This window comes from Chiloscyllium punctatum, chromosome 19, assembly GCF_047496795.1.
Source record: "Chiloscyllium punctatum isolate Juve2018m chromosome 19, sChiPun1.3, whole genome shotgun sequence".
Lineage (NCBI taxonomy): Eukaryota > Metazoa > Chordata > Chondrichthyes > Orectolobiformes > Hemiscylliidae > Chiloscyllium > Chiloscyllium punctatum.
This window is the reverse complement of record NC_092757.1, coordinates 44,279,254-44,392,459: the sequence shown is the minus strand read 5'-3', so window position 1 is coordinate 44,392,459 and position 113,206 is coordinate 44,279,254. Positions and strand designations below refer to the sequence as shown.

The following is a 113,206-nucleotide window of genomic DNA, read 5'->3' as shown; positions in this document are numbered from 1 at the left end:
GATTGGTCTGGAATCTGTGCAATGGTCAGGTTAGGAGTACCCTTATTTCTTTTAGGAGAACGACGACAAGGAATGAATCCGTATACACGAATTCGTAGGGATTTGTTTGATGTCACATCCGGCTCAACCACTTACATAGATGCAATAGGTGTTCCCCACGGTGTACCTGATGAATATAAATTGGCAGACCAGATAGCAGCAGGATTTGAGAATCTCCCAATTATCAGTGTTCTATTCCCAGTTACGCCGAATAAAAACGTTGACCAAATTAATTCTGTACATTACAATGTACTTAGGCTAGCTAATAGAACTAGAGATGCGGTGGCGGGACTCTGAACAATTGGCAGCGACTTCATTGATGACAGTACAAAATAGAATGGCCTTAGATATGTTGTTAGTAGAGAAGGAGGGAGTGTGCTCTATGTTCGGGGACCAATGCTGTACATTTATCCCCAATAATACGGCACCTGATGGCTTGGTAACCAGAGCCCTGGAGGGTCTAAGATCTTTGTCTGAAGAAATACATGAACATTCCGGTATTGACAATCCTTTAGGAGGTATTTTTGACTCGGTTTGGGAAATGGAAAGGATTAATTGCCTCTGTGTTTATGTCCCTCGGTGGTATGATTATTGTGTTAGTGTTGTGTGGATGTTGTTGTATTCCCTGTATTAGATCTTTGTTAAACAGGGTAATTATCACAGCAATTGAAGGAAAGGCTCCCCCGCCCTATCAGATGGCACAGATGGAGACAGAAACCATGGCTTTGGCAAGAGGGGAAGACTATGCATCGGAGAGCGAATGTGACGTATAGAACTGGTTGGTTGGTTGGTCTCATTTTTATGAGACCAAAAGGGGGACTTGTAAATATATGGCTTACACAAAAAAAACTGAAGGCTGGCTGCGACTGTGAATCTCTGCAGCAGTCAGAAGCCTGTGAAGACGCTGTTTAAGACACGCAGGAGGCGGTCACATGACATTCCGTTTCGCGCCCGGAAGAGTGCGAGGCGGTCACGTGACATTCCGTTTCGCGCCCAGGAAGTGGGCCCAGGAGGTCACGTGATGATCCGTTTCGCGGGCAAAAGAAGCTCACGTGGGGTCGGACATCTGGGAATGCGAGGAGGCGGAGAATGGAGTCAGATCAACAGCCAATGAGAAGATAATTCTACCTCAGTGTGTGTATGACGTCTTTTATTGTATAAAAGACTGGGGCAGGGACAGAACGAGGTCTTACTTTTTGAACTGGCACACGTGGTAGTTGGTCAGGGAAAAAAGGGTTAGACCCAGAGCTCTGAATGCTTTGTCCCCTTACTGTTTAAAATAAATCAAGAGTGTGAGACTGAATATCTTCTCCTAGTGCTTCATTTAAAAGAACACGCAGGACGAGGCTCACACATAGGAGAAAGTAAATTGGTAGATTGAGCCAAGGTCTTACAGGAACAAAGCCAGAGTGCTACTCATGAGGGATTTTAACGTGAACACAGATTTAGAGGGAGTCAAGCATTTGTCAGAAAGGTAGTGCATGTCTGGTGTATTGCCGGTACTGTTTCTCACTGCATTATGTCCTATATGCTTCATGTGGACAAGCAGTATTGGGTTTATTAATGAGTAATGAGATGGAATTAATGAGTGAGCTAGTTGTGCGTGGCCACTCATCATAGAGCGATGATAGCACTATCAAGTTCAAGGCAGTGTTTGAAAGCACAAAGCATGTATCTGCTGCATTTGGGAACGAACTGGGACAAGTGATGGGCTTGTTAGTGGGTGAACATTTTGGTGATGGTGACCACAATTCTGTGACTTTCAGCTTGGTTATGGAGAGATAGAGGTGCGTGCAACAGGGTAGGTTTTACAATTGGTGGGAAGGGTAAATACGATGTTGTAAGACAGGATCTGAGGAGCATAAGTTGGGAGCATAGGCTGTTAGGGAAGGATGTCGTGCAAATGTGGAACTTTTTCAAGGAACAGATACGACTTGTCCTTGATATGTATGTACCTGTCAGGCAGGAAAGAGATGGTAGTGTGAGGGCACCTTTGTTGACAAGGGAGGTTGAATGTCTTGGAAGGAGGAAGAAGGAGGCTTACATAAGGATGAGGAAACAACGTTCAGAGAGCGTTGGAGGGATACAGGATAGCCAGGTGAGAGCTGAAGAAAGGGAATAGGAGAGCTAAGAGAGGGCATGAAAAGTCTTTGGCATATAGGGTCAAGGATAACCCCAAGGCCTTTTATGCGTATGAGAGAAACAAGAGAATGACGAGAACGAGGTTAGGTCCGATCAAGGACAGTAGTGGGAGACTGTGTATTGAGTTGGAAGAGATAGGAGAGGTCTTGAATGAAGGCTTATGGTGTATTAGCGTTCATTAGCAGAGGGATTGAGTTCAAGAGTCGTGAAGTGATGTTGCAGCTGTACAGGACCTTGGTTAGGCCACTTTTGGAGTACTGTGTGCAGTTCTGGTCGCCTCACTTTCGGAAAGATGTGGAAGCTTTGGAGAGAGTGCAGAGAAGACTTACCAGGATGTTGCCTGGAATGGAGAATAGGTCGTACGAGGATAGGTTGAGAGTGCTAGGCCTTTTCTCATTGGAACGGCGAAGGATGAGGGGTGACTTGATAGTGGTTTATAAGATGATCAGAGGAATAGATAGAGTAGACAGTCAGAGACTTTTTCTCCTGGTACAACAGAGTGTTACAAGGGGACATAAATTTAAGGTGAAGGGTGGAAGGTATAGGGGGGATGTCAGGGGTAGGTTCTTTACCCAGAGAGTGGTGGGGGCATGGAATGCACTGCCTGTGGGAGTGGTCGAGTCAGAATCATTGGTGACCTTTTAAGCGGCAATTGGATAGGTACATGGATAGGTGCTTATGCTAGGACAAATGTTCGGCACAACATCGTGGGCCGAAGGGCCTGTTCTGTGCCGTATTGTTCTATGTTCTATGCTGCTGGAGTTGGAGAGTTCGGAAAAGCCGCCTTGACTGAGATGAGGCAGAGACCGTCCACAATAAGGTGGGAAAATCTGCTGATGGCTAAAAGAACTGAAGATGACGGGAGGATGTTTAAAGAAACATTGAAGACAATAGGAAACCAGTTGATACCCCTGAGAGGGAAAGCTCTGCTTCACAGAAGAAAACAGTCATGGACAAAAATATCAGCATAGATCCTGCTGATTGGGAAAGATCCAGAGAGCAGGAAAGACACAAAGCAGACCACACCTGGAGTACTGTGTACAGTTCTGGTCTCCAAATTTGAGGAAAGACATTCTGGCTATTGAGGGAGTGCAGCGTAGGTTCACGAGGTCAATTCCTGGAATGGCAGGATTGCCTTACGCTGAAAGACTGAAGCGACTGGGCTTGTATACCCTTGAGTTTAGAAGACTGAGAGGGGATCTGATTGAAACGTATAGGATTATGAAAGGATTGGACACTCTGGCAGGAGGAAACATATTTCCGCTGATGGGGGAGTGCCGAACCAGAGGACACAACTTAAAAATACGGGGTAGACCATTTAGGACAGAGATGAGGAGAAACTATTTCACCCAGAGAGTGGTGGCTGTGTGGAATGCTCTGCCCCAGAGGGCAGTGGAGGCCCAGTCTCTGGATTCATTTAAGAAAGAATTGGATAGAGCTCTTAAAGATAGTGGAGTCAAGGGTTATGGAGATAAGGCTGGAACAGGATACTGATTGGGAATGATCAGCCATGATCATATTGAATGGCGGTGCAGGCTCGAAGGGCTGAATGGCCTACTCCTGCATCTATTGTCTATTGTCTATTGTCTAAAAGAGCTACCAAAAGGAATTTTGAACGGAATCTTTCCAGGGACATCAAAATCAAGAAGAAATGTTCCGCTGGCCTAAAGGGAAAGCGGGTGATCAAGAGAAGGTGGGGGCATTGTAAATGGCAGAGATGTTCCATCATTACCCTTACCTCAGTATTTTCAGTAGAAAAGGAGGATAGCTTGCCAGAAGTCCCGGTGAAATGTACTGTGGGATACAGGTAAATTAATGTTACTTCTGCAATTCCATTTTACAAAGTAAAATGAACTCACACCAGTGTGTAATTGTTTTACCCACGAGCTGAGTCAACAAGAATGGAAACGATGTGGAGGAAATATATAATTGTTTTTGTATTAGCTAAAATTGTATGTTAGAATGAGATGTGCCAGTAAAACAATGGTAGACATTATCAGGAAAAAGAAGAGAAAGAGTAGTAGAAGCCACGAACAAATTATTGAATTTCCTGGGTCAGCAGGGACTGAGAGTATCTAAAAACAAACTACAATATGTGGAGCAAGAAGTGAAATACTTGGGACATTTAGTTAGTGAGGGAAAGGGAAAGATAAGCCCGGAACGGATAGAGGGAATACTGGGAATGCCACTGCCCAGCACTAAACGGGAGTTACGCACATTTTTGGGTCTAACGGGATATTGCAGATTGTGGATTGATTCCTATGCACAGAAGACTAAGAAATTATATCTCAAACTATTAGAGGGGGAACCAAAATGTCTAAGTTGGGATGATGAGGAAAAAGAACTAGTTGAGAAACTCAAAAGAGATCTGATCCATGCCCCTGTGTTAGCCTTACCTTCTCTAGATAAACCTTTCCACCTCTTTGCTACCGTGGATAAGGGAGCAGCTTTGGGAGTATTGACCCAGAGGTGGGGAGGAATGAGACAACCAGTAGCATATCTTTCGAAGCTACTGGATCCAGTATCCCGGGGGTGGCCTGAATGTGTGCAGGCCGTGGCTGCAACTGCACTGTTGGTGGAGGAAAGCAGAAAGCTTACATTTGGGGGAGCCCTAATAGTAAGCACTCCACACCAAGTGAGAACAATCCTAAACCAAAAAGCTGGGCGATGGTTGACAGACTCACGGATTCTGAAATACGAGACAATATTAATAGAAAAGGATGATCTAGTGTTGGTCACTGACAATTATTTAAATCCAGCTGCCTTTCATTGGAAAGGGGAAGGAGACTCTCCTCAGAATCCAGGGCACGATTGCCTTGACATTATAGAATACCAAACTAAGGTCCGCATGGACCTGAGAGATGTTCCACTTCATGCAGGGGCTAGACTTTTTATAGACGGATCATCCCGGGTGACTGAAGGGAAAAGACATAATGGGTATGCAGTCGTAGAGACGGGACTAACAGGAGTGTGGTGGAGGCAGGACGGTTGCCAAATGGGTGGTCAGCTCAGACCTGTGAACTCTATGCATTGGAAAGAGCCCTTAGGACATTAGAGAATAAAGAGGGAACAGTATACACTGACTCTAAATATGCATTTGGTGTTGTGCACACCTTCGGTAAGATATGGCAGGAACGACGGCTGATCAATAGCCGAGGGAAAGAATTAGTCATGAAGAATTGATTAAACGAGTCTTGGAGTCCCTATTACTTCCCCGAGAAATAGCAGTAGTGCATGTAAATGGTCATCAGAAAGGAAATGAACTAGAAGTTAGGGGAAATGGATTAGCCGATGAAGTGGCCAACGAAGCAGCCCTGAACCCACAAGAAGTGGTGATTCATTCCCTAATACCTACTGTCCCAAGTCCGAGGGAAGCTCCTATATTTACTGAAAGCGAAGAAAATGAATTGAGAGATTTAGGGGCTGTAAAAACAGCAGACGGGCATTGGATGTTACCTGATGGAAGGAGAATGTTAAACAAAATGATGATGGGAGAGATTATGGCTGTCCTACAGCAAGGCAGCCATTGGGGAGTACAAGCAATGTGTGATTTAGTTCTTAGGGAATATGGATGTAAAGAAATATATACAATTGCTAAACAAATATGTGAGGGATGTATAATATGCAGAAAGGTAAATAAGAAAGTCTTGAGAAAACAGACCCCGGGAGGAAGAGACCCAGGATTGAGACCTTTCCAGAGTATACAAGTAGATTATACTGAACTCCCCAGGTTAGGAAGACTAAAATATATGCTAGTCATAGTAGATCATCTATCTGGTTGGGTTGAGGCATACCCCCTAGCTACCATCACTGTGAGTGGAGTGTCTAAAACAATATTGGAGCACATAATTCCCCGATATGGGCTCGTGAACCATATTGATTCCGACCAAGGAACTCACTTTACCTCTAAAGTGTTACGGGGGTAATGAAAGGGTTGGGAATTTCCTGGGAGTTCCATACTCTGTGGCACCTGCCATCATCGGGAAGGGTTGAGAGAATGAACCAAACACTCAAACGACAGCTCTCTAAATTGATCATAGAAACCACACTCCCTTGGACCAAATGTTGACCTATAGCTCTCTTGCGAGTACGAACAACCCCAAGGAAAGATTTGGGACTATCCCCCTATGAAATCTTATTTGCATTACCTAATTGGGAACGAATGGAGAATTGCCAATTCCCGAAACTAAAGAGTTGTTCTTAAAGAAGTATATACTGTGCTTGTCCTCCTCTTTGTCTTTCCTCAGGAAACAGGGTTTATTGGCACAGACTCCACCCCTTGAATTCACCGTTCATCCCATCCAGCCGGGCGATTGAATCTCAGTAAAATCATGGACAGAGACTAAATTGCAGCCGGACTGGGAAGGGCCGTACCAGGCTCTTTTGACGACCGAAACGGCAATAAGGACGGTGGGGAAAGGCTGGACTCACTACACTCGGATCAAAGGGCCAGTGGAATCTCCAGTTGAGGAAGAAGTCTGGATAGCCGAATCAACGCAAGACCCGCTGAAACTCAGACTAAAGAGACTTTGAGTAACTGATTTTACAGTGGCGATGCGAGCGTGGGATTATTTCTGTAAGATTGTATATTAAGTCTTTTTTGTGCTTCAGCATGATGTTTAGAATACTGGGAATGCTGCTAGAATTATGATGCTAGCCCTTTTAGTATTGGGATTTCGTCAAATATCATTTTCATATGTATTATTAACGGTTCCTGAATCTGTTAATCCACAAGTAATAGACGCTGATGTATGCAGCTGAGTAAATTGTGGGGATGTAGTAATCAGAGACAGTACCGCAGCTCTGAGATACATCTAAAGTCCTATGGGGATGGCCTTGGGGACAGTACTTAGTATAATGGTCTCGTCACAGTACAACGGGCCCACTTCCGACCAGCTCGTGATTGTCCTGATAAAAAGTGTAACCCAATATACCTAACGATAAGGAAAACCAAATGGCACAAAACAATCCTGGGGTGGGGGGGGGGGGGGGGGGGGCACCTATGAGATACAATGAAATGAAACGTTTGGGATAGAAATGAAAGCAAATGGGAAGGATTTCTTGGGCTATTGTTTTTGAATTAGTGCAGGACAGGGAAAACGGGTAGAACTACTGGGTAAGAAGATACAATCTTTCACCCCTCCTGATGATCCTAAAGTAGTAAAATTTATAGAGGTAAAGGACTTGAAACAGACCATTGAAATAGAAACTGGGTACGGGGATGCAAATGCCTGGGTTGAATGGGTAAAGTATACTGTGAAAAGTCTGAACAAAAGCAATTGCTCTGCATGTGCCTCCGGTCGGCCAGTGGCCCAGGTGGTTCCCTTTCCGCTCGGGTGGAAGCGAGACAGGAAGGGCATGAAATGTATGATAGCCCTGTATCAGGATGAGACTGCATGGAATGATAGGAATTGTACCTCCCTATCTCTGATGTTCACTCCCTTGGAGAAGAAAGATGCAAAAGATCCCCCCCTGTTTTCTGCCGCAGTTGGAAATCACACATCGTGTGTGTGTAGACGAGGTACAAGTCGGTCGAAAGATTTGGGGGAGCAGAAATTATGTACAGAAATTAAGAATGTTACCGAAACGGAGAAGGGAGGGAACTACTCAGCATTGAAGGTTCCCCGAGCGGATCTGTGGTGGGACTGTGGAGGCAAAATATTGAGACCCACCCTCCCTCCAGATTGGAGAGGGATATGTGCAATTGTACAATTGGCAATTCCATTTACCCTGGCATTTGAGAAGGAGAAGATAGGAGGGAAAAAGGGAAGGGGTAAGAGATTACTGTTAGACACTTCTTTCGATGATAGGATTTATCTCGATTCGGTAGGAGTCCCTAGGGGGGGTACCTGATGAATCCAAGGCTCGTAACCAGATTGCAGCAGGCTTTGAGTCAGCTCTCTTCTGGTGGGTAACAATTAATAAAAATGTAGATTGGATAAATTACATTTTCAATAATCAACAGCGATTTATACATTATACAAGAGATGCGGTTAAAGGAATATCAGACCAGCTTGATGCGACCAGTACGATGGCATAGGAAAATAGAATGGCCCTTGATAGGGTTTTAGCAGAAAAAGGGGGTGTGTGTGTGTGTGTGATGTTAGGAGGAAGCTGTTGTACCTTTTATTCCTAATAACACTGCACCTGATGGTTCAATTACTCGGGTCTTAAGAGGATTGACTACCTTAGCAGAGCAATTGGCTGAGAATCCAGGAGTAGACACATCTCTCACAGGATGGCTCGAGTCCTGGATTGGAAGGTAGAAGGGGATGGTGGTTTCTATCCTTACTTCCCTGATAGTAGTAGTCGGGGTATTGGTGGCCATTGGCTGTTGTATCATACCCTGTATACGAGGGCTCACCCAAAGACTGATTGAAACAGCCTTGATGAAACAGGTGCCCCTAAAAGAAAAATGCAGAAGATAACAAAGAGTAATTAAAAGAAAAGGGGGAAATTGTGGGATATAGGTAAATTAACGTTACTTCTGCAATTCCATTTTCCAAAGTAAAGTGAACTCACACCAGCGTGTAATTGTTTTTGCCACGAGCTGAGTAAACAAGAATGGAAACGATGTGGAGGAAATATATAATTGTTTTTGTATTAGCTAAAATTGTATGTTAGAATGAGATGTGCCATTAAAACATTACGGACAAATAGATAAGATGTTGTGAGGGGATGAAGTTAAGCTAGGTACGCCTGTACAAACAGTAGGTATAAACATCTGCTTCCCACTTTTACAAAAACACAGGAACAAACCCCAATTAAAAGGGTCATAGGGATCAGAACGGCCTTGGGAAAGGCACAGATGAAGGGGGTAGATAATGATGAAGAAAGAATATGCCTAACAATGACCTACAGCAGGATGAAGTCAAACAGGCTTGTGAGGCCAGGAATAAGCATTTTGTCACAGACAAGGCCGGATAAGGCAAGAGATAAACGGGGTAATGGGGGCCGGTCTTAGGGAAGTGGAAGATGTAAGCAGGGGAGGAGCAATGTAAAACAAAAGACATCAAATCATACATAATATTTATATGAATTCAACTTGGTGTGTATGTCCTCTACCTTATAGGCAGTGGACATCTCACCCACTTGCAAGTGTAAAATAAAGGACACTGCTGATTCAGATTTTGTCTCGGACTGCAATTATTGAGGTGTGTGAGCTTTGTTTCTCACAGGACCAAGGGCCAGAGGCTTGTATATGAAGTTGGGCAAGAGCTGAGCCATGATGTTTGAATGGAGGCAGAGGTTGTAGGGGCTAAACAGCGTTGTGGTGTGTGTATGTTGCTGTGGTTATAATTTGGAAAGGAGTTTATTTGTGAAGCAGTTTGGATGGGCATGTAATGAAATGGAGTGGAGTGAGTGTGAAAGAGTTGATCCTGTTGTGTAATAAACGTGTGTGTGTGTGTGTGTGTCTAGGGTGAAGTAGAGGAACTGAAGATGGAGATGGGAGAATAGAAAGGCAAAGGAAAAAGAAATGTTTTTGTGCAGTATGATTGAATGGCAAAATGTTGTTGTAAATGCAGCAGTGTGCGCCTTTAAGGAAGCAGAAATGGAAGCAGTCTGTGCCTACGGCCATACTAGTCTGAAAACGCCCGATCTCGTCTGATCTCGGAAGCTAAGCAGACTCAGGCCTGGTTAGTACTTGGATGGGAGACCGCCTGGGAATACCAGGTGCAGTAGGCTTTTGCAGCCACCAGAGGTTGCTCACAGCTTGGCACTCTCACACTCCCATTCATCAAGCAACGTCCTTTTAACTACTCACTCAGTCTCTCGGCCTCACTTTTTCTTGCCCAATTTCATTGTTCAACTTCTTCCCCCAATACACAAACACATCATTACTGCTTGAGATTGGAGCAAACGCACCTGGAACACCAAAGCAGCAAGTATTTTATTGAAGAGCACAAACCGTGGTTTTTATTAAGTGATGCCTCACTTTCGGTGATCACACTTCCCTGATCGCTGTCAGCGTTCCCCTGTTTTCTAACAATCGTCTAACTAGTGGTGTGGATAGGGTCTGAAAGCAACAACGTTGTGGTGAGGGCTTGTCAGGTGAAGGGTGTTTTACAATATCTGCACTCACCGGTCGAGTTCATACAACGGTGGATCGATATGGTTAAGGCAGGAAGAATGGGTCAGCAAACACAGCAAGTTCAATCCTTGTAATGATTATTATTACACATCAGCAGCAAATAATAAGATAAGTGTAAAGAGGGAGTATTTAAAATGCCAGGTACAAAAATCAAGGCTTATTCTCTAACAGCCGAAGCCTTCACAAACAGATCGGCCTAATAATGGCACAAATGGTGATGAATATTTCGATCTAATTGACATCACTGTGCCTTAGTTACAAGTTGACCAAGGTAGAGAAATAACATTTCCAGAGTGCAGACTATTAACAATAGTAAGGTGGGATTTGGAAAGAGGAGTAGCCCCTGACATTTAAGGATGACAGAAGGACATTAGTGAGTAAGGATATTACTTTGGAAATCTTAACCGTGCACTAAGATAATCATACCATTTGAAGGCACTGTCAAGATGCTTTGAGGAAAGGGAACTCCTGTTGGACTAAATGCAAGAGAATGTTGTGTTCATTAACAGTCGGGTGGATAAAGGCAGAAGCAATAGGTGCCAATGACTTGGATTTTCAGACTGTATTTCCGATAATTTCAGACTGAGATGAGGTGAACTTTCGACAGTTATTGTGTTGTTAATCTTTAGAATGATATTCTCCAGAGTGTGGTGTGGGTTCTACTGTTGAGGAGACTTCAGTGTCAGTGGATGGGGTTTTGATATCTCAGGGAATTCTGAAAGGGAGGTGCAGTTGAGGTGGATCGATGGTCATCAGTTTGAATGGTGGAGCTCTCTGGTGTGAGATATTGACCGCGGAGAGTGTGCTGCAGATTGAGCAAAGCAAAAGGTGGTCTCCAGAAGGATAATTGTGAAGACCGAGGTTATAGGATAGTGGTATAGGACGGATATGGAAAATGGCAGAGGTGGTGGAGTAGCCTCCATGATGAGAAACAAAATTCTGTCAATGATGAGGGAGGACATAATGAAGGAAACGCATTCAGTGGAGACCGTGTGGGTGGAACTGAGGAATAGTCGAAATCCTAAAATTGGAATAGGTGTTATGTACAGACCGCCTGGTAGCAGCTCTGAAGTCCTGGATGGTAAAAATGCACAAAACTAGGCAATATGTAACAAAGTAAAAACAATGACTGCAGATGCTGAAAACCAAATACTGGATTCGTGGTGCTGGAAGAGCACAGCAGTTCAGGCAGCATCCAACGAGCAGCGAAGTCGACGTTTCGGAGGAGATGAAGGTGATAGGTCAAGGAGGAGAGGGTGGAGTGGATAGGTGGAAAAGAAGATAGGCAGGTCGGACAAGTCCGGAAAAGTCAAGGAGACAGTGCTGAGCTGGAAGTTTAGAACTAGGGTGAGGTGGGGGAAGGGGAAATGAGGAAGCTTTTGAAGTCCACATTGATGCCCTGGGGTTGAATTGTTCCGAGACGGAAGATGAGGCGTTCTTCCTCCAGGCGTCTGGTGGTGAGGGAACGGCGGTGAAGGAGGCCCAGGACCTCCATGTCCTCGGCAGAGTGGAAGGGGGAGTTGAAATGTTGGGCCACGGGGCGGTTTGGTTGTTTGGTGCGGGCGTCTCGGAGATGTTCCCTAAAGCGCTCTACTAGGAGGCGCCCAGTCTCCCCAATGTAGAGGAGACCACATCGGGAGCAACGGATACAATAAGTGATATTAGTGGATGTGCAGGTGAAACTTTGATGGATGTGGAAGGCTCCTTTAGGGTCTTGGATAGAGGTGAGGGAGGAGGTGTGGGCACAGGTTTTACAGTTCCTGCGGTGGCAGGGGAAAGTGCCAGGATGGGAGGGTGGGTCGTAGGGGGGTGTGGACCTGACCAGGTAGTCACGGAGGGAACGGTCTTTGCGGAAGGCGGAAAGAGGTGGGGAGGGAAATATATCCCTGGTGGTGGGGTCTTTTTGGAGGTGGCGGAAATGTCGGTGGATGATTTGGTTTATGTGAAGGTTTGTTGGGTGGAAGGTGAGCACCAGGGCCGTTCTGTCCTTGTTACGGTTGGAGGGGTGGAGCCTGAGGGCGGAGGTGCGGGATGTGGACGAGATGCGTTGGAGGGCATCTTTAACCATGCGGGAAGGGAAATTGCGGTCTCTAAAGAAGGAGGCCATCTGGTGTGTTCTATGGTGGAACTGGTCCTCCTGGGAGCAGATACGGCGGAGGCAGAGAAATTGGGAATACGGGATGGCATTTTTGCAAGAGATAGGGTGGGAAGGGGTGTAATCCAGGTAGCTATGGGAGTCGGTGGGTTTGTAAAAAATGTCAGTGTCAAGTTGGTCGTCACTAATGGAGATGGAGAGGTCCAGGAGAGGGAGGGAGGTGTCAGAGATGGTCCAGGTAAATTTAAGGTCAGGGTGGAATGTGTTGGTGAAGTTGATAAATTGCTCAACCTCCTCGCGGGAGCACGAGGTGGCGCCAATGCAGTCATCAATGTAGCAGAGGAAGAGGTAGGGAGTGGTGCCGGTGTAATTACGGAAGATCAACTGTTCTACATAGCCAACAAAGAGACAGGCATAGCTGGGGCCCATACGTGTGCCCATGGCTACGCCTTTGGTCTGGAGGAAGTGGGAGGATTCAAAGGAGAAATTGTTAAGGGTGAGGACCAGTTCGGCCAAACGAATGAGAGTGTCAGTGGAAGGGTACTGTTGGGGACGTCTGGAGAGGAAAAAACGGAGGTCTTGGAGGCCCTGGTCATGGCAGATGGAGGTGTAGAAGGATTGGATATCCATGGTGAAGATAAGGCGTTGGGGGCCGGGGAAACGGAAGTCTTGGAGGAGGTGGAGGGCGTGGGTGGTGTCTCGAACGTATGTGGGGAGTTCCTGGACTAGGGGGGATAGGACAGTGTCGAGGTAGGTAGAGATGAGTTCAGTGGAGCAGGAGCATGCTGAGACAATGGGTCGGCCAGGGTGGTCAGGCTTGTGGATCTTGGGAAGGAGGGAGAACCGGGCAGTGCGGGATTCCCGGACTATGAGGTTAGAAGCTTTGGATGGGACATCTCCTGAGGTGATGAGGTTCTGTATGGTCTGGGAGATGATGGTTTGGTGATGGGGGGTGGGGTCATGGTCGAGGGAGCAGTAGGAAGAGGTGTCCTCGAGTTGGCGTTTTGGCTTGAGCGGTGTAGAGGTCAGTGCGCCAGACTACCACTGTGCCCCCTTTATCCGCTGGCTTAATGGTGAGGTTGGGACTAGAGCAGAGGGATTGGAGGGCTGCGCGTTGTGAGGGTGAGAGGTTGGAGTGGGGGAGGGGCGTTGACAGGTTGAGGCGGTTAATGTCCCGGCGGCAGTTGGAAATGAAGAGGTCGAGGGCAGGTAATAGGACAGTGCGGGGTGTCCAGGTGGATGCAGTGTGTTGGAGGTGGGCGAAGGGGTCTGTGGAAGGTGGGCGGGAGTCCTGATTGTGAAAGTAAGCTCGGAGGCGGAGGCGACGGAAGAATTGTTCAATGTCACGGCGTGTATTAAATTCATTGATGCGTGGACGGAGAGGGATGAAGGTGAGTCCTTTGCTGAGGACTGATCGTTCGTCCTCAGGTGAGTGGGAGGTCTGGAGGGATGGTGAAAACTCGGCAGGGCCGGGAGCTGGGATCTGGTTGGGCATGAGCTGGGGTAATGTTGCCCTCGGGGTTCTGGGGTGTGGGGATAGTGACAGTGGGGTCTGTGGGGGGCGTGTCAGCAGAATGCAAGTGAGTGGCGCTGGTGGGGGTGGAAGTGGTGGTGATCGTGGCAGTAGGGGTGGCGGAAGTCACTGAGCATGTGGCATCAGCGATGATGTGAGGGGCGGAAGTGACTGTGGGAGCGGCCATGATGGGGGTGGAAGTGACATCATCACTCAGCGTGGGGGTGGTAGCTGCGTCAGCCGCATGGCTAATGGCGTTTCCGAGGCCAGGGGAATCTTCTGGAATGTTTGAGGAGCGCTGGTTATGGAGGTGGGTGGATAAAAGTTTGTTGTACTTACAGTTTTTGATGTTTGAGATGGAATTGAAATACTGTTTGTTGAGAGTATGAATTCTCCTGAGGATGTAGTACAGAGTGGGTCCTTTGCAATTCTGAGAGAGTGTGGCCCTCAGCTGAGGCAGGGCTGACTGGAGAGGGGTTAGGTGACGGCGCATTGCTGTAAGCGTGGAGCGGAGGATCTTAAAGGAGAACTGTTGCTGGTGTTTTTGAATCTGGAGTCTGTACTGTTTGTCCTGTTCGGGTCCGAACTCTGCGTGTTTAAAGGTGGTCTGGAGTCCATGTGGGATGAGTTGGTTACGGAGGCATGCACTGAGGAAGCAAATGTGGCTGTGCTACCGAGTTTGTTTCACAACATGGTTGAAGAGCTTCAGAGCAGAGGAAATGACCTGGGAGTTGCAGTGGGAGAGGACCTCCCAGAGATTCTTGTAGAGAGAGGAGGAAAACTTCTTCAAGGCAGGCATCCTTGCAAGAGGATTCGCAGTAGGGTTAAAATCAACAAGGTAAAAACAATGACTGCAGATGCTGAAACCCAAATACTGGATTAGTGGTGCTGGAAGAGCACAGCAGTTCAGGCAGCATCCAATATGTAACAAAGCCAGAGTGCTACTCATGAAGGATTTTAACGTGAACACAGATTTAGAGGGAGTCAAGCATTTGTCAGAAAGGTAGTGCATGTCTGGTGTATTGCCGGTACTGTTTCTCACTGCATTATGTCCTATATGCTTCATGTGGACAAGCAGTATTGGATTTATTAATGAGCAATGAGATGGAATTAATGAGTGAGCTAGTTGTGCGTGGCCACTTATCATATAGCGATGATAGCACTATCAAGTTCAAGGCAGTGTTTGAAAGCACAAAGCATGTATCTGCTGTATTTGGTAACGAACCGGGACAAGTGATGGGCTTGTTCGTGGGTGAACATTTTGGTGATGGTGACCACAATTCTGTGACTTTCACCTTGGTTATGGAGAGAGATAGGTGCGTGCAACAGGGTAGGTTTTACAATTGGGGGAAGGGTAAATACGATGTTGTAAGACAGGATCTGAGGAGCATAAGTTGGGAGCATAGGCTGTCAGAGAAGGATGTCGTGGAAATGTGGAACTTTTTCAAGGAACAGATACGACTTGTCCTTGATATGTATGTACCTGTCAGGCAGGAAAGAGATGGTAGGGTGAGGGATCCTTGGTTGACAAGGGAGGTTGAATGTCTTGGAAGGAGGAAGGAGGAGGCTTACATAAGGTTGAGGAAACGAGGTTCAGAGAGCGTTGGAGGGATACAGGATAGCCAGGCGGGAGCTGAAGAAAGGGATTAGGAGAGCTAAGAGAGGGCATGAAAAATCTTTGGCGGGTAGGATCAAGGATAACCCCAAGGCCTTTTATGCATATGTGAGAAACATGAGAATGACGAGAACGAGGGTAGGTCCAATCAAGGACAGTAGTGGGAGACTGTGTACTGAGTTGGAAGAGGTAGGAGAGGTCTTGAATGAGTACTTTTCTTCAGTATTTACAAACGAGAGGGACCTTATTGTTGAAGAGGAGTGTGTGAAACAGACTGGTAAGCTAGAAGAGATACTTGTTAGGAAGGAAGATGTGTTGGACATTTTGAACAACTTGAGGATAGACAAGTCCCCCGGGCCTGACGGGATATAACCTAGGATTATGTGGGAAGCAAGAGAGGAAATTGCAGAGCCTTTGGCAATGATCTTTTCGTCTTCGCTGTCAACGGGAGTGGTACCAGGGAACTGGAGAGTGGCGAATGTTGTGCCCTTGTTCAAAAAAGGGAATAGGGATAACCCCGGGAATTACAGGCCAGTTAGTCTTACTTCAGTGGTAGGCAAAGTAATGGAAAGGGTACTGAGGGATAGGATTTATGAGTATCTGGAAAGACACTGCTTGATTAGGGAGAGCCAGCACGGATTTGTGAAGGGTAGGTCTTGAGGAGGTCACCAAGCATGTGGATGAGGGTAGAGCAGTGGATGTAGTGTACGTGGATTTTAGTAAGGCATTTGATAATGTTCCCCATGGTAGGCTTATGCGGAAAGTCAGGAGGTACGATAGAGGGAAATTTGGCCAGTTGGATAGAGAACTGGCTAACAAGTCGAAGGCAGAGTGGTGGTAGATGGTAAATATTCAGCCTGGAGCCCAGTTACAAGTGGAGTTCCGCAGGGATCAGTTCTGGGTCCTCTGCTGTTTGTAATTTTTATTAATGACTTGGAAGAGGGAGTCGAAGGGTAGGTCAATAAGTTTGCAAATGATACAAAGATTGGTGGAGTTGTGGACAGTGAGGAGGGCTGTTGTCGGCTGCAAAGGGACTTAGATATGATGCAGAGCTGGGCTGAGGAGTGGCAGATGGAGTTCAACCCTGCCAAGTGTGAGGTTGTCCATTTTGGAAGGACAAATATGAATGCGGAATACAGGGTTAACGGTAGGGTTCTTAGTAAGGTGGAGGAGCAGAGGGATCTTGGGGTCTATGTTCATAGATCTTTGAAAGTTGCCACTCAGGTGGACAGAGCTTGTAAGAAGGCCTATGGTGTATTAGCGTTCATTAGCAGAGGGATTGAGTTCAAGAGTCGTGAAGTGATGTTGCAGCTGACCTTGGTTAGGCCACATTTGGAGTACTGTGTGCAGTTCTGGTCCCCTCACTTTAGGAAAGATGTGGAAGCTTTGGAGAGAGTGTAGAGAAGACTTACCAGGATGTTGCCTGGAATGGAGAATAGGTCGTACGAGGATAGGTTGAGAGTGCTAGGCCTTTTCTCATTGGAACGGTGAAGGATGAGGGGTGACTCGATAGAGATTTATGAGATGATCAGGGGAATAGATAGAGTAGACAGAGACATTTTCCCCAGGTACAACAGAGTGTTACAAGGGGACATAAATTTAAGGTGAAGGGTGGAAGGTATAGGGGAGATATCAGGGGAGGGTTCTTTACCCAGAGAGTGGTGGGGGCATGGAATGCGCTGCCTGTGGGAGTGGCAGAGTCAGAATCATTGGTGACCTTTAAGCGGCAATTGGATAGGTGCTTAAGCTAGGACAAATGTTCGGCACAACATTGTGGGCTGAAGAGCCTGTTCTGTGCTGTGTTGTTCTATGTTCTATGCTGCTGGAGTTGGAGAGTTCGGTAAAGCCGCCTTGACCGCGATGAGACAGAGACCGTCCACAATAAGGTGGGAAAATCTGCTGATGGCTAAAAGAACTGAAGATGACGGGAGGATGTTTAAAGAAACATTGAAGACAATAGGAAACCAGTTGATACCCCTGAGAGGGAAAGCTCTGCTTCACAGAAGAAAACAGTCATGGACAAAAATATCAGCATAGATCCTGCTGATTGGGAAAGATCCAGAGAGCAGGAAAGACATAAAGCAGTGTAAAAGAGCTCCCAAAAGGAATTTTGATCGGAATCTTTCCAGGGACATCAAAATCGAGAAGAAATGTTCCGCTGGCCTAAAGGGAAAGCGGGTGGTCAGGAGAAGGTGGGGACATTGTAAATGGTCGAGATGTTCCATCATTCCCCTTACCTCGGTATTTTCAGGAGAAAAGGAGGATAGCTTGCCAGAAGTCCCGGTGAAATGAAAAGTGGATCGGGAAAAGCAACCGAATAAAATGAAGGTGAGTAAAACATCGATAATGAGGAAATGACTGGAATCAAAGGGTGACAAATGCCTGGGATTAGGCGGGTTCCATCGGTGGGTGTTAAAACAAATCGACAAGCGCCTCATAGAAGCCCGAACTGTAATCGTTCAGAATTCCCGAGATCCAGGAGTCGTCCCTCCGGATTGGATTGTTGCACGTGTCAGTCGCGCTTTTTAAGAGAGGAGAACCCGGAAAACTCGGGAATTGCAGAGCATGGAGCTTAGCACCTATGGCAGGGAATTTGTTGGAGTCTATAATCAAGGCTGGGATAAGTGAGCACCTCAAATTGTTGAGTTAACCAGGGAGAGCCACATGACAGGTAGGTCGTGCCTGATAAATTCATTGCAGAGGGTTTGAAGAGGGGACTAAGGTAGCTGTCAGGGAATAATGTCCATAGATGTTGTTTACATGGACTTCGAGAATGCATTTGACAAAGTCCACTTAAGTAGGTAGGAGCCAAGAGAATTGAGGGCAAATTCCTGACACGGCTAGGAGATTGTTTGAGTGGCAGGTGACAGAAAGTAGAGATAATGGGTAGGTAGTCAATTGGCAGGATGGAACCAGTTGTGTCTCACAAGGACTTGTGTTAGGGCCTCAATTATTGATGTTATTTGTTAAGGGAATGGATAATGGCACAGGAAGTCTTATCCTAATTTGTGGATGACACATAGTTAGGCTGCATTGTAGACAGTGTAGATGGCAGCATAATCTATCAATATCCCCTTGCAATTTTAAGTCAATAAGCAAAACTGTGGCAAAAGCATTTGAATGAAAGCAATAGTGAGGCTATCCATTTTTGGATCAAGAAGGGACGGATCAAGGTATTTTTCTGGATGGTATGAAGTGCATGTCCAAGGAGACTTGGGGTTTCAGGTGCACACAACTTTAAAGTGTCACGGACACGTACAGAAAATAATCCAGAAAGCGAACAGATTGCTGTCCTTTTTAAGTAGAGGACTGGAGTAGAAGGTGGATTTTAGCCATCATTTTCTGACAAAGCGCAGTGGATGCTGGATGAGTTGTTCTATTGAAATGTGAGGGAGATAAATGTTTGTGAAGCAAAGGTACCAAGGGCCAGAGGCTTGTATATGAAGTTGGGCAAGAGCTGAGCCATGATGTTTGAATGGAGGCAGAGGTTGTAGGGGCTAAACAGCGTTGTGGTGTGTGTCTGTTGCTGTGGTTATAATTTGGAAAGGAGTTTATTTGTGAAGCAGTTTGGATGGGCATGTAATGAAATGGAATGGAGTGAGTGTGAAAGAGTTGATCCTGTTGTGTAATAAACGTGTGTGTGTGTGTGTGTGTCTAGGGTGAAGTAGAGGAACTGAAGATGGAGATGGGAGAATAGAAAGGCAAAGGAAAAAGAAATGTTTTGGTGCAGTATGATTGAATGGCAAAATGTTGTTGTAAATGCAGCAGTGTGCGCCTTTAAGGAAGCAGAAATGGAAGCAGTCTGTGCCTACGGCCATACTAGTCTGAAAACGCCCGATCTCGTCTGATCTCGGAAGCTAAGCAGACTCAGGCCTGGTTAGTACTTGGATGGGAGACCGCCTGGGAATACCAGGTGCAGTAGGCTTTTGCAGCCACCAGAGGTTGCTCACAGCTTCGCACTCTCACACTCCCATTCATCAAGCAACGTCCTTTTAACTACTCACTCAGTCTCTCGGTCTCACTTTTTCTTGCCCAATTTCATTGTTCAGCTTCTTCCCCCAACACACAAACACATCATTACTGCTTGAGATTGGAGCAAACACACCAGGAACACCAAAGCAGCAAGTATTTTATTGAAGAGCACAAACCGTGGTCTTTATTAAGTGATGCCTCACTTTCGATGATCTCACTTCCCTGATCGCTGTCAGCGTTCCCCGGTTTTCTAACAATTGTCTAACTAGTGGTGTGGTAAAAACAATGACTGCGGATGCTGGAAACCAGATTCTGGATTGGTGGTGGTGGAAGATCACAGCAGTTCAGGCAGCATCCAAGTAGCTTCGAAATCGACGTTTCGGGCAAAAGCTCGGGGGTGCCTCCTAGCAGAGCGCTTTAGGGAACATCTCCGGGACACCCGCACCAATCAACCAAACCACCCTGTGGCTCAACATTTCAACTCCCCCTCCCACTCTGCCGAGGACATGGAGGTCCTGGGCCTCCTTCACCGCCGCTCCCTCACCACCAGACGCCTGGAGGATGAACGCCTCATCTTCCGCCTCAGAACACTTCAACCCCAGGGCATCAATGTGGACTTCAACAGTTTCCTCATTTCCCCTTCCCTCACCTCACCCTAGTTCTAAACTTCCAGCTCGGTAACTGTCCCCATAACTTGTCCGGACTTGTCCTACCTGCCTATCTTCTTTTCCACCTATCCACTCCACCCTCTCCTCCTTGACCTATCACTGTCATCCCCTCCCCCACTCACCCATTGTACTCTATGCTACTTTCTCCCCACCCCCCCACCCTCCTCTAGCTTATCTCTCCACGCTTCAGGCTCACTACCTTTATTCCTGATGAAGGGCTTTTGCCCGAAATGTCGATTTCGAAGCTACTTGGATGCTGCCTGAACTGCTGTGCTCTTCCAGCACTACTAATCCAGTAACTAGTGGTGTGGATAGGGTCTGAAAGCAACAACGTTGTGGTGAGGGCTTGTCAGGTGAAGGGTGTTTTACAATATCTGCACTCACCGGTCGAGTTCATACAACGGTGGATCGATATGGTTACGGCAGGAAGAATGGGTCAGCAAACACAGCAAGTTCAATCCTTGTAATGATGATTTTTACACATCAGCAGCAAATAATAAGATAAGTGTAAAGAGGGAGTATTTAAAATGCCAGGTACAAAAATCAAGGCTTATTCTCTAACAGCCGAAGCCTTCACAAACAGATCGGCCTAATAATGGCACAAATGGTGATGAATATTTCGATCTAATTGACATCACTGTGCCTTAGTTACAAGTTGACCAAGGTAGAGAAATAACATTTCCAGAGTGCAGACTATTAACAATAGTAAGGTGGGATTTAGAAAGAGGAGTCGCCCCTGACATTTAAGGATGACAGAAGGACATTAGTGAGTAAGGATATTACTTTGGAAATCTTAACCGTGCACTAAGATAATCATACCATTTGAAGACACTGTCAAGATGCTTTGAAGAAAGGGAATTCCTGTTGGACTAAATGCAAGAGAATGTTGTGTTCGTTAACAGTCGGGTGGATAAAGGCAGAAGCAATAGGTGCCAATGACTTGGATTTTCAGACTGTATTTCCTATAATTTCAGACTGAGATGAGGTGAACTTTCGACAGTTATTGTGTTGTTAATCTTTAGAATGATATTCTCCAGAGAGTGGTGTGGGTTCTACTGTTGAGGATACTTCAGTGTCAGTGGATGGAGTTTTGATATCTCAGGGGAATTCTGAAAGGGAGGTGCAGTTGAGGTGGATCGATGGTCATCAGTTTGAATGGTGGAGCTCTCTGGTGTGAGATATTGACCGCGGAGAGTGTGCTGCAGATTGAGCAAAGCAAAAGGTGGTCTCCAGAAGGATAATTGTGAAGACCGAGGTTATAGGATAGTGGTATAGGACGGATATGGAAAATGGCAGAGGTGGTGGAGTAGCCTCCATGATGAGAAACAAAATTCTGTCAATGATGAGGGAGGACATAATGAAGGAAACGCATTCAGTGGAGACCGTGTGGGTGGAACTGAGGAATAGTCAAAATCCTAAAATTGGAATAGGTGTTATGTACAGACCGCCTGGTAGCAGCTCTGAAGTCCTGGATGGTAAAAATGCACAAAACTAGGCAATATGTAACAAAGTAAAAACAATGACTGCAGATGCTGAAACCCAAATACTGGATTCGTGGTGCTGGAAGAGCACAGCAGTTCAGGCAGCATCCAATATGTAACAAAGCCAGAGTGCTACTCATGAGGGATTTTAACGTGAACACAGATTTAGAGGTAGTCAAGCATTTGTCAGAAAGGTAGTGCATGTCTGGTGTATTGCCGGTACTGTTTCTCACTGCATTATGTCCTATATGCTTCATGTGGACAAGCAGTATTGGGTTTAGTAATGAGTAATGAGTTGGAATTAATGAGTGAGCTAGTTGTGCGTGGCCACTTATCATAGAGCGATGATAGCACTATCAAGTTCAAGGCAGTGTTTGAAAGCACAAAGCATGTATCTGCTGTATTTGGTAACGAACTGGAACAAGTGATGGGCTTGTTAGTGGGTGAACATTTTGGTGATGGTGACCACAATTCTGTGACTTTCACCTTGGTTATGGAGAGAGATAGGTGCGTGCAACAGGGTAGGTTTTACAATTGAGGGAAGGGTAAATACGATGTTGTAAGACAGGATCTGAGGAGCATAAGTTGGGAGCATAGGCTGTTAGGGAAGGATGTCGTGGAAATGTGGAACTTTTTCAAGGAACAGATACGACACGTCCTTGATATGTATGTACCTGTCAGGCAGGAAAGAGATGGTAGGGTGAGGGAACCTTGGTTGACGAGGGAGGTTGAATGTCTTGGAAGGAGGAAGGAGGCTTACATAAGGTTGAGGAAACAAGGTTCAGAGAGCGTTGGAGCGATACAGGATAGCCAGGCCGGAGCTGAAGAAAGGGATTAGGAGAGCTAAGAGAGGGCATGAAAAATCTTTGGCGGGTAGGATCAAGGATAACCCCAAGGCCTTTTACGCCTATGTGAGAAACATGAGAATGACGAGAACGAGGTTAGGTCTGATCCAGGACAGTAGTGGGAGACTGTATTGAGTCGGAAGAGATAGGAGAGGTCTTGAATGAGTACTTTTCTTCAGTATTTACAAATGAGAGGGACCTTATTGTTGAAGAGGAGAATGTGAAACGGACTGGTAAGCTCGAAGAGATACTTGTTAGGAAGAAAGATGTGTTGGGCATTTTGAACAACTTCAGGATAGACAAGTCCCCCGGGCCTGACGGGATATATCCTAGGATTATGTGGGAAGCAACAGAGGAAATTGCAGAGCCATTGGCAATGATCTTTTCATCTTCACTGTCAACGGGGGTGGTACCAGGTGACTGGCGAGTGACAAATGTTGTTCCCCTGTTCAAAAAAGGGAATATGGATAACCCGGGAATTACAGGCCAGTTAATCTTACTTCAGTGGTAGGCAAAGTAATGGAAAGGGTACTGAGGGATAGGATTTATGAGTATCTGGAAAGACACTGCTTGATTAGGGACAGCCAGCACGGATTTGTGAGGGGTAGGTCTTGCCTTACAAGTCTTATTGAATTCTTTGAGGAGGTGACCAAGCATGTGGATGAGGGCAGAGCAGTGGATGTAGTGTACATGGATTTTAAGAAAGCATTTGATAAGGTTCCCCATGGTAGGCTTATGCGGAAAGTCAGGAGGTATGATAGCGGGAAATGTGGCCAGTTGGATAGAGAGGGATTAGCAGAGGGATTGAATTCAAGAGTCATGAAGTGATGTTGCAGCTGTACAGGACCTTGGTTGGGCCACATTTGGAGGACTGTGTGCAGTTCTGGTCCCCTCACTTTCGGAAAGATGTGGAAGCTTTGGAGAGAGTGCAGAGAAGACTTACCAGGATGTTGCCTGGAATGGAGAATAGGTCGTACGAGGATAGGTTGTGAGTGCTAGGCCTTTTCTCATTGGAACGGCGAAGGATGAGGGGTGACTCGATAGTGGTTTATAAGATGATCAGTGGAATAGATAGAGTAGACAGTCAGAAACTTTTTCCCCTGGTACAACAGAGTGTTACAAGGGGACATAATTTTAAGGTGAAGGGTGGAAGGTATAGGAGGGCTGTCAGGGGTAGGTTCTTTACCCAGAGAGTGGTGGGGGCATGGAATGCACTGCCTGTGGGAGTGGGAGTGGGAGTGGCAGAGTCAGAATCATTGGTGACCTTTAAGCGGCAATTGGATAGGTACATGGATAGGTACTTAAGCTCGGACAAATGTTCGGCACAACATCCTCCGCTCCACGCTTGCAGCAATGCGCCGGCACCTAACCTCTCTACAGTCAGCCCTGCCTCAGCTGAGGGCCACACTCTCTCAGAATTGCAAAGGACCCACTCTGTACTACATCCTCAGGAGAATTCATACTCTCAACAAACAGTATTTCAACTCCATCTCAAACATCAAAAACTGTAAGTACAACAAACTTTTATCCACCCACCTCCATAACCAGCGTTCCTCAAACATTCCAGAAGATTCCCCTGGCCTCTGAACCTATTCCACCATTAGCCATGTGGCTGATGCAGCTACACCCCCCACACTGATTGATGATGTCACTTCCGCCCCCATCATGGCCACTCCCACAGTCACTTCCGGCCCTCACATCATCGCTGATGCCACACACTCAGTGACTTCCGCCCCCCCTACTGCCACGATCACCACCACTTCCGCCCCCACCAGCGCCACTCACCTGCATTCTGCTGACACGCCCCCCAGAGACCCCACTGTCACTATCCCCACACCCCAGAACCCCGAGGGCAACATTACCCCTGCTCATGATTCCACCCCCATTTCCCCCCACCATCACACCCACTCCAGTTACAGGTTCCGCCCCCACTCCCAGCTCTACACCAGATCCCAGCTCCCGGCTCTGCCGAGTTTTCACCATCCCCCCAGACCTCCCCCTCACTGAGGACGAACGATCAGTCCTCAGCAAAGGACTCACCTTCATCCCCCTCCGTCCACGCATCAATGAATTTAATACACGCCGTGATGTCGAACAATTCTTCCGTCGCCTCCGCCTCCGAGCTTACTTTCACAATCAGGACTCACGCCCACCTTCCGAGGACCCCTTCCCCCACCTCCAACACACTGCATCCACCTGGACACCCCGCGCTGGCCTATTACCTGCCCTCGACATCTTCATTTCCAACTGCCGCCGGGACATTAACCGCCTCAACCTGTCGACCCCACTCCCCCACTCCAACCTCTTACCCTCACAACGCGCAGCCCTCCAATCCCTCTGCTCCAATCCCAACCTCACCATCAAGCCAGCAGATAAAGGGGGCGCAGTGGTAGTCTGGCGCACTGACCTCTACACCGCTGAAGCCAAACGTCAACTCAAGGACACCTCTTCCTACTGCCCCCTTGACCAGGACCCCACCCCCCATCACCAAACCATCATCTCCCAGACCATACAGAACCTCATCACCTCAGGAGATCTCCCATCCACAGCTTCCAACCTCATAGTCCAGGAACCCCGCACTGCCCGGTTCTACCTCCTTCCCAAGATCCACAAGCCTGACCACCCTGGCCGACCCATTGTCTCAGCATGTTCCTGCCCCACTGAACTCATCTCTACCTACCCCGACACTGTCCTATCCCCCCTAGTCCAGGAACTCCCCACATACGTTCGAGACACCACTCACGACCTCCATCTCCTCCAAGACTTCCGTTTCCCTTGGTCCCCAACGCCTCATCTTCACCATGGATATCCAATCCCTCTACACCTCCATCCGCCACGACCAGGGCCTCCAAGCCCTCCGTTTTTTCCTCTCCAGACGTCCCCAACAGTACCCTTCCATCGACACACTCATTCATTTGGCTGAACTGGTCCTCACCCTTAACAATTTCTCCTTTGAATCCTCCCACTTCCTCCAAACCAAAGGGGTAGCCATGGGCACACGTATGGGCCCCAGCTATGCCTGTCTCTTTGTTGACTATATAGAACAGTTGATCTTCCGTAATTACACCGACACCACTCCCCACCTCTTCCTCCGCTACATTGATGACTGCATTGGCGCCACCTCGTGCTCCCGCGAGGAGGTTGAGCAATTCATCAACTTCACCAACACATTCCACCCTGACCTTAAATTTACCTGGACCATCTCTGACACCTCCCTGCCCTTCCTGGACCTCTCCATCTCCATTAATGACGACCGCCTTGACACTGACATTTTTTTACAAACCCACCAACTCCCACAGCTACCTGGATTACACCTCTTCCCACCCTACCTCTTGCAAAAATGCCATCCCGTATTCCCAATTCCTCCGCCTACGCCGGATCTGCTCCCAGGAGGACAGAACGCCCCTGGTGCTCACCTTCCACCCTACAAACGTTCGCATAAACCAAATCATCCGCCAACATTTCTGCCACCTCCAAACAGACCCCACTACCAGGGATATATTTCCCTCCCCACCCCTTTCCGCCTTCCGCAAAGACCGTTCCCTCCGTGACTACCTGGTCAGGTCCACGCCCCCAAACAACCCACCCTCCAATCCTGGCACTTTCCCCTGCCACCGCAGGAACTGTAAAAGCTGTGCCCACACCTCCTCCCTCACCTCTATCCAAGGCCCTAAAGGAGCCTTCCACATCCAAAGTTTTACTTGCACATCCACGAAAATCATTTATTGTATCCGTTGCTCCCGATGCAGTCTCCTCTACATTGGGGAGACTGGGCGCCTCCTAGCAGAGCGCTTCAGGGAACATCTCCGGGACACCCGCACCAATCAACCAAACCACCCTGTGGCTCAACATTTCAACTCCCCCTCCTACTCTGCCGAGGACATGGAGGTCCTGGGCCTCCTTCACCGCCGCTCCCTCACCACCAGACGCCTGGAGGAAGAACGCCTCATCTTCCGCCTCAGAACACTTCCACCCCAGGGCATCAATGTGGACTTCAACAGTTTCCTCATTTCCCCTTCCCCCACCTCACCCTAGTTCTAAACTTCCAGCTCAGTAACTGTCCCCATAACTTGTCCGGACTTGTCCTACCTGCCTATCTTCTTTTCCACCTATCCACTCCACCCTCTCCTCCTTGACCTATCACTGTCATCCCCTCCCCCACTCACCCATTGTACTCTATGCTACTTTCTCCCCACCCCCCCACCCTCCTCTAGCTTATCTCTCCACGCTTCAGGCTCACTGCCTTTATTCCTGATGAAGGGCTTTTGCCCGAAATGTCGATTTCGAAGCTACTTGGTGCTGCCTGAACTGCTGTGCTCTTCCAGCACTACTAATCCAGTAACTAGTGGTGTGGATAGGGTCTGAAAGCAACAACGTTGTGGTGAGGGCTTGTCAGGTGAAGGGTGTTTTACAATATCTGCACTCACCGGTCGAGTTCATACAACGGTGGATCGATATGGTTATGGCAGGGAGAATGGGTCAGCAAACACAGCAAGTTCAATCCTTGTAATGATGATTATTACACATCAGCAGCAAATAATAAGATAAGTGTAAAGAGTGAGTATTTAAAATGCCAGGTACAAAAATCAAGGCTTATTCTCTAACAGCCGAAGCCTTCACAAACAGATCGGCCTAATAATGGCACAAATGGTGATGAATATTTCGATCTAATTGACATCACTGTGCCTTAGTTACAAGTTGACCAAGGTAGAGAAATAACATTTCCAGAGTGCAGACTATTAACAATAGTAAAGTGGGATTTGGAAAGAGGAGTAGCCCCTGACATTTAAGGATGACAGAAGGACATTAGTGAGTAAGGATATTACTTTGGAAATCTTAACCGTGCACTAAGATAATCATACCATTTGAAGACACTGTCAAGATGCTTTGAAGAAAGGGAATTCCTGTTGGACTAAATACAAGAGAATGTTGTGTTCATTAACAGTCGGGTGGATAAAGGCAGAAGCAATAGGTGCCAATGACTTGGATTTTCAGACTGTATTTCCTATAATTTCAGACTGAGATGAGGTGAACTTTCGACAGTTATTGTGTTGTTAATCTTTAGAATGATATTCTCCAGAGTGTGGTGTGGGTTCTACTGTTGAGGATACTTCAGTGTCAGTGTATGGGGTTTTGATATCTCAGGGAATTCTGAAAGGGAGGTGCAGTTGAGGTGGATCGATGGTCATCAGTTTGAATGGTGGAGCTCTCTGGTGTGAGATATTGACCGCGGAGAGTGTGCTGCAGATTGAGCAAAGCAAAAGGTGGTCTCCAGAAGGATAATTGTGAAGACCGAGGTTATAGGATAGTGGTATAGGACGGATATGGAAAATGGCAGAGGTGGTGGAGTGGCCATTTGACAAAGTCCCATTTAAGTTGGTAGAACCCGACAGAGTTGAGAGCAAACTCCTGACATGGCTAGGAAATTGGTTGAGCATCAGGCGACAAAGTAACTTTGTTCCATTTCAGCTGGTTTTTTTCTTGTTCAGCATCATTAATTTCACTCTCGCCTGGTGTTTAACAAGGTATTTGCTAAAACCTGTTTCCAGATATTTGCTAAAACCTGCGCCCAGTTGAGACCCAATCCACTTGGATTCCAACTCAAGTTTCAGCCTTCCTGTTTTGAATTCACTCAGGATGACAGGTATTTCGATGTCCTTCAACATTCCACAGACAGCTGTTCTCACTGCATCCTGAGATCCACACTCCGTATCATATGTTGTCTTTTGCACACTCTCAACCTCTTTCCAATATTACTGCTTCACACTGACTCAGAGTTGCACTACTTGCCAGTTCCACTTCATCCTCTGGCTCAGTCGACAAGCCACAGACAGTCCTCATTCGCACCCGTTCATTCTCCCAGGCTGACCGTTATCCACTCCTTTGCCTGTCTAACTTGTTCTTCTATCTCTTTGGGCGCTATCTCCACCTATCATTTACTCTTTGCCCACCCCTCCCCATGTGATGTTCTGCAATAAAAATCATTTTTCTCCCTACCATCGGTGCTGAAGAAGGGTCACTGGACCTGAAATGTTAACTCGGATTTCTCACCACAGATGCTGCCAGACCTGCTCAGCTTCTCCAGCAATTTCCATTTTTGTTCGTGACCGAAAGTAGAGATGATGGCTTGGTTCTCAGATTGCAGTGATGTCCCACAAGCATCTGGTTTAAGTACCTCAATTATTCACATTTTTTTAGCGATTTATATAATGGCATAGAAAGTAATATATCCAAATTTGCAGATGACACAAATTTAGGCTGCATTATAGACTGTCCTGTCCCCCTTATTCCAAGAACTCCCCACCCATGTTCGGGACACCACCCACGCCCTCCACCACCTCCTCCATGATTTTCGCTTCCCCGGCCCCCAACGCCTTATCTTCACCGTGGACATCCAGTCCCTATACACCTCCATCCCCCATCATGAAGGCCACAAAGCCCTCCGCTTCTTCCTTTCCCACCAAACCAACCAGTAACCTTCACTGACACCCTCCTTCGACTGACTGAACTGGTCCTCACTCTGAACAACTTCTCTTCCTAATCCTCCCACTTCCTCCAAACCAAAGGAGTAGCCATGGGCACCCGCTTGGGCCCCAGCTATGCCTGCCTCTTCGTAGGATATGTGGAACAGTCCATCTTCTGCAGCTACACCGGCACCATCCCCCACCTTTTCCTCCACTACATTGACTGTATCGGCGCTACCTCGTGCTCCCACGAGGAGGTTGAACAGTTCATCCACTTTACTAACATCTTCCACCCCGACCTCCAATTTACCTGGACTGTCTCAGACTCCTCCCTCCCCTTCCTAGACCTCTCCATCTCTATCTCTGACGACCGACTCAACACGGACGTATACTATAAACCGACTGACTCCCACAGCTACCTAGATTACACCTCTTCCCACCCTGTAAAAATGCCATCCCCTATTTCCAATTCCTTTGTCTCCGCCGCATCTGCTCCCAGGAGGACCAGTTCCAATACCGAACAACCCAAATGGCCTCCTTCTTCAAAGACTGCAATTTCCCCTCCGACATGGTCGACGATGCTCTCCACCACATCTCCTCCACTTCCCACTCCTCCGCCCTTGAACCCCGCCCCTCCAATCGCCACCAGGACAGAACCCCACTAGTCCTCACCTACCACCCCACCAACCTCCATATACATCGGATCATCCTTCGTCATTTCTGCCATCTCCAAACAAACCCCACCACCAAGGATATATTTCCCTCCCCTCCCCTATCAGCGTTCCGGAAAGACCACTCCCTCCGCGACTCCGTTGTCATATCCACAACCCCCACCAACCCAACCTCCACTCCCAGCACCTTCCCCTGCAACCGCAAGAAATGCAAAACTTGCGCCCACACCTTCCCCCCTCACTTCCCTCCAGGGCCCTAAGGCATCCTTCAGTATCCATCAGAAATTCATCTGAACCACATCACACATCATTTACTGCATCCGCTGCACCCAATGTGGCCTCCTATAAATTGGGGAAACAGGCTGCCTACTTGCGGAACGTTTCAGAGAACACCTCTGGGACACCCACACCAACCAACCCAACCGCCCCGTGGCTGAACACTTTAACTCCCCCTCCCACTCTGCCAAGGACATGCAGGTCCTTGGCCGCCTCCATCACCAGACCATGGCAACACGCCGCCTGGAGGAAGAGCGCCTCATCTTCCACCTAGGAACCCTCCAACCACAAGGGATAAATGCGGCTTTCTCCAGCTTCCTCATTTCCCTCCCCCCCCCCCCCCTTTCTCAGTCCCAGCCCTCAGTCTCAGCACCACCTTCTTGACTTGCAATCTTCTTCCCAACCTCTCCACCCCCACCCCCTCTCCGGCCTATCACCCTCACCTTAACCTCCTTCCACTTATCGCATTCCCAACGCCCCTTCCCAAGTCCCTCCTCCCTACCTATTTATCTTAGCCTGCTTGGCACACCCTCCTCATTCCTGAAGAAGGGCTTATGCCCGAAACGTCGATTCTCCTTCTCCTTTGATGCTGCCTGACCTGTGCTTTTCCAGCAACATCTTTTTAAGCTCTGCATTATAGACTGTGTCGATAATAGTCTCTCAATTTTCATTTGCAATTTTCTGCTAAGTGAATGCACCAAGCTGTGGCAGATGGAGTTGAATGTAAGCAAGAGTGATGTTATCCAATTTGGACTGTGGCACGTTCTAGATGTTACGAAGATAAATACAGTGCATGTCCAATGAGATTTGTGGGTTCAGGTGCATATTTCTTTAAAAATGTCATGAAAAGATGAACAAATAACGTCATTGCAAAGAATAATTTTGAAAAAAGTTCTTATTATCTGAACACCAGAATCATTCACACAAAAAAAAGCTGCATGAGTACAAGTTGACCAAGGTCAGAAAATAAATTTCCAGAATATAGAATATACAAAGTCAGGTGACATCCACAAAGAGGTTAGTTAGACTCGAAATGTCAGCTCTTTTCTCTCCTTATAGATGCTGCCAGACCTGCTGAGATTTTCCAGCATTTTCTCTTGGGTTCCGCAAAGAGGTGTAGGCCTGACATGAAAGGATGATGTAAAGACATCTGTGAGTCAGGATCTTCGTTCAGAATATCCAAATGTCAAATCAGAATGGATGTGAGTAGGAATGAAAAGGTCAGATTGAGATGATGGGAGTGGCTTGTCGAGACCCTAATTGAAGTCATAACTTTGGCTTCAACTATTGATTGGCTCATGGTCAGAAAACAGTGATGAGGAGTTCTGTTTCATGTTTATGTCCTGTGACCAATGTGTTAAGACATTGTTGCTGAATTTGCAGATGGCACAAAGATAGATGGAGGGACAGAGGGCATGGATAGAGGATTGGCTGACTGGCAGAAGGCAGAACGTATTAATAAAGTGGTCTTTTTCAGAATGACAGCCACTGACTCGTGGAGTTCCACAAGGGTCCGTGTTGGGACCACAATTATTCATGCTATATAATAACGATTTTAATGAAGAAACTGAGGGGACTGTTACTAAACGTAATTGCACAAAGAAAGGCTCAAGGAAGGTAGTGTTGAGGAAGCAGGGAGGCTGCAGAAGAACTTAGCATAGGAGAGTGGGCAAAGAAGTGACAGATTGAATACAATGTGGGAAGGTGTGAGGTAGGAAGAATTGGTAGGAAGAACAGAGGCATAGACTATTTTCTAATCAAAAAAAGGCTTTGGAAATTTTGAAGCAGAAAAGGAGGCAGAAGTCCTCATTCAGAATCCTCAAGGTTACATGAAGGTTCAGTTGGCAATCAAGAAGACCAATGTAATATTAACAATCACTTCAAGAGGGCTAGAATACAAGAGCAGAAACAAACTGCTGAGGCTCTGGTCAAATCACATTTGGAATATTGTGAGCAGCTTTGGGGTCTGCATCCAAGGAAGGATTTGTTAGCATTGGAGAGGGTTCCGATGGGTTTAACAAGAATGATCCTGGGGATGAAGAGCTTGTCATATGAGGAGTGGTTAAGGACTCTGGGTCCATACTGTATGGAGTTTAGAAGGATAAGGGGGTACTCTATAGACTCTGGAATAGTCCCTGCAGATTGGAAGGTAGCTAATGTCACTCCAATATTCAAAAAGGGAGGTAGAGAGAAAACGGGGAATTATAGACCAGTAAGCCTATCATCAATATTGGGGAAAGTTCTCAAATCCATTATCAAGGACTTTATACCAGAGCATTTAGAAAGCAGTGGCAGGATTAGACAGAGTCAGCATGGATTTCTGAAGGGGAAATCATGGCTGACAAATCTGTTGGAATTCTATGAAGATGTAATTGGGAGAGTTGATAAGGGGGAGCCAGTCAATGTGGTATGTTAGGACTTTTGGAAAAAAAATTGACGTAGTCCTGGATAAGAGATTGTGCAAGATTAAAGTACATAGAATTGGGGAAGTGTATTGAGATGTATAGAAAACTGGTTGTCAGAGAGGAAACAGTATAGGAATTAATTGGTCCTTTTCAAACTGCCAGGCAATAACTAGTGGGGTGACACGGGGATCAGTGCTAGTACCCCAGCTATTCACAATATATATCAGTGATTTGGAAGAGGGAACAAAATGTAACATCTCAAAGTTTGCAGAGTTACCAAGGTGGTTGGGAGGGTGAGCTGTGAAGAGGATGGAGGGATCCTTTGGCATGATCTGGACAGGTTGGGTGAGTGGGCAACTCCATGACAGATGCAGTTTAATTTGGATAAATGAGGCTATTCACTGTGGCAGCAAAAACAAGGTGGCAGATTACTACCTGGATGGCTGTACATTGGGAGTGGGGAGTGTGCAGTGGGACCTAGGTGTCCTTGTGCACCAGTCACTGAAGGTAAGCATGCCAACCCACAGCAGATGACTGCAGCGGTTCAAGAAGGCAGCTCACCACCACCTTCTCATGGGCAACTAGGGACAGGCAATAAATACTGGCCAGCCAGCAATGTCCACATCCCACAAATGAATAAAAAATATCTTTCTCCCATTAACATGTTGTTTATCTGATATTGTTGGAATAGTTATGTTGTCCTCCACCATGCCGATTTGATGCAAAATATTAGTTTACATTATGTCATTTCCCTGCTTCCTGTTTTTAATTCCCCAGCTGCATCATCCAAGGGCCCCACACTTACATTAGCTAGTCTTTTCAATTCTAGTTTTGTGTCATTCCTCATAGCCCTTAACTCCTACTTTAAATATGTATCTACCTGCTCTTCAAATAGTTTTTGTGATCTAACCTCCACGACTGTCCAAGACAAAGAATTCCAGATATTTGCGACCCTCTCAGAAAAGTGTGGAAACTTGCTGGTTTGTTTTCTGCATTTCTTGCCAATTTATTTTCATAATCAATTTTCTTTTTAGCTTTTTACCTTTAAATCTATTTTTGTATTAACTGCAAATTTGGTTAGTGTATTCGCTTCCTTCCTCCAAATTATTAACATATACATTACAAACAGTTGCAGTCCCAGCATTGGTCCCTGTGGAACCTGTAAGGTCATAAGTTATAGAAGCAGAACTAGGCTATTTGGCCCATCAAGGATGGCACGGTGGTTAGCACTGCTGCCTCACAGTTCAATTCCTGCCTCAGGCAACTGTCGGTGTGGAGTTTGCACATGCTCCCTGTGTCTGCGTGGGTTTCCTCCAGGCGCTCTGGTTTCCTCCCACAGTCCAAAGATGTGCAGGTTAGGTGAATTGGCCATGCTAAATTGCCCGTAGTGTTAGGTGTAGGGGAATGAGTCTGGGTGGGGAGGGATTTTGACCCAGCCATAGCAAAAGAACAATGATATATTTCCACAGTAGGATGGTGAGTGGCGTGGAGGGGATCTTCCAGGTGATGGTGTTTCCATTTCTGCCCAATTAGATGGAAATGGTTGTGGGTTTGGAAGATGGTGTCTGAGAATCTTTGGTAAATTTCTGCAGTGCATCTTGTTAATAGTACACACTACTGCTACTGAGTATCGGTATTGGAGGGAATGGATGCTTGTGGATGTAATACCAATCAAGCGGGCTGCTTTGTGCTGGATGATGTCCAGCTTGTTGGTGAATGTTGGTCCTTTGGAAGATGAAACTGGAGAGTTAATAGTAGGAAACATTTGAGCTGGCAGAGATGCTGAATCAATACTTTGTCCTCCACAATGAAAACTGAAGCAATAGTACCATTCCTGCTGGGATGGGCAAATCAGAGGCAATGGATAAGGTAGAACAATCAACATTCATAGGACAAAGGTACTCAGTGAACTATTAGGATTGAGGACAGGCAAGTCCCCCAGGCCTGATGGCCTACATCCTAGCGCATTAAAGGAAGTGGCAGCAGAGATAGTAAATCCATTGGTTACAATATTCCAAAATTCCCTGGCCATGGGACAGGTTCCAGTGGATTAGAGAATGGTTTTAGTCAAAATAAAGGACGGCAAAATGTTCATTGGCAAAGTGTTAGAATCAATTATCAAGGAAACAATATCCTGACATTCGGAAAGTCAAAACACTATCCATCAGAGTCAGCATGGTTTTATGAAGGGCAAATCATGTTTGACTAATTTGCTATAGGTCTTTGAAGAAGTAACAAGCAAAATGAGTAATGGGGACGCTGTAGATGTAATTTATCTGGACTTCCGGAAGGTGTTTAATAAAGTGCTGCACAACAGGTTAATTTACAAAGTTGGGATGGGGTAATTTATTAGCCTGGATTGATGACTGGCTGATGGACAGAAGATACAGTTGGGATAAATGGCTTTTTTTCTGGATGGCAAGAGGTAACTTTTGGGGTGCCACAGGGTTCGGTGCTTGGATCCCAGCTATTTACAATCTACATTAACGACTTGTGTACAAGGATAGAAGGTTCTATAGCTAAATTTGCAGATGAGACAAAAATAGGCAGGATGCTAAATTGCAAAGAGGAAATAAGAACCTTACAAATGGATATAGATAGGTTAGAAGAGTGGGCAAAATGTGGCAGATAGAGTTTAATGTGGATAAGTGTGAGGTCATACATTTGGGTTGCAAAAAATGGGAAGGCAACCTATAATCTAAATAGAGAGAGACTCCGGGGTGCTCTGGTGTAGAGGGAAATAGGTGTACCCTAGTTCATTAGTCACAGAAAACTAGCATGCAGGTACAGCAGATCAATAAAGAAAGTGAATGGAATATTGGCTTTTATAGCTGAGGGAATAGAATATGAAGGCACAAATGTTATTTTCAACTTATCAGCCAGAGACTGGATGTTATCCAGCTCGTGTTGCATTTGACATGGACTACTTCAGTCTCTGAGGAATAGTGCTGAACATTGATTGTACAATGGCAAACTATCCCCTTCTGCCCCCTATGATGGAGGGAAGGAACTGAAGATGGTAGGGCCTAGGCCACTACCCTGAGGAACTCCTGTCGAGAGATCCTGAAGCTCGGATGACTAACCTTCAACAAACTGCTACTGTAAGGATATTATTAAATTGGAGAGGGTTCAGAAAAGATTTACAGATGTTGCCAGGCATGGAGGGTTTGAGTTAGAGGGGGGGCTGATTAGGCTAGGACATTTTTTTTGCTGGAGTGCAGGAGGTTGAGATTTATAAAATCATGGAAGGCAGGGACTGGAGGGGGAACTTTTTCACAGAGGGTGGAGATAAAGTTACAACATTTAAAGAATGTTTGTAGAGATATGTAAATAGAAGGTTCTAAGGGATCTAGGCCAAATGCAGGCAAGTGGGACTAGTTTAGTTGGGAATCTTGGTCAACCTGGACGAAGGATCTGTTTCCATGCTGTATGACTCTATAACAACAACTATCTGTCAGTCAGTCAGTCAGGTACGATTCCAACCACTTGAAAGTTTGCCCCTTGATACCTATTTTCACTCTGGAATTCAGGTCTTTGATTGATGTGTGAACTAAGTCTGTCATGAGGTCAGAAGGTGAGTGGCCCTGGCAGAACCCAAACTGGGCATCACTGAAAGCTGTTAGGACACCTACCCATCACTTTATTGATGATAAAGCATAGACTGATGAGGTGATAATTCACTGGTTTAGATTTCTCCTTTTTATGTACAGGACATACTTGGGCAATTTGCCACACTGGCATCAGGTAAATGCTGTAACAGTCTGTAATAGTGCACTTTAGGAGAAAGAATCAAAAGACTGACTATTATTTGAATCTAGAGAAACAAGTGTTGTAGGGAGGGTCGAGTGTTCTTGCGCATGAATCACAAGAAGTTAACATTCATGTGGAGCAACTAATTAAGGTAATAAATGGAATTTCAACCTTTAGTGCTCATAGAATCCCTAGTGTGGAAGCAGACTATTTGGCCCATCAAGTCCACATCACCTCTTTGAAGAGCATCCCAGCCAGACCTACGCGCCCCCCCAACCCCCCTTATCCCCAGAACCCTGCATTTCCCATGGTAATCCATCTAGCCTGCACATCCCTGGACACTATGGGTAATTTAACATGTTCAGTCCTAAAATGTGGATTAACCCAGGTGTTTCAGGATCAGGATAATCCTCAACATCAGAGGCTTTTCTTTCAGTTAAAGCCTTTTAAGCTGATACTCCCTTTCTCTTGCCTGAAATGCATTTTTCCTTTCTTTTTGAACTTCACAATTTCAAGTCTTTTAATAAATTTCCATTTACTTCTGTTTCTGCTTCCTCTGCAACTGAATTCTCACTAACTCAATTAACTCACCATACAGTTTGCTTTGCTCTTCTTACAACTTCAAATGCTGTGTCATTACCTCAATTATGTCACTTAGCCATTGGTTTTAATTCTAACCTTAATCTCCCAGTCAACTCAATTATTCTTACCGTGGTTATTCTTTGTAACTCATTCAGGAATAAATCTTCAATTACTGAAAGAGTCTTAGCAACTGGCACAAGCCATTTTAACATAATGCAGAAGAAACCTGGTATATTGCTGTTTATCCTTTTTCCAATTATCATCACCCCTCTTTCAATTAAAACACATCCTTGTCAGGTATCTCAGACAAGACCCCATTTTTAGGTTACTGCTGAGGTTGTAGGAGAGTGCTATTACTTTGATTCCACAACTTCACTAGTTCCAATAGAAAATACCTTTGCTAGTTACCAAAATTACCAATTAAATATGTAGTCCATAAAAAGCTTTAAATACAAAGATCTATCAACAAGGTTTCTTAATAAACATGATTAATAGGCTTATGATCAAAACAATATTTTAATGTAGAAGCATTAAATATTTATCCTATAAGCACAACTCCACCTTCAGAAAAAGAGAAAATTAAACTCTGCAGAGATTAGCTTTCTCAAAACAAAATAGTTTTGACCAATGGGTTGAAGGCCAAAGGATAAAACATAGAATGTTCCAAATCAAACACAAAGAATGTTGGAGAAACTCAGGTCTGGTAGCAAACTCAGAGATACAAGAACAGATTTCCTCTTTTGTCCTTGGTATCAGTTAGAGTCAAAGAGATGTACAGCACGGAAACAGACTCTTCAGTCTAACTCATTCATGATACAATACTGGACTTGAATAATTAACTTTGTTTCACTCTCTACAAATGCTGCCAAACCTGCTAGGTTTCTCCAGCATTGTGTTTGCTTCAGATTATCAGCTTTGTTTTTGTTTGAATGTTTCCAAGTGCTTGCTGCAACCCATTTAGTCAAGTCACATGGTTGTCTCTTCAGTCTTTGCAAACAAATTTTGGGCAGGAAATACAATCTCTATGTTCTTTCAATCACTTTCAAGAGGACAAACAGTTGCTCCCTGAACTGTTTTTTGGGAGGGCTTCTTTTTAGAAATAGGAGAATCAACTTTGTAGCTTGGTCAGAGCAAGCTTTTTGTCAATTGAGCTTGTTCTTCACAGGCTTTTCTTCAACTGAACCAGATTAATAAACAAGAACCACTCCAAACCTGTGGTTTCAAAAAAAGCCCAGACTGGGTCTATGGCAAAGCAAACAGTTGTCACCTGTCATGTGATTGAGGGAGATTTGTTAAAAAAAAATTCTAATACTTACAGCAAACTTTTGACAGTGATTTTAAAGTTTTTCCACAAATCCCATCTTCCACAGTCTTTCAAAACACATCCTCTATGCAACATTAAATACAAAGCATCTTTAGATGAACCATAGAAGCCCTATAGTATAGAAACAGGCTATTTGGCTCAACAAGTCCACACTAACCCTCCCATTTCCCTACTACTCCATATTTCCTCTGACTAATGCATCTAACCCGTATATCCCTGAACACTATGTGCAATTTCGCATGGCCAATCCACCTAACCTGCACATCTTTGATTGTGGGAGGAAACTGGAGGATCTGGAAGAAACCCACACAGGCAGAGTGTGTGCAAACTCCACACAGACAATCGCGGAGGCTGGAATCAAACCCAGGTCCCTGGTGCTGAGAGGCAGCAGTGCTAACTACTGAGCCACTGTGCCACCATTGTGATATGAATGTCAAACGTTAACCACAAGAATAAGCTTTGGGCAAGATTTTATACAATCATGGTTCTGAAGGGTCAACATTGGTGACTGCATTAGGCTCCACCCAGACGTATGATATCATACCAACTGAATAGGGTTAAGCCTATTTTTGGATCTTAAGAGTCATACAGGACAGAAACACCCTACAGTCCAACTCTTCGGCACCAGATATCCCAATAGCCAACGTTTGGCCCATGTCCTCCTATATCTTTCCTATTCATATACCCATCCAAATGCCCTTTAAATGTTATAATTGTAGCCACATCCTCCACTTCCTCTGGCAGCTTGTATTAAGTGAACTATATCCATATATCCTGAGACTTCCAATAGTCTTTGTTACCATGTTTGTCTTACCGACGTAACTTGTATCCAATTTCTATTGTGCAATAACTACATCTTGTTTAAAAGACTCACAATGGCAACAAGCTATTCCAAACATGAGCTGGCAGTGGTTGAGATGCCAAAACCTACAATAACTGCATCTAAAGTATGGTCTAGTTTTGGTTTCATGTTTAAGGAGGGTCATACTAATTTTGGAAACGGTTTGAAACGGTTTATAAAGGTTTGCCAATTTAGGATGGAACTGAATGCTATGAGTCTTTGGAATGCTCTTCTCCAGCATGCGTCATAAAAGGCCGAGTTTGATTTTTAATCTCCAAGGGAGGCAAGTGTTATGGGAAGAGAAAGGAAAATGGGGCGAAGGTAACAATCAGATCAATGATCTGAATGAATTACAGACCAGCCTTGATCATTAAGTGATCTACTCTGCTTCCTGTTTCTCATAATCACCTCTTATAACAGTGACATTTCTAATCAATAGTAGGAGCAACCAAATGCAGTCAGGATGAGACTTTTTGGGTCACCTCTGCTCCAGCCCACAAAGTGTAGCCCTGACCTTGCAGTCACTTGTCACAAATTCCTGACTCAGTTTCCCCTTGGACCCTCTGTTGTTGAATCGGGGGTATGGCACTGGAAAAGCACAGCTGGTCAGACAGCATCCGAGGAGTAGGAGGATTGATGTTTCAGGCAAAAGCCCTTCATCAGGAATGAGGCCATGAGAAATGAGGCCCTCTGTCTCTTACATCATTCTAATGAAAAACAGCACCTCATCTTTCAATTGGTCACTTTGCAGCCTTCCAGAGGAGTTCAACAATACTAGATCATAACAACTATTCCCTTTTTTCATACAGCCAATAACAATCATATTAGTGTCACTTTACAGCTCTTGCAGATGACTTTTGTATTTTGTCACACATCATCATTTTGTCATTTAATCTGTTAGAGGATGGTGAATCTTGAATTCTCTACTCCAGGGGTTATGGAGGCTTAGTTATTAGATAAGCTCAAGACTGGGATGCAGAGATGTCTAGTTACTGAAGACAAAGGGATATGAGGAATAGTGCAGGAATGGGGTGTTCAAGTAGATGATCAACCGTGATTTAGAATGTTGGACTGTTTGAGGGGACAGAGTAACCTACTCTTGGTAGTATGCTTTCTAGCCTACTTCACACCTTTCCCTGCAGTATTTCCACTCTGTCCCCTTTCCCTGCCTCTGTACCTGCTTCAAGTCTGTTACATCTTTCACTAATTAAGTCATCAACCCAAAACACCCTCCTTCTGCCCACAGATGCCACTCAATGAGCATTTCCTATGGATGAGGCGCTACATCAGCTTTCCTCAGCCATACTGCTCAACCTGAGAGTTAGCTCTTTCATCAACAATACAACACAGACCATAGAAACGCTTTTATTCACACAGATGTATAAAGTACACAAAATTATATTTCAAAGTACTACATTTTAAAAAAAGATCTTGTACATTGGCTGTAAGCTCTGGATGAACATGTTTAAACACTACTTTATCAAAAAATATTTAGGGTAATTTTAATATAATCCATCGAATAGTAAACGGACTTCAGTGGAGAGTAAAATTGGGCACTAATTAACCTGATTCCCATTTGGCGCTTTAAATTAAACTTACTCCCTCCTCCTCCTGCATAGTATTTACAGGTTTTAGGTCAAAGAGTTACAGCAGCCATTGCATTTCCAAACAGAGCACCTCCTTTCATAAATCAACAGCTGAGTTGCAAAAATAAACTAGATATAGGAGTACAAAACTGTCAGATTCATTTACAAGAACTGCTAAAATATTTCAAATATCTTAAAATGTTTGGATTATTAATTATAGAATCAAACCTGGATCAGTTGTCATCCTTCCCTTTCTAAATTACTGTCTCCTACCATGTAAGGTTTCATAGGTGAACGGTTTTCTCTCTCTCCACCTCCCCATTCAATCATTTCACCCGAGTGATGACTTCTCCTGGGGGATGATGGATATCAGAGCAAATTCTGATCATAAAGTCACTGGACTTGCAAACATTTTTCAGTGGGAGCAACAGGTCAAAAGGCCAGAGTCAGCGTGAGGCAGTAAAACTAGGGGCAGTGTTGTTACATCCACCTAGGTGGTGGAGATCGAGAGATGTAATCAGACACCTTCTCCCAACCAGTAAAACTCAAAGCATCGTCAAGAGATATGGTCACTTTCAGAAGGGCCTTCCAAACTGGTCCAACAAAAACAATACAAAAAAATGATCAACACCTGATCAAGGGTGTGCATGTTTCCTTTATGCATTAAAATACCTCTCGAAAATCAGCAGCACAAGCAAGCATGAAATACATATGCCTACAGTGTGGTGAGGCCCATGTTGTGAGCCAGATTAAAGCTGTTAAACTGCGGCAAAAGGAAATGCCAGAAGCATGGTTTTGAGTGGTGGCAGCTGGAGGGAGAAAGATTCATCCACCCTATGGTGGACATAATGTAGAGTACAGGATCCCAAGATAGAGGGGGGCATTTTCCCCCTGCTTTAAGCAACTACCAAAATGAACAGATAAAGCAAATATTCTGCTGCTTTGAATGAAACAATTCTAGAATCAGGCTTTGGGGGCATTAGAAAAGTGTTTGAGCACAAGTCTAGACTTATACAAAAAGAACTGCATTTTAGGCATGAGGTGAAACCGTACATGGCACAAGCCTGAAATCAGAAAAACAAAATATCCCTTCCACTGGCAGCGTTTAGTCCAGTATGAGATTGGTAATAGTAATTTTGAGTTTGAGATATAGTATTCAGAGAAGAACCAGGTTAATGATCGGAGATTGATGGATGATCTTTAACTAATCCTTGGTGGAGCACCAGTGCCTCTATTAAAGGATTCCTTTTGATTGGAGAACTGTATATAAATTGTAAGAGGATCTGAGATGCAAGGTTACCGATTTGGAAAATAAAACCTAAATGAAATTCCACCCAGAATGAATTTCATTGCATCTTGTATGAAAGAGTGTTGAAAGTTTGAGTAAGATCAGCAATGGCTGAAATGTTACTTTTGCTTTCCTCAACCTAGTCTCAGAGGAATTGGAGATGTCTTCCATTGAGCTTTCAAAGATAACTTGCCATCGTCGTGCAGAACAAGCTCAGGACTAAAAGTTCACATGATCTCTGATGTCATTAATTTTCCTCACTATTTCAGTAATACGGTCACTCCTGAAAAAGAAAATTAAGACATTAAAATAATTGGCAGCAGACCATTCAACCATGAAGTCTGATCACTTTACAATTAGAGCAGAATTGGTCTACACCTTAACTCGGTCAAATCAGCCCAAATGTCACCCAACAAAAATCAATTCAACTATTTTAAACTGATCTGAGCAGTTAGTGTTAGTCATCACCTATAAAGAAATAATGAGCCATTTTGTAATCAAATTACCACTCTCCTTTTTAACATGAAGAGTGAGCTCTGTCATTCTGATACGGATTCCAATTAGGGCTCTTTTCAGAATTACAGAACTTTACTTCCATTTGGATAAGTCCCTCATGCTGCAAGGGGAAGTCACACTATGGCCTCCCCCTTTTAAACAAGGGCTAGTGCCACATTCTGCAATGTAAAGGATCCAGCATGACAAACAACCATTTTGACTGCTCCTGTGAAAATGTAAGATACAGAAGTTAGGGTGCCTGGAGGATAAGAATGAGAGTCTGGCATTGGTGCAGACAACACTCACCACTTAAACAGGATTCTTCCTAACTAGTGATAAATTAATCTATGGCGACTGTCGCTGTCATGATCAAGAAGCAAAAGGCATATAAGAGCCTTTGCATTACAAATAATGAGGCATTAAGTACAAAAGCACTAAGTTATGCTAAACCTCCAAACAAATTCACTAGTTATGATCCAGCTGAAATCCTGAGCACAATAAAGGCCAAAACGTTTAGGAAGAATGTCAAGTCCTCACAGATGCAGAATAGATTTACTCAGATAGTACTGGGGTGTCATACTTCAGTTATCTGCAATGACTATGAGTTCTCTATACAGAAGGTTAAGGAGACATTTAACATATTTCAACAGATCTCTAAAAGGTATTAAGGGTTACATGGAAAAAGACAAAGCATTTGGTCACAGATTAGCTCTGTTCCTATGATGACCTTTTGTACCTGGAAGCAAAGTGTTACAATAGAGGGTAAGCCCCTCTGCTAACTTAAACCCAACACAGAAACTCAATTCGTGCCAAAATCTGTTAAACTTCAAGAGGCAAAGAACTATCCCAGAGGTCACCATTTAAAGTAAAAATTAACAATTTTATTCAAGTCCAACAGAGAACATTAAAACCCTATTTGCAACTCCTTTCTCTTAAACCTATCTTTAACCTCTCACTCTACAATACTGGTCCGATAGAAAACCCCCAATTAAGATTTACAAAACAAAATCATGTTTCAAAACCAGCCAGCTGTCAATTCGCCTATGTAGATTTTCCTGTATCATCTTTTTTTGGTCTTCTGCTGCACAGCTTTTCTTCTGGACAGGCACCTTTCAGAGACCTAGTCGGCTAGCAGTCTGTACTTGTTGGTGCTCTTTGCAGTTCTCCCACTGACTGTTCAAAATGTCTAATTTTATACCCCAAAACATTGGTTTTTTTCATTAGTTTGATGTTATCAAAACAGTACATTCAAATTTGATTGGAATTTGGTATCTGGTGCATAATTTAAACTGATTGGCCAAATTTGAATTTGTTTTTGTAACATGGCAACATAACTCCAGCTATTTGTTTCAACCAAATGTAACATTTTTAAATTGTTCAGCACACTCTGTACTTTGTCAGTCCCTGCCAGCTTCCTCTGTAGGACACACTTTCAGAACACCTCTCTCCTTAAGAAAAAAAAATGAACCATCATAATGAAAAGATGGCTTCACTTTTTCTTCTATTCCTTAATCACAATACCATGATATACATATGAGTTTAATCTAAGTTCATATTAATTTCTTCATATATAACATTGAATAGATATCAATCTCATCTATATTTTCAGTTAAATCCATGATAACGCATGCGATTATGACCCGCGATATGTACAATTTGTAAATTAGAAGTCTGTAAAATAAGAATCCAATGAAATAGTCTCATATTCTTGTCTTTAAAATATTATGATTATATGAGGATTATGATCAGTGTACACAACCGCCTCAGACACAGTTTGTGACATATATTCATATGTTGTAAGGCCATAACCAAATTAAATAGTTCTTTTTTGATCATGGAATATTTCCTCTGGTGAATGTTGAGTTTCTTCGAAAAGTAACTGACTGACATCATCATCTTCCTGTAGCAGTACAGCTCCAACTCCTGTGTCACTAGCATCAAATGGCAACTTTGAAAGGTTTTGAAAAGTTTGGTGTAGCTAAAATTGGTGCAATGGTTAATATTCTTTTAAATGGTGGCATGGTTCTGTCCACCGAAAGATTGTGTTCTTCAGCATATCAGTTAACAATGCCACTACACTGCTGAAGTTTGGAACAAACTTCCGATAAAATCCACTTAGCCCCAAGAATTAAAACACCTCTTTCTTAGAGGTTGATCGTGGAAATTCCTCGATGGCCTCCATCTTTGCATTCTGTGGGGTCAACCTTCCATGACCAATGTTATGACCCAAGAACGTCACTTCTGCTTTTATGAATTCAGTTTTGTTTATCACCAGTTTTCCTTCTTGTAGTCAAAGAGCTCTGCCAATTCTATGATGTGTTCTTTCCAGGACTTAGTAAAGATCACTACAGTGTCCAGATAGACTGCAGTTTGTTAACCCAGCCACAACTCTGTTCGAGTCTTTGGAATGTGGTGGGTGCGTTCTTCATTCCAAAAGGCATCACTAAACTGATATAGCCCAGTTGAAGTTACAAATGCAGAAATTTATTTCGCTGTCTCTGATAAAGATACCTGCCAGTAACCATGCAGTAAGTCCAACTGGGTGATGCAACTGGCTTGTCTGACTTTCTCCATACAGTCCTTCAATCTCTGTATTGTATACAAGTCCGATTTTGTAACAGCGTTGACCTTCTGATAATCCATGCAAAATTGTTGAGTCCCATCAGGTTTGGGAAATGAGACAAATCGGTGAACTCTACTTGCTCTGGCTCGGTTCAATGATATTCTCGTTAAGCATGGCCTCTGTCTCCTTCTAGACCTGTCTGTCTTTGAGAGGATTAAGCCGATAGGGGTGTTGTTTTATCAGAACAGCATTCCCTACGTCTACTTCATGTACAGTTGCATGAGTCCTCCCCATCTGATTCCTACATATATCCTCATACTGCTGTAACAAACCTTTCAACTGTGTTCTTCGTTTCGGAGACCGATAGTTTACTAACCTATCCCATTCCTCAAGGACTTCATTCTTTTAACATATTTTGCAGCACATCAAAATCCACAACATCTGGATTTCATTCCTCACTCAGGGCAGTAACTAACACCAGTTTCTCCAGTTCTTTCAGAATATTCTCTGCCTCCTTTTCGGAGTACGCAACAACATGTATATCTTTTATTGTGGAGTCTTTCTGTTGCAAGTCCATTAGCCTTTCAGAATTAAACACTACTATCTGACCCGCTACCTGTTCAGGTTTTTCCTACACCGTTACGTCAAACAGGGCGCCCGCTCACTGAACCTCAACTCCTTCATTTTTTGCTTTAGTGTTTTGCTTCCTGCTGTGATGTATGACACTGGGATCTTGTTACTACAGAGTTTGGGAAATTACCAGGATATTTCTGTTTCTTACTCTTCTCCACAACAAGGGGTGCTACTTCCATCTTGGACCCTGCTAAACCATTCCCAAGAACAAACTGGATTCCTGGAACTGACACTCTTAATCACTCCCACTGTAACTTCCCTAGTTTTAAGTTGGCATTCCAACCTGATCTTACATAGGAGGAATGCTAAATTTCTGTCGACCTATCCCACAAATTACCACTCTCCGGTACCAGAAAGACTGCAAATTTGCTCATGTCTTACTATTAGAGACTGGTTAGATCCTGTATCTCTCAAAATTATAACAACATTTAGTGACATTTTCAGTTTCCATTCCTTCCAAAGATGGTCGAGTACTGGGCGGGGTGACATTTGGAAGTTATATTTTAGCTACAAAAACCAGCAAAACATCCCATGATTCCCCGAACAAATATTGAACGAAACTTGACATATATACCGAGAAAACAGATGACCTAATAATTGAAGAGCTGGATTTTATGGAAGCAAAGTGAAAAATTTGAGGAGGAAATTCCAGAACTTGGAGCCTAAGCAGCTGAAAACACAGCCATCAACAATACCACCATTAAAACTGGGAATGGTCAAGATGACAGAATTGAAAGAGGTGTCTCAGAGGTTGTAAGACTGGGGAAAATTACAGGGTTTGGAGCACCGAGACTACAAAGCATGAAATACTCAGAGCAAGAGGCTGCTTTGGCTCGCTCAATAATCTAACACATGTCTTGTCATAAGGAAGATCGCCTGTGGTTAGATTTCCTTGAGAAACCTGACTGGCCAACCTAACAGCAGAGCTCAATTGGTATTCAAGCTTGGTATTCAAACGAATGGAATTATCGCAGCAGTTGCAATTTGGGTGGATTTAAGCACTACTTCCCAGGAAATACATCAAGGAGATAGAAGCAGTGCAGGGTAAATTCAGCAGCAAAGTACCAAAGAAGGATGTCCACACTTATGAAGCAAGATTGGAAAATGTTTAGAGGCTTTTCCTATTCACTTGAGCAAAGGACGTTAATAGGTGACCTAATTAAGCGGCTCGTAGTTATGAAGATTTACAGTCCAATAGTTAGTGGCATTATTTCCACTGGTCAGAGAAACAGTAATGCAAATACACAAGTTTAAGGCCAATTACAAAAGGAAGTCGATGTAAAGGATGACGATAAAAATAACTAGGAATTCTCTGGTACAATCTGATGTTAAAGCAGAGTTCAATTGTGCCTGCAGGGGAACGTTTACATGAAATAAAGAAATATTAAACAGCATGGTCAATGACAGCAAAGTAAAATTAGATTAAGATAGATAGTGAATTAAATAGCTTGCTTTTGTGTCCATACAATCTACAATCTGTTTTCTGGTTTAAAGACTTTGATTGCTGAATCTTCTCCCGGTCTAGAAGAGAATCATTTTTATAACCCCGTTTTGTTTTCCTTGAACTATCAAATAAAACACTGTGTGCTTCTCACACTTGATTACAAAGCTGGCTAGCTGACAATTTGGGCTTATTCAATAGCATTCCCTATGTTTGCAATTCAACTGATCCATGTGATATCTCTGATACTTACTGCTCCTTTAAAACAGATTGAACACACTTCTTCTGGGATGCACTGAGCGAGATGCTCTTTTTTCGTGGACTCTCTTGCTCATGTATTTCCCTCTGCTGGTATTCACTCTTCTTTTGGACCTGAGATGAAAAGGATTTGATTATATTAATTAGGGAACACTGCAACATTTAATTTAGACACCAGCCTATACTATAATCCACTTCCTGCTTTCAGGTTAAAGTGGTTATTACAAACTGCTTGCTGCATTTTCCTCAGATATAATAAAAAAGCAGAAAGAGCAAGCTGGTTCATTTATCTTAATGAACATTTGAGCAAAACCAGACATTATTGTAAATGATTTGAGTTCTTTTGCAACCAAAAAGTCGTCCTGCATAAACAAATATCAACTCCAGCTAATTTTTCAAAAGATCTGCATTGATAGGGCACCATTTATGACCACCAGCGTTTCAAAGCACTTTACAGACATGTTTCACATAGCAATATACAATGAAGATTAGATTAATTTTTTTTTAGTTAAGGAATAAATATTGGCCATGACATTGGCTTGTTCTTTGAAATAGCAATATAGAATCCTGAACACATACAGGCGGTTCTGCTATAATGCAACAGTTATGCTCCTCTGCAACACTGCACTTCGACATACTGCTAAGGAAAATCACGGTATCTAAGATCGCTTACAGAAAAATCACTATACCTATTCAGTAGAAAGTTCACATTATCCAAACATTGACAATTTGTCAATTGCGTTACAGCCAATTTGCGCTGACTAAACTCAAATTATAATTGAACGACCATTATTTCAGGGATGGTCACAAAGGTGGGCCCTTCAACAATGCAATACCCCTCCCTCAGTACTGCACTTGAGTGCCAGCCTGGAGTTTTGTCCCAAAGTGCTGAGTCGGACTTGAGCATCTAACTTCGGACTCAGACATAGGAATTCTGACAATTAAGCTGAGGTTAACACTGCAGTAGGTCTGGTAGTAGAGTAAATCAAGGGAGTCAAGGATAGTATCAGATTGGAAGAAAAAAAAACTATATGACAAATATTAGTTCTAAACCAGAGGATTGGGTAACTTTTATAATTCAACAGGGAAAAAAAAGGAAATAAATTGAACGTAAACAATCAAGGAATATTACAAAAAAAAGGATAGTAAGAACTTAAAAAGTCATAGTATTATACAGCATAGAAACAAACTCTTCAGTCAAACTCATCTGCACTAACCAGACATCCCAATCTGACCTGTTCCCATTTGGCCCATATTCCTCTAAATGCTTCCCATTCATATCCATTTGGATCACTTTTGGAATGCTGTAACTGTACTCACCTCCACCTCGTTCCAAACATACATCACCCTCTGCATGAAAAGGTTACCCCTTCGGTCCCTTTTAAGTCTTTCCCCTCTCACCTTAAATCTATGCCCTCTACTTTTGGACATCTTACCCTGTGCAAAACACCTTGGCTAGTCACCCTACCCATATCCCTCATGATTCTGTAAACCTCTATAAAAGGTAACCTCTCAGTCTCTGACACTCCAGGGAGAACAACTCCACCCTATTCAGCCCCTCCCGGTATCTAAAACCTGCCAATCCTGGCACCATCTTTGTAAACCTTTTCTGAACCCTTTCAAATTTAACAACATCTTTCCTATAATCGGGGGAACCAAAACTGAATGCAGTATTCCAGAATTGCACTAACCAATGTCCTGTACAGCTGCAACATGACCTCCACACTGACAAAACGCCTTCTTCACCACCCTGTCCACTACTTGCAATTTCACTTTCAAGGGACTACGAACATGCACTCCAAGATCTCTTTGTTTGGCAACACTTCCTAGGACTCTACCATAAAAGCACAAGTCCTGGCTTGATTTGCGTTTTATCCCCTTTATCTAAATTTAACTCCATCTGTCACTCCTCGGCCCATCTGATCAAGATCCCGTTGTAATCTGAAATAACCGTCTTCACGGTCCACTATACCACCAATTTTGGTGTCACCTGCTAGCTGTTCTGGATTCCACGTGACCGAATCTTGCTAACTAGTCTACCATCAGGAAGCTTGTCAAACACTCTACTGAAGTGCATATAGATCATGTACACCACTCTGCCTTCAAATCTTCCTGGTCACTTCTTCAAAAAACTCAATCAAGTTAATGAGACATGATTTTCCACCTACAAAGCCATGGTGACTATCCGTAATCAGTTCTTGCCTTTCCAAATACATGTAAATCCTGTCCCTCAGAATCCCCTCCAACAACTTACCCACTACTGATGTCAGGCTCACTAGTCTATAGTGCCCTGACTTTTCCTTACTACCTTTCTTAAATAGTGGCACCACATTAGCCACCCTCCAGCCTAATATCTCAGCAAGGGACCCAACAATCACTTTCTTAGATTCTCCCACTTTGAGAAGCTAGAACCACGAGGTATAATCTTGGAATAAGGCATTATCCACTGAAAACAGATAAGTAAGAATTTCTCCCCAGACGATAGTGACTCTGGAATTCTTTATCACAAAAGTGGAGTTAAAGTATACTAAGGCTGACACAGAATTTTTTTAATCAGTAAGAGAATAAATGGTTTAGCTATAGATACAGGTTATATCTGTCATCTTACTTGAAGACACTCTTGCAAAGGAAACATAGCTGCTCATTCAGGAGGTCATGATCCAGCAGCCAATTCATTGTGCAGAACTCCTTTGGTTAAATGGTCATCATGCGTCTGATGAATGTGGCTGAGCAAGTGCAGACATAATTGGCTTAGCAATGAGAGTTTGCAGATGGAATTAGCAACCTTCAGGATCAAAGTTGGTGGGCTGGTCCTGCCCTGAGATGCCGTGGATAAATCAGAAGCCTTTCAGCCTTTTCTCCTGCCTATGTTGCCCAGGTCTCACCACACAATCTCACTTGAGATTCTCAGTTTGGTGTTCTGATCAAGTTGCTGTTCCATAGCTTTCAAATAACTCAACTCAAAGTGGAGGCTCCTTCCCTTGCTCATTTGAACCCAAAACCTCAACAGACAAGTTGTTTGCAAGATTAGACTGTGTTAACTAATCTAGAAATTAGTCTAGGAGTGATTCATTTTCCCCTCAAACACCATACAGCCAATGGGGTCTACTATTAGCAATATGACAAAAGGACACTTGGCAAAATCACAATATGGATTGTGAGTCACTATGGTTTTATGAAAGATTTATCAAATACAAATTTCCCTGACAGTATAATAAGAAACCAGAGGTGGTAACATATTGGGATTTCCAGAATACATTGATGCCAAAAACACTAATTTAAGATGATGGCGTTCTGGATAGTACAAGAGCATGGATTAAAGGATTAGATAACTGGATACTGGTAAAGCTTCTTTGCACTTTTTCAAAAAAGACCATAGATCCTGTTCTGTCCAGAACAGGATTATAGTTTAACATTTCAACCAAATGGGTATCATGTCCACCATTTCAGCAGTGATTCAGTATACCAATGTTAGTTCCAAAATTACATCAATTCCAAAAAGAAAAAAAAAAAGAGCCTGAACCCATTACAATTGGATTCTAAAGTAAGAGTGCAACCCATTGAGCCAAATTGACAATTTTTGTTTAGAATTCTGAAGTGCAACCCAGTTGGAAGTGCATTCCAAAGCAGCTGGCTATAGTAATTAACAGTAAACATAAATGGAGTGGTTTTGTTTTAGTATGTTTTGAAGTTTTAAAAGAAAAAGCTCCTGAGAACCAGCTACCTCAAGAGAATACTAAACAACATAAGTTCTAAGATTATTCATACCTGTTTAACACGGTTTCCCAGGTCCTCAAGTTGCTCACTGATACATTTAAGTTCTTTTTTCATATCTTTCTCGCTGTCCGACAGCACAGGAAGCTTTGAATTCAAACTGTGCAAGATTCTCTTCACTCTGTAATGCAGAGGTAACTTAGAAAGTGAATCGGTTTTTCTAAAACTATAAATGTCTACTCATTTCTCTACTTAGAGATATTGCCCTATTCTTGGCTCATACCTAATCATGATGTCATCTTGACTGTCTCTTGCATCTTCAAATTTGTCAGCAAGTACCTCTGCCATTTCCCGCATCACCTTCCTAATAAGAGAAATTAGTTTTGATCAGCACCTCCAAAGCTGAACTGTGTCAATATGAAAGGGAAAGAGCTGTTCTATCTCTTAACAAGAACTGCTGCTGGTAACTTCAATCCAATTTAACTCATTGTATTTACAAAATATATATCAATCAATAAATCAAGTAGGAAGTGATAAAAAACAGTGAGATTGGAGGCTTCTGGCTCAGGTGGATTTGCCCAGACTTTCTACCTGATCTCTCCATCACAGTAATGATCACAATACAGATTGCAATAATGTAATTATCACTTCAGATTGTTAAAGTTTCTTTGACAGTCAGATCCAACAAATTTTGTTTACATAGCAGAATTAAGTGTAACAAAATATCCCAATGACATTATGAAACAAATTTATGACATAATACATTCAAGGGGGCTTTTAAGGCTGATGATACTGGAGAGACTGGAATCAGTTGTGTCAGCAGACAAATGTCTACAGAAGCTGTTTAAAATTAACGTCCACAGTTAAAGATTAAAACAATTTAATGAGAATTATTCAAGATAGAGATTAAATGTTTCTTTACGTTGAGAGTATGTATGTTGGAGAAAATTTAAATGTTGTTTCTGTGATGTCTCCAGAGTTGGGGAGTACTTTGAGAGGCTTAACTGGTTTCCCAAATATGGCATAATTAGGTTTCAAGAATGTCCACATGACCAGAGAAAACCAAATGCAGTGCTTTCCACCTTACAGTTTGAAACACAGAATTTTTGTAGACAATATAAATCATAAGACGCAGAGATAGGGTGAATGCACTCAGGTTTTTTTTCCCCCAGGGCTTGGGAATTGAGGACTAGAGGGCATCAGTTTAAGGTTAGAGGGGGGGAAAAAAAAGAGTGAAAGGGAGCCTGAGGGGCAACCTTTTCACACAGAGCTGGTACACATGTGGAATGAGCTGCCAGTGGAAGTGGTTGAGGTGGGTACATTGACAACATTTAAAAGATATTTGGAGAAATACATGGAGGAGGAAAGGATTAGAAGGATATGGGCCAAGTGCAGGGAAATGGGGTTAGTGTGGACTGACATTTTAGTTGGCATGGACCAGTTTGGGTCAAAGGGTCTGTCTCTGTGCTGTAGGACTCTGACAAGAAGTAAGCAAGATTTTCTCTGACTGCAACAGCTGTGTTTAGCAGTTGTCAAACAGAACCTGATGTTGAAACAAATCTCAGAATAGTCTTACTGTGTTGGAAGGGAGAGAGACAGCTGAAGCCAGGAAAGGTAATGGATTCTGGATTGGACCAGACCACTGCTGTTGTTTCAAGGTTGTGAGGGACCACAAGTTCATGTAAAAAAGGAAGAGAGCTCAAGGGGAGGATTCTATAAGAAGAGAGATATTACTGAGGCAATGACCAAGGTGAAAATACTTGATCAAATGCAACATGCAGCCCAACAGAAGCAAGCTAGGGCCAGGAGACATGGTTATCTGCAGCTGCAAGCTATAGTTTGAGCTGCTAAATAATACTGGAGATTTTAAAGTAAACTGAATCCATGTTATTTAATCTTTTATCAACAGTATAAGAAAATGACAGGCAGGAGATGAGAGTTAAAGGGAATTCTGTCACACCAGGAATGTTGTGCGCTGAATAAGAGGATACTTAAATGTATGCCTTGTTGGTGGTAGCCCATGTGTTTAGCTGCCAGTGAATGTGACTCAAGGGCTATGAGGATAAAGTGGAAGAGAGAGATTCTGTGGAGCAGTGGAACAGTTTTTGAAACAAATCAAATCATTGAATGCATTGAAGGAGTTAGATGATATCAATGTTAAAGAGATCAAGCGGTATGGGATGATCAAGCTGCTCCTATACTTTTAGCTACATCAAGTATTCCTTGGTTGTATTGTCTATTTAATGTGAAGGTATATCTATAATACTTTTAGCCTGTTCATTAATATTTGAACTACATTTATTTTAATTGGTTTATTACAGTAAAGTTAAAAAAAAAGTCTTGCCCAATAGTTTTTTTTCCATTAGCATGACAGATACTTTAAAAAGTTAACTTCTTCGTGGAGATTGTAACAAGAATTTCTACCGTTCATTCCTACTTGTGAAAATAAATTAATTCCACAAATCTTGATGTACAAAGTTGCAACGTTCTATTTTTCAGAGATGGGAGGGATCCTGTGGAGGTGTTGAGTTTCATTGATCATAGAATGTTACAGTGCAGTACAGGGCCTTCGGCTCTCGATGGTTTAATAGATTGGCACAACAATCTGAAGCCCATCTAACCTACACCGTTCCGTTATTATCCATCTGCATGTCCAATGTTCATTGGAATGCCCTCAGCATCAGAGAGTCTACTACTGTTGCAGGCAGACTGTTTCACACCCCTACTACTGAGTAAAGGATTAATTTCTGTCTTAAATCGATCATCCTTCAATTTAAAGCTATGCCCCCTCATGCTAGCCTTCACCAGAGGAAAAAGGCTCTCACTGTCCACCCTATCTAACCCTATTATCTTATACATCTCAATTAAGTCACCTCACAACCTTCTTCTCTCCAACAGCCTCAGTTCCCTCAACCTTTCCACGTAAGATCTTCCTTCCATACCAGGCAACATCTTAGTAAGTGTCCCCTGAACGCTTTCCAAAGATTCCACATCCTTCCTATAATGTGGTGACCAGGACTGCTTGCAATACTCCAGGTGCGGCCTTACCAGTGTCTGGTACAGCTGAAGCATGACCTCGTGGCTCCAAAACTCAATCCCCCTACCAATAAATGCCAACACACCACATATGGCTTCTTAACAACCCTATCAACCTGGGTGGTAACATTCAGGGATTTACACACCTGGACACTGATCTCTGTTTATCTATACTGCCAAGAATTTTACCATTAGCACAGTACTCTGCATTCCTATTATTTCTTCTGAAGTGAACTACCTCTCACTTTTCCGCATTAAACTCCATTTGCTACTTTACAGCTCACCTCAGCATCTTATCTGTCAATTTATAACCAAAAACATCCTTTGGCACTATCCACAACTCTGCCGACCTTAGTGTCATCCGCAAATTTACTAACCCATCCTTCTTCGCTCATCTCAGGTCATTTATAAAAATGACAAATAGCAGTGGCCCCAAAACAGACCGTTGCTGCACACCACTGGTAACGGAGCTCCAGGATGAACACTTCCCATCAACCACCAGCCTTTGTCTTCTTTCAGTTGGCCAATTTTTGATCAAAACCACAAAATCATCTTCAATCCTGAAACTCCTTATTTTGTGCAATAGCCTACTGTGTACAACCTTATCAAACGCCTTACTGAAGACCACATGCACCACATCAGCCACCTTACCTTCATCCAGCTGTTTTGTCACCTTCTCGAAGAACTCAATAAGGTTACTGAGGCATGACCTACCCTTCACGAAACCATGTTGACTTTCCCTAATCAAATTATTCCTTTCCAGATGATTATAAATCCTATCACTTATAACCTTTTCCAACACCTAATCCACAACTGAAGTAAGGCTCACTGGTCTATAATTACCAGGGTTGTCCTGACTCCCCTCCTTAAACAAGGGAAGAACATTTGCTATCCTCCAGTCTCTGGCACTACTCTTGTCAACAATGATGACAAAGATCAAAGCCAAAGGCTCTGCAATCTCTTCTCTGGCTTCCCAGAGAATCTGAGGAGAAATCCCATCAGGCCCCAGGGTCTTGTCTATTTTCAGATCTTCCAAAATTGCTAAAACCTCCACTTTGTCAACCTTAATCCCATCTAATCTTATAGCCTATATCTCCACATTTTCACTAACTTTCCTTTTCCTTTGTGAATTTTCCTTTTTCAATGTGAATACGACGAAAAGTATTCATTTAGGCGCTTCTCCTATGTCCTCAGATTCCACACACAACTTTCCACTATCTTTGATTAGCCCTAGTAACTAGTTATTCTTTTAGTCCTGATATATCTGTAGAAGGCCTTATGGTTTTCCTCAATCCTATCCGCCAACAACTTCTCATGTCCCCTCCTGGCTCTTCTTAGCTCTCTTTAGATCTTTTCTGGCTAACTCTCAAGCCCTCTAACTGAGCCTCCATGCCTCTTCCTCACATAAGCCTTCCTCTTGAGAAGAGCTTCAACTTCTTTTGTAAACATGGCTCTCTCTCTCGACAACTACCTCCTTGCCTGATCGGTATATATTTATCAAGGACCCGCAATAGCTTTTCCTTGAATAAGCTCCACATTTCAAGAGTATTCATCCCCTGCAGTTTCCTTCCCCATCCTATGCATTCTAAATCCTGCCTAATCACATCATAATTGCTTTTCCCCCAGTTATACCTCTTTCGCTGTGGTATATACCTATCCCTGCCCATTGCCACTGTAAACATAACCAAATTGTGGTCACTATGGCCAAAGTGTTCACCTACCTCCAAATCTAAAACTTGGCTGGGTTCATTCCCCAGTACCAAATCCAATATGGCATTGCCCCTTGTTGGCCTGTCTACATACTGTGTCAGAAAACCCTCCTGCACACACTGAACAAAAACTGACCCATCTAAACTACTTGAACTATAGTATTCCCAGTCAATATTGGGGAAGTTTAAGTCCTCCACAACAACTACTCTGTTACTCTCGCTCCTATCGAGAATCTTCTTTGCTATCCTTTCCTCTACATCTCTGGCACAATTCGGAGGCCTATAGAAAACTCCCTACAGGGTGACCTCTCCTTTCCTGTCTCCAACCTCAGCCCAAACTACCCTAGTGGATGAGTCCTCAAATGTTCTCTCAGCTGCCACTTGATTAACACCCCCACCTCTTTTACCATCTTTTCTGTTCTTGCTGAAACATCTAAATCCTGGAATCTGCAACAACCATTCCTGTCCTTCCTCTAGCCAAGTCTCTGAAATGGCCACAACATCGAAGTCCCAGGTACCAACCCATGCTGCAAGTTCACCCACCTTATTCCGGTTGCTCCTGGCATTGAAGTACATACATTTTAAACCAATATTCTGATTGCTGATGCCCTCTCACGACCTTGTAAACGTATCCCTGACCTCCCTACCCTCAACCTCCTGTACATTGGAACTACAATTCAGATTTCCATTCCCCTGCTGCATTAGTCTAACCTCCCCACTCCCACCCCGAAGAGCATTAGCAAATTTTCCCCCAGGATATTGTGGTATTAGCTCAGGAAAGCCATCACAATAATAACTTCATTGAGTTTCACATTACTGAGTGGCTTAAAAATGCATCCATGTGTCTCCATTTAAGAACACAATGTACTTACTTGTCCGCAATGCACTGCACAATATCCTGCATTTGTTTCTTTTTTTGACTTTCCAGTAGCTTTACCCTAGAATGTGGAACAGAATTCTGTTTTTACTAATCAACCCTTGATGATATAGTTAACTCAATAACATTGCACTACTCTAACATTAACAAAGGTAGAACTGGTGTGAAAGGCACAAAGGGAGCAGAAAATGTATTCAGGAAAATAGTTAGACAGTGCACACCATACCGTACAAGAACAGGGGTGGTGTTTTGAACCTAGTGAAAAGATTGAATCATGGGAGGTAGAAATAGTATCATATGAAGAGCACTATATTGGATAGGATTGTGGGGAATTATATTTAGAGTCATCATGGGTAAAGGTCAAAGATCAGGAAGAGAGGTTTTGAAACATAAACCTATTGATCTAAACAGATATATGATTTGGCTAGTGGGAGCTTGTAGAAGTTAAAAGGGTAAATCACTGCCAGATAAAGAGGATGAGGAGATACAAGGGCTCCAAGGGTTCAAAATAGGAATGTGAAAGAACTTAAAGAAAAACATGTGCAAACAAATTCAGACCCTGCTGGATATCAAGAAGCTTGAAGAATAGATAGATGAAAAAAGGGGATTTCAGATAAATAAGGCTAAACATTATAGAAAACCTACAGTATGAGTCGTGAAGGTGTGAAATTAAAATGTGAGGAAAGAAAAGAGCAAAGATGAAAAAAGACAATTTAAAAAAAAATCAATAAAACAAGAGTATATGAAAGTAATTTAAAAAAGGGCTCATTAGGGACAAATGAGGATAATTTGTGTTTAGAGACAGATGACTGATACGGTTCTTTGTGGCTTCTTCTTGCTTGTTTTCACAAAGGAAAAAAACCAAATACACAGAATTTAGAGGAAGACAGTTAAATATTAGGTGGAATTTACACAATGAGAGAATGAGTATGAAGGGGAAATTATAAATATGCTGCCTCAACTGCAGAGAATAATAAGATTGGGATTGCTTTAGCTGACAGGAGACATAACTGAAGAGTTGAAAATCAAGAGGTATCTGAGAGGTCCATAACCAAAAAGGAGTAGATAGAGGGCAAGAGGTTGGAAGTTTAGAGGGGACTTCGAAAAGCAAAACTCCTCATAACATTTAAAAAGCTTTTCATATGCATTCACAGATTAATGTGTTGCTGGCTGGGCCAGAATGGTATCAAGCTTCTTGAGTGTTGTTGGGGCTGCACTCATACAGGTAAGTAGGGAGTAATCCATCACACTTCTGACTTGTGCCTTGTGGATGGTGGACAGGCTTTCAGGAGTCAGGAGGTGAGTTATTCACTGCAGTGCTTCTAGCTTCTGACCTGCTCTTGTTGCCAGTGTTTATGTGGTGAAGCCAGTTGAGGTTCTGGTCAATAATAACCCCCAAGGACATTGATAGTGGGAGATTCAGTGATGGTAACACTACTGAATGCCAAAGGGCAGTGGTTAGATGGTCTCTTATTTGTGATGGTCATAGCCTGGCGCAAATGTTACTTGCCACTTGTCAGCCCAAGCCTGGATATTGTCCAGATCTTGTTGCATTTGAACATTGATTACTTCAGTATCTGAGGTGGTTGCAAATGGTGCCGAACCCTGTGCAATTAAATCAGCAAACATTGCCACTTCTGACCTTATGGAGCAAAGGTCATTGATGGAGCAGTTGAACATGGTTAGGCCAAGGACATTACCCAGAGATGTCCTGGAGCTGAGATGACTAAACTCCAACAGCCATGACCATCTTCCTATGTATTAGACATGACTCCAACCACTGGAGAGCTCCCCCCCCCCCAGATACCCATCGATTCCACCCCCCCCCACCCCGGATACCCATCGATTCCAGTTTTGCTAGGGTTCCTTTAAGCCACACTGTCGAATGCAGTCTAAATGTCAAAGGCTGTCACTCGCACTCGCACTCGCACCTCACCTCTGGAATTCAGTTCTTTTGTCCACGTTTGGACCAAAGCTAATGAGGTCCAGAGAGGAGTGACCTTGGCGGAGCCCAAACTGGGCATCACTGAGCAGGCGCTGCTTGACAGCACTGTTGATGACACCTTCTATCCACTTTACTGATGATCAAGAGTAGACTAATGGGTCGGTAATTTACTGGGTTGGATTTGTCCTGCTTTTTATGTACAGGACATTCTTGGGCAATTTTCCTCATTGTTAGGCAGGATACCAGGGTTTTAACTGTACTGGGACAGCTTAGCTAGTGGAGAGTAAGTTCTGGAGCACAAGTCTCAAGTACTATTGCTGGAATCAGTGCCCATAGCTGTTGCAGTATCCAGTGTCTCCAACTGTTTCTTGATATCGTGGAGTGAATCAAATTGGCTAAAGGCTGGTAACTGTAATACTGGAGACCACTGGAGGAGGCAGAGATTATCCACTCTGCACTTCTGGATGAAGATTGCTGTGAAAGCTTTTTGCACTGATGTGCTGGTCTCTTCCATCATGGACTATGGGAATATTTCTGGAGCTGCCTCCTCCAGTGAGTTGTTTACTTGTCGACCACCATTCCTGATTGGATGTGGCAGGATTGCAGAACCTAGATCGAATCTGTTGTTTGTGGGATTGCTTAGCTCTCTCTATAACTTGCTACTTATGCTGGCATGCAATAGCCCTGTTTGGTGTCTTCAGTGTATTGACACCAGGCATATCTTCAGATATGCCTGGTGCTGCTCTTGCCATGCCCTCCTGCACTCTCCATTGAGTCAGGGTGGATCCCCTGGCTTGATGGTAATGGTCGAGTGGGGGATATACTGGGCCATGGAGGTTAAAATGTGCTGGAGTACAGTTCTCCTGCTGATGATGGCTCATGGCAACTCATGACGCCCAATCTTGAGTTGTTAGATCTGTTTGAAGTCTGTCCAAAGTTTCACGATGGCAGTGCCACACAACATGGACGTTATTCTCAATGTGAAGGCTGGACTTCATCTCTACAAATACTGTGCAGTGGTCACTCTTATTGATATGGTCATGGACATCTGCAGCTGGCACACTGGTACGGATGAGGTCAAGTATGTTTCCTCTCTTGATGGTTCCCTCATCACGTGCTGCAGACCCAGTCTAGCAGCTATGTTATTTGGGACCTGACCAGCTTGATCTGTAATTCTGATGATCTATCTTGGTGGATTTTGAAAATCCTCACCTAGAGTACTTTTTGTACCTTTGCCATCCTCATTGAACAATACTTAGAGGAAGCACTATGGAAATTCACCAGCTGAGAGAAGGCAGTAAGTGGTAAATCAGCAGGAGATTTTCTCCTCCACATTTAACCTGAACCCATGAGACATCACGGGGCCCAGGGTCAATGTTGATGACTCCCAGAACAACTCCCTCTGAAAGGTGTACCACTGTGCTGCCACCTCTGCTAGGTCTGTCCTGCCACTGAGACAAGACATATCCAGGGATGGTGTTGGTGGTGTCTGAGACATTGTCATACTCTCAGAATCAGACCTTACAGACAATGTCTGACTATTGCTTGGCTAGTCTGTAAGACAGCTCTCCAATTTGGGCAATCGTCCCCAGATGTTAGGAAGAGGACTTTGCAGGATCGACAGGGTTATTTCTGCCCTGGTCTTTTCTGGTGATGAGGTCGATGCCAGATCACACGAGTCACAGATGTACAGCATGGAAACAGACTCTTCATCCAACATGTCCATGTTGGTCAGACATCCTAAATTAATCTAATCTCATTTGCCAGCACTTGGCATATCCTACTATACCCTTCCTATTCATATACCCATCAGATGCCTTTTAAATGTTGCAATTGTACCAGACTCCACTAATTTGTGGGCGGCACGGTGGCACAGTGGTTAGCACTGCTGCCTCACAGCGCCAGAGACCCGGGTTCAATTCCCGCCTCAGGCGACTGACTGTGTGGAGTTTGCACGTTCTCCCCGTGTCTGCGTGGGTTTCCTCCGGGTGCTCCGGTTTCCTCCCACACTCCAAAGATGTGCAGGCCAGGTGAATTGGCCATGCTAAATTGCCCGTAGTGTTAGGTAAGGGGTAGATGTAGATGTAGGGGTATGGGTGGGTTACGCTTCGGCGGGGCGGTGTGGACTTGTTGGGCCGAAGGGCCTGTTTCCACACTGTAAGTAATCTAATCTAATCTAATCTAATCTAATTCCCCTGGTAGCTCATTCCATACATGCACCACTCTCTGCGTGAAAATGTTGCTGAGGTGCCTTTTAAATCTTTCCCCGCTCACACTAAACCTATGACCTCTACTTCTGGACTCCCCCATCCCACGGAAAAGACTTAGTCTCTTTATCTATCCATGCCCCTCATGATTTTATAAACCTCTACTGGTTATCTCTCAGGCTCCGACATTCCAGGGAAAACAGCCTCTCCCTAAAGCTTGTAAATATTTTCCGAAGCTTTTCAAGTTTTACAATATCCTCCCTATAGGAGGGAGACTAGAACTGCACACAGTATTCCAAAACTGGCCTAACCATCTGGTTTCATTTCTTTGAGACTATGTAGTGTTTGGTCCAACTGAATGGACTGTTAGGCCATTTTTGAGCGTCAACTACACCACAGTGGGTCTGGAGTCACATAGCCAGACCAGGTGAAGATGGCAGATTTCCTCCCTGAAAGACATCAATAAACCAAATGGGTTTTTCCGACAATCGTTTCATGGTGATCAGGAGATTCTTAATTTCAGATTCCACCATCTGCTGAGTGGGATTCAAATCCAGGTCCCTAGAACACTTATTGGAGTTTCTGGATTTAAAATCTAACGATAATACCACCAGGCCATCGCCTACCCTTATTCTCACTTTTTGTCAGTTAATAAATTTAATGCAACAATTGTGCCATAACATTGCCTGATTCAGCCCATGTCACCCACTGCTGAAACTCTAGACTGACCAGCCTCATCTTCTACCTGACAGAATCTGAAGTCCATTCCAAACTGTGCAGACTGTCATAACTTTCACCATCACATTTCCTCACCTTGACTGATCCACATAGGCTCCCATTGAGAAACATTCATTTTCAAAACACATCCTATTTTCTAATCTCTCCAAGGTTTCACTTATTCCCAATGTCTGCATTCTAACCTCTCCACCACACTTTTAAGATCACCTTAAATCCTTCCTCACCTGTTCTACAATCCTGTGTGATTACCTTTGTATGGCTGCAGTTTGACTGCAATTGCATGGTGTGTCTTGGGTCATTTCATTAGCTTAAACATTCCATATAAATACAACTTTTTTATTTCACATAAATCAAGAGGTGACTTTATTACCTGCGTGTGATCTCTTCGCGTGCAAGAGCCTGTTTAAGGATGTACTCTTCTCTGAAGACCTGGGTGGCTCGACTCAAGAGCTGCAGACATTCCTGTGGCGGAGGTGTTCCTACTGCATCAGATGCCCTGAAAAGAAAAGTGAAGATACATACTGTAGAGTTCCAGCTTCTTGCAATTCAAAGATCCTTCAACAGCAACTTCCAAACTTGTAATCCATACCATCTAGAAGAACAAATGTAACAGACACATGGGCACACCACCTGCAAGTTCTCCCCCAAACCACTCACCATTTTGACCTAGAAATTTTGCTGTTCCTTCAGTGTCACTGGGTCAAAATCCTGGAACAGCTTCCTTAACTATGGGGGGTACCAATATCACATGGACAGCAGTGATTCAAGGTAACAGTTCACCACCTTCTTCTTGTGGCCAATGAGGGATGGGTAGTAAATGCTGACCTCACCAGTAATACTCAGTCTCAAGAACATAACCCTGCCATTTGAAAAACCATGTGAGTATCAGACATAAGTAAACACGATTACTGATGAAGGCTGACATGACTTAATTATTTCCACCACAAGCACATAATAAACACTGAACATCTGGTTGAGTGGAATGCCAACCTCCAGGCCTGATTACAATCTTTCACCAGGATGTAGGGATAATATATTCAATCCACTTGTCAAATTGTTGAATGTTCTGAGAACACAGAACATGAAACTATGTTCTATGCAATACAGCCGAACCTCGAGTATCTGAATGAGTTGGGTGGACAGTATTTCATTCAGATAACTGATTCAATACCTCTCCTCTGGGACTCAGTTTTCTGAAGTTTCCTTTCTCCTCACTCTGCCTGCATTGCACCCTCTCTGTCTCAGGGTTTGTTTCTGAGCAGACACACACACTTGTGTGTAACGAACTTGCAGCATTGCTGAAGCCTCTCCCCACTGCTACTTCACTTCAATGGGATTGACAGCGAGCACTTGCTATGTCCTCTCCCCATTCAAGACAGGAGGCAGCAGCACCTCTCCTCCCCCCACTAACTCCCACTGTGTGCTTTCAACTCTCCATGACTCCAGCCAAGAGACAGAGTGAAGCGGACAGATGCCTCTCATCTCTTCCCCTTCAATGGGACTCCAGAACAAAATGAAGAAATGGAATGGAGTAACAGCAATCAGACTGGACACCAACAGCAAGGCTGCTGCTACCTTTTTTGAAGGGGTGGTGGGAGAGACTCAAAATACCATGCACACACACACGACCTTTTGACAAGTTCCCTCTGTGCCCTGTACAGGACAATGTTGGATAGATTATCTGGGGAAAGGGGGGTTTAGGGTACACCCAATGGTAGAACACCAAGCAAATTGTGGGGAGAGAGGGGGAGGGTGAGAGATTAGTCATTTGGTCACAGTACCTGGGCTCCCATCGATGTCCAGGACTGTTCTCAGCAACATTTCAGTGAGCCAAATTCACTTTTAATCATTGTAAACAAAAGGCACGATCAGTGTTGGTCACAAGTCATTGATGTAATGCTCCTATCGGGACCTTGAGATCTTCTTCAGCTCATCCGAAATTCAGATAATTGATACTCGGATAAAAGAGGTTCCTCTGTTTTAATATTTTATGTTTAATCTTTTTCTCAATTCTTCATGGGATGTGGGAATTGCTAGCAAAACTAGCATTTGTTGCCAATCCCTTACTGATCATGAACTGAATGGACTGGGGGTTATTTCAGAGGGAAGTTAAGAATCAACTACATTGTAAAATCTAAGTAAGGATGGCAGATTCCCTTCCCTAAAAGAGAGGAGCAAACCAGATGAGTTTTTATACGATAACTCCATGGCAACATTACTGGGACTAACTTGATATTCCAGATTTAATGGGTTGTTGTGGTGCAGTGGCTTGTACCTCTGTGCTAGGAGACCTAGGTTCAAGCCCCACCGGTTCCTGAGGTGTATAATAATGTCTGAACAGGTTGAGTCAAAAAGATATATCTAATTAATAAATGTGGAATACATAAGTTGCCAGTCACCATGGTGGGATGTGAACCAGTATTTCAAGAGTATTAGCCTCATGACTACTAGTCTGGTGACATTACTACTATGCTACTGCCTCTTATTAAATATCCACATGCTAGCTCATTTTATGGGTATGGAAGGTGTAATAGTCTGAAGCATTAACTCAGAGAATGCAAGAATTTAAATTAAGTTTGAAATCTGAAAATAAGAAGCTGGCATCAGTGGATGTCATTAAGAGAAAAACAGCTGGGTCACGAATATCAAAAAGGAAACAAAATCTGCCGCCCTTCCTCAGCATGACAAGATTCTAGTCCTAGCGCAGCTTAATTGTCCTTCTGTGACCCAGAAACTCGTCAGTTGCATAAGAACTTTTTTTTAAGGAAGGTGGGTTAAGCATTAAATGGCTGCTCTATTAGAGACACCCCACATCCAAAGCATTAACTGTAGAAACTCCAATGTTTATTTCGAGACATGGCCAAGTATAAACTTCAGTCAAGATCAGTATTTAAATCTGAATAGCTATGGGGAGAACAGAATGCATCATCACTGCAACTTCAGTTTCTCCAGGTAGAAAACACCATGTTCTATTAATTTTTCACTTCTGAAAGTGCTGACCCACGGCCACCATTTCATGAATGGGAACAGCTCATATACAGTTCACCAAAATGAAGAAACACATAGTACAACAAAACATACTATTCCAAAGATTAGATTAGATGCCCTACAATGTGGAAATAGGCCCTTCGGCCCAACCAGTCCACACTGACCCTCCGAAGAATAACCCACCCAGACCTATTTCCCTCTGACTAATGTACCTAACATTATGGGCAATTTAGCATGGCCAATTCACTTAACCTGCACATCTTTGGACTGTGGGAGGAAACCGGAGCACCTGGAGGAAACCTACGCAGACAGGGAGAATGTGCAAACTCCACACAGACAGACAAGTCGGCCGAGGCTGGAATTGAACCTGGGATCCTGGTGCGGTGAGGCTGCAGTGCTAACCACTGAGCCACTGTGCCACCCAACCATTCCCAAATCTACTGCAACTAGCATTCATGTACTTTAGGACTTACAGGATTCAGTGTTGGGAAGGTAACTGCACTGCCTTAACTAAGATCAGCAGATTCAGCACAGGTCAAACACAGAACTTAGTACTATATGGTTCTAATTGTATTATGCCATGATATGACTCCGTGAATTATTTCATGTTAGTGGGTTTGGAGAGGTTAAGGAAACCTGGTTGAATGCAGTGAAATAATAGGAATGTAAATATGTCTATGGGTCAAAATAATACCTCAGTAGCAAGGGATTGGTTGTAGTACGACGCAGAATATTTCTAATGTGTTGCTCAAAGGAACCGCTTGCAAAGTTTCGCAGTGGAGATGCCACACAGCTGCTGTCTGGGTTGGAACACAATAACGGTGGCGATACTGGCCTTGTCGTGGTCCTGCAAACATCCACAAATTTATTACAATTTGTTCGTAATTGTGTCAGAGCACAGACAGACAGTTTCAAATTAACTGTTGAAAGTATCAAAACCATATCAGGTACAATTACTCAGAATTATTGCATGACAGCATCAAAAGTAAGTACAATAAGCCATTCAGCCCCCCTGCTCTCCCACTGGTTAGATCCCAGCGGATCCGATCTTGGCATCAACTCAAATTTTTCTATTCCCCCATAACCCTCAACTCCCCTGAAGTTTAGAAGCCTGCCTCTCAGCAATTAATATATTCCAGCATTCTAAAGATTAAGGACCCTCTTGAAAGAAGAAATTCCTTTGCATTTCTACCTTAAAACAGGCAACTGCATTCCTCAATTCTGGATTTTCCCAGAAGGGGAAAAGTCTTCTCTGTATTCATCCATTAGGCAAGAAGCATATGCCCAACTTTCCTGAAAAGGAATTTACCCAGCCAAACTTCTGAGCTGCTTCCAATGCAAGTATAATCTTCCTTAAAGAGATCAAAACTTTACACAGTACTCTCACTAATGTCCTGCATCAAAACTTCCCTACTTTTACACTGCATTGCAATAAAAGCAAATATTTTATTGCTAGTGAGTTTTGAGAAGATTGCTGACACAGTGTATTTCATGCACTAGGACAGTGAGAACCTACCACAAACTACGCAATCTAAACTTTTGTGCCAAAGTGGATAACTCTACGTTTTCCCACAATATATTCCAACGGTCAACCTTTGCCCAGCCATACCTCAGGCAGACTCTTCCAACTTAAACCTTCCCCTCCCTGCAATGGCCCCAAGTCATGTATCCATAATGCAGATGAGCAAACACTGGCTAGCCTCTGAATCCTTACCCAACAATCCTATCTTGTATTGTGTGCTACAACTGTAAATAGTTTCAGAAAAAACTCAAATTGTTTTGATACAAACTTTGTGCATCTTTCCAAATGGAGATAAGGATTAGCAGTGGGAATCATACTGAATACTCAAAATGTCACCAATTGGTTCAGTAACAATCTTAAGACTTCACCAGTCCACAATTATATTGATCCATATATCTGTGATCTGACAGAACAATGATAAACCAGATGATCACTTTCCCAAGCACTAACACTAAATCCCTGTTAAAAGGAAGTTTTTACAATTCAATCATACAAGAAAAATACTTACAGCAATTCTCTTATAATACATTCAAAAGAATCAGTAATACAAATCATTGCAGCTCCGAGGGACAGATCTGAAATGATCCAGAATCCTTTGATTGGTGCAGGTGGACTGTAAGAATTTGAAGACATATACACACAAAGTGAAAATAATGCAACTGTCATATTTCTTACCAAACAGAAAGGTGACAAAAAATATTGAAAAGAATTGAGAGAGAGTGACTGTGACTAGAATTCCCAGAAACCTATTTCTATAATCAACTACTTTAAAATAAAGGACTACATTCAACTTAAACTCAGTTTGTAAAAATCGCTAAAATTGCAACATCTGCATCCCGTGAATGAATAAATGAAGCAAAACCTGCACATACGAAGATGTAATTCGGGCTATATACCAGTTAATCTTTTTACCTTCAGCCTCCTGTCTTATTTAACCTTGATCAAATTGTGGAAATAATTTCTCTTTAACCTACCTGATTCCCTTAGGATCTTAAACTTAAATCAAATCAACCCTTAACTTTTTAAAGTTCCAGGGAATACTGTCTCTTATTATCCAGAAAACGTATAATTGACAGGATCAGAAGCCAATATATTGTTTCCAAGTCTTAATACCCAGAATTACTCTGAGGTGTGGAAGGCCAGTATTATAGTAACCATTCTGATCATTTAATTTTATGGACCTCAAGACATTTCAATGAAATATCTGCCACCTGCCCCCTCAAAAATGTCCATTTGGATGTCCACTGCCTCAGCTTTTCATTAAACAAAAAAACGTTGTTCTGTTTTTGTTTTGCTCCAAAGTAGATGACCCCACATTTGCTAACATTCTTGCCTATTCATTTACACCATCAACCTCTCTTTGAAATGTTATGCTTACATCTACACTTCTTACAATGCTACTTGTCTTGGTATCATCAGCAAATTTACAATGCTCCTGTGAAAATGAAGAAGGATGGCAAGATTTGTAAACCTTGGATGACAAGAGAAATTATGAGATTAGTCAAAAAGGAAAAAAAGGAAACATATCTTTAGGAAACTCAATTTAGACAGAGCCTTGAATGCATACTAAGACAGGAGGAAACAACGCCAACAAATCAGGAGGGCTGAAAGAGGCCATGAAATGTCTTTGGCAAACGGAATTAAGGAAAATATACGTATATAAGGAGCAAGAGGATAGCTAGGGAAAGGGTAGGCCCACTCAAGAACAAAAGGAGTGTATTTTAGCGTGGAGCCGAAGGAAGTGGGTGAGGTCCTTAATGAATGCACTGGTATTCACCATGTCCTTCTCTTTTGTGATAGAGAGTTGCAGGAGGGGTATGTTGATATTTGGGGCATGTCAATAAGAAAGGAAGTGGTATTGGGTGTTTTAAAAGGCATTAAGGTAGACAAATCCCCACACCTGATGGGATCTATCACAGAATGCTGAGGGAGGCAGGTGAGGAAATTACTGGGACCTTGAACAAAATCTTCAAATCCTCTTTAGTCACATGAGAGATACCAGAGAACTGGAGAATACCCAATATTGTTCCTTAGTTTAGGAAGGGCAACAGGGATAAGTCAGGAAATTATAGGCCACTGAGCCTTATATCAGTGGTAGGGAAATTATTGAAGATACTTAGGGATTTAGTCACAATTAGAAAAATATGACTTATTAGTGACAGGTAGCACGACTTTGTGCAGGCAAGGTCATGTCTCTCAAACCGGATTGAGATTTTTTGAAGTGACACGGATGATTCATGATGGCAGAGTGGTAGATGCTGTCTTTATGAACTTCAGTAAGGCCTGTGACAGTATCTTGCTTGAATTCCAAAGTCACTGGTCAATATAAACAGCTTCCAGCAGGCTCCAAAGAGTAATCACTTATTTTAAACTGGGATTCTTTTCTCAGAACACTTAATTATTGAACCAGATGTACAACTAGTCAGTAAAACCCAAACACAACCTTCTACCCAAAAACCCAGGCACAACCAGTTCAACATATGATTTCTCCTCTTTTTTTATCCCCCAACAGTTTCTGTGGTTGGCTGGCCAGCACTAGCCTCGCCTAAAGTGATGAATGCAACATCACAATCAGCTGCCAGTCCTTGAACATAACATATCCTGATGCCAACCAACTGCAGTATTCTTACAGCAATAATTAATCTTCAATTATCTTTCCAGGCCAGCTCCCATATGCATACATCACTTTGCTTGTCCTCTTCTTCTCTTAAAACAAGATACTGTTCAAACTTTGATTCTCAACTTCAGCTCAGAGTTCCAGAACTGAGAAAACTTAAGAAAAGTGGGCCGGTCCAAGCCACCACTCAGTGATCAGGAGACAAAGATTCTACCTCAGCATATAACAATAACCCCTCCCCAGCATGCTTGGCCTAAGAATGACAGAGGCATAAGTTAAGGGTTTGTAAAACATTCATGCATTAAAAATAGCACATAAAACAGGTTTTCCCTAAGATTTTAACAATCCAAAACATTTTCCAGCTATAGAGTAATAAGGAACATGGGAAGATGATACCTGCATGGCAGTGGTTTGGTGCACAGGACATGTTCTACTAAGCATTTCTGCTCTGCAGCCAACTCCTGAAGTGCACTTTTATCTTCGTCATCTGTAGGCATAAAAGCACAAGGTGATCCACAACTTCAGGAATGCAGAAGTATTAACTGATAGATTTAAAAAGACTTGCAAATTATACCAAAAAGAACAGATGAGGCAGATCTAAACTACTTCACTTCCAAAAGTGATTCACTAATCTTATTTAGGTAAGGAAATCTGCTGTCATTTCCTGATGTGGCCTACATATGACTCCTGACCCAAAGCAATGTGGTCGACTCTTAACTGCCCACTGAAATGGTATGGTATTGCTACAAAGTTTAAAGAATTAAATTAGACAGACCATCAACTTAGACAGTGAAAATTACAATGGCAACCCAGTTCTGTTATCCCTGCAACGTCCTCTGCGCTAACACCTTGGGGTTAATGAAAGAACTGATAGAGCTATCCCACAGATGAGGCAAAAGTGAGGACTGCAGATGCTGGAAATCAGAGTCTAGATTAGAATGGTACTGGAAAAACACAGCTTCAGTGCTGATGAAGGGCTTTTGCCCGAAACGTCGATCTTCCTGCTCCTCTGATGCTGCCTGACCGGCTGTGCTTTTCCAGCACCACTCTAATCTAGACCCTATCCCACAGATGAGTCAATAAATCTTCAAACAACTCAACTTACTACATGACATCAAGAAATGTCTGAAGGCATTGATACTGCAAAGTCTGTAAGCTCTGCCAACATTTTGGCAACTTGTGCTCCATAAATAGCTACAACACTACCCAACCTACTCTAAAACACTGACACAATAATGTGGTTTTGCCACGTATACCCTGTCCATAAAAACCAGGACAAATTAAATCCAACCAGTCAACACCCTATCAGTAAAGTTATGGAAATACTCAATTGTTCAGTAATAATCTGATCAAAGACGCTTAGTTGGGTTTTGTGGGGGCCACTCAGTTCCTGATCTCATTACAGCCTTGGGTCAAGCATGGACAAAGAGCTGAATTCCAGAGGTGAGGTGAGTGTGGCATCAAGCAGCCTGCATAAAAACAGTCAACAGGAGTAAAAGGGGAAACGGTCTGTTGGTTGGAGTCTTGTGGGAGAAACAAAGATGGCTGCGGCTAGGAGTCCCAAAATATCACTGCAGGAGCTCCTCATGATATTGTCTTGTACATAACCATTTTCAGTTACATTATTAACAACTTTCCTTCTGACAGTAAAGTCAGAAGTAGGGGTTTTCCAAATGGGAACTGTACAAAATTCAGGACCATTCACAGCTCCTCAGATACTAAGCAGCCAGTGTCCAAATTCAGCAAGACCATGACAATGCCCAGGCTTGAGGTGATTAAATGGCAAGTAATATTCCTGTCACACAAAAGGTCAGGTAATGACGATCTCAAACAAGACAAAAATCTAACCCATTGATCCACAACTTCCAAATGCAGTAACAACAAAGCTGTCTGTTGCATTAATTCTGATGATCCTACCTTCTGCAGGAGTGCCTCAGGCTTGTCCAACTTTTTCCTTAACTGAGGATGCCCCGAGCAGTGTCTGACTATTTCTCACACTTCTGCCCTCACCCCACAACAATGATAGGGTCCCCCTTCTTATTTTTCTCTGCATCAGCATCACCAAAGGATCATAGTTAGATGGTTATGTGATTGTTCTTGACTGGACCGAAGGGTGTTTTTTGTGCTGTAGATCTCTACAACTCTGTGAATAAGCCACCATTTTCACCATCTTCAGTGGAATGACACAAGACATCTCTCCCTGCTCACCCTTTTGCAGGGACCATTCCCCTAGAACACCTTGCCCACTCCTCAATCAACATCCCCACACAGCATCTTCCCATGCAGTCATAAAAGGTACAACACCTCCATTTACTTCCTCCCTTCTCAGCATTCAAGGTCTCTGACACAACTTCCAGATGAAGCAACGATTTACTTATACTTTGCTCAATCTAATCTATATTCGCTGCTCTGCACTGGGGAGAGAAAACACAGACTGAGTGGCCACTTTGCAGAACACCTACACTCTGCCCCAAATTTCTAGTTACCTGCCACTTCAACATCACTGCATTCCTTTGTATCTGACCTGTTGCAGTGCTCCAGTGAAGCTCAACGCAAACTCATCATCTGCTTAAGTATTTTATGCCTTCAGGACTCAGCATCAAGTTAAAAAATTTCAAAGCATGAACACACCCTTCCATGTCTAAAGTCTACCTTCGCAACCTGAGACCCTGTCATGAAATGGGCTGCTTTCAACACAGCCAATCAATTTTCACCCACTCAGTCTCCATTATCACCTTCTTGCTTCTCTTCATCTCTGGCTTGTTTGCTTAAAGTCCCTTTATTTTGCTACCCTTCTTGCACTCTGTTTCATCTCCACCCATCTGCTCACTCCTAATTATCCGAATTTTGGATTATCCGAACAAGATCTCAAGGTCCCGTAAAAACGCTACTGCTGTTACTGTTAGAACTACACCAAGGTGGAAGGAACAATTGAGAAAATTAGTTCCACCAAGAAATAGTGGATTGATTATGCCTCCCTAGCTTGGAGTGCTGGCAAAACCAAGGGACTCATTATTGATTTTCAGCAGGATGTTACTCATGTCCCCCCTGCACATCTACAGCACAGAGGTGGAATGAGTGGAGTCTGTCATTCTCCTGGGAGTGGTCATCAACAGCAAGCTTTCTTGGACTCTCCACGTGGACGCACTGGTTACAAAGGCTCAACATCTCATTTTCCTCAGGCAGCTGAGAAAATTTGGCATGACGGTGAATAGCCTTGCCAATTTTTATAGGTGCGCCATTGAGAGTATTCTGTCTGGATGTATCACTACCTGGTATGGCAACTGTACCGTTCAAGATCGGAGACAGTTAGTGAGTGGTGAGCTCGGCCCAGACAATCACAAAGGCCAATCTACCAGGCCCGCTGTCAAGGAAAGGCCGCCAGCATTCTCAAAGATCCATCCCACCCTGGCAATGTTTTTCTACAACCTCTCGCATTGGAGAGAAGATATAGAAGCCTGAACACATGTACCAGCCAGTTTCAAAACAGTTTCTACCCTACTGTTGTTAGAATACTGAATGGACTCAAACTCTTAGCATTCACCTGTACCTGTGCTTTGGTTTTGCTGCTGTTTACCTATATTTATCTATGCTATTAAAATATGATCTGCCTGTATTGCTCACAAGACAAATCTTTTCACTGTGCCTTGGTACACATGACAATAAATTCATGCATTTGATAAGCCCTTTAGTTGTGAAGGAAAAGGAAGACCTCAGAGGATTAGTTCCACAGTTTCATTTGGAAATCCTAATGTGAATGTTTTGTGTATTTTTTTAATAAAACACATTTTATCTATTAAATAACTTATACTGCTGTAACTACTAGTTATTTATTGGAGAGATATATGGACAGGGAATTGAAGTGAAAAAGTTAAAATAATGCCTCAGGGAAGAAAACTACCCAGCTGTACATTACAGAAAGCATGACACCAATTCACAGCTTTTAACTTGATGGAGTACAACTCTCAGCTGTCCTCCATTTAACACATTGCCAAGTCCAATTGCTTCTGAACCTCTATGGTTGGAATAATATATCCTGTAGGAAGACCAGGGCTATGTTGCATTGAAAACTCAGGACAGCCTCAAAAGCAAGGTCTGATCAACAAAACAGCTTCAGTATCGAGAATAAAAGCATAACGGTGCAGATGCTGGAGATATGAAATAAAAAAAACTTGACTCACATTCAAAGAGAGAGAAAAAGAGAGTTATCATTTTGAGCCCAGTGTGATCTTTTGAATCATATCAACGACTGACAATATTTGTCTCTGGTAGTGAGTTACCTACTCAAACACTTCAAAGCATTAGGTCAGTGCATATTATTACACTAAAAGAATCTTATAATTGCATTTAATTTCTTACTGATTAAAATGTCTTTTGTAAAATATCATGAATTGAGCAATATCCAGTGTTTGCATACATTTTATCAAATGAATGAAATAAGAACGTGCTTTTTTTTTAAAAAAGTAATTGCATAACTTCCTTTATACGGATAGCTGATCTGATCGAAAAAAAAAATCAGTTATCTGAACAAATTACTCCCCGCCTCTCTCATTCAGATAATCAAGGTTGTTCTGTTCCACCGTTTCCTCGCTGCTTCTAGTTCTAAAGGATGGTTTCTGGATTCAATGTTAACTATATACTCTACCTGAGCTGAAGAAATTTTCCAGTTCATTGACCCATGTCAGCCCGACACTGTGTACACCAGCTAGGTGTGTGCAATGATACCGTGTTGGACATAATGGATCTAGAAAGAAAAGATCAGATAAATGAATGACAACTATTCCTCATTGTGGATACATTGACTTGCCACAGGTCTAAATTATCAGAGATAGTGGAATAATAGGCAAAAAAAAAGCTGATTCGTATTAAACTCTCATTCAAATAGAATATTTATTAGGGATAAAGTAATGGATGAAAAGGAGATTTATAGTGTTCAACACCAATGCAATTACATCGGCTGCCAGGTATATGGTTTTAAGTTATATAAATGAATAAATGTAGGAGCACAGTAAAGACGTTGCACCATACCTTTATGCAATGTGATTGGGCAGGAGAAATCAGATTGCAATTGCTCGATGTCATCCCCAGTCACCAGTTTTAAGCTCAATTCCAATTCCACACATTCAAACACGTAGAGCGAAGGAAGAGACTCACATCTCAGGTCCCAAGATTCACTGGCCTAAACATGAAGAGTATAAACCTTCAACTTGCTAACAATCTATAATGTCCGGATTACCTCAAACAATACAAGCAAGCCAATGTAATTAATATAAATTAAAATTAGAAATATTACCATAATTGCACATTGAATAAGTTCAGCCAGCATTGCATGGTAAATATTAGCACAACTGGAAATGACTATATTATGGTAGCCATTTTATGTATTTCATAAAATCTTGAGGGTTGGACAATAATTCGGTTAATAATATTTAGCCCACTGGCTCATGGTCCTGCTTTCTGTTCTAATCGATTTCTTCAACCCCCATGTACCTATCTAGCTTCCTCTTAAATACTTCGTTTTTTTTCTTAACTATGGGCTGTATCAACATATTTCATATTCCCACCATACTAAGTAAAGATATTTTCTGAATTTCCTTCCAGATTAGTTAGTGACTATCACATATCTATAAACTCCAATTTTGACCATCCCAACAAATGGAAAACCTTTTGCAAGTGTAACTTAATTCAAACACCAGCACACTCCTCAGCTTTGTGAAAGAGGCGGCCCTGGTCGCTTGTTTAAGTCATTATAACCTCAGTTTGTAAATTGTCCCGTGATTCTTCTTTGAATCTTCTCAAAAGCCTACATATCTATTTTTAATATCAAGACCAAAACTGTACCATATTCTAACCTCCATTATATTCTAATCAAAGTACAACACAAATTTAACATAACTTTGAATTTTAATTCAGACGGTCAACAAATGAACCTTATTTGCAGAGTTTGCCTTTAAAAAGAAAGTTATTTTAATCTAGGTCACTACTTTATGACTTGCATGGATATACCCCTAGTTATATTTCTCCTCTTCCCCATTTGGGTTCTTACTTTCCAAGAAAAGTGCAACATCCTTATTTGGGCTACCAAAAGGCAGCATTACATACTTATCCATGGTAAAACATCAATTAGATTCTGCAAGTTTATTCTCTTTTATAACAACACAATAATTATTTGCACTATCCTATTACAGTTGCTTGTTCCTGAGGTTTTATCTACATGCATTAATTTTTGTAATTTTGCCTCCCACCACACAAAACACATACACAGGCAAGACTGCTTGGGAACTACACACTGAAAACAATGAAAGGTGGATAATAGCACATCAGCAACTCAATCACCTCACTACACAGGAGGCAGATTGAGGATTGCAATATCTGATGGGTAGAGGGCAGGGAGAAAGGAGAGACAGGAAGGAGGGGGGAATAAAAGGCCACACAAACAGTAAAGCTACCAAGATCAAGATTAATCATAAGTTCCAAATGCATATACTTCTTATTTGCATATGATCCATTTCCATCTTACCATCTGATCTTCCTCTTCATCCCCCTCAAGAACCACACAGTGGTATAACATGCCGGATTGTGTAGCAATAACCAGAATGTTTGGGGTACAGGGAAGGCACAGTATGGCACAAGCATCATAGCCGTAATTATCCTCAGCAGCTGGGTGCATTGGTAGAGGACCCAGCAACTTCCCAATAAGACCAGTGCTAGGAGAGAAGATTAAGTAAAGCTCACGTCACATTTTGTTTCCAACAATAGTTTTATTCTCACCTGAGCAGCTATTACAAGTGTAAAAATCCCAGATCCAGAATGTCACTAGTCTTGGCAAATACACAATACTATCTCAATGAAAAGTTACAAATTAATTAGAATACTGTAATAAAATTTGGGTTTATTGAATGAATCCTCTTGGTTACACTAAGCAGATACTTACTCTCTAGAGTTCACTTTCACTAACATCTAGTCAAATAGGGTCATAGAGATGTACAGCATGGAAACAGACCCTTCAATCCAACTTGTCCATGCCGACCAGATATCCTAACCTAATCTAGTCCCATTTGCCAGCACTTGGCCCATAACCCTCTAAACCCTTCCTATTCATGTACCCATCCAGTTGCTTTTTAAATGGTATAACTGTACCAGCCTCCACCACTTCCTCTGGCAGCTTATTCCATACACACAACACCCTCTGCGTGAAAAAGGTGCCCCTTAAGTCCCTTTTAGATCTTTCCCCTCGCACCCTAAACCTATGCCCTCTAGTTCTTGACTCCGCACTCCAGGGAAAAGCACTCACCCTATTCATGCTCGTCATGATTTTATACACCTCCATAAGGTCTTCCCTCAGCCTCCGATGCTCCAGGGAAAACAGCCCCAGCCTATTCAGCCTCTCCCTATAGCTGAAATTTTCCAACATCCGTGTAAATCTTTTCCAAACCCTTTCAGGTTTCATAAAATCCTTCCGATTGGAAGGAGACCAGAAATGCGTACAATATTCCAAAAGTCCTGTATAGCTGCAACATGACCTCCCAACTCCTATACTCAATACTCTGGCCAATAAAGGAAAGAATACCAAACGCCTTCTTCACTATCCTATCTACCTGCGACTCCACTTTCAAGGAGCTATGAACCTGTACTCCAAGGTCTCTTTGTTCAGCAACACTCCCCAGGACCTTACCATTAAATGAACAAGTCTCACTATAATTTGCTCTTCCAAAAGCAGCACCTTGCATTTATCTAAATTAAGCTCCATCTGCCACTCCTTGGCCCATTGGCCCAACTGATCGGGATCCCGTTGTAATCGGAGGAAACCTTCTTTGCTGTCCACAACATCCCCAATTTTGGGGTCATCTGCAAACTTACTGCATGATCTGGGGTTTTTGGTGTGTGGGGGGGGCGGTTGACAATCAAATGCCTTTTCTGCATTGTATTGTCCAACAGCCCATTAATCTCCTTGAAATTCTTTGAAGAGTGGACAGATTTAGACTTTAAACTGGCTAGATCACCAAGTTCCAAGAGATCACGGCAAAGTGATAGTGTTACTGAGCCACTAATCCAGACTAATGCTCTGAAGAAATAGGTTGAATTTAAATGCAATTAATACATCTGGAATACAGACATCAGTAATAACAACAGTAAGAACAATCACTGATTTTTGCCAAATTCCAGCTGACTCACTAATGTCCTTCAGGGAAGGAAATCTAATGCCCTCCTCAGGTCTGGCCTAGATATCAGTCCAAACCCACAGCAATGCGGCTGAACTTTAAGTGCATCTAAATGGCCTAGAAAGCCGCTCAATTCAGATAGCAGTCAAAGATGGGCAATAAATGTTGGCCTGGGAAGTGACTCATGCATTCCCTGAGAGAAGAAAACAAGATATGAACATAGGAACATCAAAACAAAAACACAGGTCATTCAGCCCATAAAGCCTGGTCCATCACAATAAGATCACGGTTGATCAGACCATGACCTCTATAGCTCTCAACTCCATTTACAGATCAAAAATCAGCCTCTACTGCAGAAGACTACCCCTTCTTTCCAAAAAAGCAGCTATGTGAATCTTCTCCAAAGCCCCTACAGTACTCATACATCCATCCTTAAGTAAGGAACCCAAAACTGCACACAGTACTTTAAGTATGGTTGTCCCAACACCCTGCACAGTCATAGCAGAGCTTCAGCATTTCTATTCCACTCCCTTACAATAAAGGCCAAAATTCCTTTCACCTTGAATAGCTGTCATGCTTACTTTTGGCAATTCTTTTTCAACACTACCCAGATCCCTCTGTACTGCAGCATAGTGCAGTCCTTTAAATAATTTTCTGCTTTGCTCTTCCTCCCTGCAAGGTCAACCACCTTACAATGATTCATATTATACTCCATCTGCCAATATCTTTCTGCGCATATAAATTTGCAGATTGTGTGCTCCTCACAATTTGCGTTGCTGTGTATAGTCACAAATTTGGCTAAAATAATTGGTCTCTTCAACCAAGTCAATTAGTTCAGGCTCCAGCCCAGATGTCTATAGCACTCTTAGTTGCAGTTTGACAATCCAACAATGATCCATTCGTTCCAAATTATTAGCCAATTGTCTATCCATACCAATATATTATCTCAACATGATAAACCTTTATCTCAACAACTAAACTTCTTCTCGGCACATTATTAAATCTCTTTGGAAATCCAAATACAGCACAGCTGCTTCACTTTATCTAATATACATGTTACACTGGCAAAGAACACCAATAAATTTGTCAAGTAACACTTGTTTTTCACAAAACTGTATTAACTTTGCCTAAAACACCCAATGCCTACTTCAAAATGGATACCAGCACTTTCCCTACAACAGATGACAGGCTAACAGACCAATAGTTTCCTGCTGTCTCCCTTCTTTGTTGAGGGTCATGAGGCCACTTTATATTTCAGTGAGTGTTGGAAATATAATACAAAACCTCACTAAATTAAATAGAAAACCTGTGCATTATCCAGAAAATAATGAAAGGTTCACATTGTCCTGGACACCCTTATTACTAAATGAAATCAAAACTTGCTATGAGCCTAGTTAGCCTAAGTCTTTACCGGTCACTCCCAACTGACCCAGCATGCATTATATTGTTTTTTGCTTGCCTCTCCCGACTAAATGCAAAGGCTTTACATCTGGTCTCTTCACTGGCTGTGGGTTGACTGGTGGAGCTGTTAAATCTATGACTGAGCCAAGAAGCCAGCACATGAGTGCTACATATCAAAATACTTTCCCTCCTAACACTGCACAACTAATGCCCCCAAAGGATTTGTAACGACTGGACAGGTTAGGATAATAGGTAGATTAAAAGGTATATTTAGGGTTCATTAACTTCAATGCAATCCTATCATCATACCAATTCCTCATTTTATTCCTGCAGCTCCAGAGAAGGTGGTGAACTCCCAAAATTCAGAACCTCCGTTCACTTCAGAGGCACAGTAGAACGTAAAGCACAAAGGTATCCTCGTCCAGATGGCCATCAGTTCTCAAACAATAATTATATAATAACTAACAAACAATATGCATCAGGTAAAAAGTTTGAATCCATAACTGAAGCTAAAAATCATACAACACCAGGTTATAGTTCAACAGGTTTATTTGGAAACACTAGCTTTTAAGCGCTGCTTCTTTAACGGGAGGTTGTCCATCTGATGAAGGAGCAACGCTTCCAAATAAACCCGTTGGGCTATAACCTGGTGTTGTGATTTTTAACTTTGTCCACCCCAGTCCAACACCAGCACCTCCAAGTCATAATTAAAGTTGTTTTCCTGAAGCCTATTTACCTCAATTACCTTGCCCACCAACCCTTTTCAACGTGCTCAGTGGCACACATTTACCTGTTGTTGTGAGTGAGGTTGCAATAGATCAAGAAGGTCTCGCCATTTTCATACAGAACGTAAAGTGGATAGACCTGAACCTCTTCTTTGGAACGACGCCCAGGGGCAGAAGTCAAAGGACCAAAATCAAAAGCAACTGCAGTCTCCCCGAGTGATGCTGTATATGATCTACAGTGGTAGAGACACACAGAATTATTACAGTGCAGATGAAGACCATTCAGCCCATTGTGACTGCACCAGCTCTATTATCCAGCACCAATCTCCTGCCTTCCCCGAGACCCCTGCATACCATGACCTTTCAATGCCCTTTGAATACTCAAGTAAATCTACCTCCACTATTTTTTTGAGCAGTGCATTCCACAGCCTAACCACTCATTGTTAGAGGCTCTTCCTTCATCACCTCCACTCTGCTTGCACATCTGTTTATATCACCTTCCTCGTTCTTGAAACATCATCCCCTTTCTAAATAATTGTACCTGAGGAAGAGAAATAATTTGCATATAAAAGGGGAAGGCAGTTGCAGCTCTAGCATAAAAGTAGTGAAACCCAGATAAGGTCCAATAGCTAGTAAACATCTAGGAAACAGCAACCGTAACATCATTAGTTCAAATAAAATTTTAGCGAATAAACAATCAAAAAGAACTGGTCTAGAAAATTAGCTAATTTAAAAAATATAAGGAACTGGCCCAGGTAACTTGAAACACAACAAAGAGCACTGCATAAGCACTGGTACAAGAGCAGGGTACCCACTATTGGACAAGTAATCCAAATGCCTGGATTAAAACAAACAAGAAAATGTGAAACGCAGCCACAACAGTTTACATAGAAAATTGGAGCAGGAGTAGGCCATTGAGCCCTCTTCAATATGATCATTGGTCATCCAAGACTTGAGGATCAGTTTTGTTTTAAATTTGGAAATAAAACCTAATTTCAATAGCTGTCAGATTTATGAACATTTGGTTTCTGCAGTCATGTGTCTTAAGGTTTTAGGTCTTTCTGTGCTGTAATCACTAATGCCCAAATGCACTTCACACAAGTTCATCTGAAGCAGGCTCACTATTAGCTAAGTGAAGGTAGATCCAGCAACCTATCAGTGCTGAAGTAAAGTGTCAACCTAGATTCTGGGCTCAAGTACTAGAATACAGTTTGAATACCAATCTCAACTTTTCAACCACAAAAATATTATAACTAGAAATCATACAATTCAAATTCAAGCGAATCTCTTTTCATTTATGGACTACTCAGTTCTTGTCCACCTGTTCTCTCATTAGAGAGGGACAATTGGTGGTCATTTAACCCACAGGGGACCATGTCTCAGACGAGTAGAGACATTGAGAGAGAGAGAGTCCTTCATGCTAACTTCATAGTGCGGGAATTAAACCCACGCTGTTGCCATCATAAGCAAGCCATCTATCCACCTGACTAATCCCCAGATGTACTTCTGTAGTAGTTTGTCAAATATGCAAACAAAAAAGCCACACAATTCACCCATAAAAAAGTATATCCAATTTAATTACACCACTATTGAAAACAGTCAATCATATTCTGTTTCAATATGTTCAGAAATCTTTAGGGGGGGACAAAAGAGAAAGCAACCAAGTACACTAATCTTTAAAGATGAAGCTGTGGAAAAGCTTCTTAGAGAGACATGGCAGAATATGGGTTTATACAGGAGATACCAAGTATAAATTTGTTATTGAAAATATACAAGGCTTTGGTTTGATCATACCATGGATGGAGAATTGCATATTCTGAGAACCACATTATAGAAAGGATATTTGGAACATAGAAAGCATCAGCAAACCCAATGAAAGACAGTTAGGAAAAAAAAACTTCACTCGAAGAAGAAAGCGTAAAGCAGAATCTAACAGGCTACATATGGAGGGTCTAGAGAGATAGTGAGTGAAATATGGCTTCCTCTGGGGTGAGCAGTAATTTAGGATTTTTTTTTGGTTATGGGCCTCTAGTGAGCAGAAATCAGGCGATAAACTTGAAGTATATCAGCTCAGATGGACTTAATGACAGCACTATTGTTGCCAATAATATGGCAATTTATGCAGAGGGAGAAACAGTTAACAATTCAGATCAGACTTAGTAATTCTGTGCAGGAATAAAGATTGCTATATTGTTAGAAGTGTTGGCTTTCATACAAGATGATAAGCCCTACATGTCTAGGTGAGTGAACAGAAAGGATCTCAGATTACTCAAACTGTTGAAATTTTTTAGTGTTCATTGGCTTTGCTGATGCTTTCCAGGTTTCAAAATACGCTTTCTATAAATATAGTTCTCAGGATACAAAACACTCCACTCATGGCATAATCAAACCAACGTCTTATTCTCAACCAATTCAAATAAATTAATTTATTTCACAAATGCTTGACAGAATTGCTGCACACAACATTGCTGCTGTATTTGCCTACATTATAACAGCACTTGCCACTGAATGCTTTGGGTTGCTAAGGACAAGAAAGAAGTTACACAAGTCCAGGTTCTTTCATCATAGAACAGATAAGTTTGTACTTTCAGCAGATAATTAAATGATAACACTCAGAAATAGTAACAAGGATAAAGTAAACCATTGATAATTTAGTTATTTGAGTCATGGTAGGAAGTGTCAGTAGATGGAAAGTACAAGTTGGCAAAATACTCATATTTAGGAAAAAAAACAGCAGCACAAGTCATATCCACAGAACAAGCAAAATGATAAACATGTTTACCTTGATGTTGGTACAATATTTTCCTCTTCACACTGAGTAAGGCTAAATGTGTTCACTGGAGTCTGTGGTTGCTTTAAGTCATATAACCTGTGATGACAAAATTGAATAGTTATGGGAAGAGAACAAATATTCACCTACCCTGGTTGCACTATTTTGGTCCTCACCAAGGGTGTAAAACAAAACACACAGTATTAACATTACATGCACCCATTTAATCCACATTAAGCCTACCTTCCATCCTGCCTAGGAGCATGCTGTCCCAGGCTTTCAAGTGATAGTGAAAAATCAGTTTTAAACTGCGGGCCCATGGTAAGCAAGATACTGGCAATTTTACTGACACACATGACCCTTAATTATACAGATGTCCATCTGAAACAGCTAGCCCAAGACATGCAAAACACCCACATGAAATTTTGGACTGGCTGAAAGGAAGGGGAAATACGTATATAGCCGATAAACATTTCACTCCCAAAAGATGGAATGAACATATTTCTTTGATGGTTTTAAATGTAGACATGAATTTGAAGTGCAGATCGCTGGCTTGGTGATTTAATGCCGAATAGCCAAGTTACAGAACATCAATATGAAGCAATGCAACTTTGAGATCAAGCAGTGTATCACATTACCTTATAGAATTATCAGAGGTCAACATAACAACATGTGGTTCCTCAGTTTCACTAGGGTACCAAGCAGCATGCTTCAATGTCAGTAATGTCGAACTAGTAAAGAATCTTTCTGCTATAGGAATTGTTCTGCAATTTCAAAAGAAAAACAGTTAGTGCCCACAATATTTGTTTCTTTACAAGTAAAGAGTACAGATACAGATCTTAAACAGTTTTTATAAAGAAATGCTGTTTGTCAATTGATCCAGTAAGGTCAACAGACGAACATAAGTAGAGACCAGGAGGAATTTCAAGCAGCCAATAAATTGTCCCTGGTCAAAAAAGAGTCACAAACTAAATCTTCAGCAGGATGCCGCACCCTTCTAACTATAAATATTTCAGCTCATCTGTAATCTGGATTGTCATCAGACTGGGATATTTCAGAAGCCAATTTGATAATGGCAGCATAACTAGATTCCACTGAAACCATTTGATTAAACAAAAAAGCCATGAAATTAATTTTTTCTTAAAAAATGTTCTAAACAGAATAGATCAAAAGGTTGCTTTAGAATAAAATATTTAGGACAGCAAACTTGTGCTATGTGCAGCAAACTCCTAGTTTACTGGGCAGGAAAATATTAATCTGGTAAAATTATTTTGGACTCCAAAGAACAATACTTTTTTTTCCTTAACAATGTAAATAACAGTGGTTTAGTTATTCTTTCATGGGATATGAGCATCACTACGTAATTTTGCTTGAACTAAATATACAGAGAAACCTTGATTACCCGAATCCAGTTATCCGAAGGAGATTGTGAGGTCTCAATAGAAACATGACAAAGACATGTTCCCAACAGTGATTAAACAGACATTCTCCAAATGACTGACCTCCCGCCCTCTCTCTCCCCCCAGAGTTCTAAACCACTCTCTCCTCCTCCACCCCCCCCCCACAACCTTCAACTTCCACAGGTAATCTGACCAACACTGTCCTGTACAGGGCAAATATGGAACCTGTCAAAAAGTTGCAGAAAAACGCGTGTGTGTGCGCACACGCTATTTGGAGACTTACCCCACAGCAGTCTTAATATTTGTGTCCAGTCTGGCTGCCCCAGAGAGGAGACGGGGCGGTGTTGGATGGCGTTGAGGGGCGAGTGGGGTGCAGTGTTGGATGGGGTTTGGAGGGGGGGGGGGGGGGAGAAAGAGGTGTTGGATGGGGCGGTGTCGAGAGGACGGTGTTGGAGGCAGGGGCGTGGTTGGTCTGCACGGGGTTGGGGATGGAGTCTCGCACGTTGTGTGCTTCTGCAGTCTCCTGAACGGGGAGCAGACTAAGAACTCTTCAGTCCCAGAGGAAAGGCATTTAATTGATTAACCAAATACTTGATTATCCGAACAAAAAAGTGCCTGCCCATCTTGTTCGGATAATCGGAGGTTACCCTGTATTTATCATAAGAATTTAGAGTGCACCAACCATGGCTGGATTTGAACCCATGTCTCCAGAACATTAACCTGGAAGCCTGGACAGCAAATCCAGCGACTTCACCAACACAACACCATCACCCCCATGTGGTGTAGCACAGACTTAATACAAGTTCATGAAAAAAAAACAAACATGTTTGACATAAACACACACCATTTATCTAAACTGATCTGAAAAAAAAACACGTGAATTAACATGGAGATAAAGGGAGATAAAGAATGATGAATTAAGTTTTAACAGAAGCTAAATATCTCAATGGATGATTTCAATAAATCACGGCAAAAGGAAAATACTGCTGATACTGGAAACATTCAGCAGATGTGGCTGCATCTGTGCAGAAAGAATGCTAAATGTTTTAGTTTGCGACTTTTCCTTGAAGTTTAACAAAAGTCATCAGTCTGAAACAGCAAATTTATTCCAACTCATAACCGAGGTTATCTGAATTGTTGAGTGTTTCAAGCATTACTGAAAATAAAGCAAGAAAGCACCAGATAACTTGGCAGGTCTAACTGGAGAAAGAGAGAGAATCAAACCATTTCAAATGTGATAGGACTCTATTTCGGGAATGGGTTTTGAGTCTTTTTGAACTCAAAATATTAACTGTTTCTTTCTTTCAGATGCTGTCAGACCTGCTGACTTTCTCGACTCAAAATCTTGAGCATCCACAGTGCTGTGCTTTTATTCCACCTTTACTTATTTTGATTTTGTTACATTGGATTAACTGTTCTTTTTCTCGAAAAAGGGCCTTTTTAATCATGGAAAGAAAATACTGACATAGCAAATTTTGTTGAGTGACTTTTGAGAGAGTCAGGAGTGAACTAGCAGTTACTTTTTGCAAAGAAGAGAGCTAGTGATAGTTCATTATTCGTGCTTTTGGTATTCCCTCCATTCCTTTGGAAATTCAGGAGGGTTGAAACTTCTTCACTTAATTATTTTCCATTAAGTGATATACCATCACAAATACCAGGGCGTCAACTGAAATCATTTAACTTTTTCAAAAAACAAAAAGCAGAAATACCTAAACACTTACCGACAATTCACCCTGTTTGTTCCACCTTCAAATTCAGACCTCTTTCCCCACCGTTGGGGTAGCTCCAACACCATCATGCCTTTAGTTCCAATGAGTAGCACATGATGCTGAGTTGGACTGAGCAGAACTTCATTCACTTCAAATAGCGGTGGATTTATACATAGCAAGGTCTGCAGGTTAACAAAATAAACAACTAAACTTCAATGGCATGGAAATGGTGCATTTATGTACATCACAAATATCTTACATCCGATAAGTGATTCAGGCCAATTTCATTCCTAAGGTTTAAAATAGCACAAGAACCGAGGGTAAGGTTAATATTATAAAATGAAAAACAAATAATTGGATAAAATATTTACATAGTACTTTAAAACTCATTAAAAGGACTGTAAGATAGTCCATACAGTTCATTTCAGATGTGTCATGGCTGCAGCATGCAAGACATATAGGGCAAACACATCTGTAGTAGGTGTATGCAGTTCAAGCAGCTTCAGCTTCACATTTGAGCTGGAAACCAAGTTGCAGAATGATGACACATTAGTGACAAGGAAATGTTTCTGAATATTTTGTATCACAAGGCAGTCCCACCACTTATGATGGTCTTCTGACTTGACCAGTTATCAGTAGGAGCATGACTGCAGCGGAGGGAAATAGGGGAGCATGAGGGCAGAAGTGCAGGAGCAACAGCCTTTGCAACTGTCCAGTAGATGAACACACCACTCAACCAGATCAGCAAAAAGGAAAGCAGTGGTAGTAGGACATGGTATAATAACATGGTATTAATCAGATTCCCTGCAAAGAAAGGTGGTTGTCCAGTGCCAGGACTGTTTTCATCTTCTGAATCACTTGGTCAGTCAAGGTTATGGGTAACAGCTGGGCTGAAAGAATTTATAGCTACTAATGGGGACTATAAGTGATTGAAAATAGATGGTTGGTGGCAGCAGCCAACATGATGACAAGGCCTGATGTTTGGGAGTTGGAGTAAGGGCATGAGAGAAGGTCCATTAATGGAGAAGGAGATCTTTACCCTTTCCTTTGCCTGCCCAACTGTGTTTCTCTCACTGGGCTCCACCTATCATCGACTCTGCCCCTATCCCATCTTTAGCATTTTAATCACCTGTTTCCTCGGTACAGTCAGTTCTGAAGGGTTACCAGACCCAAAACATGAACCTTACTTTCTCTCCATAGATGCTGTCAGACTGGTTGAGTTTTTCCAGCACTTTGCTCCAACCAGTTCTTGGTATTTTTTTTCTAATTAGTTGATCCAGCAGCAAAGAAAATCCTAGTCTTTCCCACTTTCCACCCACCACATCCCTTTACTACCTTGCCTCCTGTTAAATCTGTGCAACGTTTTAACTGTTTGCCTGCTCCTCTCTCTCACACACTGTCCTCCCTCTCCCCCTTGGCTTGCACCTGGTACGATTCGATGTCGGCGTTCAAGCTCCGAAGGTTCGTGGTGTAAAACACGCTTTCGTTCACATCCCAGAAGAAAAGATCACTATCAACGCAGAAGACGAGGTTTTTAGCCGAATCGTCCGAGCGCCTGTCACTCCTCTTGAGCCGGTCCAACAGGGGATGATTGAGTAACTCCCCCCACCACCGCTCACAGCCATCCGCCATCTTGCTCAGGGACCGCCTGGAAGTGCGTCACTATAACAGGCAGCCAATGGCAACCGAGCAGAACCGCCCACGTGACCCGACACCCGGGATGCTGCGCCTGCGCGGCGGTGGGCGTCATGGTGACGGCCGACGGTTGAAGCTCAAACTCCAACCTCGACCCGAGAAGCGTTGACTGTTGGCTTTGGGACGAAGATGGACGCGGATTCCCGCCACAGAGTTCTGTATAAAACCCGACCTGCCCCCTGGAAGGAGGTGTACAGGAAGGTGAGTGAGTTGGCTCCGGAGGAGGCCATGAGGGCTCTCTCCGCCATTCAGGCAGATCAAGGCTGATACTGGATTAAAGTGGTGCCTGGAAGAGCACAGCGAAACGCTGCTGGTTGGATGCTGCCTGAACTGCTGTGCTCTTCCAGCACCACTTTAATCCAGTATTTGGTTTCCAGCACCTTCCGTCATTGTTTTTACCTTGAAGATCAAGGCTGACCCGAGTGTGGCCTTCACTCCACTGTCCACCTTAACCCGGAATCTCGGATGTGTCTGTCTCAGCCGTGAATATCTCCATTGATTTGCCTCTTTTCTGGGGATGAGTTCAAACGCTAATGATCCTCAGAGAAGTGTCACCGAACTATTCTGGTGTAGGAGGAGGCCATTCGGCTTGTATCGACTCTGTGTCAGTCTCCTGCTTCCCCCCCCATTCCTGAACGTCATTACTACCCAAATCCAACGCCTCAATTGAACATGCATCCAGTGTATTTCCAGACAGTGCATTTTACACCATAACTTACTCATCGTATAAAAATGTTTTCTCTCATATCACTCTTCCTTCATTTGCACATCGCTTTTAAATAAATTTCTCCTTATCTGCATCTTAAATCGGAGCCATTTTAGTTTTAAACTCTGTTCTGGCCAGATCACCTCTCAATGTTTTAAATTACAAGTGAGACAGTCCCAGTCTAGTTATGCTTTGTATATGTCAATCCCTTCAACCCAGCAATTAACCAAGCTACCTTTCTGTGAAATGCTTCCAATGTAAGTGCATCAATGTTCAAGGAGGCTAAAATTGAACACAGCACTTGAGGTGCAGTTCAGATGTGTGTGCTGATGACCCCCAGCTTTATGTCACCTATCTTTGAACAAATGTTACCATAAAACTGCAAGTGTGCACATAAACCCCTTTTGCAACATAGACTTCTGTTTCCAGAATCTTCTGAGGTGCTTGAAAAGAAAAAAAAGGAACGCTGCTCTCAACACTTCTGTCTGTAAGTTGGGAAACTGCTCAACAGAAATCCAGTGCAGGTAAAGCAAAAATTGCCTGCAATTGAATATTGGGAAGACTGAAGCCATTTAATAGGATTCCACCACAGATGACGACAACAACTACTACTTCATCTCTCACCAGGCACTTGAGTCATCCAGAGTTTTTAAAGCCTCAATTTTATATTTAACCATGATGTGAGCTTTGAGTTTGATTTTTTTTGTTGTCACGTGTACTGAGATACAGTGAAAAGTATTTTGCATGCTATACAGGCAGATCATAACATACAAAGTGCAATAGGATAATAGAACAGAGTGCAGAATATAGCGTAGGGAGGTTGCAGAGAGAGAGCTCAATATTAACATTAGAGAGGTCTGATAATAGTGGGGAAGAAGCTGTTCTTGAATCTGTTCATATATGTATTTAAACTTTTATGTCATCTGTCCAATGGAAGAGGGTGGAAGAGAGTATAATTGTGATGACAGGGGTCTTTGATTATGTTGGTTGTTTTCCTGAGACACTGGCAAGTATTGATGGAGTCAATGGATGGCAGGTGTGTTTGCGTGGTGGACTGGGCTGTGTTCATGACTCTCTAGTGTCTTGCAGTCTTGGGAAGAGTAGTTGCCATTCCACACTGTGATGCATCCAGATAGAATGCTTTCTATGGTGCATTTGTAAAAATTGGTAAGATTCTTTGTGGACGGGCCAGATTTCATTAGCCTCCTGAGGAAGTAGAGATGTTGTTGTGCTTTCTTGACCATCGTGTCAATGTGGGCAGACTTGGACAGATGACTCCCAGAAACATGACACACTCGACCATCTCCAACTCAGCACTATTGAAATCAATGACTAACTCCTTCATTTTGCTGAAGTTAATGGAAAGATTGTTGTCTTTGCACCATGCCGCTAAGCACTCAATCTCTTTCCTGTATTCTGTCTCATTGTTGTTCGAGATCTGACTGACAATGGTGGTGTTGTCAGCAAACTTGTAAATGGAGTTGGGGCAGAATTTGACCTCACAGCCGTGAGTGCATAAGGAGTATAGAAGGGGGCTGAATACATGTCCTGGCAAGGTAGTTGTTGAAGAAAACTCTCGAGACTCAGACCTTGAGAAGTGGTTAGTTTATTACATGATATATCATGGGTAATTCACCATCCTAACTGTGGCTCAGTGCTATTCTGAAGTACATCAGGTTACTCCAGGATTATATAGAGAAAGCAGATAGGGGCTGATCGTTAATTACACAGTTTGGTATGCTTACAAGTTGATACTGAATTAAAGGTTAGTCATTAGGGTCAAAACTAAAGCACTATTATGCATTCCACAAGTGGACAGAACAAATGGTATCACCGTTTGTTCTATTTACACAGATTGCTAACACTAAGCAGAGATGTCCCTAATTAGCTGAATGACCGTGAAATGGCAATAACTCATGAAGGAAGTGGGACTAATTGACACGTCTATGTCCGCTTGACTGGTTCTACAGCCTGCACTGATGATTCGTCAAAGTGGGAAAAACACTAACTTGACACCTTAGAAAGATAAGGCCTACCTTTCATATTACCTCATAGTAAGGAATGCACAGCCAACAAAGTTCTGGGGACACAAAATGGTTTCTCAGCCAGGTTAGGAAAATGGCTTCCAGGCAGACCATGTCAACTTTCCCCAACAGTGGCCTTCAAGATACGCAACAAAGCAGAATTGCCAGGCAGAAACTGTAACCGTGATCTTGGGTTCATGTCGCACTACATGTGACCCCACCATACTGTTTTGTAAAATCTTCCTTACTATCCTGTTTAACATCATCACCTTGACAACTTTTTATGATCTCTCTAATTAGTTTGCACAGTTTTGGATTACTTGTTACTTTGGATAGACCCTCTGCATGCGACTCTTATATCTAACATGTTATTCCAGTCATAAGGTGGCACTGGAGACAAACCTAATTTTTAATTCTTTGTAATTATCTCTCTCTGTTTTAATTAATCAGATTATAGGTCATCCTTCACATATTATTCAGCTGTTGACACTTTGCAGGCGATCAAGAGCATCAGAGCAGAGAGCTATAATTTGGCCTGTCAACACTCCACTTGCATCATTTGTATGATCTTTCCATCTCTCTGAGTATAAAGTCTCTTTCTGGGTGCCCTCTTAACTTCACTTGACGAAGAGTAGTGCTCTGAAAGCTTGTGATTTCAGATAAACCTGTTCAACTATAACTGGTGTCATGTAACTTTTGACTGCAGCCTTACGGGGCATTGATGTTGAGGATTATCATGGAGGAGGTATTGTCACCTATTCTTACAGATTGCACTCTATGGTCAGGAAGTCAAGGATCCAGCTACAGAGGGGGGTGCCAAGACCTAGGTCTCAGAGTTTAGAGATGAGTTTGTTTGGAATTATGGTGTTGAAGGCAGAGCTGTAGTTATCCTGATGTTAGTCATAAATCACACTGTGACTAAAGTGCTTTTTTACCAGCTCGTGAATTCATATTTGTCTTTGTTCCTGCCTCAGTTGTTTGACTGATGAAGCCTTTATTAATGCCTTTTGGTACTTCTAGAACTGACAAACATACACCTGGTTGGCTGCATTCCACTTTTGAAATTTGAGGTCTTCCAAACCTCTGCCTTTTACCTGTTGCTGTACACCCATCGTCCTTGTGTTCACTGATCTACTCTGTTCTGTTCTCTGCACTATTGCTCCCCACCCCTGTTATGGTACCCTTCCCTTTCTGTAATTTCCTTTAGTTCCAACTGTCTGAGATATTTGCACTCAAAATTCTAGCCTCTTCATAACCTGTGCTCTCATCAGTCATAAAGTACAGAAGAGGCCTATCAGCTCATTTTGTCTGCACCAACAAAGAAACACTAAATCTACACTAGGTCCGGTTTCCGGCACTGAGTCCATAGCCTTGAATGTTATGACATTTCAAGTGCTCGTCCATGTAATTTTTAAAGGTCGTGAGGCTTCCTGCTTCACCTACCCTCCCAGGCATTGCACTGCAGATTTCCTCCATCCTTTGGTGAAAAACATTTTCCTCAAATCTCCTCTAAACTTCCTACCTTCCCAGCTCGGCAAACAGAACCACAACAACGAGCACCCGAACTACAAATCTTCCCACAAACTTTGAATTCCTACCTTTCACCTTGTTCTTGACCTTTCATCTGAGATGAACAGCTGATTTCTATCAACCCTTTCCATATGCCTCATGATCTGGGTCTCCTAAATCAAGTCCCCTCTTGGCCTTCTTTGCTGTAAAGAAAACAAATTGTCCTTATCCAATCTCTCTTTCTAGCTAAACTGCTCTATCCCAGGAAACATCCTGGTGAATCTCGTTTGCACCCCTGTCCGGTGCAATCATATCCTTTTATAGTGCAGTGACCAGAACTGCACACAATACTCCATCAATGGCCTAAGCAAAGTTCTGCACAACCTCTCTCCTTTTATAGTCTATGCAACGACTGATGAAAACAAGTAGGAGAAAGTGAAGACTGCAGATGCTGGAAATCAGTGCCCTGTATGCTGCCATATCCAACCTAGTAACCTGTCCTGCCACTTTATGGATCTCTGGGCAAGCAGTCCAATATTTTTCCATTACTTCTGAGTTTCCTAGTATATATTCGCTCATGGGACATGCGCATCACTGGCTGCCCAGGATTTATTACCCATCCCGATTTGCCCTTAAGAAGGCATTGGTAACAGCTGCAATCCACATGCTGAGGTTCACCACAATGCCCTTAGGGAGAAAGTTCCAGGATGTTGACCCAGTGATAATGAAGGAATGGCAATATATTTTCAGGTCAGAATGGCTTGGAGGGGAATTTGCAAATGGTGATGTGCCCATGTATCTGCTATCCTTGACCTTCCAGATGGAAGTAGTTGTGGATTTGGGAGGTGCTATCTTAAGGAGCTTTGGTGAATTTCTGCACTGCAATTTGTAGATGGCATACACTGCTCTTTACTGAGCATCAGTGGTGAAAGGAATGGATGTGATGCCAGTGGGCTGCTTTATCCTGGATGGTATCAAACTTTTTGAGTGTTATTGGAGCTGCACCCATCCAGGCAAGTGGGGAATATTCCATCACACTCCTCACCTGTGCTTTGTAGATGGTGGAGAGGCTTTGGATAGTCAGGAGGTGAGTTATTCACTGCAACATTCCTTGCTGCTGACCTGCCCTTATAACCACAGGGTTTATATGATGAGTCCAATTGAATTTCTGGTTAATGGTAACCCTCAGAATGTTGATAGTGAGGATTCACTGATGGTAACATCATTGAACATCAACAGGTAAATTAATTCTTATTGGAGATAATGGTAATTGCCTGGCATTTGTGTGGCGCCAATGTGACTTGTCACTTGTCAGTCCAAGTCTGGATATTGTCCATGTCTTATACTGAAACAGTCCATGTTCAAATGTAATATGAGATGTTGTGAATGATGCTGAATATGGTGCAACTATTGATGAACATCCCCATTTCTGAATTTATGTGGGGGGGGGGGGGAGTCATTGATGAAGCAGCTGAAGATTATTGGGCTAAGGACACCACCCTGAGGAACTCCAGTAGAGATATCCTGGAGCTGAGATGAGTGACCTCCAACAACCACGACCATCTTCCTATCTGCCATGCATGACTCCAACTGGCAGAGAGTTTGTCCCCTGAATCCAGTTGTGCTTGGGTTCCTTGTTTCCACATTTCATCAAGTCATGTGTTGGTGTCAAGGGCTATCACTCTTACTTCACCTTTTGAAATTCAAGCTCTTCTTTCCATGTTTGAACGAAGGCTGTAATGAGGTCAGGAGCTGAGTGATCCTGGTGAAACCTGAACTGGGCATCCCTAAGCACATTATTATTGGCCTTCATAGCAAGGATATTCAACAGCAGGGAAATGTTGCCACAGTTATACAGGGCTTTGGTGCTTTTGTCTACTTATCTAAGGGACAGTTTTTTTGCTTAAGTGAAATGCAGTGAAGGTTTACCAGAGTGAATCTTGGGATACCAAGATTAATGTATGATGAATGGTTGAATCTGTTAGAATTATATTCACTGGACTTCAGAAGAATGAGGGGAAGATGTCATAGAAAGCTATAAAGTTCTAACAAGACTATACACGATAGATGTAGTAAAGCTGGTCTTAATGACAGGGATTCCAGATTCATGAATAACATTCTAAGGACATGTAAACCATTTAGACTGATACGAAAATAATTTTTTTTACCCAGATAGTTATGAGCCTGTGAAATTCACTACCACAGGAAGCAGTTGAGAAAACATTGTATGATTTCAAGGAGTTGAATGTAGCATTTGGGGCTAAAGGGATCAAATTATTTGGCGAAAAGAGGAACAGTTAGATGATTATCCATGATCATTATGAATGGCAAAGCAGGCTCAAGTGACAAATGGTCGACTCCTCCTATTTTCTATGTCACTGTTTTTCTCTATTTATCGATCATTGATGTTTAACTCACTGGTCTGTACTTCACTAGTTTATTTTTACCACCCCTTCTTGAAAAGTGGAACCACATTAGCTGTGCTTCAATCGTCTCGCACTTTCTTTGTGGCCAGAGAAAAATTCAAAATTTGGGTCAGATCTCCTGTAATTTCCTTCCTTGTTTCCCACAAAAGCCTGAGATACAAACTCGTCTGAACCTGGGGATTAGTCCATTCATAAGCCCTCTGAAACCTCCAATACCTCCTCACTCTCTCTGTAAAACTGCTCAAGAACCTCACTGACCCTCTTCGTGACTTCATCCTCCTCTTCCAAAGTAAAGACTGGTGTCAAGTACTTATCTAACACTCTACCAACATCCTTTCAGCGAATTCCCTCCTTGGTCCCTAATGGACCTAATTCTTTGCCTCTTAGACATACTTAGAGAATATCTTGGGATTCTTCCTAATATTATCCACCAGTGTTTTTCTCGTGTCCCTTCTCTTCTGTCCTAATTGCCTTCTGAACCAGCTCCCCCACACTTTTTTTTGGTATTCCATGAGGGCTGAATTGCTTCCTTCACTAAAAGCCTTACTTTTCCTTCTTTATCCATTCCTGATAACTAAGTTTCTACAGACTTGTTGCCTCTACACTTCACTCTCTCAAATGTCTTGGATCTGTAATTCTGGAAATTCTCCCCAGCATTCCATTGTAAATTTACCTAGAAGTAGCTCTTCCCAGACTACTTTGGCCAGATTGTGCCTTATTTTAATAAAATCTGCTGACCCCCATTTCCAAAACAATTTTTTTGCAGACCACCTTTGTTCTTTACCACAACATGCTTAAAAGGCAGTGTTGTGCTTGCTGTCACTAAAATGCTATCTCATTGCTACCTCAAACACTTGTCTGCTTTGTTCCCCAGAGTTAGGTCCAACACTGCATTGTCCCTTGTTGGATCTTTCCTATATGTTGTATTCAGGAGAGTTTTCTAATATCACTTTTTAAAATCTGTTCCCGCTCTACCATTCACACTATGACTATTGCAATTAGTGCTGGGGAAGTTGAAATCCCCTAATATAATTACTCTACTATGGTTTTTACACAGGTCAGTAAATTATCAACATACGTGCTTCTCTATTGCCTTTTTTGGGGTCTGTAATGAATTCGCGGCAGTATGATTGCTTGATCAATGATCCTTGATTATTGCAAATTTTGTTTATCAACTGAGGCAGTGATGGATTACTGCAAGTGTCTTCTGTATTTCTAAACAAAGATATAGGGAGAAGTCAACTTCAATTGCTATCCAGCTATCCCTGTGAAAGTGAGAGAGAATATTGTGCCAGGCTTGACTATCACACCAGCTGTAATTGATCAGCTGCTGCAAAGGCATCATTAAAGCAATTGCGCAGAATTTTATAGTCAGCACAGAAACAGGCCATTCAGCCTAATAAGTCAACATCAGTGTTCCACTGAAGTCTCCTCCCACCTTAGTTAATCTCACTCTAACATATCCTTATTTCCCATTCTCCTTCAGTGTCCTCAAATGCACCCATACTATTTGTGGCAGTAAGTTCCATATTTTCATCCACTCTGATTTAAAGAGGCTTCTGAAATACATATTGAATTTGTTTTTGTTTATGCCCTTTTGGACAGTAAATAAGTCAATGTTTGCACTTCATGCATAAAATTTGGAAAAGTATATTCTAGAACATTTCATTGGTAATAAAATTCAATTTGGGCCAATACAGCATGTTCCATTGTTAGGTGTCTCAACAAAATTGCACTGTTCTTGATATGTAGATTCTATCTAAGGCACAGAACCCAAGGAAAAAACATTCCATATTTAAATTTACATCAATGCAGTAGAAATTTGATTTTTCTCTTTGCAACATGTTGTGCCTCAGGTTGTCTCACACACACACACACAACTGAACTTCTTTGTGATCTTAGAAAACCTCTGTCAAATCACTTCTGCCTTCCTTAAAGACAGAAGAGCCACAGGCGATTCAATCATCCCTTGCAGTTTCACTGTTTGCTCTCGTAGCATTCATGAAGATCTTCTTTATACTCTTATCACTACTTCTATATCTGTTTTGTAATATAACAACCAGAAATGCGAACCATTGCCTTTAATTTTATTAAGGGTTACCTGAGTAGTGATCCTATGATTGAAGTATCAGTTGTTATGGACCAGACCAAACCTCCTTCAAATATACCAAGGAGATAGCCAAAGCCTAAAGTTTTCTTATTTCAAGGCAAGTGTAAAGTGCTGTGTTCTGGATGAAATTCTATTGGTTACACCACTTGCTTGGCTTTAAGCAAAACCTACTTTATTCTTGCCCTATAGTTAAAATACAAACCAAAAAAAGAAACTTTAACTCTATTGGAAAGCTTCTTCTCACAATTGTGGCAGCAGAAAGCTTTTAGCTGTAACATAAAGAGGAATAATAGCTTCCACATGCAGCTTCAAAACCCCAGCAACTGCTGAAAGTTAAACTAAAACCCCAGTCCTGTAGGAGCCTGACTCCACCCATTGATGCTTTTGTTGTTCCAATATACATATTGAAACATTTCAAAAGGCTTAAATTGATCTGATAAAAATGTCAATACTGCCATTGGATTGATGCATCAACCAAGTTCTCATTACCTGTTCAATACAGATTGAATCCACCAACTGTTGTTGTAGTCCCCATTACAGTGGGAAACCTCCTGCATTAATAGGATCATAGGTAGGAACTGGTGTTAAGAGGGATGAGTGGTGAAAGCCAAAACTCATCCACAATCTGAAGAAATGGTTGAGAAAATCTCAATGTAATAACATGTAAATTTTGAACTGTGCAGTGAGGTGCAATGCCTTTCCTTTTACAGAATGTGGTTAAGTAGGAATTTCTCCTGTTTTTGTTTGAAATATTTGTTTAATTTTAATACATTTGCAAATAGGCATTAGGTTATATCTCTGCAAATAAATTGCAGATATGTTATTATCACTCTGAATAAGAAATATTTATGATGTACAATGACTTTCATTCCTTATGTTTTTTTTCACACCAGAGATGTGTAGAAAGATTGAAGAATAGCAGAGCAAAGCTGTTGGACAGGTACAGGCATGTGAATCAAAATTCCAACTGCAGCCTGAATGGATCCTTCCTAGTTCAAGAGGTGATGGATGAAGAATGGAGAGCCCTGAAAGCCCAAGATGGTGATTTCCAATCGTTGTGGAAGAAGGGAAGTTTAGCAGAGGTTTGTCAGTCTCGAAACCCTTCTATGATTGGTTCTAATTCCATTTTTGAACTTCGTACGCTTTGAAGCAAATACTAAAATACAAGGATGGCATCTCCTTTAAAATAATATGGTGAGGAGAGCATATGAACAACACTAATTCTTGTGTGTTAAGCATTGTACAATGTAATGACATATCTATACAGCAATTTGAGAAAGTGATTCATCAAACTGCAAGGGCAATTGGGGATAGGCAATAAGTGATGCTCACAAGCAACAAAAGAATACATTGTAAATTATGTTTTTTGAAGCTATCGTCCTTTTGAAAGGAGCAAACTGAGTACACTTGTCTGAAGCAGATATTTTGAGAAGTTATAAATAATGGCAAAGTCCTGATGTATATTATTGAATCTATAAAGTGTAATATTCAATTTGACAGAAGATCTTCTGCAATAATTGGACATTTCAGAAATTATGTTTCTAAGGTAGTTATTTTGCTGTGCAGGGCATTTCATTAAACTGTATCGTTGGATGTGTGATTATGGTCTTGTTCAAGAATGTACTTGTAATGTTTTGACGAGAAGTCATTTCACAAAAAAATTGTCTTATTTATATTGACTCTAATTCAAAGTTTGGGGTAGAATGTACATAAATATATTCAATGGTAATAAGTGGAGTTTGCTTTGATATATATGGATGTCTGTATCTTGAAACTGAGCCTAAAAGAACCTGTTACCAATGTCCTGAAATTTGAGTGAACTGCCCTGAGAGCCAATTGCTGCTGGGACTGTTGACTGTGATTATCCAAGTGTTGGTCTCATTGAACTGTTAATAACCATACTCTGTAATTGAACTGTTGCAGGGAAAGAACTAGTAGTTTTCTGATCACCCAAGTAATTTCTAAATACTGAAGTCTTGCCCTCTGATCGTGTTTCACATGATAGCCTGTGGCCTCTGATGGGATGTGATTTTTTTTTTATCTTGCATTGGAACTTTGATTTTGTAAAATAACATGTGGTAATAAGACTTTTCATCTTTTTTCTTGACAGGATATATTTTATAAGTTGGTCGTTGATAAGGCAATTATATAACTGTAATGTTACCAAACTCCCGGACATCCTTGTCATTAGACATTTCAATATCCACATTTATAATGGAAACATTGTGAAGCTTATCACATTGTTAAATCTTCCTGTAATGATTAGGTGGAACGTGCATATTGCTTTCACAATTACAGATTATAAACAATCCTCTTATAATTCAGCATCTTTATAATTCCAACTAATTTTGGCAATGTAAAAACAGCAGGAAGCAGTCCACCTTATTGTTTTTGTCCTTGACAATTCCTTTGCATTTTAATGCTCATTGTCTGTCCTTCTTAGCCCTTACTATTTCCCTTTGTTGAAAATGCCTGGACTGATTCTGAAGCTAACATCTTCTGTGACAGTGTGCTCCATGCTCTTTCAGCCCTTTCATGTAAGAAATTTAACTTCACAATAACCTCTTGTTTTATTTAATCAGATTTCTGAAGCATTACCTTATTAGAAGTGCACCTTTGGAGTCCTGTTTATTTGGTTTGATTTGTTTCCCAGGTTCTGAATACACTGGAGGATATAAATGAATTGGCAGAATTTGAGGAAATTCAACAAGAGCTCCTCAGCGAAGGTAAATATCCCTACAAGCTATACCTTCTCAGTATACATCATAGAAAACCGGTATAAGTATTATAATATTGTCTTCATTCCTATCCTCCAAATGGGCTTGGGATGAAGAAAAGCTGGTTCAGTTTGTCTTTGTACTCTGACATGAAGTTGACATCATCATGTATAATGCATTTTTTTATCCACCTGTTTGCTGAACTGTGTTCGATATACCAAATATAATAGAAGCATAATCCTTATAAAAGTCTGTTCTCTTCTAAGCACATAAGGGAATCCTCACCACCCCTTCTTGTTAGGTTCTTTTCCCAAGGTTTCGCGCACACCAACTTCTGCAAACAGTGAAAGTTTATGAAAGCTTATTCAAGCTAGATGACCCCTTTGACCCTCTTCACAGAAATGTGGTCGGGTCAGAGGCCCTGAACAAAGAAAACACATCCCCTTTTATACAGGTCAGTTGGCCATGCTCACAGATACTCTGGCCACTCCTTCACAGTCACATGCCACTCAAGATAACCCCCAAAACCGCATGTTACCCCAGGTACAATGGAAGGATGAGATGATCCTCTGAGATAATGTAAATATAAATTCCTAGGGAATCGTTATGCAAACAATTTTCTGACTCACTGATTCCCCAAGACAATGTAGGTGTGATATGTCCTAGCTTTGGGGGATGGCTATGAAAGCATTTCTCAATGGAAGGCACTGAATGATAATTTAGTTTGATAATAGTAGGGGAGTAGTAGCAAATGACTGTCTAAATGGAGTAGGAGTCATCTGCACCACCCACTTCTAGAAATGTTCAGTCAGTGCAGTTTAATATTATATTAATGTCCAGAGATTATATTCCAATTTAATCTTTTAACGTTACACTCTCTCTCTCTACTGCTTGATATATTCTAATCCTGTTTCGTTTCTCATAAAATTTATATTGTGTTATCAATGCCTTTTAAATTACCTAAATAACTGTTCAATTAAAGTTGTTTTAAACAGTTACATGATATGCATTTTTGAAAATATTGAAATAGCTCAATACTTGAATCTAAATGTACACAAATTAACAGTTCTAAAGTTTGAAAACAATACAAATATGCTGAACAGCTGTGTTGCAAAGGAATCAATGTGAGGCTGGTGACAACTCAGCCAATAAAATATTATTGATGAAACAAACAAAAACAGAAATTGCTGAACAAACTCAGCAGTTCTGACCGCATCTGTTGAGAGAAAACAGAAGTACCATTTCAAATCCAGTGACCCTTCTTCACAGCTAGAAACAATGAGGAAAAGGTGGTACTCCTCCTGATAATGGAGTGGAGCAAAAAGAGGGAGTGGATGTTGGAGATGTAGTCCAGAGGGAGAGGAAGAACGGATAGACAGAGAAAGGAACTGTTGAGAGTAAGCCGGGAAAGAAGAGAAGCTATATAAGTAATAATGAGGCAGTGAGTAGTTAATAATGGGTTGGTAGTGCTGAAAGCAACACGTATCATGATGGGGATTGTGGGGGTAGATAAAAGCCAAAGAACAAAGTGTTTTGTTCTGAAATTGTTAAAATGTGATGAACCTGATAATCAGATGATGTTACATTGAACAAGTAGTCACAAACAAGCTCTTTCTTAGTTACATTATTACCAGCTTCACAATTTCCCAGTGTCAACTTCTGTTAAGTAAGGCTAAACTACCATGAGAAATTGGAAATTTCTCTTTGACTTGGTCTGCTCATATCCTTGTCTCACTGGTTTTAAGTCTGGAGTTGCTTATATTGTGCAGATGGGAGGGAAAATGCTGCTATAAGAGCTGACAATGTGATTCCTGCAGCTAATTCAAAGTCAAGTCAGCAATGAAAAGAACAGTGTTCAGTGGTGATGGCTTGATTCATACCTGTTTTGATGATGTTGCTCCTTCAACAAGGTTATGTTGTCCTTGGGTTTTTATCCAGAGGGGCCGTAAAGTCAGAGGTCCTGATATGTCTCAGTATATCTACTTGTGAATGCTTTTAAGTCTCTCTTTTAAAACACTTATACAACGAAAGGGGAGCGGCCAGTTCTCCCAGTTCAATGTTTATTTTGATTTGATTTTAGCAAGTGTTTGAGGCTGCTGGTCCAAGAAACAGCTCCATGCTGATCCTCTCGCTTTCTCTGACATCTCTTCTGTAAGCACCTGTGTTTGATTTTACCTTTTCTTGCCATGGGGTCATTTATGGGGATGTTGGAAGTATTTGGAACAGCATCATTAAGTTGCGATAGGGTCAAGTGGGTTTTCAAATAGTTACGTTACTCTAAATTTGGTTTTCTTTTGTTTGTGTATAAATAAATTCTGTTTTGTTTAAAACTGAATGGTTGGGCAAGCTGCATTGCTTCTGTAATATCCATGTTATACTTGCTTAAAACAATTAGAAAAGTTAGATCTGGGCTACCTTCTTGAAATGTTTTGATGGCCTCTGGCCTGGTCCATAACATTTTAAACATCAATGCAGCAGAATGTGGACTTAACAGTTAACATAGGCTTCACCAGATGGAAAATCAATAAGATATTGACCATTTCAGCTCGTTTATTGCTGATGAACTAGGATAAATGTGCTTGGAAAAGATGGAAATAAACCTGGCATAATTGGCAGTGATTTTATTTTTGTAAGCATTGACCTGCTCTAATGTTTTGATGGTTTCAATACAGATATGCTTTGGCAAAGTCAAATAAAATGGATGGTGTATGAGAGAATTAAGATTTGAGCAAACAGAAGTATCAGCAAGAGAACCTGAAGAAGCTAGTACCAATGTGGAAGAATAATTGAATTTCCAGGTTGTGAAATAAAATCTTGGCTGAAAGTTGTAAATTCCTTTTACAATAAATCCCTTAATTTAAGAAATAAATAATAGAGCTTTTGAAGAATTTTCCTTCCAAGCAAGTTTTTACACAATAGATTTTCTTTTAGATATTCTTTTCAGTAATATATTATGTCTTCTCTACTTCTTCTTGTAGAACAGGCCATTATTGAGGAGTATGAGGCCAGCTTACGTTTCGATGAAGCCTGTTTAAATGCCATGATTGATGGATTTGATGTTCCAGACAGGCTCATTTGTCCATTATGTAACAGGTGAATATGCTGAAATCGAGCTATGAAGTGCATCTCTAACGCTTTTCCTGATTTTCTTTTAAAGCTATTTCTTTCAAGGGGGCAAGAGTACAGAGGAATGGAAGTTATGTTAAGAGTTATATCATGCTTTTATTAGACCCATTTGGAATCGCTGTGTCTAGCATGGAGTCCTGTACATCAGGCAGGATATGCTGGCCCAGGAGGGGGTGAACACAGATGAACCAAAATGGTACACGGGCTAAAACAATTGTTGCATAAACAAAGTTTTTTTCTCTCTCGGTTATAACATGTTGAAGAATGACCAAATTGAACTGTTTAGATGATTAATAGAGATGATAAGGTGGATAATAGGAAAATTATTAACTTTGCTGGGAAAGCTGAGAACAGGGTTTCCCAAAGTAGGAGTCTGGATCTCAGCTGGGGTTGAGAGCTAAGATGCTTGGATACATGTTGGAACTGAGGCAGTAATGGAGCTCTGATCAGGTTACAACAACCAAGCTTCCACTCTAAAAGACATTCACATCTTCCTTTCTCAAATCTCAGGAGAAGTCACCACAATTTCCAAGCCTCATAATGAGGTCACAGTGGGGAAAAAACTTTGAGAGGCACTGACCTAGAACAAGGAGAGGCATAATTTGAAAATTAGGGCTAGACCACTCCGGGAACGTCAGAAAGCAGTTCTTCACACTGAAGATAATTGGAATCTGGAATTCTTCCATAAGCTATTGAGGCTGGCTATCAATTAGAAATTCAAAAACAGGTTGATTTATATTTGGTAAAAATTATTATTGCACTGTACAGAATCAAGATTGGATCAAGGTGGGTACAGATTGGTTGTGATCAAATTGAATGATGGAGCAGGCTTTGGGCTGAATGACCAACTCCTATTTCTATTTTCCGAAATTAATAGTTTTAAGATGTATAAATGATTTGCAGGAGATGAACTGGAGAGAAAAGTGAATATGTTTTCTTTTGATGAGAGCTGTACAAGAGGTGCATTGTTAGCTTGAAGTTGTGCAACTTTAGAACACATTTAATTGAAATCTTTGAAATGACTAAGTGACTTGGCAGACCAGTGGTGTCCTGTTTTGACCTCAAGTCTTCATGCTCAATTGGTTTGCAAAAGCCTTTGAATTCCTTGATTGAACAGAAGGAAAATGACCCAGCATTCCAGCTCCTGTGACTTGCTAAAACTGCACTGGGCTTGCTTATGATATTTCCTTCCAGTCAACCTTTAAACAAGCACTGTTGTGCATGGCAAATCATTACTTGAGCTTTTGCCAGTGATTAAAACTGGAACTCTAGTGTTAAATTCCAGTGTGATGGAAGTGAAGCTATGTCCTGCTTACAATCTATGTATCATTTTAAGACTTAACTCTCAGTAAATTATTTGCGTAAGACTGTTCCTTAATTGAGCCTCAATCCAAACTGAGTCTTCTCGTTATTATGTAAGAACTTTAGTTGAACCCAGGGATCAACTAGCAAATCCTTTGCACTGTATTTTGGCTTATAGTTACTGTTTGTTTTCCTGTACTTTGGGAAGCAAAAACAAAATCTCTTGACTATATGTTGAGGCTGAAACTGGCCAGATTTACTAAGTCAGCAAGTCGATAGGGATAAAACTTCTAATAAAAATAAATCCATCTCAACCTGTCCTGGACAAGGTTCCTAAAATTTTTTTGTAAACTGCCAGTCTGATGGGATTAATATTGGTAAGTATTCTATGCATTACTAGTCCAAACCAGTAACATAACCATGCCTCCCTGCTTGGAGGTCTCTTGACTTGGAGTAGGCCTTTCAGGGTGTCTCAGTTCCCCTTTGGATTTTATTAGCCAAGTCTCTGGAGTGGAAAAATACCAAAGTAAAACAACCTAAACGGAGTGCTCCGGTTCAAATGCAGTTCTTTTCAAAACTAATGTGAACTACAATTAAGACTTCTCCTTATTCTATTATCTTCCTTTTGCTTTTCTATAATTAGCCTTTCTTTATGTTTGCTGAAAACAATAAGATCTAGGAGTGTGGGTTTCCATTTTGCAGTCAATGTATATTGGAGGCACAAATACAAGATAATAAGATATAGACGTCAACGTGTGACTTTTGGTTCTTATCTAAGGAGGTGGGACCTGGCTTTACAAGGTAGTTTAGTGTGGAGCTCTACTCTATCATTAATTAAAGGGAGGAGGGGTAAGAGTGAGTAAATTGAAACTGGAAGTACTACAACATATTTGATGACCATATACATTTGCTATACCTTAATGCTTCCCAGAATTATTTCAATAAAAACAGGAACAATCTAACAAAACTTACTTGTCTTTTGCAGGAACTACTTAAATGTGAACAGTAACTTTATAACGTGTCTATGTGGAATGTGCATTACTGCGAGGGTAAGTTTCTTGCATACAGGAATCTGACTCCCTTATTTTGTTCCTTACATGAGATCAGTGATTGGGCACATAGTACTGAGGTTACAGTCCCTGACCGCATAGACTATTTTTAAAATTTATTCACAGGCATTGGTCGGCTGGCATTTATTGCTTAATCCTAATCACACTTGAGAGTGTGGTGGTAATCTGCTGCCTTGAACTACTGTCGTCCATCTATTCCATGAACACCTTTTGTGCTGTTTGCAAAGGGTTTTTAAGATTTTTACTACATGACCGTGAAGGAACGGTGACATAGTTCCAAGATAAGATGATGTATATTTTGGAGGGCAACCTCTAGGTGATAATGTTCTGATGCATCTGCTGCCCTTGTCCTTCTAGGTTGTAGCAGTCACAGGTTTTTAAGGTGTTGTTAAAGATGTGTGGTGAGTTGCTGCAATGCATATTTTACATAGTGCACACTGCTGCCAAAGTGCATCAGTTACAGGGGGAATGTACACTTAATGTCCTCAGTGGGGTATTGATAAGGTAGGCTGCTTTGTACGGGATGGTGTAAGGTTTCTTGAGTGTTGTTGGGCTCATACTCATCCAGACAAATGGAGAATATTCTGTCAGACTGTTGTTTTGTGCCACGTAGACGGTAGATAGGCTTTGAGATAGATTCAGAATTGCCTGTCTTTGACTTGTTCCTGTACCAGTATTATTTATATGTCTCCTCCAGTTCAGTTTATCATCAATGACAATGCCTAGAATGTTGATCATGGGGTATTCAGTGATGGTACTGCATTTGGATGCCAAGGACTGATGGTCTTATAGGAGATGGTCACATCATTGCCTGGCACTTTTTGGTGGTACAGACTCAATGAGCCAAAGGGCCTCTTCTGTACAGTGTGATTTTTTAAATTAGGTTAGATTAGATTACTTACAGCTTGGAAACAGGCCCTTCAGCCCAACAAGTCCACACCGACCCGCCGAAGCGCATGCACCCACCCACACCCATTCCCCTACATTTACCATGCACCTAACACTATGGGCAATTTAGTATGGCCAATTCACCTAACCTGCACATTTTTGGACTGTGGGAGGAAACCGGAGCACCCGGAGGAAACCCACGCAGACACGGGGAGAATGTGCAAACTCCATACAGTCAGTCGCCTGAGTTGGGAATTGAACCCGGGTCTCTGGCGCTGTGAGGCAGCAGTGCTAACCACTGTGCCACCGTGCCGCCCAAAATTTTATGATTCAATTTGTGGATGATGCATATCTTAATACAGATAAATTGGTTTAGTTCCTGCTAAATGAGAGCTGTGTTAGTCTAGTGTATCTTCAAACTATTGAAAAGTTTGCGGTTTTTGCTCATTCACTTGCAGGAGGTGACAGTGCAGCAGTTTCGAGCTCTTCTGGAACATAGTGTCACAGAACATAACACTCTATGTGGCCACTGTCCCAGCTTCTGTCTGGTGAATGGTATGGAAGCAGAGCCCACGCTTCTCATGAGCTGTCAGGTATGTGTGAGAGTTTACGATACAACTTTGCTATAGTGATGTAACAGTTCCTCAGCTTTAGGGAAAAATTGGTTTTCAGCATGTGTTCCATCATAACAGGAGTACTGTCTCTACTTTTATCTGGTTCTGCTATTTGGCACTTTTTATTAACTCATTTAGTTACTTTATTTATTGCCTTGACATTGATTTTTGTTTTGTTCAGTAGATAATTTCTTTTTCATATTTTCTTTGTTTAAATTCATGTTTACATTGTGCCAAACCAGATCTCAGGCAGCTGCTGCAGGTTTCTTGCTGAAAGGGAATGAGAGGTAGACAAACAGGAGGTTGGAAGAACACAGAAGGCAAGGCAGCATCAGGAGGTGGAAAAGTCGATGTTTTGGGTGTAACTCTCCTTCAGGACTGGAAGTGGATGTAAGGGAAGCTGCAGATAAAGGGGTTTGGAGGGGGAGCAGAGTGGTGAAGTGGGGATAGGTGAAGACAGATACACGATACAACTTGGTTGGTCAATGACAGGAATGAATCCAGGTAGTTGGCTGAGAGGAGTGGAGGTGAGGGGAGGGGAGGGGAGGGGCCAGGAAGGGAGTCTGGGGAAGGGAGGGTATTTGAAGTTGGAGAACTTAATGTTGAGTCCTCTCGGTTTGTAGGCTGCCCAGGTGGAAGATGAGGTTTTGTTCTTCTAACTTGCAGTTTGGTTCATTGTGACAATGGAGGAGGCCAAAGATGGTCTTGTCAGAAAGGAAGTGGGAAGGGGAATTAAAATGGGTGGTGATTGGGAGTTTCAGTCGGCCCCTGTGGGCCTAGCTAAGATACTCGGCGAACCATTCCCTAAGTTTACGTTTGGTCACCCTGATGTAGAGAAGACCACATTGGGAGCACCTGATGCGATAAACTAGGTTAGAAGAGAGACAGGTGAACCTCTGTCTCATCTGGAAGGACTGTTTGGGGCTCTGAATGGAAGTGAGGGAGGTGATGTGCTGGTTGCAGGGGAAGGTACCTGGGGATTCAGAGGGATTGGTGAGGAGAATGGCCCAAACCAAGGACTGGCGAAGGGAACTGAGGGAAGTGGAAGAGGAAATAGCTAGGGCCTTAACAGATATCTTTACAGCATCCTTGAACACAGGTGAGGTCCCAGAGGACTGTAGAATTGCAAATGTTGATGCCTTGTTTAAGAAGGGTAGCGGGAATGATCCAGGTAATTACAGATTGTGAGCCTGACAGCAGTGGTAGGGAAGCTGCTGGAGAAGATACTGAAGGGTAGGATCTATTCCCATTTGGGGAAAAATATGGGCTTATCTATGATAGGCACATGGTTTTGTGGAGGGAAGATCATGTCTTACCATCGAATTCTTTGAAGAAGTGACAAAGTTGATTGAGGGAAGGGCTGTCATATACATGGACTTCAGTAAGGCATTTGAAAAGGCTCCCCATGGTAGGCTGTTGGAGAAATTGAAGTTGCATGGGGTCCAGAATGTACTAGCTAGATGGATAAAGAACTGGCTGGGTAATAGGAGACAGACAAAAGTAGTGGAAGGCAGTTTCTCAAAATGGAGAACTGTGACCAGTGGTAATCCACAGGGATCCATGCTGGGACCACTGTTGTTTATGATATACATAAATGATCTGGATGAAGGTATGGGTGATCTGATCAGCAAGTTTGCAGATGACACTGCAATTGGTGAAGGGGACTGCCAGAGAATGCAGCAGAATATAGATAGACTGGAGAGTTGGGCAGAGAAATGGCAGATGGAGTTCAATCCGGACAAATGTAACATGATGCATTTAGAAGATCTAGTTCTGGGGCGAACTATACAGTAAATGGAAAAGCCCAAGGGAAAATTGATGTAGAGAGAGATCTGGGTGTTCAGGTCCATTGTACCCTGTAGGTGGCAATGCAGGTCAGTAGAGTGGTCAAGGCAGCATATGGCATGCTTTCCTTCATCAGACGTGGTATTAAGTACAATAGTTGGCAGGTCATGTTACAGTTGTATAGGACTTTGGTTCGGCCACATGTAGAAAACTGCGTACAGTTCTGGTCACCACATTACAAAAAGGATGTGGATGCTTTGGAGAGGGTGCAGAGGAGGTTCACTAGGATGTTGCCTGGTATGGACAGTGCTAGCTATGAAAAGAGGTTGAATAGATTAGAATAACTTTCATTAGAAAGATGGATGTTAAAGGGGGACCTGATTGAGGTCTACAAAATCATGAGGTATAGACAGGGTGGATAACAAAAAGCTTTTTCTCAGAATGGGGGACTTAATTACTCAGGGTCATGACTTCAAGGTAAGAGGGGGGAAAAGTTTAAGGGAAATATGCGTGGAAAGTTCTTTATGCAGAGGGTTGTGGGTGCCTGGCAGACCTTGCCAGTGGATGTGGTAGAGGCTGGCACAGTAGCATCAATTAAGATGTATCTATACAGATACATGAATGGGCAGGGAGCAGAGGGATGCAAATCCTTAGAAAATAGGTGATAGGTTTAGAAAGAGGATCTGGATTGGTGCAGGCTTGAAGGGCCAAAGGGCCTGTTCCTGTGCTGTAATTTTCTTTATTCTTTGGTCCTTGCGGAAGCAGAGAGAGGTGGGATGGGGAAGATGTTCCTGGTGGTGGGGTCTAGTTGTCTGAGTGCTTTCTGGAGGGCTGGCTCCAGTAAAATGGAAAGTGTTGGTAACATTCAGCATATCTAGCATATGAGCAGAGAAAAATAGGTCATAGACACTCTTAGAACTAGTGCAGATTGTCGATCTGAAGTATTAACACGTTTTTTTTTCTCTCCACAGTCGTTGTCTGGCCCTGTAGGTATTTCCAGCATTTTCTATTTGTATTTCAGATTTTCAGCATCTATTGTACTTTATCCTGTATGCGCCATGCTGGGCATTTGTAAGTGTGGTTCATTAAAAATTATAATGAAACATACTTACCATTCAATTTAAAGTGTAATGTTTCTGTGACTATCTACTTGTTTGGATAAAAGTAACATGTTATTATAAGCAAATCAGTTGGTGCTGATTTATTAGCTGTATCTGCAGCTCCCCCTATCTCCACTTCCAGTCCTGAAGAAGGGTTATACCCCAAACATTGACTTCTACACCTTTCTATTCTGCCTGGCTTACTGTGCTCTTCCAGTCTCCTGCTTGTCTACTTAGAAGTTTTGACATTCTTAACCACTGAAGTAAAATCAGGAGTCTTATATCTGTTGAATATACCTGTTACTTCAAGATATTCTCCTTTTATATGTAGGGTTGTTATCTGTGAGCACAAAGTCTTTGGTTGCTGCTGTCTGAAGATCCTGTGCAGTATAATTGAAGGAAACAGGAGATTGCATAATATGAAGGACTAGGATGTGTATAAGTGTCAGATGTGGTTGTGAATTGTGTGATAATGAAACCTGAATTTTCAATGGGCTTTACAAGAGGCATAGAGGCAATAGAGGACAAATACCAAGTTTTGCTAAACCTGTACAAAACCATTGAATGCTTGTGTGACAATTCTGGGGACCTGAAGATTTTGAGGATGAGGGTTAAAAGGTAAGAGCTATGTGGTCTCACTTTCAGAAGAGACATTTTTGATTACGTTAAAAATGTTACAACACCAGGTTATAGTCCAACAGGTTTATTTGGAAACATTAGTTTTTGGATTGCTGCTCCTTTCAGGTGGTTGTGGAGAATAACCTGGTGTTGTATGATTTTTAACTTTGTACACCCCAGTCCAACACCAGTGTCTCCAAATTATTTTTGATTACAAGTGTAAGAATGACACTGACTCTCTTCTTTACTGTACCAAGTGCATATATTGCCAATTGGCAAGTTATAAAATCATTATAAAATCAGCAATTGTCTTAAGTAATAGCAGTTTTCCTGTTCCTGTGGGGCAGGTGTTTTATGACATCTTTCTTGTGTACATGTAAACTCTAAGCTGCCTTGTGGTCCAATTTTGATGAGGCTAAAAGGAATTTTCTTGAATACATTGCTTAAGTAAATGCTAATTTCATCAATTACCATTCCAGAAACAAAACTTGACCTATAGATGTAATACTGGACCAACAATTAATCCTAGTCTAAATTAATCTGGAAGTCTGCAATTGAAGTTGTGATCTCTCTATGCCTTGAGAAATGTGGGTAACTCTCAATTGGCCTCTGAAGTGTCCTTGCAAGCCACTCAGTTGTATGAAACTGCTACTGAAGAAATGAATGAAACTAGAGGGACCACTCAGCATTGGTCTAGTCAAAGTCAAATAGCAAATGGCAAAAATAGTCTTGCAGAGTTCCCCTTACCAACATCTGGGGGCTAGTGCCAGCATTGAGACAGCTCTCCAACACACCAGTTAAGCCACAGCCTGACATGGCCCTACTTACAGAATCATACCTTATAGACTGTTGTCTGTTTGGATTGTTGTCCCAGATGTCACCTTCCCTGTATAGGAACAGCCCAGCAGAAGTAACAGCATACAGGTATACCGTCCAGGGGTGGGGGTGGGGGGTTTACCCTGGAAGTCCTCAGCACTGACTGTGGAACCATAAAGTCTCATGGCATCAGGTCCAACACTGGCAAGGGAAGTTGCTGATTGCTTTCTCCAAATGGTGTACAAAACGGATGAGCACAAATTCATTAACCAAAGGCAAAGAAGATAGCAAGGGCACAGATTATTCTCTGGGAGTGAGAGTGGACTTCGATGTTCATCTCTAAGCATGGGTCAGCAGCACCTCTGCTGAACGAAATGCCAAGTCCTAAAGGGCATTGCTGTTTGACTGGGTCTGTGACAGATGGTGAGGGAGCTAACAAGAGGGAAAAACATACTTGACTTCATCCTCACCAACCAAACTGTCAGAGATGCGTCTGTATCTAAACAGTATCGGTACGGGTGGTCACCACACAGTGCTCATGGAGACCTTCATGTTGAGAATACCCTTCATTGTGTTGTGTGGAATGCTGATATTGTACTAAATAGGATAGACTTTGGATATCCACAAAGCACTGTGAGCATCATAAACAGAATTGTATTCAGCCACAATCTACAAGTAATGACTTGATATATCCTCACTCTACCATTACTTTCAAGTCAGGGAACTAGCCCTGGTCAATAGAAAAACACAGGAGGGCATGCCAGGAGCAGCACCAGGCATAACTGAAAGTGTAGTGTCAACTTGGTGAAACTACAAAACAGGACAATGTGCATGCCAAACATTGTAAGCAGCATGCAATAAACTGCCCTACGTGATCCCATAACCAACTCGGATCTAAGCTCTACAGTCCTGCCACGTCAGTTGTGAATGGTGGACAAGTAAGCAACTCACCCAAATATATCCTCACTGTAAATGAGGGGGGAGCCCAGTAGATCAGTGCAAGAGATAAGGCTGAAGCATTTTCATCCATTTTTACTGGAAGACCAGTGAATGATTCATCTCCATCTCTACAAGTCCCCATCATCACAGTTTCAAGTCTTCAGTCAATTTGTTTCCCTCCACATGATATCAAAGAATGGCTGAAGGTACCGGAATTTGCAAAAACAATAGGTCCTGATATCTTTCTGGCAATAAGTACTGAAGACTTGTGTTACAGAGCTTGCTGCTCCTCTAGCTAAGCTGTTCCAGATAGCTACAAAATTAGCAACTGTGCAAAAATGTGGATTCTGTCCATAAAAGCAGGACAACTCAAATCCAACCAATTAGCACCCTGTGTCTGTTCTCAATCCTCAGCAAAGTGATGACTGGGGTGCTATCAAGCTGATTCTGCTCGGCAATAACCTGCTCACTACGGGTTCCATCAGGGTCCAAACAGCTTCAGACCTCATTACAGTATTGCTTCAAAGAAGGACAAACGCTAAATATACGAAAGAGAGTGACTGCTCTTGAAATCAAGGCTGCATTTGACCAAGTATTGGCATCAAGAAGTCCAAGAAAAGCTTGAGTTAATGGGAATGAGAAGAAAATTCTCCATGAGCTAGGCCAAAGATAGATGATTGTGGATATTGGAGGCCAGTCATCTCTGCAAGAGTTCCTAGGGCCAATACTCTTCAGCTGCTTCAGCAATGGTCTTCCCTCCATTATAAGGTTAGAAGTGGGGATGCTTGCTGGTGTTTGCACAAGCCTTCGTTTTGCAATTCATTCAGGTGATGTGGGGGTCACTGGCTAGGTCAACATTTATTGCCCATCCCTAATTGCCATTGAGAAGCCAGTGGTATGCTGCCTTCTTGAATGCTGCAGTCCATGTGGTGTAGGAACACCCACACTGCTGTTAGTGAGGGAGTTCTAGGATTTTATCTCCGTGATTGTGAATGAATGGCGATGCAGTTCCAAGTCAGGATGGTGAATTCCCAAATCAATTTAGCAGAAATATGCAGTTCTCTTTTGCATAACTTCATAGAAGTGACACAAGTAAACATTGTTTAATATCAGAATATTATATAAAATATTTCCTGAATGTCTTCATATCTAACCCTTTCGCATGTATTTTGTATACTAACTTGTTGTAATTTGTATTAAAGCATTTTCTTTCTCTTTCAGGCTTGTGATTATCTGTCAGTTATCCTGTAATTACCCAGACTCTTCCTGGATCTCTTCCAACAAATCAAAAAATTCAATTTCTCAGGGTTTAAATTGGCTGAATAAGAATAATCTGTGCTTTGTTATGCTACACCTTGTGCGTTCTGTATTCTACCTGTAATGTAATAAAGGTTTTTTTGTATTTGTATTTACCACGAATGAGAGGTTTTTGGGGTTTTATTCGGTGAGAGTCTTCAATTTAAAAAAAATTTTTTAAAAGGCTTAGCTCTCCCTTTGTCAGCATAGGTTGCAATCATAAGGAAATAATCTTGATCCTGTATGGATAGTAAGGTGGGAAGAGTAATATTTAAAGTAATGGGTAATGGTCACTGACATGCTATTGAATTAAGGTGTCTTAAGCAGCAGAGCCCTACAGACTGAACTATTATGTGCCCGAATTGTACAGGCTGTTTGGCTGGAACGTAATTTATAACTTAGTTCCAAAGTATTGAACCATTTGGCATAATTAAAGATAGTAGAATTAAAAGGAATACAGAGGAACCTCGATTATTCAAACGAGATAGGTGGGCAGTATTGTTTGGATAATTATCAGTTTCCGCTGAACTCCGTGTCGTGATAGAAAGTCAGAAGCACTGCCTTTCACAGGTGTTTACTTTCTCTATCATTTTATTCATGACTGGCCTGGTGAAGTGACGGGTATAAAGCACTTTACTTTTCCAAAGGGCTGTGTAACTCACCCTTACGTAAAAATATCCAGTCACTGTTGCTTGAGGTGCTTGTGTTTTTGTTTTTGCCAGCATTTTCACATGTTCTTCAGCACAGGTAATCCAAATTCACTTACCTCTTTGATGTAACGTTTTACAAGATCTTGAGATCATGTTCAGATAATCTGAAATTCAGATCATTGATATTCGGTTAATTGGGGTTCTACTTGAGTTTATTTCATTGTAAGTCACATGGTTTTAATTAATGATTCACAGACAAATATTTGACAATCACTCATTGCTATCACTCATTTTTCATTGGAGCAAACTCTACAAGCAAAGAAAACTTTGAGGGAAAATAAACAATAAAATTGTGAAGTGCTGTTCAGTTAACCAGGATATTGTCCACATTTCATAAAGCAGATTGGTTTTCAATCTGGTTCTGTCTTTTATTCATTCACTGGATGTGGAAAAATAATGCCAAGGCCAATATTTATTGCCCATTCCTAAATGCACCTTTAGAAGGTGGTGGTAAGCTGCTGCCTTCTGCTGCATGTTTTGGAGAATAGGGCCTATGCAATGCTGTTTGGAAAGGAGTTCCAGGATTTTGATCCAGCGACATTAGGGGCATCAAAATAACTTCAAATCAGCTTGGTGAGTGTTTTGAAGGGATCTTGTAGGTGATGGTGTTCTCATTTATCTGCTGCCCTTATCCTAGAATCAAGGTTTTGGGTTTAGATGGTGCTGTTAATGGAAACTTGTTGATTTGGTGCATTGCATTTTATCAATGAATGGTACACACTGCTGTTACTGTGCATTGGTGGGGAAGAGTAAATCTTTATGATGGTGAATGGGGTGCTGATCAAGGCTAGCTTTCCTGGATAGTATTGAGTTTCTTGAATGTTGTTAGGAACTGCACTCATCCAGGGAACTAGAGAGTTTTCCATCATTCTCCTGAACTATACCTTGTAGACAATCGGAAGGGTTGCAGATAGACAGGAGTTTCCCTTCCAAGTCTCTCTGAATTCTGATTTGGAATTGCATCAACTGTCACTGAGTCAAGATCCTGGAACTCCCTTCCTAACAGCACTGTAGGTAACACTTTTACATGGACTGCAATGGTTCAAGAAAGCAGCTTGCTACCAACTTTCAAGAGCAGGGGAGGTGGGGTAGAGACCATGAATGCAGACCCAGTCAGCAAAGCTCACATCCCATGAATGATTATAAAAGAATGCTTTAGGACACTTCCCATTTTAAAACAAATGCAAGGTATACTT

The 113,206-nt window shown here is 42.3% G+C and overlaps 2 protein-coding genes and 2 non-coding genes across 5 annotated transcripts; 3 read left to right on the top strand and 1 right to left on the bottom strand.

The window, feature by feature from the left end:
* Window positions 1-9,748: 9,748 nt before the first annotated feature.
* On the top strand, window positions 9,749-9,867 carry LOC140491677 (5S ribosomal RNA). The gene has a single exon (XR_011963358.1). It is a non-coding gene; the product is annotated as a 5S ribosomal RNA (ribosomal RNA).
* A 9,435-nt stretch (window positions 9,868-19,302) lies between these two features.
* On the top strand, window positions 19,303-19,421 carry LOC140491744 (5S ribosomal RNA). The gene has a single exon (XR_011963415.1). It is a non-coding gene; the product is annotated as a 5S ribosomal RNA (ribosomal RNA).
* Window positions 19,422-40,124: 20,703 nt separating this feature from the next.
* Window positions 40,125-86,222, bottom strand: nup88 (nucleoporin 88). Its single transcript, XM_072589300.1, has 17 exons — window positions 85,985-86,222; window positions 84,572-84,741; window positions 82,089-82,214; window positions 81,463-81,549; window positions 78,746-78,913; window positions 74,913-75,099; window positions 73,421-73,571; window positions 73,038-73,136; window positions 68,789-68,879; window positions 66,284-66,388; window positions 64,948-65,100; window positions 61,636-61,761; window positions 56,371-56,436; window positions 51,037-51,117; window positions 50,808-50,934; window positions 47,035-47,153; window positions 40,125-41,932 (listed from the first exon to the last, which is right to left on the bottom strand). The coding sequence occupies exons 1-17, from the start codon at window positions 86,189-86,191 to the stop codon at window positions 41,869-41,871; spliced, it is 2,127 nt and encodes a 708-aa protein (XP_072445401.1). The 5' UTR covers window positions 86,192-86,222; the 3' UTR covers window positions 40,125-41,868.
* Window positions 86,223-86,280: 58 nt separating this feature from the next.
* Window positions 86,281-111,423, top strand: rpain (RPA interacting protein). 2 transcript variants are annotated; one of them, XM_072589298.1, is made up of 8 exons: window positions 86,281-86,455; window positions 95,923-96,111; window positions 97,683-97,755; window positions 100,725-100,839; window positions 103,160-103,223; window positions 104,591-104,725; window positions 107,503-107,517; window positions 111,226-111,423. In XM_072589298.1, exons 1-8 carry the CDS (start codon window positions 86,384-86,386, stop codon window positions 111,253-111,255), a joined length of 693 nt encoding a protein of 230 aa, XP_072445399.1. In that variant the 5' UTR covers window positions 86,281-86,383; the 3' UTR covers window positions 111,256-111,423. The 2 variants fall into 2 exon arrangements, with proteins under 2 accessions (XP_072445399.1, XP_072445400.1); XM_072589299.1 differs by lacking the exon at window positions 107,503-107,517.
* The last annotated feature ends 1,783 nt before the right edge of the window (window positions 111,424-113,206 follow it).

Coding starts and splice junctions, on each gene's coding strand:
- rpain (XM_072589298.1), top strand. CDS start 86,384: ATGGACGCGGATTCCCGCCACAGAGTTCTGTATAAAACCCGACCTGCC. Junction 86,456..95,922: donor GGAAGGAGGTGTACAGGAAG/GTGAGTGAGTTG, acceptor TTTTCACACCAG/AGATGTGTAGAAAGATTGAA. Junction 100,840..103,159: donor ATTTGTCCATTATGTAACAG/GTGAATATGCTG, acceptor TGTCTTTTGCAG/GAACTACTTAAATGTGAACA.
- nup88 (XM_072589300.1), bottom strand. CDS start 86,191: ATGGCGGATGGCTGTGAGCGGTGGTGGGGGGAGTTACTCAATCATCCC. Junction 78,914..81,462: donor AATATTGTACCAACATCAAG/GTAAACATGTTT, acceptor CTACCACTGTAG/ATCATATACAGCATCACTCG. Junction 65,101..66,283: donor TGTATTATAAGAGAATTGCT/GTAAGTATTTTT, acceptor GGATGTTTGCAG/GACCACGACAAGGCCAGTAT.